Source organism: Pagrus pagrus, assembly GCF_965226575.1.
Source record: "Pagrus pagrus genome assembly, chromosome: 2".
NCBI classification, from domain to species: Eukaryota; Metazoa; Chordata; class Actinopteri; order Spariformes; family Sparidae; genus Pagrus; species Pagrus pagrus.
Window position 1 is genome coordinate 31,209,118 of NC_140186.1, and position 104,799 is coordinate 31,313,916.

A 104,799-nucleotide genomic window follows, 5' to 3' on the forward strand; every position below is an offset into this window, starting at 1 on the left:
CTAGATGCTATGTTTGGCGGACAACAAACACTGCAATACTTGTGCAATCACTTATTTTACATTATATACATACATTACATTATATATTTTGAATTAATTTAAATTCTTTTGTATAAATCTGTTTTAATTTTGACATTAAAGGTTTTTTTTTTTGTAAACACATTAAAAGGGGAAAACATCCAAGGGGGAGAATACTTTTAATAGGCACTGTAATTAGAGATGACCTTTTACCCCATGCACACTGAACCACTAAGCCAGCCATAAAAGGCTTTTGGTAAATCTTTTTAGGGTATTAGTCCGGATGGAGGGCTGAAATGGAGAGAATTACCAATACCTACGGCTGCACCACTTGGTGGCCAGAAAGCTCACAACATACTCAGGACAGACTATGCACATTCTTTATTAGATCATTTCTACAGGTAGCCATCAAATGACAACCCATTTATTTGCAACAACAAACAAAATGTTCAACAAAAAGCCATATTCACAGTATTTGTGCAACTTCACACAGCTCTACATGGGCGCCTGTGCAGTCTACATCATTACACTCACTAATGAGGTGCAGCCATTGCTCCCTGGGTGAAACAGATGATTAATATGCTCCAATCACAAGTGCAGGTTTGACATTGATAATGATGGAATGGTGTCAGAGATGTTTGTTGTGTGAGTGAGGCAGAGGCCCATCAGACGAGAAACAGAGTTTCTGTCAGTCCCAGGGCCTTCTCCTGCAACTGCGAGTGCTAGGGATTTCCACCTGAGGGCGCTGTAACAGAGGACAGTTAAACACAGCAAACGTTAAGGACTAATTTAGCTTTGCTGAGAACACATTCACAATCAAACTTACACAAGTGTTAGAGCGGCAGACACACACTTTAAGAGACACCAGAAACTTGTAAGAATCACAACTTTCAGGTTCTCATAAAAGCTTTGATCTTACTGAGTAATCTTGTGTTTGTTTTATGTGATTTACTCTTCAGGAACATTGTCAAAGAGTTGCTGGCTTATGCCAAAAACATACTTAGCGGCTGTTAAAGGATCATGATCAGGTTTGTCCAGATTTCAGTAGTAAAAGTTGTTCTGGCGGCTCTGGCTGGCCTCACACTCAGTTAGGCATGACATTTGAATCCTTTGTTCCTGCAGCCTGTTCCTCTTTCACAGACATACAGACTCTCACTGATCTTGAATATTAGCATAACATTTGTTTTGAACCAGATGGGATTATTGAGTGTGTTCTTGGACTGCTGACAAAGCAGAGCTCTCCACCTTTCTAAGGTGCTTTCTATGCCATTTTCTTAGATCCTGACCCTATATGTACAATATATTCTATAACATGTAGAGTTACTGAAAGTCATAACCTGTATTATTATCATAGTCATGCATATTCAACAACCGGAACACATTAATGCACAATGCAACACCAATTAGAGCTCCTGAAGCCTCCCACCTCCTCACTGGTAGAACTTAATTTCTGTGTCCACGCAATCGAAAAACAAGTCCCCCAGTTCTTCTCCTGGTATCTCTCCATTCAGCATGGCTGAGATCTCACTCAGACACTGTGACTCCAGCTCCCTCAGGATCTCATGGATAGCCAGACCCTCGTCCTGACAGAGAGGAAAAGACAGATGTCAAAACAAAACCTGGGTCAAATAGTACACACTTGTACGTTTAAACCTGCTGAAGCAGTGCAGTCGTTTCACTAAATCCAAACCTGGTCAAGAATCTGTTTGCAAAATATGTATGTTCATTAACAAGAATCCAGATCCCACTCCCTAACTTTTGAAAGTCTGAGTTTAATTGAAACAGATGTGTGTGGTAGGAGGCGCAGACTTAATGACAACAGTCGCACACCTACTCTCACACAACTCCATTTCCTCTACAGACTAATCTGGATCTCTGGCTGCTCACAAAAAACGCACCAATAGTTGTGTCCCAATTCCATACTACATACTGATAATATACAGTGTGTAATATATACTAACGCTATGTTACTGCCCTCACCCCCTGGCCTTATGGGGACGTAACAATCACAAAATGGGAAATACATGAAAGTTTCATAAAAGCTAGTAAGTTGATTGTGATTGTTCTCTCAGACTCTGCTTCCAAGTGAAAAAGAAACGTGTATGCACATTTTTAAGCCAGCAGGGTGAAGTCCTTGAATTGTTGTGGGTGAAGTCATGACAGCTTGCCAACCAAGGAAAGCCCTTTGCTGATGAATAGTAAAGCTGAAAGCCACATAAAAGCTAGTAAGTTTAACTTGAGTCCACTTTTTTGTAATATTGCAATTAGAAGTTTGAGCTTTGTATATTTTTACCCCTTTTTCTGTTTCTCATCAATGTATTAATTCAATTAATTTAAAGTAACGTTAGAAAGCAAAAATATCTCATTAATCTATTACAAATAAAAGGTTTAAGTCATAAGTAATAAAACAAACCATTGCTTGATTAAGTACACTCAGACTACTGCAGCCCGACTTGGTCTGGTAGCTTAAAGTGGCAAATGTTAGCAACCTTTAGGTAGATATTAATGTGAAACTGACATTATTCAGTCAAATCGCTGACTTCAGTATATGTTACTACTTGTGCTAAGGTTCGGTATGTTTTAAAGTTAATTGTCACTTGTGGCCATATTGGCCGCTGTTCAGCCAAAGATTATATTCCAAGAGTAAATACATGTGGCAGGCTAATTGGTCCAGTAGGTGTCACGGGCCACAGCCAATATAAGTAGGAACCATTAATTGAGGGACAGGTGTTTCTAGACGGAGGAGATCATATAGTTTTTTGACCACAATGCTGGGCCACGTCACGCTAGGTAAATGCAGCACATGTATCGGTGAAATACTGTTCTGTTGGATGTTTATGGACACGGGTTTATGTTTTCCTGCATGTGTTTCATTGAAGAACGTAAAGGTGAGAAATAAACCTTTGCATCAAAGAGAAGAAGAAAGGATTGGGACTCTTGTTTTCACTAGATACTACAGCAGCTGGTTAAAGATGGCGTGCTTAAGTTTTTCACTTTTCACAGTATGAATGCATCACAATTAAAACACTTTGAACTTGTATGTGGTATGAAAATGGGAATTTGGTCACTATAGCACCTGAAAATAGTGTATATATCTGTAAATAGCAGACCGGCCTACTGTGACTGTCAATTCATTTTATGCTACCTAAATTATAACATGATAAGCTCAATGGAGGTTAAAATATGTGTACTTACCATATGTGACACTGATTCAATAAAAAAACACAAGTCAACTCAGACAGGACAGTCTGCTGAACGGCTTCAATGGAAAATATGACTTTGTTCTGAAGCACGAATAGCAATCTCATGTTGGTCTTTGGTTGCACATTGTAGTTATGATTGAAACCCTGCTCTTCAAGTTTGGATGTGCAGCATGTTTTTGTTTAGTCTCACGCCATGTGTCTTGTCTGTACTAACTGTGAAGTCCTGTCATGTTTTGCTCTCCACTGGGAGTGTCAGTCCTGAGCTGTGCAACTCGCCTGTAATTTATCAGCAACTGACCAAGTTCAACTCTCAGTAAAAATATTTGGATGTATAAGTGAAATGAATGTGAAGTTCCAGCTCTGCCGGGATCTAATCAGGACTAACATTGACCTAGGTCATCCATCAGTGCCCACCGGGTTGGTCTCCATGGTGTTGAGCGCCACCTGGTGGGCCTTGTACAGGTCATGTCTTCTGTCCACCTGGCTCTGAAAGCGTGGCTGCTTCCTGACAGGGTCATCTGCGCCGAACTGTGGAGAGACCACCCTCTGCACTGGGGTGCAACAGTCCGAGAAGACAAAAGGCTTGAATACAGACCTACCGAAGTACAGGTGGGGTGGGTTGACAGGGAGAGGAACAGGAAAAGAGAAACGAAGACTCAGAAACTCCCATCGACCCAAAGTGGACACAGAATGAAGGAAAAGCAAAGTCTAGGAGGGAAATAACACTGGAGTCTCACACCTTCATGTAATGTATGCATTTGAAATTGAAATGATATTTCAATAAAAATAAATTTAATGTAAACACATTTTGCTACAACCAATCAATCAGTTCAGCCATTTATACTCAAGTTGAGAGGTTCTTTTCTTGACTTTTTCCTGATTATTCAATTAACTTTTGGTGCTTATGCTACCAACTTGGTTTCTGATGCAACAAAAGTAAAACACATAACTTCTGTTGAAGTTTGTTTTTCCAGACGGAACCTACCACACACCAGGGGCCTCATTTATAAAAACGCATTTAGATTTATCCCTGACCTTAGTCTTAAGACCATTTCCAAAAGTTGTACTTAAATTCGATTCACAAAAAATGTTGAGCATAAAAAAAAGCCAATTTGTAATTTATGCACCTGTAATGAATAAATTAAAATGACAACACCTGCCTTGGTAATTCCCCTTATATAATGCCAGCACAGATGGTGGTTTAGTCAGGAGTAGCCTTGGACCAACAGACAAAATCATTTAGGATTGTAGGACTGGTCTGCCGCCATCCCAGAGCGTCAGTTTTTGATGAGTTGGGAGTGAGATTCAAACATTTTTTACAAGTAGGACCTTTAAAAAATATAGAAAATTCTTTATTTTACAGGGCCATTATTTCCAAATAATTTCTTGTAAGTCTCTTTGAAAAGAACAATATAACTTCATAATTTTCCATTTTTGTCCTTCTCCACACAGAAACAAAGATCAAAGACTGATGTTTTAATCTGTTTAGTGAGTTTATCATCAGTTTTCCCGATAGACCTGCCCGCATTTGAACCCAAGTATATATCTTTTCATTTTTAACCTATTTTTTGAAATGTTATTCTTGTATGTGTATGTACATGTATGTTGAATTGTATGTTTGTCTGTAGACGACAGTCACATTTCTTTTCAACTCATATGCCCTGCAGCGACCAAAAATATCAAGGTAATGCTGGCTTGGCATTGGTAATTGCTTTGAAGTATGAAATAATCACTCTCTATTTTCCCTATGATTTATACCACTGCATGCTCCTACAGTGAAGAAAGACCATGGAATGATTGGCTGTGTATAATGGGGCATTACCAACATACACAGCCTGGCCAAAAAAAACACCACCTGGATTTAACTAAGCAAATAGGTAAGAGCCTTCCATTGGATAATTACTGCAGTGATTAATACTTGTCAGCTGGCAACAGGTTATTCAACCCTAACTGATGCAGCGAGTAGCTTCTCATTTCTTAAACAACCATGTCAGAAGACATATCCTGAGGTCATGGAAAAGATGTTACTCTGTTTCAGAAGGTCAAATTATCGGCCTGCATCAAGCAAAGAAAACAACTAAGGAGATCGCTGAAAACTGGGTTAAGAACTGTCCAACACATTATTAAAACCTGGAAGGACAGTGGTGAACCATCATCTTCAAGGGAGAAATGTGGTAGGAAAAAATCTCGAATGAACGTGATCGGAGATCACTTAAACGTTTGGTAACATCAAATCATCAAAAATCAACAGTAGAGCTCACGACTATGTTTAATAGTGTAAGTAAGAGCATTTCCACACGCACAATACAACGAGAACTCAAGGGATACAGCTGTGTAGCCTTAAGAAAACCACTTATCAGTGAGGATAACCAGAGAAAAAGGCTTCAGTTTGCTAGGGAGCATAAAGACTGGACTCTGGATGGAAAAAGGTCATGTGGTCAGATGAGTCCAGATTTACCCTGTTCCAGAGTGATGGGGGCATCAGGGTGAGAAGAGGGAGGATGAAGTGATGCACCCATCACGCCTAGTGCCTACTGTACAAGCCTGTAGGGGCAGTGTTATGATCTGGGGTTGATTCAGTTGGTCATTAGAGTGTAGAGGTATTAGAGTGTTGCTTTGATTTGGCCAGGCAGTGTATTTTAACCTTTTGCTTTCCTGATTTCTGAGAATTTCTAAGAGAACACCCAGAACAGCTCACACTTAGATAAAGTATGACTCTGCTTCAACAGGAGTTAAATTTGTGATACAAGGTTTTCCAATATTATTGCAGTGCTGCTTATTTAGAACAGCAAGTGTAATGTTAATGGATTACTGCAGCATTGTATTAACAGTATTATGAGGACTTCTTCGTTTAATCAGTGACATACCTGGAGGGGTCTGGGGTGGCAGTGAACAAGTGGATGCAGGGCAGGCTGGTGTCCCTGGGCAGGACAGACACCATGCTGCCTGTGGTGCGGAAACCTCCAGAATCCATGCAGATGCCGCTGGGCTTGTCCCTCAGAATGGAGATCATCACCTCTGCCGTCACTGAGCCTGACACCAGAGACAGTGCAAAAGTGTAATAGAGAAGTTCAGTCTTAAAGTGTTCTGTCAGTGATGTCCAAAGGCATTCTGGGAAATATGGGAGTGGGGCAACCTCACCATCATGTTGCTGGAGCAGCTCTGTGCCTCCCTTGTAACGCTGTTTGGCCAGCTCCATCCTGGCAGGAGGGTTCTCTGGGCTGAACACCTGAGAGAAGTTGAACTCTCCTTCACCGTCCCACCAGCCCTGAGCCTGGGCAACGCTCCGCAGCTCCGGATGCTCTGCCGAGACCTCAGCACCGATCGTCAGCTGGTTGGAGATGTTCTTCACACCCTCTGAGAAGAGAAAGTGGCTGTTAGCATTTGAAGACGCCATGTTAAAAACAAGTTTTATTGCAGTTTCAGCACTTAAACAATCATATTCACAACTTTGACTGCATTTTTTTGTCAGCAAAAAAATCAAATGAAAATAAAAGGATAAAGATACGACAGAGTATTAGTACGACGGAGTATTAGGGCCACATTGAGGGGGGAAAAAAATCACAAACTTCGAGAATAAAGTCGTAATTTATGAGAATAAAGTCGTAATTTATGAGAATAAAGTAGTAATTTATAAGAATAAAGTCGTAATTTATGAGAATAAAGTCATAATATTACGAGAATAAAGTCGTAATATTACGAGAATAAAGTCGTAATTTATGAGAATAAAGTCATAATATTCTAACCTGTTGTTTTAGAGGAAGACAGTTGGTAAAATGAGGGCCGTGGAGGATTTTGTGGAGTTGTACTTTAGGATAGGTTTCACAAACAAGGAGATACTTAATCTTTTGGCACATCAGCATCATATCATCATAAGTATTAGGACTTTAAAAAGACTATGCAAGAAAATGCATCTTTTCCAGAGACATATCTTTTAATAACTTCACAAGTAAGTAAACAATCAGAATAAAATCTCTTCATACAAAGATCTGCAAGTGACCTCAAAAAAACCAATGTCTTTGGCTTACTTTTGTAATCCATGACAACTTGATCACAAATGATCAACACGTATGTTCTGTAAACAATAATAACCTTGCTTTGATCACAACAGATCAATACATTTTCTGTAAACAATAAAAACTTTGGTTTGATGCAAACACATCAATACATTTTTCGACTTTATTCTCGAAGTTTGTGATTTTTTTTTCCCCTCAATGTGGCCCTAATACTCCGTCGTATATTAGGGCCACATTGAGGGAAAAAAAAATATCACAAACTTCGAGAATAAAGTAGTAATTTATGAGAATAAAGACGTAATTTATGAGAATAAAGTAGTAATTTATGAGAATAAAGTCGTAATTTACGAGAATAAAGTCGTAATTTACGAGAATAAAGTCATAATATTACGAGAATAAAGTCGTAATTTATGAGAATAAAGTCGTAATTTATGAGAATAAAGTCATAATTTATGAGAAAAAAGTCGAAGTACTTAAAACGGAAGTAGGTCGATTGAATGGTTGTGACAAACAGGTGATCAGATTGTTTACAGAAGTATGTTGATCTTGACAGGTTGCTTATTGTTTACAGAAAAATGCACTGATGTGTTTGCATCAATAAAAGTTTTTATTGTTTACAGAAAATGTATTGATCTGTTGTGATCAAAGCAAGGTTATTATTGTTTACAGAACATATGTGTGGATCATTTGTGATCAAGTTGTCATGGATTACAAAAGTAACTTCGACTTTATTCTCGAAGTTTGTAATTTTTTTTTTTTCCCTCAATGTGGCCCTAATACTCCGTCGTAAAATACACATTTCAGTGGGAAATATTAATTGAGTGGCCTTCACAACTTATCACTATTCTTTATGTTTTGTTAAGAAGTCTCTTAATTGTAAATATCTGAAAAAGTCTGTGTGTGGAAGCATGAATTCCTCCCTTAACTGTGCAAAAGATTTAAGACTTCTGGACGTAAGGAGTTGAAAATGTTACCTTTTAAAAGCAGACAGTCTCCTGTTTGTGAGTCCAACATGTTTGAAATTTTACAAATAGTAAGCCAGAAGCATGCTGTTTATGTAAGGCATGCTCGTTTGTATTTGCATAGACACCGAGCAGAGAAGCTTGCAAGGTTTATCTCCTCTTGACAGAGTGATCCAACCCTGACGAATAAGCATCTCTTTACCACAATTTCAGGATTCCCAGACACATCTCTATAAGCTGTGGTCTCATGTTGAAGAATGAACAAAGAGATCTGAATGGGCTTTATTTACTTTGCAGTTTAGCTTCCCACATTAAAGAGCTAGTGTGAGTTTGATGTAATGTAAGTATGGATAAAATCGTATGGATTTTCAACACTCCTTTGTGGTTTGTTGTTGATTTGTTTTTTAAGGCTGATTAAGCAGCTGAACACTCTATGCATAACTTTGGTCTAATTTAGCGTTAGCTCTGTAAATGCTTTTAGCCATAGAGCAGTGTGACAGATGTATCCTGTGAGTCGGCGCACAACTATCTCAACAGCTACTGAACAGACTCTGATGATCCCTGACATTATATCTTGTGCCACCATCAGGAAAAAGTTCTATTTGAACGGTACATTGGTTTATAACCAAATACATAAAGAACACAGATTCCCATAAACCTCATCTGTACTTTGTGTCTGGTGCTAGTTAGCCAATCTTAAACTAAGTAATTGATGTTTGTAAACACTATACCGGCTAAACAGCAACATATTAGCATTGACAGTGTGATAATGTTAGCATATAGCTCAAAACACCCCTGTGTCTAAATACAGCCTCAGAACTACAAAGGTCTAAAATCCATCCTTTTTTAACTCATTCACTACTCCTTATATCAGACCTATTAAACTGGCGGCCCACGAGCCAAATTTGGCCCATTAACAACCTCGTTCTGGCCCTTTGATCATTTTATTATGAGACTAATTGAAGCATGCGTTAGTTATGTAATGTTAGTTATGTAATGTTAGTTAGTTCACACACACATGCACACTTAGCTAAAGCTTCACTTAAGCAGGTGAATAATACACGAGTTTCGTACTTATTGAAGTCAAACAGCTGTATGTTGGGTATTGCAATATGGCGTGAACAAATGGAGGATATAAATATATCAATGAGTAAAAACCGAACTTTAATCCATACAAAGTTTGTGTGCCACTTTAAATTAGACGAAAAACAGCGAGCACAGATGGTTGTTCAGCATGAGCAGGACAAACATGAGGTCTTTACAAGACCAGCAGCAGCCTTAAAGGTGGAATATGTAAGAACTTTAGTTGAAAACATTCAAAAATTTGACATTATGCTGTCTATGCACTGTGTTCCAGAGATATCTACTGAAGTTAGCATGCTAACTAGCTAGCCCCAGCTCATCCCGGTCCAAAGGTCCTGCGCTAACACTCCCGTGGTTTAGCAGCAGTTAGTGGTTACTTTGGTGATATGCTCCGCCTGTATTTGAGTATGAATTCGACAATAGGCCAATTTCCTACATACTGCACCTTTAAGTCACTGAATTATATCTATAGTTCTGCATACATTAACAGCTCAGCAGCCACTGAACCAAATAACCATCTAGATTATACATGCACGCTTTACAATGCAGCCTCACCTGTGACCTTCTGCGCCGCCCACAGCCTTCCAGCTGTTTCCAGGACCCAGGCCTCGTTGCGGTCCACCAGGAGGAAGGTGTTGTGGTAGCTGAAGGGCTCGGGATCCTCCCTGCACGGCCCCCCTTGACCATGCTGCTCCAGGAGGCCGGTGATCACCGTGAGCGCTGCCCAGGCACTGTCACCACGCTCCAACCCCAGTCTGATGATCCAAAGTCATGCCGGGTTACTTCAAAATGTAAAGTCTTAGTTTCCTCTATACAAGGTCTTAATGTTATTAATAATATTATTATTTATTAAAGTCTTGCATTGTTATGTATTTAGCTACTTTTACTTCTTTATCAGTTTATAGCTGGATCAGTTAGTCTTTCCAGCTAACCATGAAAACTGGTTTAGTTGTTGTTTACACCCTCATCTTTGAATATGTTTAGAAGGAAATGCTACTCTAAGTGCCACGCTCCAACAGTACTTGCTACACCTGTCATAACATGCTCGTGACAATCTACACACCCTCCTGATCAAAGCCTGAGAGGATTGAACTAATGCTTCCACTGAATATCCAATATTCAAACTGCTCTGAAAGAGGATGCAATAGTTGCTCTGATCAGCCCTGAAGATTATGTTTTCTTTATTGCTAAAATTGGATAAGCTGTTTATTATCCATATAGTGGGGTTATTAAAGTATCAAAATGTTTTCAGTGCTCACCGGACAAGGTCCATGCCCAGCAGAGCCTCACCAGGGGTGACGGGCTCTCGGGTCCAGACAGCCTCATTCCCAATACAGACTCCCTGGTCGTTGGCTCCCATTTCAGCCCCCCACATCCAGGCAGGCTTGCTGAGGATGACAGCATGAGTGTGCTCCACCTGAGGGATCTGGATGTATGTGCACTGCAGACGAAATGAATGAGTGAGAGACAGTTAACATTAAAGGAACAGTTCACCCCAAAATGAATTTTCATCTACTTCAGTTGTTTAGAAGAATGCCGCAACACTGTTTTGCTGTGAAGGTCCCGAAATATTTTGTGGACTATGAGATTTCACCCGACTTTCCATCGGCAGGGGGGCGAGTAGATAATGACTGAATTTTCATATTTGGGTGAACTTTCTAAGATATATCAATGCAACAATTAAATCCATTCAGAATTAACAGTAATTAAAGAGAAATAGTTATATTATGATTTTAAAGTACCGCTGGTGATTTTAATTTGGGTTTAATTTGCCCAGGCTCCAAAATAGCTGCCTGTATGAATGCAGTTCAGTTGGTAGACTAAAAACAATGACAATGTTTACCTTTAAAAAAACTTAACAGCAGCATCTCTTACAGAGACAGCATGAGACTGTATGGAACAAGCTGTCAACAGCTTGCTTAGGGACTTTTTCTCTTTGACTTTACCTGAAGACACAGTGTTATCCTGAGTGACACTGACACAGTCCAACTGATTTTATATGTATGTATAATGTAACTGTTAATGATGCATCTCAGAAACAGATGTGTCAAAAACTGCATGACTGAGAGGTGAACAGGAGGAGGGGTTTAATCAGTGGGTTTAAACTTTCACTTCCTTCCCCTTAAACATTAACAGGAAAGAAAGAATGTTACCACATAAAGGCCCCGTGTAAATATTAACTATTCTGTTGCAGACAGACTTATTGCAAATAATAATCCATTGTACCATGAGCAGAAATATTATTTGAATCTTTTTATTCTGAATTCTTTTTCTGCAGTGCACCAGACTGTGGGAGTGCACAGTGTTTCAGTCAACCTGTGCATTTCAGTGATGCCTGTTTGTTTGTGTGTCTGGCGGTGTGAGACTGTGGGAGTCCAGGGCTGCTTTACCTCCTGCATGGAGCCTGGAGGGTGAGACGCTGCGGGGTAGTGCGCCACCTCCTGCACCTCATCCCGGGGACGGTCGGAGTTCTTCCCGAAGATCACATGCTCATCGCGGGAGCCAGGGGGCAAGGAAACAAAACAGTCACATGACGTGGGAGCCTGTGCCATCCTGCAACAGAGAAAGAGCCAAATAACGTGTGGGCAGCAGAAGTGTCTGTCAAACCAAGTAACCGCCTCGTGTAAACAACCTGAGTTAAACTAATCGTCAGGGTCTGACAATGTGACGACACCTTTTCTGACCACATGTGTAGAGTCAGGAGGAAGACTCCTTCCCTTCCCCACCCAGGCTCTGTGCAGAAAGTCAGATTGAGCCGGTGCACTGCCCATCCCTTTCACCCGGGGATTAGGAAGGCAGTCTTGTGCGAGCACTTTATTGACTGTAATCTGCACAAATCCGACCGCCACGTTGCTCTGTTACCCCCCCCTCGCCTCGCCTCGCCTCGCCTCGCATTTGCGACCACGAACACGCTTTCATGTCGGGAAATTATGTCGCCAAAACACGGCTCTGGTCGCAGATGTAGCCTGTGGCGGAGCTCGGTGTGAGAGCAGTGCCTGTCCCAGAGATAAGGCCCGGCGCAGCGCACCGGCGCTCCCCGGCTCTTTCCGGAGCAGCGTCGCGCCTGTCGCGGCGTGTCATTCCGCCTTTCTCGGGGGGTTTAGTTAAAAGGAGGAGGGGAAGTTCAAGGCTAATAGTCCGTAAACTAGAGCTAGTGTGTGCGTGCTGCTGGTGTGGAAAATGTTTACCTTTTTTTTTTTCAATGGTGAGAGCGGACGGCTGGCTGCGAGAAGGCAGGTTGTGGATAGCGGGTCACGTGACCGAGAAATCCAAAGGTATGTACTTAAAGGTCTCGTCTCGTCTGGCCACAAGCACAGCTCACCGTCTCACACAGGCGTCCGGTCCACACCTGTGGAAAGCTGCACAGCAGAGCCCGGCTGATGATGATGCAGCTCTTCATCATGAGTCGGCCTCACAGCCAAGACTGGTTTGAAATCAGTCCATGAGAATCATGTTTCATAATCCTGTGCTACTACTAAAAAGTTGACATTAAACACAGACTTTGTTTCTTCTTCTTCTTCTTCTTTATTTCTGCCCTTTCACCACTTCCACTGTATAAAAATAAGAGCGTATAAAACTGTAATTATATGCAAAGTATTTGTTTCATCATAGTTGCTGATTATCAGCTTCAGGTAAACTCATGAGTTCATGTCTGTGTGACTCAAAGTGATGAGCTGGACAAATGTCTTACCTTGCATTCGCTAAAGTAAACAAGTTCATATTTGTAATAAGTTACGGGCAGCGCTGCGAACTGAGCCTCAGGTCCAGTTCACTGGCACATGAGAGTACGACTGGGCCTGTAACAGCTGTTCTTGTCTTTTGTAGCTCTGGAGGGAACCTTACAAAGTTTGAGAAAAATAACCCTTGTGATGTCATCAGGGTTTGATTGTATAGCGTTGCATTATGGGAAATGTAGGATCCTGTGTTTCAAGAGCTCAACACATACTAGAGAAAGTCAGAACTTTGATTCTGACCATGCATTAAAAAGTACTAACTGAGGGTCAGGGTGAGTGTTTAGGTATAGACATGGATTCCTGTATATTTGTTGATAAGTTGTTGTGTATGTTGGTATCTATTTTCAATTAAAGGTAGACCTCTGTCAATTTTATGTATTTTCTAATTTGTTATAGAATTAATAAATTATCAAATTAATATACCGTTATACAACGAAGGATTGTACAATGAAATGATTATTATTCCCTTTACGCTCCTCACAAAGACAGAATTATATAAATGGATGCTTAAATAATAAGTAATAATAAGTTATAATTATAAAACTACTTTTTTTCTATCTTTATGCCTTTTTTTTAATTTTAATTCACGTATACCTATACTTGTACCTTACTTTGTAGTCTACTATTACAAAAGAAAGCAGCAAATGGTCTGCAAACTAAAAAGACAAAACCAGTCCGTCTGAAGGGTTTTTATATAACCTGGCAACAGAAAAGTTGTTCTTATTAATGGTTTATAAGTGATGAAAAAGCAAAAGAAATGAGTGATAAAAAGCATTTGTGAAAAACAAAAGGTTAGTTACAATTTTTTTAATATAAAGTACTTCTTATATTATTTATTTCTGGATTCTTATTATAACTGATGCACAGTGTTAATGTTAGCAGCAGTGGAATTGATTTTGGCTGCTTTTTACACTGTTGGGTCATTTAATCTATGATACTGCATTATATTTTATCAGATGATTCTATGATTTGGATGAAAATGTAATTATATCTGTCAAATAAATGTAGTAATGTTATATACAGTCTTGTATACTATACCTGTAAAGAACATGTTTATCATGGCAGTTTTCACTTCCAATGATTTCTACAGCTCTCATGTTTCTGTGGTGGAATGAGAGGAACACAAAATACTTTGTCACAAAAACATTCATGAAGTTTGGTTCAATAATTAATTTTTTATAGGTCTTCTGAAAATGTGACCAAATCTGCTGGGTCAAAGCTATACATACAGTAATTCTGATATCTGGTTAAATGTCTCTTGGCCATTTTCACCTCAGTTAGGTGCTTTTGATAGCCATCCACAAGCTTCTGGTAGTCCTCTGGATGAATTTTTAACCACTCCTCTTGATAGAATCAGTGAACTAAATTTGTTGACTTCCTGGCACGGACTTGTTTCTTCAGCACAGTCCACATGTTCTCAATGGGTTCAAGTCAGGACTTTGGGAAGGCCACTCCAAAACCTCAATTCTAGCCTGACTGATCCGTTCTTTTACCACTTTTGCTTAGTGTTTGGGATCATTGTCCTGTTGGAACATCCAACTGCACCCAAGACCCAATCTTCTGCTGATGATTTTGGGTTTTCCTGAAGAACTTGGAGATAATCCTCCTTCTTCATTATTCCATTTACTTTCTTTAGAGCAGCAGATCCACTGGCAGCAAAAACAGCCCCACAGCATAATACTACCAGCACTATGCTTGACAGTAGGTCTGGTGTTCTTGGAGTTAAAGGCCTCACCTTCTCTCCTCCAAACATATTGCTGCTCATTGTGGCCAAACAACTGAATCTTTGTTCATGTGATCAGCAGCAAACTTCAGTCGAGCTTTAAGGCGCCACGTCTGGAGCTTCTGTCTTGCACGGCAGCCTCTCAGCTCATGTTGATGTGAAACACACTTGACTGTGGACTCTGACACCTGTCTTCCAGCAGCTTCTAATTCATTGCAGACTTGCTTTTTGATGGTTTTTGACTCTTGACCATCCTGACCAGTTTTCTCTCAGCAGCAGGTGATAGTTTGTGTTTTCTTCCTGATCGTGGCAGTGACACAACTGTGCCATGCACCGGCTGTTATCAATCAGAATCAGTCAGAAGAAGTGAAGAGGCCATGCTACGAAGCAAATTTGTTTCACACAACTTTATACATCACCAAAATTGGTCATTCAGTTTGTTGTATGTGTATTTTTGAGCCAGCAGATTTGGTCACATTTACAGAAGATCTATAATAAATTCATATTTGAACCAAACTTCATCAGTGTTGTTTGTCACAAAGTAGTTTGTGTTCCTCTCATTCCATCACAGAAAAATGAAAGAAGAAATCATTGGAACTGAAGACTGCGTTGATATATATTTTCTTTACAAATGTATGTAAACTTTTGACCACAACTGCAAGTTTCTTGTGCAGTCCAAAGAGTCTTCTCTTTTCCGAGGAGTCACAGTTTTTGGCACAGTGAAAACCACACTACTGCTTTTAACCAGTACTCTAGATCCCATGTTGGCTAATCAGTGTAATTAAAGTTGGGCGAATTCCTGTGTGTCAGTGGGTTTTATCGAGTGGGCGTCTCCCATCACTGGTGTTTCATTGAATTATGTTGCTGACACTTCCTGTCTGTGGCTCAGTCTCTCCAGACACACACACACACCTCCCAACACCTTCCACCTGCTTGTTGCACTTTATCGTAAATGATTCATTGCATGTTTGTCCACAGTTTGAGAAACCTGTCTCTGAGATTTCTGTCTCCACCCTAATACAGTGGAAGTGAATTGATTTATTATTTAAAAATTAAATCTAAAAATCATTTTGAAATGTTTTTAAGGAAGAAAAATCCACAGCAACATGTCATAAGCAATGTCCCTGCTACACTGTATGATATTGGTTCTGGTGTCTGTTTCTGTAAAGACACATTTGATTCTTTTAAGTACCATTTTCAGCCTTGCCTGGTTCCATGCCTCTGAATTTCTGCCCAAGCCTTGAATTTATTAATTTTCAGAAATTCAACATGTCTTGTTGTGCTCATTGCTTGTATTCACGCAAGAATCCTAATTATATTTGTCACCTTCCTGAGAAAAACCCTTTGGACTGTCCCGGGAAATCCGACCTGAGTTCTTCACAAAGAAATTCTCAGTCCAGCAGCATAAACAACTTAAAACAAACCATCCACAGGCTTGTATAGGCAACCAAGAGAGACAGGGAAGGTGTCATTTTTCACGTCACTTATATATATCTATATATATGATAGAAAGTGATTAATATAAATGACTACAAATTGTTACATGGAGCCCCTTTAAAGCTGCACTCATCAATATTTTTATAGTAACAATGGATCAAATAACTGCACGCAATATAAAAGACATTGCTTGTAGTGACAATACCACGGACGGCTATTACATGACTCTGCAGCTCCATCTGGTTCAGTTTTATGGCTTGCATTCTTACTGTTTTGATTCACTCTTACCGCTGTAACGCTTAATTTCCAGCAGCAGGAAGCAGCTGTTTTACACAAAAAAGCTCCATTAAACTCCACTACTTGCCTCGCACCAAAAGTCAAAATTAGCGGCTAGCTAGTGAATATAATATAAAAAAGAGAGTTAGTATTAGACTGGAGATTCATCAGGTGGCCAGAAACACCAATCCCAGTAAGTGCTAATCCTGTATACATCTTTTGGATGTAAGGCAATTCCAAGCGCTGTGCAGGGGCCTAGAAATACATTAAAAACAAAACATTGAGAAAATATCATCTGCTGCCTCAAGTGGCCAATTTGTAGCACCACCTAATGTTGCTAACGTTAACATTGCTAGCACTAGCTAACATTAACATTGATAACTCTAGCTAGCTGATGTAAATGATGCTAACACTAGCTAGCTTACATTAGGGCAGTACAGTAAGCTGGGTGTATACTGTAGAACTCAAGTCATTATTACATTTTTTTCTTACACAAACTGGCAACTACGAAGACTCATGATGCTGACGAAACATGGATGCCACATGATTGCAATGCAATGGCATTATACTATTGGCTGACAAACCTTGTAAGAAGCTGAAACCAACTATCAACATTTTTTGTAGATTAATAGGCCTAATTAAAAATCCTAATAATGTTATTAAGAAAAAGAGCACTTTTCAACAAGTTCTGTAGATGTGTTATTTAAAAAAAAATTGTCTACATAAAAATGTAATCAATATGTGTTTGCAGATTGTTTCGCTGCCACCAAGTAGACAAAATATGAATTAATCTAGCTGTAAAAAGCTGGCTAAAGCTAAATACTGATGTGCTGTGCTCACTGAAAATGACGTCCATAGAATTGATACATCACTCAGCACTGATTTGTTAACAGATCTAACACGAACATGATGTGAAGACTGAATAATGAGTAAAAACAGATTTAGATTTTAGTGTGAGCACTGCAAACAGAACTCCTTTCACTTCCACTGTAGTTGGGGTTTGAGGCAGAAAACTGTATGGTTTATTAATTGCTACAGGTAATAAATCACGTGTTTTCTAGTTACCTCATCCAATTGTCTAAACTGACAGTGTGTCTGTTCACAGTTATTTCAAGGTAATAACTCTGCTAACAATAGATCATAATGGATATGGTTCCTGTGAGTTCTCACTCCAATGGTATGAACCTGCCCAACTGCATTGTAGTGACTGACATGTCTTAGAAATGTCATTCCCAATGTAATAACCAGGCTGCTGTCATACCAACAGGTACTGCTAATCAATATGCATGTCAGTGGGCCCCCTTCTTAAAACTGACTCATGTGGCGTCTGTCAAGTTTTGGTGATGCATCAGTTTTATGGCAGTTGTGAAATAAGAGTTGACACGCACATCTGAGCTCAGAGGAAATAAGGAGCGCCAACCGAGCTGTTCCAAATGTTCAACTAAATGGTTGTATTTTGAGATTCGCCACCTGGACCCCACTGGTGTTCAGTTATGCCCAGATTTGTCGGAGGTGTTGAGTTATTTCTGAAGCAGCTTGGTGGTGAGTGGTGTTCACTTGTGGCTCAATAGGAATGCTGAAGGCAATGGGGCTGAATTCTTGAGAGATTTCTGAGAGGACAACCTGTTACCTGAACAGCACTCGTCTACTTCCACACCCTCCCCGGCCTTTCATCTCCTGTAGTGTGCTGACAAGCACCGCACATCCTGTCTGCCCTTACACACAAACAGTAAAAACACCATGAGAGGTAAACACCCACCTGAGCCAAAGGCAGACACACCCAAGTAAGAGCTAGCACACATGTACAGTACACACACACACACACACAACCACACACACACTCTGGCACAGAAACAAGCAGAGACAGAGTGAAACTACATCCACAAATGAAAAACAAACCTTGTAAATACACCAATAAATCAAATCATATTGGCAACAAACAGTAGTGTTGAATGATTAAGTGATTTTGATTTATGACGCAGATTAAATCAAGTAAAGATTGGCTATGGATTTGCTTTTCCTGTTAAAACATTTCTTTGATATTTAACATCAGTTCCAGTGTGGCGAAATGGCCGACCATTAGGAAAAAACTTGGTGTATGAAATTATGTCTGTCTGCGGCTGTCCACCCTCAAGTGGGAGCAAATAAGATGGTGTAAACCACACAAGTTCAAAGATTTCATCAACTTATCAACACTGTGTCTCAGCTCACTGGGATACAGTTGCATGGACAAGAGATCCACCATTCAGCTCGCCTGGTGAACTCACACATCAACACGTACGCACACAGTGCTAAGCCCAAGACCTCTCCTAGAGCCACACAGGCGTCGCGGCCCAGTTTGTAAGCCCTGCCATGTGAAGCGGAGGGCCGGCCAGAGGAAGATGAGGGGTGTTAAGAGACGGAAACAGCTGGTGAGAAGCCCAGAGGATATTAATCTGAGGGGGGAGACAGGATGGCAGGAGAGGCCGTCTAATAAAGCATGGTATTACTGCTGCAAAGGTGTGTGTATGTGTGTCTAAGTGTCTGTCTGTCTTCCTGGAGGATTACTAGTGAGCTAGAGAAAAAATGTTCGGTGTCTGTGTCCATCTGGCTACTGCCAACTTTATGCTCTACATTTAACAAGTTCCCGCATCTTTTAACAAATCTGAGCACATTTTTTAAAGATGTTAGGAAATGTGCGATCATCTCCAGCTCATCTGATAATTCCAGCGAGGCACATCTCAAGTTTTACAAACCTTCACCCACAAAAAACTGAGGGGTTTTTGAAAATTAGATAAAATAAAGCAATCCAAATTTTCTCTGAGCAATTAAAGTTCCGGTTAAAAGGCAGAGGTGGAAGATGGGAGGGGAAGCTGGGCGGCATCAGTCGCACAGACAGTAATGACGGCGCCACTGCTGTTTAACAATCAAAGATGGGAGGCGGGGGCTCACAAGGAAGTCTCTCCTCGAAAAATACAGGTGTTTGGTACAATCAAAGCGCAGCTTGCTGAAATGACTGGGTTTGAAGTTGAAAGGGGAGGCAGGGGGAGAGGGGGGCCGTTGTGGTGAGTGAGTGCCTGTATGAGAAAAAAAAGTGACTCAGAAGACAACTGTGGGCCGGTCTCTCCTCCGGGATTTTGAATAATTAACAAGGATAAGGAAGTTGACTACTAGGTGCTTACTGTTTACTTTGTTTGGATTTTTCTGCCTCTGGAGGGGAAGTAAGGCTTTAGCCGGCCTAGCTCTCTGGAGGCTGGCGTGTTGGCAGGAGGATTTGTCTGGGACACCGGTGTGGTTCCCGTGGGACTAGAGGCAAGTCAAACCAGACAGAGGACAGTGAATCAGAATCAGAACCAACTTTATATGGTGGGAATCTTGTATACTAAACACATTTCCTTTTAGGGTTAGTTAGTCCAAGTCATGCACACAGAAAAAACAACCACACAAGAAAACAGATTAATGTCTTGCGCAAATTATTTTGACCTTCAGGGGAACAAAAGCTTGCTCCTGACTAATTACTGTAATCAAAAATACAATAGATTCTAACAAGCAATGCTACAGTCTGTTCAGGGTGTGTAGGACATAGGACAGCCAAAACGTTCCAGCAGTAAGCAGTGATGAAGAATTCCTTACAGGAATGTCATTTAAACCAATTAAACAAATAGTTTTACATTTGGAGATAAGCTGATTTACTACCTTGACTAAAGACTATTACCAGAGTTACACTTCTAAAGCTCAATAATGAACTCATAACTGCTTGTTTGTTTGATCTGTACAAAAAATGAAGTGGGTGTTATGTGCTGAACTATTTACTTGGCTAGTCACGCTTCTTACTAACCCCTTTAAAAAATAGTTTTACACTCCAGGACATAACATGCTAATGTGAAGACACATTATGTTACTTTTGGTCAGAACCAGCCAGGCTGTTCCCCGCTGTTCTTCATTCTAAACTGGCTGTAGCTTCATATCTGGCGAACAAACGTAAGAATGGTATCAATCTTCTCATCTTACCCTCAGAAGAAAAGCTGCTAAGCCTAACTCCTAAAATGTTGGGTTTAAAAGGTCATTCTTGAATTAAGAAACTGTGGTTCGATAGGAAAAAAGTCAAATAACTTAAAGCTACGGGTGATAAGATTGTAAAAAACAAGCAGGAGCAAGCAAAATTTTGAAATTATCCAACTGCAAAAAAATCCTTCTCCTCCAGAACACATGAACAGGTACTGCACTGTAGCGCTCACTGCCAACAGGGAGATGTGTTAGCGGCTAGTTCACTAAGTACAACAAGCTCTCTTAGATTTTTTTGAATTGTAAAGTCATATATAAACAACTCTGTTAAATGAAACAATCATATAAACAGAAGTAAAATAGCCATTGCGAAAGTACCCCCGCCCGAGAAGCCACCCCTCACTGCCGTAGATGTGTGCTTTGTGCTAACATTGGTTGCTGATCGAGTCTGTTGCTGCCTCTGTTCTTTGGTCAACCACTCTGATCCTATTATGGTCCGTCTCAGTTGCACACACACACACACACACACACACGCACACATTAATACACACTGGAAAAGTTGCAAAATGTAAGAAAGGCAGACTGCGTTGGCATTTCCTCAGTCTGGTGTAATAGACACTATTGTCCCACTGCCGCTCACAACAACTCAAAATTAAAGTAGTAATGTATCCTTGACAAAATATTTCCACGAGCATTTATGTAGTTTTCAAATTTGATTTCTGGCTGTTTGTTCTAAAACTGCATTTGATTGACATCTGTAAGCACACACCTTAATTTCTCCAAACTTTACAGCACACTTATGACTTAATACTGAGTTCCAAAGAAGAGCACTGTTGGCACTCATTGTGTGTGTTTAATAGTGCGATCAGTGAGAAGTATCCTGTATGGGTGGATGGGTTTGGTCTCAACGGCATTAACACTTAAAGGTCAAAGGTGCTGCAGAAATATAAATAGATATTCCTTTAGATTTTGCTGGACTGAAGTCAAGAGTAAATGTCAGTAGTTCAGGAAAAGCCTCTTTGCAAGAGCATTAAGAGACCCGCGAACATTTTCATGTCCACACAGCATAAATTTTATACACAAAAAAAAAATGTGTAAGCAGTGACAGACATAAAAACTGTCAAACAAGCTATCCAAACACATTTAAATCATTAGGAGAATTTGTAAGCCCCCACTTGAAATTGCACTGTAATTAAATGTTATTAAGCAGTCTCTTTCTGATTGTGCTGCATTGTATTCATGAGGAAATATGCTTGACTATTTAAAGACTTTGGTAAACAACATTTAGACGTGGTGTGTGGTCTTCAGTTCAGTGGCCTGATCTTCCTCTATGTGTACAAGTACATTACACTGAAAGCTATGAGATACTGAGACATTATACTACCACCATTTTTTTTACTAAGTTTTACTTTGCCTGCACCATATGTGCATTAAAATCTAAGTATGTCTACATGTGTTTATATCCTTGCAGTTATTTCAGAAACGCTCTTTGATGTGATAAAATATAGCCGAGGTTTAGTACCGTTGCTGGTCAAGAATAGTGTTCGTGGAATCGACATCTCCTGATGATATGGAGTCTCTTTATGGCTTGAAGGTCCCATCAAGGTGCGTGCTCAATCAAGACTTTGTCAATATTTGCAGATCGCCCCGTGCTTCCATTATGTGACTGTCATGTAATAAGATCAAACTCAGCATTTGTAAAGTGCTGGTTCAGAGAAAGACGAGCAGAGGGGGTAGGAAGTCACTTCCCGCCGGCCTGTCTGTGGTCTGTGTTTTTCAGTTGATTTGAAGCCGCTCCACCAACATGCTGTGACAGGAAAGGAATTAACTCAGTGAGGAGACTAAATAAAAGAAAAAGGCCTCAAAGAAAGATGATGTTAAAAAACTATTAAATGTGTGATGCACATTCAAAGCCACTGCAGCCCATTAAACACCAACATATTACAACCCTCAGGAGCTGGGAAAAACTTAACATTTGGCAGGTACTGTAAGCCTTTTGTTGTAGTTCAATAGTCATAATAAACACATTTCATGCTAATGTGAGAAACTGTTTTCACTGACTGGTTCAGATGATTTGCAGAAGTGGGGTCTGTTTTTTGCAAGGTAAGATCTCCAGTTTTGTGTACAGTGCCCGGGCCAAACCACCTCTCAGGAGTGTCCGCAATCAAAGGATTTCCAGGTCTCAACTATCTGATTCACAGGCTGCAGTCACTGCACTAGTGCAACAGTGCTGTACAGTGTAAAAAAGTTGATCTTGATTTTGGTATCTCACCATAACCAAAAGGTGTGACATAAGCATCAGGATGACGTACCAAGTTTGATCTTATATTCTTATCTTAGTTTGTAGTTTTGACAGAAAAGCGCAGTGGAAATTAAGTTAAATAGTTATGAACATATAATTAACGTCATAAAACAAATGTTATCCCACACTGTAAATTTTAAAAGTTGACTTTACGTTAAAAAACTCAGGAAACCAATTACCTCAGAATTACCATGTAAAGTAGTACGAGCTACAGACTTGACCAAACTACTGTCTCAAAACTCAATAACTTTAATGCTAAAAAAATGTAATAACTATTTTCTTTTTAGTCAGCTAAATCTTTATATTTATCTAGCCATACATTATGATAAAATAAAAAAGTGCGTTTGAGAGGTGAAGCTGGGAGCTGACACGGAGCAGGTCTACTTCAGCCTTTTACATATCATGATCTCAGACTTGCTTCTGTTTAAAGACCCACTGTTCACGATGCTCAGATCATTCACTTAAGTAACAGTAACACACTATATAAATAATTCATTACAAAGTCCTGTATTGAAAAGTTTACTTCAGTAAAAGTATTATCGACTATATGTACTTCAAAAATAAAATCTCTCATTATTACTTATTATTTAGGCTAAGTGGTAGATTTATGTTGCAGTTTGATTAGGTTAACCTATAACAATCTATTAATACTGTAAATATTATAAGTTGATCATATGTTTGGTCTGTACAAATCATTATCAGCATAGTTACTACTGGCTACAGTCACTGTCAAACACATGCAGTGAAGTTAAAAGTACAATATTTTCATAAAATCTAATGAAGTATAGAGCGCTGCAGGGAAGACGTACGTTTGTATGCTCACCCAGAAATTAGCATTGCCAGACAGAAACCCTATGGGATTTTTCAATTGGATTTTAGATTATTGCAGAAAATAAGGTCTGTGGCAAACACAAGTTTGTGATACTTGTATAGAAGAACGAGTGAGTAGATGAGTCTCCATGTTCAGTGTGATGATGTTTAATGTCCCTGTCAACGTCTGTGGTCTCATTTGGCCACTTGTTAGCAACTGCCTTTTTAAGACATGTAAACGCTTTGAAATTCAGGTGCGGGGTATTCACTGACAGATTTTATGTCAAGAACAAATGTGAAAATTTCTTAAGCCTGTGTTAACCACAGACCTTATTTCAGACATCTACCTGAAAACCTGTTCAAGAAAAGGGAACCAGAAGTGTACTTAAAGCTGCTACAGGGAATTTTCTTTTTTTTGTTGTTGTTGTTGCTTCTGGCGTCCCCTGTGGACAAAAGCAGTATGAGCTTCACAGCGCGTGTCTAAAGATCTTGATCTGGCTAGCATGTTAATCTATTTTAAAGCAACAGAAAAAAAATGCCATGTATTTTGTGTTTTTTTTTAACAAATCTGTTTGCAGGATGCATGACAATGAGGCAATGTATCTATTTGTGGCTATGTAAGATTAACAACTGTAATACGACAATGTTGAAATGAAGTAAACTTTACTTTAGTGTCGTACCACCAGACTACAGAGCAACTTGTTCCCTCAGGCTGTGAGACTCCTCAATTCATCCTCAGCACTCCGCCATAGAAAATACTTCTGACCCCATGAGAAGGCAATAAGAATAAATACAGTAATTACAGATCTCCTCAATGATGGTCTCATTTGCATATGTAGGTCTTGTAGATGCATCGGTATTAAAATGAGACAGTTTCGTAACCAGTGTTGGGGGTAACACGTTACAAAAGCAACGCGTTACAGTAATATATTACTTTTAGCGGTAACGGAGTAATATAACGCGTTAATAATAATATTTCAGCAATAAATTACTACAGTTATGTCACGTAACGCGTAACAACCCGCGTTACCGACCACAGTGAAACGTTTATTCATTATTGACTACATAATAGAAGGTATAAGTCTATTGTGTTTCATATGACTGAGCCATCAATTAAAAATATTTATTCCTATCTCATAATATATCAGACTGTGCTCCTTTGTCTGCCTGCTCATCACTGTGTCCAAGGACATTAGTTTATTTTAAAAGATCTCAACTAGATAATTGTTCTATAGAGATTATTTGGGCTTTTATTTTAAAGTAACTAAAATGTAGTGTAATAAGTAATTTATTACTCTACGCAGACAGTAATATTGTAACGTAATATATTACTTTAAAATGAAGGTAACTCATAATATGAAACATATCGCACTTTGAAAGTAACTTGCCCAACACTGTTCATAACCAGTTAAAACGCATTGCAGTAGCCTACAATGACCTGTTGTCTCTGAATGCACACTCTCATTCAAAACAATACAGGCAGCTCAAAAGTGGAACCTCTTTTGATAGGGAAGCTCAAACCACACTTTCTAAAATAACACAGGCAGTTTGTGGCCCCTGTGACAGACGGGCCCATTGACCCACAGCGAGCCGTCTCCTCAGCTCCAGCCGAGGGCGCATCTTCAAAGCGGGGGACTGCTGGGCGGCAGAGGGCGGAGCCTGGAGCGACTCAAGACGCACAACCTATCATAAAGTTAGTCACTCCTGAGAATGCTGCTTACCTGTTCGCCAAATTCGATATTGCCTCACCTGGACCGTCTGCGATGGAGCAAATCAGATGAAATATGATAAGGATATTATTTTTCTGCGCACTTTTTTCGACGAAGGGAATACTGAGCAGAGCTGAGCTGAGACTAAGTTCCTCCAACCAGGTGTATTTAATCCAAAAAGAAAATAACAGCAGCAGCAGCTTAACAGGTAACTCATTTGCTGTCACTGCCGTCTACTGTAAGCGTTACCGTATCTGTCTATATTATCCGTATTATAGTACATGACTTGATCTTCATTCATATTACTAAGCATTTATTAAACTGGGGGCACGTTAGACAGGCGTCAGGTTAGATTCAGGGAACTGTAAGGTCATACATGATAAAGTCAAAATTAATTCTTCTTCAAAGCAGACTGGAGAAAAAAGGTATATAGTCTCAGTGAATAGAACATTTTGTACAAAAGACGCCCCAAAACTCATTGGACTCAGATTCATAAATAAAAATACATAAATCACCCACAACAGAGAGCAGAGAGCTGCAATGAGACCTTCAACTACTGTAAAGCTACTTTACACGTTTGAATTATTGTCCTGTATTTTTGGAGAATGTAGTTGAAGCATACATATGGTTCAGAAAGTTTACAAATCAGCAGCGTGGATTAAATATGAACATGTAGAGAATATAATAGTACAGTATGGAGTCCAGGTATGATAACATCAAAGTGTGGTTTATAATTGACATACAGTTTTCAGCAACCAAAATTCAACAGGCTGACCGGTCGGTGTGCAGGGTCAGCTTCATATTTAGGTAAATGTTCTATTTTAAAGTCATACTTTTAATAATGTTTCACAAGCAAGCAGTTAAGAAACCATGGGAAGTCACACCTGTGTGATATTTTATGAAAGAGGGATCAAATCTGTACGTTAATGCTGTTTTTGTTCCACTCATTTTAGCGTCCAAATTCATATATATATATAAGTTAGTTCAAGTAGACTTCTATAATTTTTTTCATGTTGCCTTTAGGGAACGTACCATTGGACCCTGTGAATTGTAAAACTGGACAATAACGAACAATGTCAGTGTTTAATAAAAGACAAATACTTTATGTGGTCTTATCTAAATACAAGAAATCTAAACTGAATCAAGACTCAGAGATGAATCGTTTGTGGAAAACAGGTGTTAAAGTGGATTCAGTAATATACAATAAAATAACGTGGCTGCACATCAGTCTGGATGTCTGACTGGAGTTTAAATAAATTCTGTTTAGAGTTTGTGAAGAGTTTTAATAAAAACGCCAGCGCTTAACTGTGGTGATCAGTCAGTAGTTTAGTTCAAATGTAAGTCTTAATAAGATATGCAGTATACTGTATGCGGTGGTGGAAGACAAATACATGTTATTTATTTTATTTTGTGGTTAAATGTAAAAGTAAAATACAAGTCATGTATTCAAATTAGTAGCAACAAAATGTATTTAAAATATTAAAAAATAAAAGTACCAATAGTCAGTGTAATATCATCATACTATTTGTTCATTATTATTGATTTTTTAACACTATGTAAGTGGTACTTCAATGTTGTAACTGGTCAAAGTCAAGTTAATTTAAACTTCATTATATACTTCATAATGCATAATGCTGAAAATTATTTTATATAATACTTTAAATGAAAATCTGTAATTGTAACATAAAACAAAAGGGGTGGCTTGTAGTTTTGACAGAAAAGCGCAGTGGAAATAAAGTTGGATAGATATGAACATATCATTAATTTCATAGAACAAATATTCTCCCACACTGTAAATTTTAAAAGTTGAGTATACGTAAAAAAAACTCAGGAAACCTCAAAATTACCAAGTAGGTAGTACGAGCTTCATACACACACACACACACACACACACATATATATATATATATATATATATATATCTACACACACACACACACACATATATACACATATATATATATACATAGTACAGTACTTGAGTAACTTAGTAGAAGTTTCCACTGCTGTATTTACGTATCTTGACAATTTTAATTTTAAGTAACTCAAATTTTAATTTTGATGCAAACCAGGAGAACAAGTGTCACATTTGAAATGAAATCCTATCTGTGTGCTTTATATTGAGTCTTTGTGCCCATTAAAACATAAAAACTGAGACAACATTGTGTTCAAAGAAATTCCTCTTGCAGGACAACGATTTTCAACAAAACTGCAGGCTGTTTTTAAGACTTGCATGCATTTTTATTAGAACATCAGGAGTGTCAAACTTGATAGAGAACATGCTCGCACTTGGCTGATAATGGCGGCCCTTAAAACTTGGTAAATGGGGGGGGGCCCTGATAGCTTTCTGGGTAGAGCGTGTGCCCCATGTACATATGCAAGTCCTTTGCAGCAGCTGGGGTTTGATTCCTATTTCTCTCCCCTCTTTCCTGTCATAATGTCCAGCTGTCAAATAATAATGCTGATTAAGAAAATTAAATAAGAAACCGTTTTCTGGATGCACAGTGTCATTCAGAAGAGATGGAAGGATACAAAACTGTTTTTTAAAAAAAAAAAGATGTTAAAAGCTACTGTCACAAGAACTTCTGTTGATATTGTAGATAAATATGCTTCATTTTACACAATTGTGAATGAATGAGTGTCACACAGACGCTCCTAAATAACTGAGGATGTAACCCTGTCATCCTATCTAAACTATCTCTGCACTTAATCATACAGTTGAAGCGCAGAGAAACCGATTACCTGAGATTAGCCTTTCATCCTGAGCTCTGTATGTCACTATCTTAATCCTTCACTTAGATCTGCAAATTACATTTTACATTGATGATTGTTTGTCGGTTAGACTATTTCATAGTCAGTTTCATTCATTCTTACTTTTTTTTACAGGTTTGTAGTCAGACTTTGGTCATTAAACCAGTTCTTTGTGTTAGTTTCTACATGTTTTAACTTCTATGCTGATGTTAAGTACTTCCTTACACATGGGCACCTGAGCAAAGGTCAGAAAAAATATGGTTTCAACAGATCAGTGCTTGAAGCTTATCGTGTTATGCTCCTTTGACAGCTGACCTGACCCTTACTGAATTGATGTGTTCTTCTCCACCCATCTCATCCTCCGAGCAAGTTAAAACCAACAACTTGTAGATGCCAGTTGACCCAAACTGGTTTGTTTGGAGTGTGTATGGACAGTCAGTGTTAATGTGTTATTCTAGGTCTGGGATGAGAGACTTGTGGTGGATAGGATGACGATTAAACTGAGCCTGTAAATCATCCTAGAAAATTGACTGCAAACTGTATCAGTGCAACAGTGTTTGCTCTCAGATTAGCAGGTTAGCAGTCTGAATAACGTGTAAAAGGCTAATCATTAATCAAGTGATCTCAAGTCAGAAGAATAAAAAATGTTTAAAAATGTTTGTTCAAACTTCAAAATCATAAAGGGAAAAGTTCGCTCCCTCTCTCTGCCTCTTCCCGATGGCAGACTTGTAAACCAGGGGCTGTGCTGGGTCTTGGTCGGGCAGGTTTTATGATCAGAGCTCTGTCATTGCTCTGTACCATCCTCCTTCTCCCAGGCTGCTGTCCCCCTGAGGGGGCCCCCTATGCCAGCTGTTTCTCCTGGGAGCTCTTAGCGCTCACAGCGCTTTGACGAACAGAGGAGGATGCTGCTGTCTTCATTTGTTTACGGTCATGTCAGTAAGAGCAGAGTTTGGGGGACCATTTTGCCGTGCGTCTGAGTCGCATTCCCAAAAAATTACAGAGCAGCTCTGGCTCCAGGCCGACATGACATAAATCAGCTTGACCTTTAACACCAGACCTTTCATTAGGAAATTCCAAACTAATTGCTTTATGATTTCATTGGGACTAGAAAGCATCTCTGAGTGGCTTTGACTGAACCTTTGAAATGGAAGTGTTATCCTCTTGGTTTGGCCGTATTGACTTAACAAATTGAGATCTTCTGAGGGCATCATCCACTGTCATTCAGAGTGACCCCACCTGTGTGCTGCATGCTCCCGCCTGCCTCTAATGGATCAGCATATCAGACACGTATATCTTCCACTGGAGCCTGACCTTTTGTTTCTTGGTGACCTTGTCCATCTTTCTATGTCAGATATCACAAGTGATCTCAAGACAAGATACCAAGCTCTAAAGCTACAGACTACTTTACTGTTTCCTGCTGTAAAGATAATTGTAGATGTTGCAGGATGGGGGTGTGGTGGAAGTCAACAAGATTGTTTGGGGCTAGGACATGTTTGGAGCCAAGCACAAGTCTTGCAGGCTGCTTGTTTCTTGTCTTGTCCGACATTAACAAGCTTCATGTCACCTTTGGAAATTAGAGCCTCTGACTGACACTGTTGAGTGTACATACCAGGAACATGTTGATGAAAGGATGCTTTTTCAGAGCGTGTGCCCATAATTATACACATAAAGCAATTGTTCTCATGTTATTGTTGGGCTCCCATTCTCAGGCTCCTGAATGCCGTCAGTCTGCAACTGTTGACGCTTTCTGCCGCCAGTGTGTTTTACGGGGCTCTTTGCCTGGAAGGCAGTTGTTGTAAATCATGTGTGATTTATAAAAAAAAAAAAAAACTGGTTCTCCTGTCTGCCAGGTTTCATCTCCACAAACCTCAGAGATGTACAAATAGACTTTGGCCTGAAGCCATACCTCCCTGGAACTTCTTCCTTTACCAAACTGCTCTCCTGTCAACACTCCCCTTCACTCTCGTCCCTCCCCCCTCCGCTGCTTCTGCACTGGGTCGATGATGTTGTTTTCTTTGCGCTTGTCTTTGACTGTCCTCCATGGGAAGTACCTGGCAGCGGATGTATGTGGCAGGCTTCTGCCTGGACACGTCTGTCTCCCCCTCTCTTCTGTCTCCACGGCCACGCAGCGTGAGAACTGCAGTATCCATGGCAATGAAGGGGGTGTGCTCGGGGTTGGTTATTTAAATGTTGTAGACAGGAGGATTTAGGCCCGAGTGTCTGTACTTCAGATGTTCAGAGATCTTAGATCAGCAGAAGCTGAGTAATTTCAAAGGCAGGAAAAAAAGAATGACCTCAGGACTTCAAAGTCATAGCATGTGGTTTAGTGAAGTCATTGAGAAAATGCAACTGAGTGAGAGTTGATACCAGAGTTGATTTGTTTGTCTGCTCTTTCTTTCTGCAGGTTTTTTCTTCAGTGCATCACCATCCCATCATGTGGTAATAATCTCGGCCTAACCTAAAAGATAGTGAACAACACAGCGGCTGACCTCATCAACAGTCTTACACCTGCACCAGCTGCTCACATGGCCCACCCTTACGAGCCTTGGTTACGGACAGCACCACCTGGTGGCAACTCAGAAGACATGAACATCCCCTCCTGGTGGGACCTCCACAGAGACGTCCAACCAGGGAGCTGGATAGACCTGCAGACAGGGCAGGGTGTCGGGCTTCCTTCAGTGAGTGCGGGGAGCTCCATGGGGTTACAGCCCTCCTTAGGCCCCTACGGCTCTGACCCGCAGCTGTGCACCTTGCCTCCAGCTCAACATGCTCCAGCCTCACACTCATCCCACCTCTTCCCCACGGATGGCTTCAAGATGGAGCCACTGCCCCCTGAAATGCTGCAGCAAGAACAGTTCTCTTTGGAGGAACCACAGGAGAACGTTGTCTCAGCCCGACCCAAGCCCCAGCGCCGCTCTTCTTCCAGAGGCGCCGGCCAAGCTGTGTGTCGTTGCCCTAACTGTGTCCATGCTGAACAGCTGGGCCAGAGCACTGACGACAGCAGGAGGAAACACATGCACAACTGCCACATCCCTGGCTGTGGCAAAGCCTACGCCAAGACCTCCCATCTGAAGGCTCACCTACGATGGCACAGTGGGGACCGGCCATTTGTCTGCAACTGGCTCTTTTGTGGCAAAAGATTCACACGCTCTGATGAACTACAGCGCCACCTGCAGACCCACACTGGCGCTAAGAAGTTCAGCTGCGCATTGTGTCCCAGAGTATTTATGCGCAACGATCACCTGGCCAAGCACATGCGCACACACGAGTCCCCGCCAGGACATGGGGAGGAGAGGGTGAATGGAGACGGAAGGATGGATAAGGGCTTCGATGCTTCGTCACCTCCTCAGTCATCCTCAAATGTGTCTGCATCTGATGGCGCAGAGCCTCCGCTGAAGCTAAAATGTGAGACAGACCCCTCAGTCTCCAGCGTGACAGGGCAGTCCGGCTAAGTTCATCACTTTCAGAAGAATTTTTGGCAGTTAAAGGTTTACCATTTGTTCCCCTCTCTGTCATAGAGGTGTCATAGTTTTACGATAGAATAGAGAATAAAAACAAGGTCTGGACCAAACTTTTACTGACGTCTGACGGAACAGTAATTGTTCATCTGTGGTCCTTTGAATTTAGGGCCAACTCAGTCATAATCTAAATGCACACAGAAAAAAAACTGGACTTTTGCTGATTCTGTGTATAGAAATTTCCTTTGTTTACCAAAAGTGAAAGGTGGCTAAGGAGGCAACCACGTTGAGGCTTGTTGCTGGACTTCCATTGCTGCTATAGAGCCACTACTACCAGTAGACCAGGAGACTGGGAAGAGATCAACTGAAGGTGGCTTGTTAACTTGTTTACAATTAAATGAATGAAATGTGTTACTGGGAGAGATGGAGAAAAAGGTTTATCTCCAGCACAGTTCAATTTACCCATTTCAAAGGCAGCAAGCTTTTGAGCGGAGAAAGGAGATGGTGATATTTTGTTTTTGTTTCAGACTGTCACCATATGTGTGGAGCCTACTGCGCGAGTTGTGATAAGACACTGGAATAAAATGCGGCATTGTCTTGTTTTAAAAATGTCAGTAACCATTTTGAATTGTTGACAGTTCATGCCACAAAGACGGCTTTGTGTGTGTTGTTGTATAACTAATTCAAATGGTACATAAACAAAATGAAAATAAAACAGACAATAATGCCTTGCAGCTGTAGCATGCTGCAATGCTGACACGATAATATAATATGAAATAATATAATAAAATATAATATAATATAAGATAATATCATATAATATCATATAAAATAATAAATTGAGTTTCATGCACTACAAAGGCTACTATATACCAGAAATAGTACTACACTTATTACTGAGAAGGACCATTCAGTAGGAGAATGTGATTCAAGTTGCCAAATGGAATGAAAAGATGCCAGTGAGCCAGTTAAGGACAGTGACCCCCTCCACCCCGGTAGCTAAGAACATAAAGATAAAACCGAGCTTCGTGATCACCAAAGCTGGACTTGGAGGGAGAATGCTGCCTGGTCAAATGAATCCTGGTTTCTGTTGCAAAATGCTGATGACTGTGAACGTATTTGGCCATAAAAATGGCTCCACAGATCCACAATGTCAACACTACAGGCTACTGGTGCCGAATGAAACTTCCAGAAAGGTGGTTTATCCCAGTGGCCTCCGTAGTCCCAAGATTTAAAGCTGCACTAATCAATATTTTCAGCTCTACTGAGTAGACCTATGCTATTGTTCAGTGAATTTGAGCTCGTTGTTTTGGTTTTCTGGCCCACACTAACTGTTGTAGTTAAGTCTTACCGCTCTCATCAATCTCATCTCACACACTAGCAGACAGCTGTTTTCAGCTAAAACATTCTGATAAACGGACGGTAGGTTGAGTGCTAAGCACCAAACGTCAGGAAGACAACATTAGCTACCAGCTAGTGAACATAGAGGAGAATTTGGTAGCTTGTGAGCAAGTTAATTCACCGAGGAACTGGTGAAGACTAAACCAAGCCAAAAGAAAAGTGAATTTTATAAATCTGGAGAAACTCTGGGAAGGACTTTACTTAAATTCATGCCTCAAAAGGTTCAGGCGGTGGTGGAAGCAGAAGCCTGTCCTACCAATACCATCCAGCTACTGTATACCTCATTAAGTGGGGTTTAGCGAGGTTATACAGTTCTTCCAAATATCATCAGCTTGATTATGATTTGCATGTCGGATCAAGCTGTAGTCCCAATCATCAACAAAGAATGTGTGATGGGCTCATCGCTCAACACATTTTATTAACAGCTGTTGGTGTGTCTGTACTTTTCCATATTCACTGACACTAACAAATCATTTAACAAAAGTCTTTTTGAAACATACAACCATTATAGTCTGAATTATATTGTTAATTCATACTAAAGTATGCAGAAAAGGACTGTGTCAGCAGTCTAGTGAATACAATAAAATGCAGTTGAACAACAGACGCATCTGAAATCTATTAGGTTACTTATTTTGAATAGTTAACTTTCATAATCAATATTCTGTGATCAATAGTTCTGTAGCAGGCAGTGTGAGTGGCTTTACAGTTTAAAACACTATTAGGATGTATAAACCATCACAGACGTTAGGCTGAGATTTCTATATATATTAGGAAGCTTTCAATTTATGGAGGCTCATGATTGCTGTATTTATGTATAGAATTTAAGAAATGGAAGACATTGCTAAAAGATTAGTCAATTATTGTGTATTGTCTCTTATTATTATTTTTTGTTTATGTTAGATAGTCTTTTACGTTGGTCAGTAGAACAAGATGGACAACTTTTAAAATTTGGTCGCTGTAGTAAATGTTTTAGTTGACTGTTATAAAATAAGTTCTAAAACATTTAATAAGTTAAGTATCGTGGTGTAATAACTTGTATTTAATCTATTATTGTCCTTTATTAAATAAAAAATTATATTCTGTCTCCATGTTGAACCTTTATTTTACTTTTAAGTCAGGTGTGCTGATTATGAATTACTCTGTGCAATTTCATTTTTACTCAAATACAACAGCAGACATTATTATTATTATTATTATTATTATTATTATTATTATTATTATTAGGAGTAGTAGTAGTCCAGAGGATATGCAAAAAAAAATTTCACTTTATTATAAAAGCATGAAACAGTTGTACAGTTTGGGGCCCTGAACAAAAACGGCATGTGGCAACCATGGCAGCCATTTTACTTTCTGCCATATGTGAATTATGTATTTTGAATCATATCAAACAGATCGAATAACACAGAAAAGTTTTTTATTAACCACATGTTTTGATGGTCAAGGATTACAATGATACCATTTACTACATCATAAATTGCTCTGTTGAAGAGGCAAAGGTGAGTCTGTTACACTGTGAGAAGGAAACTAGAGACCATCTTGCAATGGGAACACACCAGCCATGATGCCCATTCACATGTTGGCCCATGAGTACTCAGTAGTCATTACTATATTATTTCACGAGTTCTCAGTAACCATGGGTCAGACCACACCCATCTTCAAACCCTTCATTTTGATCTCAACAACACACCTGTAAAGTTTCATGACTACACCTTGCACAGTTAAGGTGCTTTCAGATTAACAAAATGTGTTCACAGACAGAGAGACATAACGCAAAGTACTCACAACAGCTTCTGTGACTGGTTCCCACAACAGTAGGTGTCCAGGACCAGATTTTGCCATGATGACGCATACGCATACACACACACGCACACACACTGCCAAGGTGAAAACATAACCAGCTGAGCTGTCATGTAATCACAGTATCTGACAACCTTGGGCAGACTTTCTAATAATATCATATCTGCATGGTGTATAGAACTGTTTGTGAATTTACCCTGACAATACACTGATTATACATTTAATATTTAATATGAACTTAGCCACTTAGCTGAAAGCAACAATTGTTATTTTCTGCTGATTCTGGCTCCTGCGGATTGTTTGAGCACAAATTGTTTAAAACAAATTAAAGGTTGTTTATTTTTCCATTCATATTTGTCACATGTAAGCCTATAGCTAACAGATTGGGTTTCTCAGTAATAGTACATTTGTTGCTGCAACTCTTTAATGAAAAAAACTAGAAACCATTTTGTGATGGGATCACACCAGAACGAGTGTACAACATTAAACATGATATACTCTTTCACCAAACTCACTTCTCTAATGTCATCTGTTCCACTGCACCATTCCCATCACAGTAGGTGTGATCCCGTTGACAGATGGTCTCCAGTTTTACCTAACCTTATTTTTATCTTAAACACACAACTGCCACACGCAAGTAGCTAAGGTCATATTGGGGGCAGTGGTAGCGTAATCCCTGGACCGGCAGCACTTGCCCCTTCCCCCATTGCTACCATGAGGTGCCCCTGAGCAAGGCCATTAACCCTGACAACTCCAGTGGCCGACAGATGAGACTGTGGTTGTAATGGGGAGCGATCACTTGTGAATGGGTAACTGTATGAATGTGATCAGGGCGTTCCTAAAAAGAGAGCATTGCTCTCAGTGGAACTCCCCTAAATAATTTAAGGTTAGATATATGATATAATATACAGCAGATATTGAATATTGTTCTGTTCTTCACATTCACAGGGTTAATAAACAAAGGGTTAAGCTTCACAACATGCATGCAACGACACGATATTACAAAGTCTCACGTAGCTTCTCAGATACTGTCATTTCATTCTCATATGTCAATGAATTCAACAATAACTGTTCACCTGAAAAGTTCATGATGTTGTATACAGTATCATTATAATCCCTGACCATCACCACATGGGGGTAGATATCACCTTTTCTGTGATATCATGTTTGGTTCAGGAGATATGTTGCAAAATACATGATTAATTTATGGCCGAAAGTAAAATGGCTGCCATGTGGCGTTTTTGCAATGGCACTATATCTGAAAATGTTCAGGGGCCCAAACTGTACAACTGTATCAAGTTTCATTCGTCTATAAGTATATGCAGTGTGAATACAGTTTATATAGGTGTGAATATAAAATATATCTAAATACAGTAGTAGTAGTAGTAGTAGTAGTTTAACTTTTAAAGCTTTTCTCTTAAAGGATAAGTTTACCCAAAAATGAATATTCAGTCATAATCTCGTCACCTCAATGCAGATGGAAAGTTGGTGAAGATCAGTAGTCCACAAAACATTTCTACAACTTTGCAGCAAAACAGTGTTGTGGCATTCTCCTAAACAACTGAAGTAGATGGGGACTTGTTTTGAAATGTATTGTTTAAAAAAAAAAAAACCTCTCTTAAACTGAACTCTTCACTGTCGCTGCTTAGCTAAAAGCTTTAGCACACACTCTGTCTGAAGTGGGTGCACAAGCTAGGATGTGCGTCAAGAGTGTAAATAGACTGATGTCTTTTCAAATCCCCATCTACTTCAGTTGAACGAAGAGAATGCTATAAGGCTGTTCAACTATAATGCTCCAGAAATGATTTGTGGACTACAAAACTTTACCTTACTTTCCATTGGCATGGGGGTGAGTAAATAATGACTGAATTTTTATTTGTTATCTGGCCTGTGAAAATTCAAATGAATCTAAAAAGGACAAACAACCCTGTGGTTAAATTATTAATAAGTGATTGCCACATCAAGGCCATAATACGTTTTTGTTTTTTGTTTTTTCGTTTTTTTTTTCGTTTTTAGGGGTCACAAGCCCAAAAGGTTGGAATACACTGGTAGGCTTTTACAGTGCGTTGCGTTCAGGGTCAGGATGCCTGTAGTCAAATTCTCAGTGATCTAAACAAACACACGTGTTTAATTAGGATATATGAAACATATTGTAAAACTAATTAACAGCAACCAAAACACGTACACGTGACATAACGATCATTTTATTCATGATTGCGACCAAAGCCAGTTGAAAGTCATGACGAGTTTCATTGTTGACTTACTCTCGGCGGCAATCTGTAACGTCAGGAGCTTACCACCACCATGGGCGCATGAAGGCACCATGAGCTGGAACCGGAAACTGAATTCTACAAAACAGGAAGTACATAATATACATCAGACGGCAGCCTCGGTGGCTCCATTTTCTAGCTAGCTTCATAGCAACTTTCGACACTTTTTATATTTTCAAGGACACATTTGTCTATTTTTTATTTTTGTTGAACTGAAACGACACATTTTTCAAGATGGGGGGCGGCGACCTGGTAAGTATCACCTAACGTTATATCATTAGCAAGAGGCTCTTTCTATGATGTTCAAAGACGGTTCTGACCAAACTCCATTCAGAATATGGCTGTTTAAATTTCTACGTTTCTTTAATGAAGTCTATGCGGCTCTTTCAACATGAGGTATTACCCAATACCTATAAATGTTACAACTCACAGTTCAGTTAATAAATAATCACTTTAACTTTGGCCTTTATTATTATGTGATATCGTTTATGTTGGTAACGTGATGGCTAAGTTAACGTTAGTTTGCGTTAGCTTAAGTAACTCACCGAGTAACGTTACTAAATGTGAGAGACATTTCTTAACAATGAATAAACAATTTCGTTGCCTGATGTACCGGATGATGTTGTGGAGTTCTCTTAGATCTACGGGATTTGAACATCATTTCCTTGGATGTTAGATTTGTATATTCCTGTCCACATGAGTAGTTTTGGTTGAGATTCTATCACTGCTAAATCACTTCAAATCAAATCTGTATCCTTAACCTAGTAGTAGTAGTAGTAGTAGTAGTAGTAGCAGTACCTGATAGTTGTTACAGAAAATAACGTGATGTTTTCTACCTTGTCTTCTGCCAGAACTTGAAAAAGAGCTGGCATCCCCAGACTATGAAAAACATTGAGCGTGTCTGGAAAGCTGAACAGAAACATGAGGCTGAACGCAAAAAGATTGAGGAGCTCCAGAAAGAACTGAAGGACGAGCGAACCCGAGAGGAAATGACAAGATTTGCAGAGGAAACTGGTGCCATTAAGTCAGTACTCTGATATTCTGAAAGTCGTTTTGTGGGATAAGAATAAATAGAATTGTCTAAGTCACCTTGTATCTTTTTTTATGATTACAGAAAGAGGGATGACCGCCTGGACTGGATGTACCAGGGTCCTGCTGGACAGGTGTCCAGAGATGAGTATCTTCTGGGACGTCCCATCGACAAGCAGATCACCGACCAATACGAGGAGCCTGAAAGCGGCCCGTCCGCTGAGACTGGCCTTCTGCCTGGGTCCATCTTCAACCCCACCACTCCTGCTTCCAACCTTGACCTGGCTGCCAAGATCAGGGAAGACCCCTTGTTTGAAATCAGGTTAGTGATTCCCCCTTGTCTCTCATAATTTGTTCTGAAAAAATGCAAAAAGTTTCAAGGCATTTGACTAATGGTTTGTTTGTTTTATTGAAGGAAACGTGAGGAAGAAAAGAAGAGGGAAGTCTTGACTAATCCAGTGAAGATGAAGAAAATTAAAGAAATGGTAGATTACTGTCTGTTTTGATGTATTCACTTTTAATGGATTGAGTTTGTCCACCTTTTAATGTTTTTACTTTTGACAAACCTTTTACAGATTTAGATTATTTACCATAAAATAACAACAGTTTACTCGTGTCTGAAATTCACATGTACTGCCCCTCTTAAGATCTTTCAGTGTTGATTTATTAACACAATACAAATGCAGTTTTGCTAGAAAAGTATTTTTATTTGTACTTATGGTGAAACACCGTTTGGTTCTCTCACAGCTGCGCCAGAATCTCGACAAGAAAGACAAGAAGAAGAAGAAGAAGAAGGATAAAAAGAAGAAAGGAGACAAAGAGAGGAGAAAGGAGAAGAAGCATAAGAGAAGGAGTTCAAGCTCAAGCTCAGGCGAGGAAGAAGAGAAAAAACACAGGTATGTAAAGTAATTGTTGCAGCAATAATCTGAACATACATACTAGTGGTTTGATGTGCTCACACAGCAAAGCACATGACGCAGAACTAAAATGGAAGTGCTCTCTGTCTGTCTGTCTGTCTGTTCTTCAATTTTCTCAACAACCGTTCATCTAATTGACTTCACACTTGGGTGCATTCCTGAGGACCCAAGGAATTGTGGGGTGTGAACTACTTCAAATGAGTCTTGGAAAAAAAAAAGAGAAACTTTGCTCTGCTTTCACGAGTGAACAGTCAGTGACTACATTATACCCAGAGCCATGGCAAGAGAGGTTTAGGGTTAACCCTGTCTTTCAGTGGCGTTGGTTATACCTAATGAGGCATGAGTTAATTTGAGTTTTCATGTTAACATTTTTATAACCCTACTCGGTGGTTAACTTGTTGGTATTACCTCCAACAAGGAGGTTATGTTTTCTCCCATGTTTGTGTGTTTATTTGTTGTGTTTTTCAACATTTACGTTCCAGTATTGCATGGATCTTGATTTTTTAAAAATCAGATGCATTTAAGTGGCCTACATTCAGTCAATTAAATGTAATTTAACATAGAAGCAGAAATGAAAAAATAATGATGAATTATATTAATAACTAAGGTGTGGCTCCTGTTTTGGGACCCCCTCAAGTAACTGCCTAAAACTGATGGTGTGTTGTAATATTGCTGTGTTATTAATAAGGTTTAAAGAACAGAAAAGAAAAGTGGTGGTGCATGTAAACTCCTCACTGCGGGGGCTCTCCGGCACTGCAGGTCGCTGATATTGAGAAAGCTGAGAGCAGCACTACTGGAGGTCAGGCAGCCCGCTCCAGACAGGCACTTAAGCGGGCACTGCACTAGTAGCACAAAAGTGCCATGTTATATATAATAGGATTTACCCTATCACTGCATAAAGAGAATATTAATCAATTAGTACCATTAAGTAAACTGTTTAAATGACCATCTCTGATCTATTTTAGGTCACATTCCAGAGATGAGTCGTCAGCAGACAACAAGTCTCATTCCCATCATCTTCCGGGCTATGGCCTCCTGGTCAGTAACAGCTAAGTGATATTTTATTATACTGTTCTTATGCTCATACATACATATGATCTATCCTACAGTTTCAATTACTAATCTTTCACTGGACCAGAACCCTTATAAGTCCTAACGGTTATGTCTTCCCTCTCAGCTTCCTGCTGGCAGGCATCCCCAGTCCTCATCTTCCTCCAATTACTCAGGACGCCGCGAAAGGAGCCGCTCACGATCGCCTCGCAGGAACAATAAGGAAAGTTCTTCCTACTCTTCTTCCTCACACAGAGTCGACAGGAAGGTCGAGGCTAGAGCTGGCAGCCCACAGAAAGAGCGTTACAACAGAAACAGGCACCACACGTCCAAGTAAGAGTTCACAGGGATCAAGAAAATGGAGTGCTTGTAAATGATGGCTACAGTCCAAACACTGAGAGTATTCTAATATAGATACTTATTTGTTTGAGACACATTACCTGCTTGCTTATAGAAATATGCCATTCAGCTTTCAATTCTGTGCTGATAATGACAGGTCGACCCATTCCTTCAATATTCAGTCTTAAACTCTCCTGTCATGATGCTGCCATGATATATCTTTTTCTCTGTCGTCTCTATCATTCTTTGCAGTGCAACTGCTTTGAGCCATTGATTTCACTGCTGTTTGTGCAAGTAGATTTAAAATGTCTGACTATTTGCCATTAAACAGTTAGGTTGCTGTACACCGGTACAGAATCCTTGTTAAATAAAGCTGTAAACATGTCAAAAGTAACCCTTAAGGATGGAACAAAACATGTAATTACTCTGACTATGATACCTGGGTGAAGGTAATCAGAAATGTTATTTAAATCGTAATCTGTCTTTCAGAGCATTGTCTCAATCACCTCCCACACTGAATGGACTTTTCTGTCTGATGTAGGAAGTTATCTGCTGAAGAGCTGGAACGAAAGAGGCGGGAGATGATGGACCAGGCCAAGCAGAGGGAGGAGGACAGGGAGAATAACGTGAAGAGATACAAGAGGCAAGACGAGCAGGAAAAGCAGCGGGAACAAAATGTCAAACGCGACCGCCACGCTGGCTTCATTCAGTAAGTGTCTGAACAACACGGCCACAGAGATGATCAGAGCACTTATTACACAGAGCGTTTATGGACACATGTCCTTTGTCTGTTTTTGATGCACAAATGATGTCTTTTTGTTGAGTCTTCACTTTGAACCTTTCTTGCATTGTTAATGTAATGTTTTCCTCTTGTAGTAACATGAAGCTGGAGAGTGCGTCCAGCTCTTCTTTAGAGGACAGAGTGAAGAGGAATATCCACTCCATTCAGAGGACAGCAGCCTCCCTGGACAACTTCATGAAGAGATGAAGACAACACATTTATCATAGTGATGGACGATGATACTGATGAACTGAATGAAAAGGCTTGCTGAGAGTATGCCAACCTCTCCTTTATCTGTCTCTTTAATGTACTGAGGCAGGTGTGGATGTATTCATGCATTAAGGCTGGATGGTGTGGTGGGAGTCTGTCATGAGTTCAAACAGGGAGACACATGGCTCCATGCCTACCCATATATATACACACACACAATTTATATTTCAGACAAATGCAAAAGGCCCATGATGGCTGCTCTGTTACCGTTACTTTCTTAAAGGCCAGTGCCCCTTTACAGCTCATGTGATCTGAAATTTGTACAGTGTATAGTTTTTGTTTTACACTATGATAGCACATGCTTTTATCTCAAGCTTTTGTAATATACTGTGTGTTTGTTAAATAGTGTACACATGTGAGTACCAACTGGAATAAAAACATATTTCCAGAAGTCCATCATTTGTTTTTTCTTTTTAAAATAACCTATGTTGTCACTGGGGATAGTAAGTTATTCAGGTACTGCTACATGCATCCCACCTACATCCCACCTTCAGACATGAGCTGGTAAATAATCACATCAACACCCCAGTTATCAATATCCACACTAAAACAATGAGCTGTGTTGAGACTGACAGGACAGAGCTCACCTGTCGATTTTGAGCACAAGCGCTGTTTTATCAGCAGTTGACTGTTGTAATAATCCTCAGAAGCAGGACTTAAAACCTCATCCACCAGTGTAGTGCTATTGACTTGAGGCAATGTATGGACAGGATATGTATGGGTCAGAAAGTTAGTTGCTACATCTGAGCCGGTACAGATAGCTGGCTCTACAGCTATTTATGTGTGCTAAGTGAACAGGTTCTTTTAGCCTTTGGTCAACAATTTGAGTGCTGTCAAGGTCTTTAAACCTCTGCTTGCCATTCAATATTACCCAGTTAGAAAAAAAAAAACGTCGACATGAACCGATAAAGCGTTGGTTATACACGCTTAGGTACTCGGACCTAGTTGTGAGACTGTCAATCCAGTTTTAGAAGCAAATTTGAGAGAAACCTCCCGCTTTTGATTTCACTTTAACACGCCTCTAACAAACTATGCACACACTGTTCACCACTGCCCATGTTATCCAATGACAGTAGCGCTTTCCACCGAGTGCCGTTCATCCAGCCAATCACCTTTGCAGCAAGTGATGTCGTAGTAGAATTCATGCTACTCTGATCTCTGTGTCTCTAAATCGTGTAGTCACTCTGGGAAACTATCAGTCATTCATCATAGCTAGGTAGCTAGTTCGCAAGTTAAAGCAGCTAGGAATATACCACAACACCGCCACCATGGTAAGATCATTATACGTTAGATCCTATGCGAAAGATTTGTAGGGTTTAGTGATTTTAATTTTAAAACAGGCTAACAGCGACAAATGCTTGGCTAAGCTAATGTTCTAAGTTAGCTCTTAGACATCTCTAGCTAACTCACTCAAGTTAGCTAATACTCTCTGGAAGCGGATTCAAAACCTACTTTTACACGTTATCCACATATCTTCCTTCTAAAAGTTAATATTTTAAGTGTTGTCTCAGCTAACGATACAGAACACTATGTATTACAATAGAAGCCGGCGATAGCCGGTAAAGTTAAATACTTAGCATACTCATGCTAGCTGCACATGAGCTAACGCTGCATTTTGTACAAAATGGGTTCCTTTCCTGAATTCACTTTCATGACATGTTGTTGTTATAGTTGGGTTTATTTAAACTGTTGTAGTTCAGTTTGGGCTAACATCAGCTGATGTGGTCAAAGTCAGTCAGACATTGTCAGCCTAGATAGCTGAAGCGTCAACATTTAGCAATTGGAGAATGTAAAGCTAACGTTACTGTTAGCCGACAACCAGCTAACTCACGCTAACGTTACAATGTTGACAGCTCAGTTACAATGTTTTTACCTAAATATCATAGCATTAAGAAATATATGACATTTCAGCACATTTTTACATGTTATTACTAATCTTTTATTCTGTTGTTATTGCTTCTGTTAGTTGACATTTAAGTTATTTTAAAATCATTTCTCAATATTTATACATCTGCGTTAGAAACGACCCTGGTTAATTAAATGGAAACATGCTTTCTTCCTTCAAACTAATGATATAATAAATATTAATATGTCAGTCGTAATATTCTATGTTAAGGACAAACATCTATTGCATATCATTTATATGTTATGCACAGATTGAGTGTATTTTTACATGCAGCACAGTCCTGTGGTTGAGGCTCTTATTTTGTGTTTTGAGGGTTGTGTAGTTATTCCACTTCATGCTTCATATCAAGGCTAGAACTAACAAGTATATATAATATACATTTTCTGTCCGTTGACTAATAATTATACCTCATTAGTCTGTCATCTCTGATTGACCTTATGCTATCTCTCTTCTTCTTCATCCAGTCTATTATGTCTTATAATGGAGGGGCCGTCATGGCCATGCGGGGGAAGAACTGTGTGGCGGTAGCAGCAGACCGTAGATTTGGCATTCAGGCTCAGATGGTCACCACAGACTTCCAGAAGGTCTTCCCCATGGGAGAGAGGCTGTACATTGGGCTGGCTGGACTGGCGACTGATGTCCAGACAGTGTGAGTGTGTTTGACCTCCATGTCTTTCTCTGTCTCAAATTGGAAAAGCAGTTCTTTCACCAGGGAATGATAACAGGTTTTTATTCATCACTATCGCAAACTATTTTGGGGAAACTGTGTATTAGTAATAAGTTACATTTGTGAATTTGTTTTTGAAAGGTATCATCAAATCTAAAATGTCTCGGGACTAGTGAATAGTCCTGAGACATTATGATAAAAGACACAGAATAAAAACACTGGTGTTGACTGGTCTCTGCCTTGTGTGTAGATCCCAGAGGCTTAAATTCAGACTGAACCTGTATGAGCTGAAGGAGGGTCGCCAGATCAAGCCCAAGACTTTCATGAGCATGGTGTCCAACCTGTTGTATGAAAGGAGGTGAGTGAGCTGAAGTTAATTTAGATGCATTTTAGCGTGAATGACTCAAAATCTACAGACAGACGACACTGTAGGCACAAATATTTCCATTGAAGGTAAAGATGTGGTTGATATGTGATCCTCTCATTAGGTTTGGGCCATACTACATCGAGCCTGTGATTGCCGGGTTAGATCCCAAAACCTTTGAGCCATTCATCTGCTCCTTGGATTTGATTGGCTGCCCCATGGTGACAGAAGACTTTGTCGTGAGCGGCACCTGTTCAGAGCAGATGTACGGCATGTGTGAATCTTTGTGGGAGCCAGACATGGTAAGTAGTGTTTGAAGTTTGAAGTCGTTCTTGCGCCTGTAATTTGCAACAAAAATGTAAACCACTAAATGACAGTTAGGACCAGTTTACTTACAAGCAAATTAGTATTCCATGGATTTCTTAAATATGAAGTATGATGTCTGGAGAATCCTACATGATTATGAGGAACCTTATATGTACAGTTTTGTACAAGTAGAGTAAATGAAGTTACTATTAGCTCCCATATGTGGGAAAATGGTTAGAACTAACTTAAGGGCAGAGATTTACATGATCAGAATAAGATCTGCAAGTTTCAACACCGTGTTAAACTTTGGAGAAATTCAAATCTCCCACTTTGTTTCTTTGATGTCATAGTAGCTAGGTGTTTGAGACAGATGTGAGGTCTGCCGAGGTGTCAGTTATTCTGACCATGACAGGTTTTCTATATTAAATAATTCATGACCTTTTGTCTGTGATCGGGCAGGAACCAGAGGACCTGTTCGAGACCATCTCCCAAGCGATGCTGAATGCAGTTGACAGAGATGCAGTGTCTGGTATGGGAGTCGTCGTACATGTCATGTAAGTACAGTGATAAGAAAGTAGAGTATGCACATGTTGGGTTGAATAACAGCTTCACAGTGATTGACAACCTGCTCTTTTCTCTGGCAGTGAGAAAGACAAGATCACCACACGAACCCTGAAGGCCAGGATGGACTAGAGCTGCTGTTTCTCCCCTTACATTTTGTATACAGATAGTAAACGATACTTGTACTTTCCTTTTTTTCTTATTGATATTGCAATAAATGAACGCTTAAACAATGAACTTGACTGATGGTATTGTTGGAGGAACTTGTGCTACATTGGCATCACTCAGATCTCTTTGTAACACGTTGTGTGAACCTAATTCACAGGTTCTGCACCAAATCAGTATGTCATACAAATTAAAATGCGGGGAGAAAAATGCAGTGACACCAGCAGGGTTGGCTGATCAAAAAATTTAGCATGAGGAGCAGCAAGCCTTTCACACTGAAAGTAGCAGCAAACTGACACATTGCAAAATCCTGAAACATTGAACCCTCAAAACAGTGGATAGGATCAGGTGTTCTGAGTATTTTTTTTGTTTCCATTTTATTTTGCGTTTTAAAACAACCAAATCGTCAAGTGCATAATGGCTTTTTGCAGACATTTGGAGTCCTCTATGGCCACTTTCTGCATGTCTGTATTTCTTCAGACGTCGCCTAAGGGAAATACCCACAGCACGTAGCGTTGCAACATTATACACAAGGATACCATGGGGGACCAGGGATGCTACAATGCTGGCACTATTCAATATCTGATTCATTCACTATAGTAAAATATAAAATAAAATTCGAAATCACTTTCTAAGATCTGTTTCTCTACTTAAATTAAACAACAACACAGTTAAACCCATTTGAAACGTAATGGAACCTTTCCCCCTGAAACCCAGTCCTATTAATGTCATTATGCCCTTGCAGACTCTCAAACACTTGCGTTACTGTTGTCAGTTAAGTCCGTGAAGATTCAGGACTTAAGGCCTTAAGGGGAACATTGGGACTGGGCCCTCTAATGTAAAGTGCTGTAGTAACCTTTTAACTGTTGCTTGAACAAACAACAACAAACGTAAATTAGTTTAGTAGTGTTGATTTAATACTAGTGCCTCCATATGACCTATACAAGCAAACAAGCCAAGATTGGATATTTCTATGTAGGTGTTATAGTTCTTCTTAATGCTTGTCCCCTGGTCAGATTCCTACTTATTCAGGTCGTACAAGTCCTAAAATTGAGAACTATTTTTTATGGTAGAGTGCTGAGGATGAGTTGAGAAGTCTCTCAGTGCCCTGTAGTGTGTTGGAATGGCACTACAACAAAGTTTACTTTGTTTCAGCATTGTCAACTTTTGTCAAAAAAACCTACAACAAATGAAAGTTCCTTTAATGAGATGTTTATTAAAAAGCCGCACTGAAGGTCCACCTTGTAGCCTTCTTGTAGCACACACTCAGTTTATCCTCTACCATCCAACCTCACCATCCAGTTGAGACGAAGGGTCATTCTTTTAATCAGATCTTGCCAAACTATGGTTGGATAACCTCCATATTAAACTTAACCAGATGACAGATGTTTATTAAACATTATGTTGACTGTGTGCTCATGCTTTTGTTTTTCAGATCAAAAAAAAAAAAGTACATAAAAAAGAAAAAACGTCCTCTCAAGGAATTACTCATTAGCAGCCCAGTATATTAGCCTTGTGCTTCATTTTGTAAGCATTTGAGGGGCTGTTACTGTAGAAATAAGTAAAGCCAAACAACAAAAACAAGATAAAACTCCCTTTAATATGCAATGAATCATTTTCAAGTAACTTTTTTTCTAATGTCTGTTGGTAACAAAACAATACTGTATACAAACACAAAATTGCTACATTAATGTAAACAAGATATAAAAATGATCCTTATGGTAATAAACAAGTATTTGCTGCAGAATTCCCCTTTTTATGTGTATTTTTTTTTTCTTAGACCAACCTCCACCAAGCTCACGGTTAAAATGTCAAAATATTCAAAAACAATATGGCAACGTAACATTCAAACACCAAGTTTTTTTTTCTCTTTTTTGTCGTTTTAGTTGTAACACTCAGATGCGAAGTTCAGTGGTTTGATGTTTCAACTTACTGGTGGAGTCTCATGTACACATCAGCCATGCATTTTTGATATTGCATTCATTTACTTAATACACCATTATATAGTAATGTGTTTGTTCCCTGTCATTCCAATTTGTCAGCAGTACTTTTTATTTTTCTGTGGTTACTGAGAGAGAAGCCGGATGGTGACTGTCAAAGAGTTTGTCATGCAATCTGACCATTCAGCATCTGTGTGAGTTGTTTACATCTGTGTGTGTGTGTGTGTGTGTGTGTGTGTGTGTGTGTGTGTGTGTGTGTGTGTGTGTGTCTAATAGAAATTATAAGAACAACAACGACATGAACAGAAATTTAAGAGACTGTACTAACAGACTGTTAACTGCTGAAGCTGACACACTTGTTCAAGGCATTAGTGAGACAGTTTCCGTGCTGGCGTGAGTAGTAACAAGGTGGCTGAGGAGGACTGGGAGGCAGAAAATTTTAAAAAAAGAACAGGGAGATTATCGGGATGTTGTTCCGAATTCAGTGAGGGGTTTCACGAGTTTTCCTTGCATTGGATGATGGAGCCAAGGAGGCGGCGGCGGCGGCGATGGTTGTGTGTGTGTTTGTGCGGGAAAGTGTAACAGGCTTGGTGTATCCTTCCTGCCGGACTGGTCCCCGGCTGTAGGAGGATACTGGTAGGTTTTTTAAGTGGGTAGAGAGGCAGGGGGAGATTGACCTACACTGAGGTGGGGGAGAAGAGAAATAAGTGTGTGGCGTTTGACAGATCTATGACAGGAAGTGACTGGCTGGACTGGGAGATGAGTCTATGATAAGATGTTGGACATGAACTCGTAGAAGCGTTTGGAGTACTGCTCCGGGTTCACCGTCGAGATCTCGGCCCCCGCCTGAGATACAACAAAAGAGGCAGAAAATGAGACAGTTGAAGAAAAACACATGCAACATCACTTTTGAAGTTCAATATTTTTACATGCAGTAAAATCCACTTCCAGGAGCTCTGGGATCTGATGCACAGCCTAGAATTCCCATTTGCTGTGTTGCATTTGGGTCTGTTTTCATTCATGATTACTCTGGTGATGAAAATCCCATCAGTTCCCTTTTCTTGTTTTGTCAAACCAGCAGTCAAAAGATCCTAACAGATTCAATTCACAGTTATAAAAGAATGAGAAAATCAGCAAATCTTCACTTGTTTCATCAGCTGGAACTAATGTTAAGCATTTGCTCTTGATTAATGATGATTAATCACTCATCAAAACTTGCAATGATTAATTTTCTGACTATCAACTAGTGACTACTGTTCTGTTTTAGGAATTGTACTTAAAAAAATACTATTCTGTGATATCTATCTGCTATGGCACCTCAAGTGTTCCATAATAAATACATAAAGAATACAGTATAAAATAAATAACACTCTTATTAAACGGTATTTTTGTCTCACCATTCAGCCAATCACATGCTCCTAGTCTCTATCAACAAGCTCCACAAACACATTTCAGCTAGCTAAATCCAGTTAGCATCTGGTGACATAGTAATGACACACTCATGTTATTCTCATTCAACAAACTTGAGTCTGCTGCTGTAAATAAACAAACCTGTACAATACAATAATCAATAAGTTGGTGTGGTTCTTGTAACTAACTGGATCTAGCTAGCTGACTCCTCCGCTTGGAGGCTGAGTGCATATGTGATTGGCTGAAAGGTAAGGGGGCGGACACTAGTGAAAACTTGTACCGTCATCAAAAGTGATTTCGTGAAATAAACCACGTATGAAACAGGGAATTTTGAATCCAGTAAGAGAAAAAACATTTTATACTACTAAATTAATTTGGAATAATTTATGAAATAATTTCATCATTTCCACTATGTATTCATACGTTTATTTGTTTCATCTCATCCTATCTATTTAATATTGCCAATTTTGGGGCTTTCTAATCTTCTGCACGCAGCCACAGACTGATGGGTTATGATGTAGTCATGTCACTCACCCCGTGTTTCACAGTTTTGGCAGCATGTGCAGCTTTTTTCTTAGCGTCATAGTGCGTGAGGATGTCGATGATAGCCATGAAGTATACCTCCTTCTTCACAGCACCTGGCATAAGAAACACATCACAAGGCTTTACTTTCACCTGAAGATGAATGATAAAAGCTGCCTCAGCTTTATTTCTTTCTCTGTGGGACACATATTTCTACTACTGTTGTATGACGTATGTCGCTGTATTTCACTCCTCAGTTGTAAGTGCTCTTAACTTGGCTGGTAAAGATAGTTACCTGAAGGCAAATGTAAAACTAAACACATTTAAAAATCAACACTATGCATCTTATTTCTTATGCTTCTTATTTTTCTTCTTCCTCGACCAGACAAGTAGTCATCTAATTAGCTGCCAATGCTTAATTTAAAGCTAGAGCTACATCAAAGCCGACCCTCACTGTCGTGGCTCTTGATTGCGTAAACGTCCACAGAGGGGTCAAACTCCCCAGGGCCGAAGAATCCTCCACAGTTGAGAGGGTTTCCAGGGCTGTCGGGTGGCGTGCCAAAGGAGCCGGTGAGTACGCCTCCGCCCATCCCATCGTTCTCGTACTCCTCCTCCTCTCCCATGCCCTCCACGTCCATCTCCTCCTGTTCCGCCCGCTCCACATCATGGATGCCCACCAGTAGACTGTAGTCCATGATCTTTAGGGTGGCCAAGAACTGACACACACAGAAAACAAGACAATGCATTGCACATTAACATCACAGCAGTCTGAATACATGTTGTTTGGCATTTAAATCATTAAAAAAAGGTCCTTCAAAGTAACATTTTGCATGATCACTGAACTCTGATGGGTATATTAGAAAAAAGCAGAACACTATAAATGATTGCAAAACATGACGTTTTTGTAGTCTAGATGGCTACTATGTCTATTTATTACCTAGTTCTGACTCTAAACATATTCATAATAGCCACTGACTTTTCTATTTTCTATTTTTTGGGGGGGGCTTGTAGGGATCTATTTACTTAAATAAAATATTGTTATGATAATAACTTACATATGATAATATTGTGACATTGTATTGATGGCAAATATTAGCCTTAGTGGATCTTTTCTATTTTTTTTTTTACCAGTTCATCTTTGAAATTTTGATATTGTGAAAGCCCTGGTTGGAGTATAACTTATATTCAGTTTCACTTAAAGACAAAGAACCACACTGTCATTTGAACAAAATGTTTCAGTACTTGTAACCTTACAATACCTGACATCGAGATAAAGTATAAGACATTTTTTTTATACTTTGCTTTGCCCATATAAAATAGCTTAAAATTGATATATTTAGTATAAGATTATACAGTAATTGAAATGATGTTACAAATAACAAGTGAAGAAAACCAATCCAAGCTCTTGGTATTTGACATTTTCCAGCACTCGATAATACCGACACATTTCAGTTCTTTCTCTGGTACCAGAAAGAGTATTGAGGTTTGACACCAAAGCGATAAACAATAAGAGATTATAGTTTCTTCAAATCTAAGTTGAGTAAAAGCAATTCATAAAACGGTTCATTTTAACATGTAAAACTCATTATGAGATTATTCTCACAGATTATTTTACTATGCGAAAAGCCCATCACATATTTTGTCTGTACAATGAAGGACAGTCAGAAGATCCCTGCAGTTTAAATCACAGCACACAGCCAACCTATGAATACTCTGAAGCTCATCAATTCTACAGCAAACTAGATGAAAAACTGGAAATGCATCTTACCTCTACATCCCGTTTTAGTTTCTCCAAAAAGTACTTCTTGTTGTCATCTCCTATCTGTAGTTTATGGCCTTCATTCAGGAAGTCGTTGTCTTTAAAAGTGGGGAGTTCTTTAGCCTGAAGAGGGGGACAGTATGGTGGCGTTAAAAAGTAGCAGATATGTTGGTTTTCTGTGTTCAACATCATACTAACATAGTTTATTCAAAGTTTTGTTTGATTATGAGGATGATAGAAGGTCACAGGGCCATAACTTTAGCATGATAAGTGTTACAATTAACACAGTCGTACATGTCATATTATGACAAATACATAGTTAATTTCGAAATCAATGGTCCATCAATGAGAGAAAATCGTATTCCAACACGTCAGAGTGAATAATTTTACACTGGTATTTGTCAGTACAGCGCATGCTTACACACAAAACAAGTACAACAGAGTACACACCAACAGCATGAGGCCAGCATGAGGTACTACTAGAATACATCTGCTTACTTAGAACTACTTAATTTAGCTGTCATTTGACAAGTTTGCCTCTGGGGGTGAGCTGAGGGCCTTTATTTTTATCCCATCACAGCAGCAGCCGTCACTGCACAGAAATAAGACGCACCTTTTCCTTGTCGCTGGCTTCCCTTGAGACCGTAGAACCCTAAAAACCAGGAAAAGGAGAGTAAAAATAGAATGAATTGAAAGCAGCTCAAGATACATCAGAGGCATTGTCAGCATATTACTCACTATCTTAGACAGCGTCCTTTTAAACTGTCAATATTGGAAAGCTACTGTTGTTTTCTTCAGAGAATACTTGGCAGGAGAAGAGGCTGAGGCTATCAAGGTCATGTTTTTTTTAGTGCACTGTATTCACATCTATTGGTAAGGAAACTGTGTACTGTAATATTAAGCACAAACTAAATTTTTTTGTCGATGAGCAAGATTTGTCATCTCCATAAAATTTTACCACAAGGGTTTGAACTTTTTCTGAAACGCTTTACAGTTTACAGTTGATTGAAGTGAATCATAGTACAGCTTGAAATGACCATTCACTCCGTTTATCTAAAGCTACTATCCAGATGTCAAAGGATTGGCATGAATACATCATAATATATATAATAAATTATGAAAATATAATTGAATAAACAACATTTCATTTTTGTCTTCCTTGGACGGGAAAGCTTTTACATGTAAAACACTGCTTCAAATGAATCCATAATGTAAACACAGTACATTTCAGGGGTTTCATTTCATATTTTTAAATTCCTCCTCAAACGACTTGACTTTATCCTGGTGGCTTTATGCAGGTTGTGGTTAGGCAAGTTCAAGAAGTATTTACAGCAAAAAAGTTCAACAAAAAATACCACCCTTCAGGGATTTAACAATAAATAAAAGATAGAAATCAGTCTTCCCGAACAAGTCAATAAAGGATAATCAATAATCACTAAACCCAACATCTCCAACACTGTCGGAGTTACCTTGGGTTAACTCAGTTGATCGTCTTAGTGCAAACAGTTTAAGTGTTTGGAAGTGTAGCTGCAAGCTATGGTAAGCTAGCTGTGTCATCTATAAGTGTTTTTTTTTCCCTTTAGACACATGCAAGTAGGCAAAGGTTGAAAGAAAAAAAGTACTGGAGAATCGCTACATGTTGGTGTTGTAGTACACCAACATATCATACCTTCAGGTCATATTTGCGGTGTACAGTTAGGCGATGGCTGAATACATTCCGGGTCACCACCATGTACGTCTCCACCCCGTCCACTGTTAGCCTGTACATGCCCAGGAACTGTGGGAGCAGCGTGTTGCCATGACACTCAACTATAAACTGGAGACAATCAGGGGAGGAGAGCACAGTGTGTTAAAGGGAAGTGTGGGAGTGAGGAATTAAATATACAGTATGAAAACTGATTAAAACTGGACACAGCACTGCTCCACAGTTATATCATTGCCACAGTGCTGCATCATTCACAGGCATACATTACTTTAGATTTAATGTTTGGCCACATTACAGATATCAAAGTACATTTAAACACTCAGGTTTTTGATTCCGTCTGTCTGTATGTGCAGAGTTGTGTGTGGTGGTACGAGGGGCCTCTACCTGGTGATATTTCTTTAGGATGTTGTGCATCTCAGCGATGTCCTCACTGGACACAGTTTTGATTACAAAGCGGTGGTCATAGCTGGACAGAAAGCGGTTGCCAAAGCGACCCTGGGTGTCGCTGTTGAGTGGTGCGCTCCTCGTCAGAGAGTTCTGCCAAAAAAGAAAAAACAAGACATTCAGGTTCCTCTTTCGTCTCAAAACAACTTTAATTTAATACATCAAAGTTTGTATCTTGTAAGCAGAGGTAACTCACCTGGTAGTCCTGGTCATCAATGCAGAACCTCTCCCTCAGGTTTCTGAACACCATGGGACAGTACTCTTTAAACTTAAAGCGACTAGGCAGGTTTTCTCTGCAAGAAACAGGAACAGTCAACATCAGCACAACAAACAGGAGCTCAGAGGCTAATTAGTGAAAGTGAGGAAGAAGACTGACTGACACTGAAGTTTGTTTGCTGATTGTTGGATTTTTTTCTGCTATTGCGTGGATCCTGCACTGCAGCTGCCAACGATTAGACTATAAATAAAATTAACTGACAACTATTGATCAATTAATCTTTTCAGTCATTTTTTCCGCAAAAACGTCAAACATTCACTGGTTTCAGCTTCTGAAATGTAAGAACTTGCTGCTTCTTCTTTATTTATGATAGTAAATGGGTTTTGGACTGTTGGCTGGACAAAAGAAGCAAGCAACCTTACTTTGGCCTCCGGGAAATTGTGATGAGAATTTATCACAATTTTTAGACATTTTATAGATTAAATGATGAATATTTACTGGAGAAAAATAACAGCATGTTGATCACTAATGGAAATAATTGTTATCAGCCATATCCTGCACAAATACATACAATACAACACAAAGTTGACATTTACAGCTCTGAGCTACTTTCCAAATGCAAGTGTTCTTCTTTTGATTTTGAACATAACTTTAAATGCTGCAGGTTTGCTCGATGAGAAGATTTTGAAGTGCAGTAAAAAACAAAGCAAACTTTGACAATACCTCATTTAAATTTATCACTGCAAATAAAACAGGTTTTATAACATTTTAGTGAAGACGTTAACATAATTTTCATTCACTACTAAAGCCAGATGTGTATACATCTCAATGGTAAATAGATATTTTAACTTGACTTTTTCATTAGGGACATCCTGTATTCTATTGGCAGTGACCATATGGAATCTATTTGTTCTAGTAAAGAAATGTAAGAGGTGTGTCATCAGTACCAACAACTTACAAAACTTAAAAAATATGAAAAAGAGCTCAAATATCAAATGCTATGACGTTTGATTTGCATCTAAAATCACTCAGCATGGTTATACTGGGTACTTTTACACAGAAATAATCATTGTCAATGCAAACTAAATTTCTCTGCATTCCACTATTCAGCTCTTATCATATTTTGTAGTGACAACCGTGGCAATTACCACTTTGAAATGCAAGTTCTCAAAGCAACATTTTGGCCACTTGAGCAATAAAAAGGCAAAACCACCTTTTACTTATTCTGCAGATGCATCACTTACAGAAACTACAAGATTATTAAATATGTCAAAGAGAGCATTCTTCTAAATCATGACAACACACAGATACAGTGCACTTCAGAGTTACTTCAGAGTCTAAGTGCTGTTTATTTAGTGTGCACATTATTTTGTCCACTCGGGTCCACAGGACTGAAGTTGTACATTTGTCTTTTTGTTGTTGATGATCACATGAGTAGCCTTAAAGGCTTCAATAAAACAGCACCCTGCCTCAGCCCTGCACTGTTACTTTGCCATGAGGATGATTTGTATTGCAAAGCGGGTCAGTTCAGTACTCAGCTGAGCTTTGACATCAATCTGTGTACAAATGCTACCTGACCCTGCAGTAATATCTTATTATGGATGTTGACATTCATTCTGAATACAGAATACATTAGGCTATTCAGAGAAAGACTGCTTTTGTAATGTGATGAGATGTGATGAGTGCAAAGCATTTTTCAAAGGCACACTTATTACAGATATATTCATATACTATTGATGAGTGTTTGAGCATAGATGGAGAGTCAGTTAGTCATTTTGGAGAGGCAGCAGGTGGAGGTGGGTTGACTCTTTTGATTACACGTGGATTACAGATTGTGCGTTTAACAGACTGCGCTGCTGACAGTGCATAAGCTGTGATGTACCTACTTGTTAAATAGGTGGTTGTCCACTTTGATCTTACTGTAGGCTTTAAAGTCATCTGGCATCAGCATTACTGGTACAGGCACATTACTTAACTCGTTAACCTGGAGGAGAGAAGTGAGATAGAAAGTGGTGGATCAGACAAAAGCCAAAAGTCAAGAGGAAATGGATGATATACACACTGACAGACTTTATAACTACTCAGGAATATCAGAAACCAAAGCAGCATTATTGACTTTTGCAGTTTCACCGAGGGCAGTTTGAAATTATGCTCAAACAGACTCCTACGCAAAGTACTCTTCTGTGTGCAGTTCCAGTAAAGCAAATCAAGATGTGTTTCAACCATCAAATTATGATTGAAAAAAAATGTCTCTGCATCTAATCAATAGAACAGAGCTGTGAATACCTGTAACACACCTCAGTCTCCAAAACATTGTGTCAAATCTCTGCATGTGTTTACCAGCACTAATCATTAACGCCAAGACCAAAGAACAGGCCGACAGCTTTTCTTGCTGCTGCTGTTGCTGCTAAGCCCCCTGACTCTGATCTTATCTGCTGAAACACATCCAGAGCAAAAGCTCACACTGATGGACTTCAAACAAACCTCCTTGTAGATTGAGTAAACAGCCATACAAGTGAAACTGGGGGGAAAGGGTCATCCTGATGATGTATTCACTTAAATGCAATGAGAGTATGCTGCTGTTAAAGCAATGCAACAGCTACTTGGAACAATATACACACTTTAATTATCATTTGCTCCCACGATTTTACCTGCACATTTATAATACAAATAACAACACAACAATCTTATTTATAGCCAAAGAGAATACACATCTATTTAAACACTGTTGTTTCGTGTTTGTACATTTGGAGTGTAACTTTTGAATACAGTTTACAAAAAGGAAATTCAGGTTAAGTAGCTTCCTAGTGCCTCTTAGGGTCTCTTAACTTCATGAACTTACTTTGGTGCAGTTAAATAATTACATTTACTACAAAGTGTGGTAGAACTATAGGAGGTATGAACACATGAAGGCAGTTAGTATTTCTAATAGAAAGTTTCCATATGACACACTGTGTCCTTTATAAACTTGACACTTGTAAAATGATGCCAAATTTAGAGCCCGATCGATAAATCTGTCAGCTGATATCATCAGCAGATATTGGCCTATGGGCCCTGACACAACATCAGCCAGATGACTGATGGTGAATGTCAGAGCCATCAGTGAGCATCCGTAGATGTTGTGGCATGCCCCGCACCATTGGAACTAGTGCAGTCGGTGGCTTTTTGGCCAATTGAGTGTTGAATCGATGGCAGAGCCCGTCAGTTAAGATAAATCACTCTGATTGGCTGTTAAGCCAAGCAAATCAGCACACAAGAAGAGAAATGGAAAAAGAAAGTGAATGTCAGTGTAATATCAATGATTTCACTCATTAAACCCTGGTTCTCCATACTTTTAGTCTCTGCATCTTTGCCAGTTTTTTTAAATCATACTTATTATTAACTAAAAGCTATTATATCAGCGAGACTGCTGTCAAAAAACGCTGCTTTATCATAACAACAGTTTGTATATCTGCAGTACCCAGTCTTCCAGTTTCCTTTTTTTAATGACAAACACAGACTCCCACCACTTGGTGGTATGGTATTGAGAGTTGTTTTCTCTCACGCAAATGCAGCAAGTATAAGCTAGTTGGCTGTAGTCTTTGGAGTGAGTTCAAAGTGCAGCTTTTTGGCCCAGGCACAAGTGTTGTGAGGCTACAGTAAGACTTCATCACTGCTAGTTCTTTGATGTGGGTTTGTTGTGTCTGGGCCCCATCACGGATATATTAGAAGCAATATAAATGTTGTTTGATATGTGCTGATATGAAACCTTTTTTATTTTTTTTTCCGGGAATAATGCAGACGAAGATGCTTGGGTATTTTATAATTGTTGGATAATTATAAATTCAACTATAAATATTGGTATTGGGACCTGCCCCAAAAATCAAGTATGGGTTGGACTAGCTGAAGGGCGCACTGACAAAGCAGTGCAGTAAAGTTCAAACTTTCTTAACTTGATGCACTGGAGAAACAGATTCCACCCGGGCACTTTTGTGCTGACATGACTTTAAAAAAAAGGTGGGATTAACAGCATCACACAGGTGGTGTAGAACATCATCTAAACACTGACTGACACCATGTGGAAGTGAAGTCCTCCAGCAGCATCACAGCTAGGGTGACATTAAAAATGCATACAACCTAAGACTGTAGGAAGGGAACTTTGATGAGAAGTCTGTTTGATGCCTTGAATTGGTTTCCCACCCACACCTCAAATCACCAGGCCTGTGTCTGTGCTGCACCCACACACCCACTACCAAAGTTCACCCACTGAATACTGGAGATGTTGCAGTGATAACCATATCATTAGCTGCCTCCTTAATTCCTTGGCTGTGTGCTTTTTGTCCGTTGTGTCATTTCTATGAACAGGCTTGCTAGTGTTTGTGTTTTTCATGTTCAGTAAGGAATCAGAGTGTCTGATACAGACACATACATGCATTTTCACTGTGAAATTGTCACATATGCCGTGGCTGTTGTCATTGTCAGCAGTTTTTACAGCGTGAGTTACTACCAATTACTGACTTAATTAATGCCTGCTAGAAGAGTAAGTTTGTCATTTGGTCACAACAGTGCTGATCGGACAGAAGTGTTCTTTAGCTGATGAGGGAACCGAACATCAAGGATACATCTGAATGTGACAATGAACAGGTGCACTTTCATTCAAAACTAATCAAAAAGTTTTTCTGTTACACATGAGAGCCAGCTTTTCAAGCACCAATCAGAACTGTGCAGAAGTGGGTGTCTAGCAACACTGTTAGTAGGTGTATATAGCACATTAGGCAAGACCAAACTGCTGGTGCAAATCCACTCCATCCATCACTCACTGTGTTAAATCTGCCATTCACTGTGCCTTTCAATGCCGGAGGCAGCAGCCTCGGCCAAAAGTGAATGTGATATATTTTTCTACTCTATTTATAGGGGAAATGATGTGATGGAATAAACTGCTGCAACGGGATGCAGGCACCGAGCATTGTGGCAGCAAATACACTCTAAACGCAGGTTTATTTAAACAATAGACAGGCTCCTGTCTGCAGCTGCGGGGCTGATAATCTGTGTAACCTGCCGCCTGTCACACCCCTCCCACTCCATGCCTGCACTACAGCCGCAGATCACGACTTGGCTCCCAAACATTTCACCACCCATGATTTATGACGACAGACCGTTAACACTGTGCTTTGAGTAAAAAAAGACAGCCTGCCGCGGACAAGCCCATTTTGTGACAGTAACTCCTCGGCTGCAGAGAGTTTACCAGAGACACTTTACTGCAAAACGCACGCTTCAGGCACAGCGGCTAGCTTACCAAGGGAGCAGCAGTTCGCTACAAACTGAATGAAAACGACCAGGTCAGCACACAGTCAGCCTGCAGATTTCCGTCCACGCAAACTGACACTTATTCTTGGCGAATATCCATTAAATAGTCTGATTTCACAGCCGACTGTAAGCATCAAAGGTGGCTTGACAGATGAGGGCAGCTGGCTAACAAGCTAGCAGGCTAGCTAAATCAAAACAGCAGCATAAACAAAGTACTCACGAGCGACAACAAGACATTTAAGATGTACTTACCGTATGGTTGACTCCCCACATTAAAACGCTGAGAATGGGCTCACTTGCGCGGAATAATTTCACTTTCTGTCCTATAAAATGCTTCTTTTTCGTCTTGGTTTTGCTAGCGCTTACAGGCGCTGCTGCGCTGGTGCAGTTGGATGACATGTCTCAGGCTGGGAATTCAGGGAACGCAAGACGGCACTCGCTGTCGCTCAGAGCCTCTACACACGACAAGAAAATCGGAAAGTTAAGAGCGTTTAAAAATCTATAAGTGCATCGTGCTCGTCGTCCAACTCGGAGTGAGTCTCTGGGAAGGATAAATGTCTTGTTGGGAGTCAGCGGTAGAGCATTTTGCGCCGTCACCACCCTTCCTCCTCCCGAGCAGGCCGCGGTGGAGTCCAGAGAGCAGCTAGCCGGCCATCAGGCTACAGCGCAGCCTCTCTCTTTGCAGAAAAAAATAAAAACCTGGAGCAGTAAGCAGTCGCCGGGCAGCTCCTCTGGATTCCCTTTAACCCCTGCAACCCAACACTGACGTGAAGCTATTTTACTTGTTAGTGAGTAATCCCATCATGATGCGCCTGAGATTGTTGTCATCACCACCAACAAGCGCTGCATTCGGGGTCTCCTCAAGATGGCGTCTGTGTTACACGGTTACACTACACAGTCAACAGCGCCTCCAGCAGGCCACAGGCAGAACTACAGGGGTTCCCACACTTTGGACCACATTACCCACAGGACAAGGAGGGTAGATGGACTGCAGTCAGGACTGATGAATGAAATACAGACACCAAGTCTCCCCCCTCCGTTAAATGTTTTAAATCACTTTGATTTTTCATATTTTATGTTTCACTTAACTGTATTTTCTCTAAGACAGTTACCAACATGAAAACTCCATGTTGTTATTCATGTTTAATGCTTTTTGAAAGCCTTGTACACACCACCAGGGATAGGAAATGTTATATACTACTATTTTGCTGGTCAGCTAAAAAAAAACAACACACCAGGATATGCGATAATGCTTTCCCATCAAAATAGGTGACCTGACAGATTCTGTGTCACTAGCGATTCAACTATGGAAATGACTACAGGTTGACAGGTGAGGTGTGAGTGCATACAAATCTATGCACTGATGCTTTTACCACCACTTTGTTTGATAAGAGATCAAAATGAATTAAGACACTGTGGAATTAAAGTTGCAGTTTCAAAAAATAAATAAATGAGAAAGATGAATATAACATGAAAGAAAACCTATATAATAAACAAAGACAGGTGTATTTCAGGTAAATCTAACAAACAGTTGCTAATGAGTCACATTATGGGAAGAGTAGGATGCAGTGTTTTTGGAGCTGGACCCAAGGATAGGATATTGCACCCTCTGCTGCTCTGTCTCCAGCGAGTCCCCCAGGCTTTTTGGGAACAATTAATTCAATTACCAGAGTACCCCTTAAAAATCTTAATAGATGTCAAACTAAACAAGACACTCAGCTGTAATAAGTTTGTCATAACAGTTAAGTTGTTGTTGCCAGGAGACTTTACGTTCAGGATTAATAGAATAAAATTCCTTTTAATAAAATTATTTTTCCCACATTTTCTAGTTAGAAAACTATTATTCTACTATACTGCCATAATCACCATTACCCCGTTGGCACTCTATTTGTCTTGTCAAATGTCCAGTCAGTCACATTTCTGGTGTATTCAGAGAAATCCTTCGTCATATACAGTATGTTAACATCAATCACAACTGTGAAAGTCAGTTCATTTAGCAGTAACAATATTAGTTTTTACAAGTTGCTGCCAGCGTTCTCAGGTGGTTTGGAGGGAAATTTTGCATGATCTCTGTCTGGTACCTCAGGGAACTGCTGACTCTTCATTAAATTACTACACTAATAACATTGTTATTATTTTCTACATTGTAGATCAATACATCCAAACTATGAAGGAACACATATGGAATTATGTAGTAAACAAAAAAGTGTTACACAAACCAGAATATGTTTTATATTTTTATATTCTTCAAAGTAGCCACCTTTTGCTTTGATGACAGCTTTGCACACTTCTGCCATTCTCTCAATCAGATTCATGAGGTAGTCACCTGGAATGGTTTTCCAACAGTCTTGAAGGAGTTCCCAGAGGTGCTGAGCACTTGTTGGCTGCTTTGCCTTCACTCTGCGGTCCAGCTCATCCCAAACCATCTCAATTGGGTTTAGGCTGGGTGATTGTGGAGGCCAGGTCATCTGACGCAGCACTCCATCACTCTCCTTCTGGGTCAAATAGCCATTACAAAGCCTGGAGGTGTGTTTGGGGTCATTGTCCTGTTGAAAAACAAATGATGGTCCCACTAAGTGCAAACCAGATGGGATGGCATGTCGCTGCAGAATGCTGTGGTAGCCATGCTGGTTAACTGTGCCTTGAATATTGAATAAATCAGCAACAGTGTCATCAGCAAAGCATCACACCTCCTCCTCCATGCTTCATGGTGGGAACCACACATGTAGAAACCATCCGCTCACCTTTTCTGTGTCCCACAAAGACACGGTGGATGGAACCAAAAATCTCAAATTTGGACACATCATACCAAAATTCAGATTTCCACTGGTCTAATGTCCAATCCTTGTGTTTCTGGCCCAAGCACTTCTCTTCTTCTTCTTGTTGTCCTGAATAGTGGTTTCTTTGCAGCAATTCGACCATGAAGGCCTGATTCATGCAGTCTCTGAACAGTTGATGTTGAGATGTGCTGCTACTTGAACTCTGTGAAGCATTTATGTGGGCTCTAATCTGAGGTGCTGTTGATTTGTGGTTTCTGAGTCTGGTAACTCTAATGAACTTATCCTCTGCAGCAGAGGTAACTCTTGGTCTTCCTCTCCTGGGGCGGTCCTCATGAGAGCCAGTTTCATCTTGTGTTTGATGGTCTTCGCGACTGCACTTGAGGATACATTCAAAGTTCTTGATTTTTTCCAGATTGACTGACCTCCATGTCTTAAAGTAATGATGGACTGTCCTTTCTCTCTTTACTTAGCTGAGTGGTTCTTGCCATAATATGGATTAGAACAGTAGTTGAATTGGGCTATTCACTGTATTGAACTGATGGTTAAGAAGGAAGGAACATTTATATATGATTTATATACGTATTATATATATTTATATATATAATACACACACATTATATATATATATTTATTTATTTATTTATTTATTTATTTATTTATTTTTTTAAATCATTCAAATGAAACGGAGCAAATCTTGCGAATTTCCATTTAACGTCCACAGTGTTTGTGGGCCAGCCCTCAGCCTGGCCCCGGGACATGAGTTCTGTCGGTAATGCAGACGAAATCATTTACAATCAGGCAGACACACAGAGGGCGTGGCAGACCTACTTAACACTTAAAATAAAAGAATAAACAGAGGCTTGTTTTAAAAGCAGTGGTGTCTGGCCCATGCAGTGTGGCTGGATGTGTGGAGCAGTGAGGGCCTGCAGAGGATACCCTGTATGCCCCGAGAACGAGGCGACAAAATAATATCACGTGATCCAAAATGGGCAGTCCTCTGACGGTGCTGAAAAAAGCCATTTTCTGGCGCTGCTGCAAATTCTGTCCAAGTCCAAATAATTTACCTGGATCCTCGTTGGAAGGAAAGGAAAACTTTTATGTCTAATCAGGTAGGAACGAAGCATCGCTGAGCTCTCTTTATCGGCTCATCGGCCCGCTGTTCGCGGAGGCTCACACAAGGTGCACGGTGTCACATTTTGAGTCTCTCTTGTTCGCCTCCTGATACAGCCCTGTCAGTGAATTTAAGATGGCTGCTTTGTGTACCAGTGTGATTTTTTGTGGCTCTGCAGCCCCCCTCAGTGTTGGGGATTTCTCTGGCTGTGTTTGGTCGCGGCGGCCGGTCGGACGGCGGAGCTCCGAACAAATGCAATCGCTCTTTGTTGGTCCGCTCGCTGGTCGAGGAGCTGAGCTGATGCACAAGATGAGGCCACAGCGGCGATTCAATAGTCGGCTGCTGTGTACCAGCACACAGGCAGCGTTTAGCTGCACGGCTCCTGCTCTCCACACGTTATTTCTCGCCACAACACGTCTCTCCAGGTGTTTTTGTTGGCCGTCTCTCTTTGTTGTGGTTTCACAACCTGCTGTCCCAAGGACAAGCTGCAGACATTGTCTGAAGGAGCACTTAGACAGCCACTCATTGACCAATCGACATAACACTAATAGTCCCTACAAGCATTATGTCCATGTACATAGGTCCTGTGTCGTACTGTGTAACGAGAAGCTCTCGTGTTGTTGTGTGTTTCCTCTGCAGATCTGTCCAGATGGATAAAATGCAGCCAAACCGGATTAAAATCACAGATCTGAATCCACACCTCACATGTCCACTGTGCGCTGGGTACCTCATTGATGCTACAACCATCGTAGAGTGCCTGCACTCCTGTAAGTTCCTCACACGAAGCCATCACCTTACATGCATGCATAGTGTTTCTGTTAACCCTCCTGCTACATTAGCATAGACATTACAGTTGTAGGCATATTAAGCAGAGCTCCTGCAGAGCTCCGTGTTGTGTTTGTACTGCTGTGTTTGGAGACATCTTATGCTCATTTTCAGTTTTGTAGTTTTATTTTTGGTTACTACAAGATTAAGCTTACGTGCTATAATGCTCAGAAACACATTATTTTCTCATACAGCAGCATTTGATTCCACATCAGTCTGTAAGGCTCTGTTTGAGCTAATGTCTCTTTAAGCCCCCCCCCCATAACCAGTCTTCTCTGATTGGTCAGCTAACACAGGCCTGAGCTAGCACCGCTGTGTTGTGTTTACAGCTTCCAGTTAGCAGTGATTTCTGTTGGAGTGAGGAGCTAACTTGACGCAGACTTAGGGCTGTTTAACTTTCAAGACCTTTTCCATGAGTAAGAACCTATATGTAACACAGACGGACAGGAAAAACCCAAAAAGCACAGTAGTTCTCCTTTTAATGTTCATTTTTAAAATGTAGGAAGTTCATTTCAGGGGATATCTGTGTACACAATAATAGTGTGTTGCATGTGAAACAGTGTTTCTGTGTTTGTTGATGCTGTGTATGAAGTGCTGATTCATCTCTATGGAAACAGTGGAAGCTGGTGATGTATCTGTTGGACAAAGGCAGTATTGTGTATTGTTGGGGAGGGACAAAATATCGATACAGCAATATTATCTCTTACATCTTACATCTCTTTCTCTTGCGATACGATTATCTGGCACCAAATATCAGTATTTTTATTAAAACATGCAGCCGCTCTAAACGGATTCCCCTTACAGTCTCACTTACCACAGTCACTACTTCATGACTGCTTGTGGTGTAAATGTAAGATTGTAAAGAGTTTAGTGACCCATACATTGGAATGATGGCACACATGGATATAAACAGGTGTAGTGTGTGTGTGATAAAGAGGCACTAAGCTAAGACTATGTGCACTTTTTCATACATTGTTCATGACATTTTCTGTGCAACTGACACCACAGTGCAGTGAATGAATACATAATTCCTGCACTTTGTCTTTTTAGGGGTATTTTGTAACCTTCAGTCAGGCAGATATCATGATGTGTTGTTAGATGATTGTCTTTCAGTGTATCAATAATCATAGAATTGCTGTTTCGTGATACGGTTTTCAGTGACCATCTGAACGCCGTGGTGGTGCCGAGCAGTGTTTTAGTATCTGTCTGTGTCCCTTCTCTCTGTACAGTTTGTAAAACTTGTATCGTTGCCTTCCTGGAGACAAATAAGTTCTGCCCTCGATGTGACGTCCAGGTTCACAAGACGTGTCCACAGCTCAGCATCAGGTCAGCTATGATTCTCTGTGTCAGGTATTTTTGAAAACACTTCTGAATGCACTGAGCCTCGTTCTTACCAACATCAAAACTCTCCTTTCTTTTCCAGAGCGGACAAAACTCTACAAGATATTGTTTATAAGCTTGTCCCGGGGTTATTTAAAGGTAAGACCACATTTCTTGAGGCTGTAGAGCAACAAGCTTAGCTCTTCATCACAGTGTCCCTTCTTTTTAGCATTCCTTCAAGTGATGTCAAAAATCTTGATTTTTCCGATGCATATCATCTCTGAACATTTTCGGTTCAAGGTGATATTTTTTGTCATTATACAAAACAAGGTTGCGTAGCGAAATGATACATAATAACATATATACAGTCATTTATATACATATACACACATAAACATGTAAAAACCCTGGAAAAAATTTCGTGGTGCATTATTTTAAATTTGCGTCTGGGTGGATGTAAACAGCAGCAACAAGATGTTGATAATAATATGGTTGGCATCCTCACATCACCTGCGTTTGAGCCTCAAGCATCACAGAGTCCACCTGCCCTTGCTTGCTGGGTTCCTGCTTTCTGTCAGCTCGGAAAACATTCCGCCTGTCGAGTACAACGGCTTGATCTGGGATGTATTGATATGTATTGTATTGTTGTGGTGGAGACAGGTCTCTTCCCAACAGTTTCTGGTTTCTCGTTACCTGGCCGTCCAATTTTGTCTATTTCATTTTCCTGCACAAGACATTAGCCAGGAGCAGTCTTAAATCCAAGCTGGGCTAGCATGACTCCCAGCCTGGGTCTGTGTCCTCTCCTCCCTGGGGCATTCCGGCTGGTCCGGCTGGTCTTGCTGAAAGGTTGAAATGTGCAGTGAACGTCTCAGAGTCTGCTGCTCTTAATCTAAAACCACTGCTTTCTTCTCCAATGCTGTTGAATTAATTTCTGCTATAGGCAACACATGTTTTCAGCAATAATGCTGAAAAAAATAACAGATTAAAAACTATTTGCATGTTGCGCCTTTGCCATGGTCAGCGGTTTAATACTCATTTTCTGCAGTACTTATACTGAAGTATAGGCACAAACTGCTCTTCCTCACTCTCTCTTCCCTCCAACAGTGAGTTTACACACCCAAAGATTATTTTTTAAAGGCCTGTTAAAAGTGAATGTTTCTAAAACTGTGTGATATTTAATGTTTACTACATTCTGCTGTTCTCTGATACTAGCCTATAAAAGAAAAGTCGCACCCTGTAGTCATGTTCTAGCCTTGTTATACTTATCCTTTAACTAAAATCTAAATAGTTTACCCTCAATGATGCCCAGTTTTTCCTTGTTGAATTAAAAATGGCATTGAATATCGATATTTTAGGTATTGTATCTAATTCAGGAATTCCAGTATCGTGACCACACTTGTTCCTGCTCTAACGGAGATTTCTCTTTTTATGTGTGCTGCACTCAGATGAGATGAAACGGAGGCGGGACTTCTACGCAGAGAATCGTGTGCTGGAACCAGGAGAAGTGGTGGAGACGTTTAACATAGCAGAGGATGAAATCATCAGTCTGTCCATACAGTTCTACGAGAGGAACAAGTAAGTCAATCATTTCTCATTTTGATAAAAAAAAATCAATGAGAGTTCTTCATGCTGGGTCAGTTTGCTGGAGCGTCACTGCTGAGACGAGTGTAAAAACAATGAAATTCTATTTTCTGATCGTGCACAAAGCAAACAATAGAGCAGAGTTTCTTTAATATGGAAGCAATACCCATGTTAAACAGAAGAAAGTAGTGAAATCCTAGGGGAACACATAGGGGAAATAGGGGATATGGACCTGTGGAAAGAATTGATAATTGTTAAACACCTTTTCTTTTTGTTTGTGTTTTAATATTTGCCTGCAGAAATAATGAGAGGCAGCGCTCAGAAATGGAAGGAGACAAGGTAAAGCTTGATTTTTAGATACAAAACAAAGATGGGGTGAAGCAGTAGTTGAAGCCCACTCACTTCTTGTTCAATGTGGCTTTCTGGTCTTCACTCTGGATTTTTGTATCCCCTCTCTGCTCCTTTCTTTGTTCTCAGTCCAATGGTAAACGCTTCCTGCAGTGCCCTGCAGCCATGTCCGTCATGCACTTAGCAAAGTTCCTCCGAAGCAAGATGGATATTCCCAACAACTATCGGGTAACTAGACACTCGCTGTATTGATTGTGTAGCATAAATTCTTTGTGTACAAAGACTTTAAAGTAGTGAAACAGTTGTGCTTGGTAGTATAAGGTTGCATGCATTTGTCAGCAGTTAGCGCAACATGAAAACTAACAGGGCTCCAGAGAGACCAAAGTACGTGTTCCCAAACTGAGAGGTGTTTCCTGAAAAAACAGCGAAATCATTGAAGCTACACAATTTTTTTTATGTCAACATTAGATCAAATGACTGTGTATAATAGTGAGAAACCCACAGAAAATTATCATCAAACTCTGACAAAGCATTTTAGCATCTTTCAATGCTTTGATTTAGTTTGGGTTCTCTATACTGCTGTCACCTTGTTTTCAGCTGTAGCAGGCAGCGCTTTGTTGTGAGAAAGCTCTGATTAAACCTCTGTAAGCTACCTGCCAAGCATCTAATGGAAGACAAAGCTGGCCTCAAGCTGGTGAACTTCGTTGAGCACCCAGATAATTTACTCATGCGCTGGTGAAGAGTAAAACGGAGTTAAAAGACAGTGAATATTGGATATATTGTATTTATATTGTTTCATCAGGTGGAAACAAATGCAAACACAAATGAATGCTAATATTGCTGCATATATGTTGGATATGTAAAAAGGCAACTGCTAACTTACATGTTCTACATAGCAACTTTGTAAGGTGATATGTTAGTGCTGCTTTGTGTTTTGCCCAAAAAAAATCAAAATTTCCTGCTTTAAATATGTCAAGGGGAACCGTTTCAAGCCTTTTTTTACAGTAGAGATTTTGAAGGGTCATAGCAGGAAAAGAACAGGTGTTACTAATCCCATTAAAGACTGCTCTGCTCCAGTGAGCCAGCATTCCCAACAGCAGAGCCCCGACTCACCTAAATGAAATAGTATTTATAACTACTTTATTATAACCGTCTGTGTTTTTCTTGCTGTTACTAGTCAAAATATCTGCTGTGAAAAATACCAATATGACCTTTTAACAACTGTCTTTCAGATGTTGTTGTTGTTCAGTGCTAGCTAAATAATGGCTGTTTTACCAAAGTTAAAATGATGACATGCTTACATGTTACATGCTGCTACAGTAGTAGATCAACATTCAGTTCAGAATATGGACAGAAAACCCAGCTGTCATGTTCTGGCTGCCAGAAATAATCCACGACAAGTTCATTGTGTCATGGATGCTAGCTTGGCTTGTTAGCACACCTGTTGTAGACCCTTTTCACAGCAGACTTGTCATAGATGTAAAAGCACAGGTGGAATTTACAACAGTAATGATGGCTGCATTCCATTTAGATGAGCTAGTTCCAGGGCTCTGGTATTGTGCACGCTCACTCACTGACAGGACTTAGTAGGACACTTAATAGGATGGAGCCATTGTTAACGTCATTGGTCACACCTGTGTTTTCCTGCATTGATCAGTCAGAATGTCTGCTGTGAACAGGGTCTGCTCTGACTGAGGAGCGTTCACACATTATTCTGTATATGATCAGTAACACCTCCGCGAGCTAGTGGCTCGCTAACAGGTGAAACCACATATGAACAAAGTCTTTACTGCTCCTTTAACGTCGGCTGATTTCATGTAAATATTGTTATTTATCTGGACGAACTGCCATTGTTTTTTAGCATTTCATAGTTGACTGAACACAGTATGATGTGAGTGTGGCATTAAGCACAGATGCACTGTTGAAACCCGATCCTGTGTAAATGTAGAATATGTCATTGCAGCTACATGACCGGTACAGCAAGCAGCCGCCATAATGTAGTCGTAGCAGGGCTACATTGTACAAACTTTGAATAGGTAAACAGTAATACTACATTCACAGAAGTTAGCAATGGGAAAATTTGCATGTCAATGACTTGCGAGCTTCCTCAAGACCGTTCTTGACATGACCGGTATTTACCTGTGGGAAACTGGTTATTACGGTAATTCGCGCATGTCAAGAGCGGCACATGAGGCACAAGGGAAACATGGCAGCAGTAGAAATCATTTAAAGATGGCAATTATTCATGCGCCTGTCCACCTGGCTTCCTGCGGAATGTGCTCTACTTCTGCTCCCAGTGCAGCTTTTACAGCTGCTGTTGTTTATATTGCTCCTTTATATAAAATCTGTCAGGAACTGATGTTATTGACAAAGTAAGCTCCACCTTTGTTCAAACGTTGAGGTAGTTGCACTATATTATTCTTCTGGTCACATTGTACTTCTTACTGTGTTACAGGTGGAGGTGTTGTATGGAGACGAGCCCTTGAAGGACTACTACACACTAATGGATATTGCCTACTTTTATGAATGGAGAAGAGTGAGTGACCGCTTTCATACTTTTTCCTGTGGAACACTTGCCAAAGCCGAGTTGTGATTTATACTCCTGTGTTTCTTGTAGTAAGTGATTTTAGTTATTGTTGCTACATTCGAATGGGACGAGTAATCATTTTTCAGGTTGGCTCAGAATGAGAAAAGTAACGATCTTAATCACTTGTGTCTGTTAAAGACTTGAAACCAGAGGGGGATAAGTAATGGAGCTACACGACTGTAATAAGTTGGATAACTTGAAGGCGTTAAATGTTTGTGATGTCATGGAGGAAGTCCAATCTGTACAGTTAGTCAGGTTATTGGATCCTCCTGGAGTCTCTCAGCATCTATAAACAGGTATCTGCATATGAATGCAGAATCTTTTTGGTGTCAGAAGCATTCTAGTTTTTGTTTGGAGCCTGTTTCTAGCCTGAGTAGTATTGACCAATCACGTTTGAGTAGGCTTTGATTGCATTCACAAAAACAGTCTGTGTGGAGAGCGTCCCATCGGCTGTCATCTGATGATGATTTGAGTTTTTTTATTTGCTTTTTTAAATTTAAATCTACGCAGATTAATTAAGAGTTGTCTCTCAACCCCAACACTATTCTCACCTCTAAAGTTGCTAATTGAACTGTAAACATGACACATGGAAGAGGAGGTCTTGGCCCAGACATGCATGGCCCGCAGCCAAAAGCGTCATCAGATGATAGCTGATGTGTACTGATACAAAACATATGAACAGAAGTAGCGACCCACTGTTCGCAGAGTATCAGTAGGACAAACAGAACCACTTTGTGCTATGAGATTCTCCCCTTTTTGCAGTGTTTCCAGGACTTTCCCACATCACAAATCACCTGACATCACTGCTTGCTATATGATGGTAGACTGATTACGTCACAGGCAGCCAATAAGAGCCAGATGGATGCTTCTTGTTGAGGTTGTTGGCAAAACAACTCTAATGTTTGGACCAATATATATTTTGTTGGAAACTGCAGGTCAGGAGTCAGCAGACAATAGCAATAGTCACCCATGATCAGTAGTTTTTACCTTGTCAGTGTCTGATTGTAGTTTGTGTTGTGAGATTGATTTTCTCAAAATGTAGTTTGTGAATGGTTTTCAATGTTTGGCTGGATTTCAAAGCAGTATCTTCTGTATCCGTAGAACAACATGACAATAACACAACTTTGCTTTATTTTATTTATTTTTTTTAATCAGACTCAAATTTCTAAACTATGCCACTGTAAAGCAGTAGCATCATGCTGACACTGAAAATACACATTTACATGAACCCACCTAAATTTTAGGCTTGTTGCTGTTGTTCGTTTTAGTTGTATATATTATATATTATTATAGTTAATGTTGCTGCTGCAGTGGTGCAACCTTCAAACAACAACAACAACAACAACAACAATAATATTGGACACACTCATAGCCAAGTTGGATTGTCCAGAGTGAGTTGATAACCTTCTTTGTAAGATGATTTAACTGAGACTGATGTTATGAAATGGGACATTAATGAGGACTTCCAGCTAGTATCAAACTCACTCTTTGTCAATTACCTCTTGGCAACAGAAACGACTCTGGCATTTGGACTGGGTTGCGTATGAGCCTGCTGATATTCTAGGTCTCTAGTCCACATTGTCAAAACGGCCCATGAAAAGACCAAAATCAAACTACTCTTCCATCCTACCGTCTCTGTGGCCCTCTGCCGATGTCCATTAACTCTTACTGATGATGTGGTTCTTTAAAACTGGTCACAGATATAGGTATAGTTTAATAATAAAAAAAAAAAATCTCAGTCATTTCCAAGAACAGCGTTAGTTTTTAGCAGATATCACTCGAAACTGTAGTAAACGGTGCATTTGTTGGGGACTATTTTCTGCAGTGGAGTAATACACATTTGGTGCACCAGTGAACATTTACAGCAGCATGATGGTGTGTTTGTTAGACTGAATCAAAATAAACTACAGTGTGTGTTTGTTCATGGTGATGAAGGAACATGTCACCAGGTGCAACAGTGTGGCTCACTGATGTTGTGTTAATAATTCTTGGACAACAGTGGAGCTCAATGGCACCGGTTTGATACACAGACATGTTAATAGATCCGTTCAGAGATGATTCTGGTGTTTTCATGGCATTTGTCTTATCATTTATTCTTTACAGACAGAAAGTCTTATCTGCCCACCTATTTATACCTAATTATAAAACCTGAGCTCCTATCCACAGTACTAATGATGTGTGTACTTCTATGCAGACTGGACCCATCCCCCTTCAGTATCTGGTCAAACCCACCCGGAAGCGCAGAAGGCCGTCCCAGTCAGCCACCCAGGGCCACTCTGACGGTGTCAACACGAGCCCGACATCAGAGAGCGACTCCCAAAGCGACAAGGTCCACAGTCCTGCTGCAGCCCAGCCACCCAGAGCCTCCTCGCAGTCCAGCCCTGCCTCCCACGACCTCCCTCCCTCTATCCAAAGCTCCAACGGTACAACTGTGCCCAACAACACTCAGCGACACACTCTCGTCTCCAAACAGGGCACCAGCGCTCGGAAGGTGACTGTCAACGGCACAAGCTCTGGGGCCAGCAAGGAGGAGGCGAGGGGAGCCGACAAAAGCGGTTTGCCTCCGACAACCTAACGCGTACACGGGGCCGCGGGGAGGACAGTGTTTGAATTGCTCCCTTGTTTCTTTCTACAGAGCAAAAAGACAAGCCCAAGGCCTTCTTCCTTCTGGACAAACAGGAGGTTGATTACTGTTCTCATCTTTGAGCAGGAAAGACTGAAAAGTGCAGCCAAATAGACACTTGTATGTATGTGCGTGTGTGTGTGTGTGTGTTTATGTGTGTTAGACTAGAGCAGTGCACACATACAAACTGTACAGTATGTATCAAATGTGAGCATGTGTGCATACATATGTATAAACTTATCTTTTATACAAGATATTGTAATCGTTTTGTATTGTATATGCAGTGGGTCTGTTTCATTTCCATAGTTCCATCATTTGGCTCCATAAAACTTGAGACAAAATGCTGAAAGGCATTACAGTGTGCATCACTGCCTGAGTTGGATGTAAAGAAAAAAAAAGAGCTAATCCTTGCCTTTGAACAGCCATGTTATTAACTGCTGTATAAGTGTCCAGTATAAGCAACCGTTCATCAGGTAACACAGGTACATGACATTTAACTGTTGATGCACTTTGTTAAGGTCAAATCACACAACTCAAACCAACAAGTATTTTCCAACAGGAGAATCATTTATATTTACACAAGTTCAAGCACTACCATGCTCGCAAGCAGACGTTTGTCAGCAGACCATGTTCTCTCTGTCATGGCAGTCGAAGAACTCAAAAGGGATTCGAATGTTTGGCCATGTATGTTGTAGTTCCATACGTTTCAACATTCCTTTTGTTTCTTTTCAACAAACAATGATACTTTTTTTATCAGCCATATGTGCATGTTTTAGGTCAATAAAATGTTTACTTACTAGGTTTTTCTGAGCTGAGTGTCCTGTTTATGATTCCCTGAGCAAGTTGTAAAGCTCTCTGTTGTGTACGGAGCAGAAACGGAGGGTAAAAAAAGAAAGAACGTTCTGCTCAACATTTACATCACTTGTACATTGTGTGTTTTAAATGTAGAAGACATGAACCAGACAGTTCTGTTACAGCTAACTAAGGGTACCTTAATTACGTAGTTACTACGTTAACAGCTGCAATGGAGTGCCCTTAATGTGTTCACTCTATCATCTTGGCATAATTTGCAGACAAGGTTTAAACGTATATTTTCTTTCAAATTTTGTATTTAGATTTATACATTCAATATATCAAACCACAAACTTACAAGTAATGAACTTAAACTGAACAGACATTTTTGGAGCAAAGATTCTTGATACGCTCATTACCATGATTCGTATCACTGGTTTCAAAATTTTTGGCTTGTGACCCTTTATGACCGAGTAATTTCTACACAGAGAACATCACCAATCAAAGATGGTGTTCTCTCCGGTATTTGACAAGCAAAAAGTTGTGGAAAAAATGAAACCAAATTTTATGTTGCTTAAACTATCTCACCCCAAAATGGAAATTCAGTCAGTACCTCATCACCCTTGAGCCAATGCAAAGTGGGGGGAAGTTTCAAACTCCACAAAACATTTCTGGAGCTTCACAACAAAAACAGTCTTGCAGCGTTCTCCTAAACAACTGAAGTAGATGGGGACTTTTTTGAACAGTGACAAGACAGCTTGTACGGCGTAATCCAAGTCTCCGGAAACCCCCGATCCAAATTAATTTGAAAAGACATTATTTACACCCTTTTCTAAGACAAAATATTTACTGCTAAGCTAGTTGGAAGTGGGTGCACAAGCTCAACCATGTGTCAAGGGTGTAAATGACATCTTTTTAAATTAATTGGGGGTCTTGGGGCTACCAGAGAGTTGGATTACACTTTACAAGCTGTATGAAGAGAATGCTGTAACAGTGATTTGCTGTGAAGCTCCAGAAATGTTTTGTGGACTACGAAATTTTATCTAACTTTGCACAGTACATCAGGAATTTTCATTTTAGGGTGAACTTATCCTTTAAATTATTTTTTCCTTTCCTGTTATTTAGGATGTGACCTGACTCCCAGGTTGGGAACCACTGATATCCTGTGATCAGCAATAAGATTTCCTACTTTGGTGAGACATTCAGCCTGTCTCCCTTCTTTTTGTTTATGCTGATAGAGCTATGACATATGATGGAAATTGTGTGTTCTATAAAGGTTCACAGGCCAGAATCTGAACACTTCTTCTTCTGCACTGTGTGCAGATGTACAGCAAAATATCAACTCATGTGCATGATACAGCTGGAGCATCTTCTCTCGAGGACACATCCAGAAATGTTTTCTACCAAATCCTTGCAACATTTCTTTATGTGCAGTACTTCATATTTACAATATTATACAAGGCTCTATTTGAGGAAAGTTTGTGTATTACATTTCCACCAGTCAGTACTCCCCTGGCTCTTTCATCATATAGATCAAATAGTTTGCAGAGTTTTATGAGTTTATTTTTATTTGGTAATTTGGGGGCATTATTGTCAACAATGAGGTCAAGTGGCAGCTCAGTGTATATGTTGTTAATTTCTTGATTTAAATGAACAAAAGCATATAAATACATCTCCAAAAAGATAAAAGGTAAGCCATTGTGGCATTTTATATAGAGAGGAGGTATACTCTAGGAGCCTCAATGATTGCTACTTTATTCAAGATTTTAACTTTCTCATTCAGACTATACGCAGGACGTGCACAGGAAGTGCACAGTAGAACAAACTTGTTGCACCTGGCTCACAAATGTAAATAAAAATACTATAAAAACTGATTAAAGTGAAGAATAATGAGTTTATTGTATAAAAATACCATAAACAAACATGAGTGTATTGCACACAGTGATTTAAAATTGCACATCTGAGTGAAATTGCTCATCGAAAGGGTTAAAGCAGCTACTAGACGGGCACAGTCTGTGTGTGTGTGTGTGTGTGTGTGTGTGTGTGTGTGTGGCGTTACAGGGAGTTTAGCAGTCTGACAGGCAGCTCACTAATGTAAGTGAAAAATACTATAGCTGACAAAAGTGAAAAATAAACTAATTACACAGATATTCTCCCAAATAAATATACATCACTATAAATATTCCTATATAGACAATAACTAAGCAATAGCAGAGCTTCCCACTAATTCTATGGGATAGAATTATACATTGCTTTATGAATAGTCCTCACAGTGAAATCTTTTAACCAGTCTTCTCCTGTAAAGCCTCTCTGGAGCTTTAAACTTTGTCGTATTACTGTTACATCCCATGTTCAAGATAATTTTATAGATTTCAAGTACTGTTGATTTATCTGCGAAATTGTCCACAGTCCTTATAAAACTAGAGATATACAACACTGTCTCACCTAGATAAAAAACAGAAAGCAACGACTTTTCATGGGCACTCTCTTCTCTGTCAAGCACTGAAAAATACTGACGTGACACAACAGTCAAACACTTGTCATGGTCGATCAGTTCACATGTGCTGCTTTAATCAAGCACAAAATCATCCAGTACCAGAATGTGGATGCAAGAGCAATATTAATGCTCAGTTCAAACACATCGCCACCTTCCTCTTTAAGAGTCGGTCTGCTCATGTAGTGGGGCAGATACAATGAAGTCCTGCTTGTGCGTGCCATCACAGTATGGTGGGTTGTTTGTGTACTTGCAACCGCACAACCAAACAGTGCAGTCTTTCTCTGGGATGAAGCGTAGTGGCATCAGGCCTTGAGCTTTGGTTTTGTGGGCTCCATCACAGAAAGGCTGAAAGATGAAGATTGGATGAGGGAATATGCAGGAAGTGTACTAAAGACATGGGTGATACAAGATGAAATCAAATGTGGTTTTACCTGTTTCTTGCTGTGTCCACAGGTGCACCAAGAGTAACGCCTGCCACCGACCAGGTCCACTTTAAAAGGCTTTTTAGAGGGGATGACAGGTTCTGGAGGATGTGTGGAGAGATGGACCTGTGGACAGAGGTACAAAAGAGTCCTCTTTAAAATATATATAAATATAAGAAGCAAAACTGTAAGGTACAAATACTTATTTGAAGTAATCACTTAGTTACCAACTATTAAATTAATCAGCAACTATTTTGATGGTCGCTTGATAGGTTTTAGGTTGTTCTAAGAGAAAAAAAAAGTCAAAAGTCTGATTCCAGCTTCTTAAATATGAATATTTTCTGGTTTCTTCACTCCTCTATTACAGTAGACTGAAGGTCTTAGGGTTGTGGTTGAAACAAGACATTTAAGGACGTCATAGCAAGGTTCATTTGTCATTCTACAACACAGGGTTGTACAACAAAATGTAAGTTGTAGTCCCTTTATGCTGCACAAGCTTTTTTTTCTTCCATGGTGGAGTGTTTAGGAGTCTCATCCTGAGGAATAAAGCTGCTCTGTAGTCTGGTGGTATGACAGCAGATGCTTCTGTATCTTTTGTCAGATGGCAGCAGGGTAAACAGCCTGTGGCTGGGTGGGTGTGAAGACAGGTTCTCTGGGCTTTGGGATCCACATTTTCACCATTTTCTGATTGTTTATACACGACTTGCTGATTAATCGAGAGAATAAAAAGACCATTAAAATAATCAATGGTTGCAGCCCTACACTGTAGCTACAGGTTCTGCATGGTAAAAGTTGGTTAAAGTAAAACAAGTTAACTCGTTATAAGTCCTTATGAGAAACAGTCGGTGTAATAATTGATATTAGTGTTTCAACCTCCTACATACCCACAGGTCTACCTTCACAGGTGTTGTCACTTTGGCCTGATTGGACCTCTTCTCAACGTTGTGTACGAATGTGCAGACTGTGCTACATTTGACTTTGCTGTCAGTGGGGAAACTAACTTTTATGACTCTCAGTGGTTTATAGAGATTGGTAACAGTCAACCCTGTGCAAAAATATAATTGAGTAGAAGTGAAAACACCTGTAATACACAGGCGTAATCAGGGCATTTAGCTTCTTTTGGCCTCTTTTCACAGTGAAGGTGAGCACTGCTGGATATTTGAAAGTCATCAGTCTCAACAGAGCCAAAGCTGTAGGTTACCTGTCCTCAAGTTTATCAAAACTCACACCAACTATGGAAGTCAAGCCCAGACAGTATGTGCTGCTATGTTTGAAACAGATGTGTCTGTGCAGGAGCTCTGATGTTATACAATAGGTATGACAGCCATTTTTAGTTTCATCATATGCTGCAGGCTACTGTTAGGTCGCTATTATGAGTTGATCGTTTTTTAAGGTGCAAAAAGAGAGCAAACCTCGTCAGAAAAGAAAAAAGTGAAGTGCAGTGTTTCTGTCAGATTGTGATAGAAACTGACGTTAAGTTTCGTTCGTTAAAATACAAGTTAACATCATTATAAGTCTACTGAAGGCGACACTTTGTAGAACGACAAAAATAGTTAAGAAGTCAATACAACGAGATATGACGCAGCTTATTTCCGATATTATTATTCTTTTTACAAATAGCAGGGGCTAATATAATGACTTAATTTACCTTGGGAGCTGCCATAGCTGTTATCCACGCTTGTCTCAAGGTTAAACTGACCCATCTGTGGTCTAAGGTGTTCAGCAACATGTTCATGTCTCCAGTGACAGCTCGACTTCAGCGCGACCAACCTAGCTGCTGCCCGCGTCGCGTGCAGGTAAACAACACGGGAACGAGGCTGAGCGACTGACAGTGAAGCTCCAGTGACGTCACAACTCCGGGAACATAAAGTTCAGTCAAATACAGGGAGAAAAATGCGACTTTGACAAATGGTGCAATATGTCACAACCCAGCAGCTGACCAGGGATATTGTAGAAAATCACTTCCTGGGTCACGTGTTAGAGGCTGAACCAATCAGTAAGCGGATATTGGCCAGGCGTAGATTGAACTGAAGTGATTTAGTTAGATGTAAAATGTCCAATAATAAATAAATATTTGTTGAATAGGCTGTAGCTCCTTTTGAGGACACAGAAATCATGTCCTTGATATTTTTCCCTGGAAGTTTGGGGACCTGTTGAGCAGTTTACATATATCTTTAAGATGCAGTGCACAAAATCGTGACAAATTAAGACATATATACAATAAAAATTAAACACATTTGACAGAAAGTGCCTTTGATAACTGTCACTTACAATACTTATTATGTAAGTGACACAACACAAATGTGTTTTTCAAGCATTTTTTAATGGTTTTTCCATTTGTATATGAACATGCGTTACAAAATCATATATACCTAAAAAAACAGAAAAACAAAAAAAACTGTGATTCAATCAAAGGCAAGCAAATAATGTACTGTATGTTATTGTCAATGGAATGGAAGCTTTGTGAATTTGCAGATCACTGATGAATTAAATGACCACGTCAGTTGTTCTCAATTGCACCTACGATCTTATCAGCAAAAAGCAGCAGTACCAAAGTTGAATGATGGAGGGTGTGTCAGGCTTTATGCTTACCAAGATACACCATTAAATCACTTTTGATTAGATTACAGTTATTGCTCCTTGGCCTCCCAGTGCAGACATCTCCAATGTTGTTCATTTAAAGACGCCTTTCACCGACTTCACTATATCCTGAAAGATGACTTTAAAGTGTGTGCCATCACAGTACGGCGCGTTTTTGGTTGCCTTACAGGCACACAGCATGACCGTCCTGTCCTTCTCAGGGGTGAAGCGTAGAGGAGTGATGCTTGGAGCTTTTGCCTTGTGAGCTCCGTCACAGAAAGGCTGAGAGAGAGAGAGAGAGAGAGAGAGAGAGAGAGAGAGAGAGGGAAAAAAAGTGTGAGGACACGGACCGTAAAATCATCTTCACTTCATATTAACTTTATTTTTTAAAAACCTGATGCCAGATTGGTATTCAATATTTTAATGATACTACAAGGAACTTTGAACTGGTTCAGAAACAGTCACAATCTAATACTGATGCCTCTATATGAACTTCGTAAGTAAACTAGAGAAGGCAAGTGAAAAACGTGGTTGTGAATGCTGGCTGTTGAAAAGTCGACACCAAATGTGCATTGCTGGCTGTAAAATCTTTGAATAGTGCCAAGAATACATGAAAAATGTGGAATATTTTAAGGTTAACGCCAAACTGAATTGGTGGCTTTAACATTTTTCAAATTGCATCTAAAGAGTATGCCACTGTGTGTGTGTTAAACTGCACTCACTGATAAATCTGTCTCAGCTCCCCAGATGGAATCAAAGGTTGCCATGGTGATGGTAACTAAGTTGGTAGTGGTAACTTTGACTGAGAAAATGGATTTTATCGAGATTTTATCAGAGGCTCACCTCACATTATCATGCTTCTACCTGAAAGACAGTAACTGCTATCACTTGAATGATGATATGGTAGAAATTATGAGAGTCTGCTGAGCACACTGTGAATTTTTTTGCATGTTTATTGTCAAAAATGTGGCCAGTGGAGCAGTAAGGAAAGGTAGATGTGTTTGCATGCCTCCAGATATTTTTCCTTGCAGATTCATCGGACAGCTCATCATTTAAAAGCCCACTGAGCAGAAAGTGTTGGTCCGTTTACTTCCAGAGGCACACTGCTGCCACCAGCACGTATCGATGTTTAAATCATGTAGGTGAAGTAAACATTGTGGGAATAGGAGCGAGTTAAAGACAAGGTTTTTAGACTTTTTTTTCAGTTGAGTCCTCCACACTGGCTGTCAACATTCTGCCCCATACACACCACTGTAAAAATATGAAAATGGCAAAAAAATTATGAATATTTGAACTGTCACTGTGCTAAAAGTATGAATGATATGAAAAAGTTGAATTGATAGTTTGAATGGGGTTTCTATGTGAAAGTTTGAAAATGAGTGGGGTTGAAGGCATTTCTAATTGACTTCCATTAAAATGAAGCTAAGACTAAGCTTGAAAGAAAGTTGAATATCTTGAAAAGTTTTAATGGGATTTGAAAGATGAAACACACCTTGAATTAAGAGAAATTGTGGAATATTTCTAAATTTGAGTGGAGTTTCTAACTGGAAGCCTGAATGAGTAGTTATGTTTTGAAAATGTTTGAAAAGGTGTGAAAAGGTGTGAAAATGTGGGATTTTTTAACAATGCGCCATTTATTTTCAATGGGAAAGCACTGAATATTTCTGAAAGTATGAAAGATATCAATGAGAAAAGTAATATCAAAGACGTCCGACTGAGATGAATATTTTGATATTAAGTTAACTTCACCAGAATCAACAGAAATTAAAGTTCCTTGTAGCAGCTTTAAAGACAATTTAGCATATTACTTGATTATTCCAACGTGATTTTATATCCCAGAGTTGACAACAACAAATACATTATTTGAACTGGGTTTGACTGCACAGAAACTGATCTTACTGCCTCTCAGACGGCAGTTTTCCAGCCGGCGGGAATGTAAACACGACACAGACAGCAGTAAATGACCTGCGACATCCTCCTTTCAGCCCAGGTGCCTCTGAAAGCTGAACCCCAACACGCTTGCACACACTCACCTGTTTCTTGCTGTGTCCACAGGCACACCAGGCGTAGCGTTTCCCAGCAGACACCTTCACTCTGTAGGGCAGCCGTGCTGCAGGGACAGCCTGGGTGGACTGCAGGCAGCACTGGACCTGCAGACCAAATGAACCATGTGACACAGAGCACCAGGTACATTAGAAACATACTGTGGTGTTTTTAAGTATGAGAATACATAGTTCATGGACAATGTTGAGGTTTACTGATTCACTAACACAAAATAATTAATAGATACACATGTAATTTAGAACACCAGCTGACCATGATCTTATGAATGTGCAGATCACTGATAACCTAAAATGAAATGGCCAGGCCTGGCAGCTGTCCTCTATCATGGCTGCAGGCTTTAAAGAAACAAAGAGAACATCAGAGGTAAAGGTGAGTGCAGGAGGGTGTGTGAGCTGCTGTGTTTACACAGAGAGGAACATATAGAGGTGCAGTGTAGCTCCATGACTCAGCACTCTGAAACTCCTCTCAGAGTAAATGTTACAGGAAAGTCAACTAGAGGTAATAATGAAAGAAAATACTTTTAGCGGGCTCACCATCGAAGAGGCGACAGCCGGGACCAGTTGAGGTCGTCTGAAGGTCTGCACACATCCTCTCCGCACCGCGACCACGAACATGCTCGCGCTCATTTTGTCGAGTTGAGGCGCACGAAGTCGTAAAAGTGCCGGTTGTACACTCAGGAGGGAATCCCGGCTCCTGGTCGCCTCAGGAAAACTTGGACGGATTCCGGGTGAAGTTTACAACATGGCCTCTGTGTGGCAGACAGGTGATTGGTTTATGAGTGTAAACAGCTCGCGCACTGACGCCACTCCTTCGTAATTGTGCAGCCCGCTCCTCCTCTTCCTCTTCAGACCTAAACGAGTGACTCACGCTCCTGTGACTCACTCTTGCATGTACATTTAAAGGCATGATTCACTGTGTCCAACTGTAGAGGAGACACGGCAAAAAAACGTCCAGTAATCGGAAGGTCGCTGGTTCGAATCCCCGGCTGCATGACGAAGTACCCTTGAGCAAGATACTGAACCCCAAATGGCTCCTGATGGGCAGTCGGCACCATCCACGGCAGCCTCTGCCATCAGTGTATGGATGTGTGTGTGAATGAATGTGACTGGTCTGCAGACTGGGACAGCACTGACCCAAAGCAAAGCAAAGACCATTTACCAAGAACCTTCTAATAAGGCAACCTTCATAAGAGTTTATAAGTTGTGATTAATGGTTAATGGCTTTATTGGTGGTTAACATATATAACTTACTAATATAGATCACAGAAGCCATTCAAGAACACATGTTAACATATCTGATAAAAATGCAGTTATCATCTATTAATAAGTCTATTAAACCATTAACCATATATAATTATTTATTATTTGAACATAGTATTGTTTAAAGGCAATGACATCATGTCAGCCAGCTAAAGCAGGGATAAGTCTCTGATGGCTGTGTGTTTGTGTGTTGTCCGGTGTTATTTGAAATTTGCCTCTGGCAAGAGATACAGCAGTACCCACTGCTGCACCACCAGCCTACAGAGCAGCTTCTTGTCTCAGACTGAGAGACTGCTGAACTCATCGTCCACTCTGTGTGTATGTAGCTTATGGAATTACAACAGAAATGTCATTATGCCTATACAATCTTGTATTGCATAATGGCAATTAAATTAATCTTGAAAACAGGCCCAGCTAAAGGGACTTTTCATAACCTGACAACTCAAAAGTTGTCATTTTAATGGTGCTAACATATATATATCATTGGTAAATGATTTGTTAAATATTAATAAAGCTAGTTAATTGCTACATATTTAAAATGGCTGCCCTGATACAAGGTGTTACCTGAAAAAACTTTATGTACCCTTGGACCTGTTTCAAGCCTCTTAACACCACAGCTGGTTAGAAAATGATCACAGTATTCTTGACTCATTGTGATGAAGTACAAAACTATAAAATGCTAGGATAAAGTCACAATAAAGTTTGTAATAATAATGTAAAACTAAAATGGGGAAACTATTTGGATATGTGGGAACATTGTTTAAAACATTACTTACACGTCACCAGAAGTTGAGATTTTAATGAATATATTTTCTTGATAGAAAACAAAAAAGACAAACAAAATAATATTTTCAGAAAATGTTGCTTCTTATATTAGTTTGTGTAAGTGAAGTTAAATATATTTTAATTCAGCTGAAATCAGGCCCAGACAAAGCTAGTTGCTGTATGTCAGTCACTTGTCAATGAAAAGTTAGGAACTCATTCCCACTTTGGACCACTAACAAATAAGTGATTGAACACTCAAAAGAAAATGTAACAACTCAGTAAAATACATTTATTGACAAAAAAAGTTGTCTTAATCCATCCTTTTAATTTTACACACAAAAATATCAAAATACTTTACAGGGCTTTTAATCTGAATATTGTCAAATTCGTCTTGATCAATTCTCTCAAACAAATACACTGTACAATGACAACATGCTTGTCCTTTTTAAAATTCAGTGCTCATTTAATTTAATTTCTTTTTTTTTCAGGGAACAATGCATTTAAAATGATGCATAGTTATTACTTGGTATTTAGCAATACATTTGAAAGACCTCACTGCATTTCATGCAATTCATATCCCAATAGGTAACTCGCGTTCCATCAAACCTCATTCAGAGCCAGGTGCTTAAATGTTGTAACACATAAAAGATACACAGTACGACATTAAGAACATGGATTATCTTGGTTACCCAAACTTCAAAGCTTAAAAGAATGTATGTGTTTTTACACAAACATATTAAAGTATACAACTTGTATTCCAACAAAATTGAAAAAGGTACTAAAAAACGATTTACAATTGGGCCCAAAGCGCCCCAGTGCAACATGAGAAAGAAACCGCTTCAAAAATCCTTCGCACTCGTCAGTCAATCTCTTGGACGTGGTTGTGTTTGGACTTACATAATAAAGACATACTTGGTAAATTGCAGAACTCCCACTTGGAGTCATGTCAACGCGTTGGCTCATGTCTATATCAACATAATCAACATTCTCCTTCTGTCATTGCTACAGTATTTATCACCGATTAGTGAGCTGCTTGAAGTTCCTTTCTGACGTCTACATTAGCTGCTAACAAAATGACCTAGCACTCAAGATATCACATGTAAGGGAGATCATGTTCAAGATTGCAAACACACGTGAGAAAATATTTTAAAAGGCCTATGACAATATTGTTAAAGAACACAGGAGAAAACATGATAAAAGATTCACTTTTTTGTGAGTGGCCATTGTTCTGAGAACTAAGACTGAGCCCAACAGATACATTGTTTGATAAAGTGGAGTGGAAGGAAAGAGGAGCTTATCATCGTCTCTACGTTGGCTCAAGTCTGGGTTCAGGCCTGCAGTAAAGGCCATCACTAACAACATTGGCAATTCACGGTCTGCTCAGCTGATAACAGCTACACTATGTATCATACACTGCCGCGACAGCACTTTAATAATAGTTTACAACATGGCCGTCCCCAGCCGTCTCCTATGACACCACTGTGCAGGCTTCACTGTAAGATTCTCAACAAGTCCTTGTTTCTCAGTTCTCTGAAGCACAAACAACTAAAGAACATTGCATCTGAACACAAAAATTACAATAGAAAAGGATTTGACACTTCAGTTACCACTATACGCTTATTCACACATTTCATCTTTTGAAATCATCAGTCAGCTATCAAAAGTATAAATGGGTTTAGGAAGAGTGCTTTCTCTTTACTAATGTAACCTTCCATGTACCCCGGATAAAAAACACTATCAAAGAAAGACGAGAAGAGAGTGAGCCTTTGGGCTCATGGTTTCCTCTGTAAATCTAACATCATTAAGGCATTATCTATCCAGTATTGCTAAAAGAACAACTAGTTGGTGAACATGAAAAGAATAGCTATATATGAAACACAAAAAATGACACTTCAGGAGGAGGAGGAGTGCAAAATATTCACATGAATCAATAATCTTTCAGTCCCTAGTGGCCTAGTTAGTACCAAGCATCCTTTATAAGGTACTATGCTGATGGCTAATTTGCTCTGTTAGCTACTAACATGCAAAGTGCTCACTTGTTTAGGAAAACACAATTAATTTCTTACAATTTCCAAATGTTTGGTTTCATCTGCTTAATCTCGATAGCAACTGGAAGGATATAAAAGTATTTAGAAACTCTCATGGTGGTTTTGAATAAAATCTGGTGCTCAACGTTGACGTTGATGCCAGTCTCTAGTGGACGATAGCGCCATTTTGAACATGTGGGTTCTGTGCCATTTTACATCTACATGAGTTAATACCTTTGAGTTGAGACCAAGGTTTTTGGTGGGCATTTATATCCAGTGAAGGCTATTGCGGTAATGAGTCAGCACAAAATTTCAACAATGGAAAATAGGCGGCACAAAGATTTGAGGTAATAACTAGCTTCATGTTGAAATGCCACTAACCACACATCAAAAATGACAGTTTACTTATCCTTTACATAATAAGTGCATGTGAGAAAAATGCAACATATAGAAGATCTGGATGAAATTTGGGTGGGGTGAACACAAAGGGAAGACAAAATATCAAGGAAGACAGTTGAGGTTGCAAGAAGTGGCAGAAGCCTGTGATTCTCTCTGACTGAATGGAAACAAGCCATGGAGGGAAATCATGAACGGTCAGTGCTTGAGAAGTCAGAGACAACACAGTCTGACCTTGAGTACACACTTCAACCCAGAAGCCTACACAGCACCTGCAGGGCTGAGCAGGAACTCTGCCTTCAGAAGCAGCCTCATTGGTCTAGCTAACAAATTAGTGCAATTTAAGAAGAGACCATTGTATTCATGTTCTCTGAAAGCTGCCTACACAAAAACCTATGAGAAGAACCTCTGATATAAAGAATTCCAAAACACGAAAAACTTCACCTTGACGTTTAAGTCCATCCTGTTATACATTCATAAAAGAGGGTGTAAGATAAACATGACAGAGGAGGAAAGACGTTCAAAAGTCATGTATGTTGACGATGCCCGACATCTTCATTTGAGCTGCTCCTGTGGAATCAACAAACATCACCCATTCTTGTCTCCACCCTTTTCTCCTGCAGCCTGAAAGCAAAGCAAATCACACAATGTTTCTCACACTTCTTAAACTGAAAACATATACAATCAGCGTGAGAAATCTAGCGGTGTTGCTCACCCCGGGCTTGTGAAGTGCACTGTCCTGCAGGCCAAAGAGGCTGCCGCCCTGGCCGCCCTGCAGGGGTGAGGCTGTGGCTGAGGACAGCAGGTTGGGTGACTGGGCGATCATTGGTGAGTTTGGGGTGGAGGTGAGTGCTCCCGTCAGCGTGAGGCGCTGTAGCTCCCTCTGTCTCTGCTGCTGCAGCATCTGGCACACCACCACTTGCTGCTCCTGGTCGAGTCAGGGGGGGAGACAGTGATTTTATGAGATGTTGAGGACACCTGTGATCTTCAACTCAGACAATTGGGAGACTCAACTCTGAGCTCAGTAGGCATATTTCATAAGTTTCATAAGTTTTGCAAAAGTTACATACATACAACACATTGGTTAACTTACAAAATTGGAGGTTAAATATGAAATAATCTTAATCAGTAAAAGGCAGCATTTCTTCTCCTTGACATGTGACATGTTTGTTTAAGTCCATCAATAACTGGTCCAAAACTTCTGCTGCTCTGAAAGCAGCTGAACAAGTCAAACATTTCTTGGGTTAACAATGTTGTATCCTTCTCAACTGTTTCAACACAGGTTTACAGGTGTTCTCAATGTGCCATAACACAATCACACATAAACCCCACAGTCACAAAGGAAAGATACTAGCTCTAGACTGGATGTCCACAGTGTGTGGTTGATTCCAGACTCCACCAGACATTTACCAGTTTGCAAGTCAAATAGGATCATTCATGGTGGCTGGTTTCTGTTGTTGAGAAAGAGTCACACAGTGACTCTAAACCTCAACAGCTAGTTAATCACACACTACTATATACTGGTTTCCCCATATTCATCTTTGAAGCAATTGTCATTGCTATTAATCAACAATATTTCATATCTTATGTATTGTTATTTCACCATTATACTTGTTATTCTAAGTGTCACATCCTTATCTGTTGTCTACCACTAATGACAGTAAGTATCTTGAAGCAAAACAAAATAAGGCAGGTCACTACTGAAGTATCAGACAAATGACCCTTGTTTCTAGTTATTTGAATTGGAACAGTTTGGGAAATATACTATTTTTTTTTAAAAATACGTTTTTAATACTTTATATTGTATTTATTTACTCCGTACTGAGGATCAGGGACTAGTTTTTGGTGGGGCACAGTAACTTACTGAAGTCTCCATTGGTTGCCTAGCAATCTCACATTGACCCCAGGGCTCCAGCCGAAAAAATAAAAGCGATTTTGACAAATGTTAAATTCTATCTATAATAAGAGAAGATTTTACAATGGAGTAAACCTTAACTGTCCACCGTGATTGAGGTCTATAAACAAAACCTGTTTGACTTCCCTACAAGACTGAGAAGGTGAGTCTGTAAGTTAAGAGATTATTTCTGCTCATTAAAAGTGATATCACAGGGCGCTTCCGTAGCTCAGTTGGTAGACTGTGCTCCATGTACAAGAAATAAAAATGGTATCAGTACTAGTCATATGACACAACTTTCACAAATGTAACAACAAATGTAGTGAAGAAAAACAAAACAACGTGAAGAAGCTGTCTTCTAAAATTAAATCATTTCGATGGATGTTTACATTTTTTGCCCAAGAAACAAGTGTGTGTCTCATCTTCCTGAGTAGTATGAAAATGAAATGCAGTCACAAGATCTAAACATAAAGACATAGAGAAAGATAAAAATGATTTTGGTCTCTCTCAAAGGAGAAAATTACAGGAGATCGTATCTGAAAATGTACATTGTGAAGTTGTAGGTGAGAAGAAGTGCTAGAGTGTCATTACAGGAGTGAAGTTCTGTGAGGTTAGGAACTGCTGGAGCTGCTGCTGTTGCTGCTGCTGCTCCAGAAGAAGCTGCTTCTGCTGCTCGGACAGGAGTGAAGACCTGAAATACAAGAAACAACACAGAAACATTACACACCGGACAACACACAAACACACAGCCATCAGAGACTTATCCCTGCTTTAGCTGGCTGACATGATGTCATTGCCTTTAAACAAAACAACTATTTGTCTTAAAGATTTCTTCTTCAACTGCTTTACAGACAGACTGGGTACGTACGGGCTGACACTCTTGGGAAGCTGGAAGCCCTGTGCTAGTGCCTGGGGGTTGAGAGGTGGAGGCTGGGGGCGCAGAGCGGGAAGTGTGGGCTGAGGGGCGTTCTGCACAGGAGACTGGATCACTCCGTTCAGACTGCCCAGCACACCGTTCATATTCAGCTGAGAACTTCCTGCGAGGGACGCCATGAGCCCACCCACCACAGGCAGAGAGGAGCTGCCGGCCTGACTGATGGTCCCCAAACCGTCACTCAAACGACTTAGGCCGTTCAGCATGGGCTGACTGAAAGAGGCGGGACTCTGCTGAGGAGGAGGAGTGCTCTGGAAGGAGAGGGAGGAGCTACTGCGGGACGGACTACCAGAGTGGAGCTCCTAGAACAAAGATGTGAAGCACCAGTTAAGCTATTGAGCTCGCACTAAGTGCCTTTACACCTCAGATTACAGTGAAATCAATTCAGTGTAAATGTGATGGTAGCAGACAGGATCACTTATCATTATCATCATCTCTGTACTGATGTTTAAACCCACGGATTCATGTTACAAAGAGGTATAAAAGGCAGAAATGTACTTGCTAATACAGTTTGCAAAGGTTTGTACGGTGTGTTTAGGGTAAGAAGGGTCTATGGTTTCTCACCTCAGATGAGGTAACAAAGGAGGTGTCATTCAGGAAGCAGCTTTTGGACAGGGGACTCTTATTGGTGCTCAAGGGGTCTAAAGACAAGAGGCACAAACACAAGGTGAAAACTATTAGATCAGATGATTACACTAACTACTGTAGTTTTTATCACTAACTTTAAAAACACCTGCATGTAGCATCTTCACATAAATAAATCATTACATCCTCTGCATAATTACTGTGTTTGTGGCCATCGCTAAAAACACCTGCAGCCTCTACACTGCACTACAGAGGCCATCTATTATAGTATCTGTGGAATCACCACTAACCTGACAATAAAACACTGATGTTTAAAAATGCTACATGCAGGTGGACTATTGTGAGGGGAGGGAGGAAGGGAGAGTGATGCAGATGAAAAGTAGTTAGGGAGCGTACTACATGACACCATATTCAAACTGGGTCCTAAGGTTTTGATTTGACAGTGGGTTGAGATGACGATTCTGACCTTGGGTGGATGACAGGAAGTGGAGCTGGGCGGAGGTGTGCATGGAACCCTGGGCAGAAAGAACGTGTGGAGGGAAAGGCACGGCCAGCTCTGTGTTGAGCAGCTGCAGCCGCTCCTTCTTGGCCGTCAGGCTGAGGATCTGGTCCTGGAGGCGCTGGTTCTCCTGCTGCAGGGAGTGGAGCGACTGTAGCATCTCCACAACTAGAGGAGGCAGGGAGGAGATGTACGTTGTCAAAGCAAGACTGCATCTCAGCTGAGAACTGTTTCCATTATTTAGCTATTTCAGTGTACAGATGAGTTGGACTATGACAAGCATTGGAAGGTAGTGAGGGCCACTATATACTAAATGTACCAGTGTGGGATGCTATGCTAATAACTTTGTGCTTTCACGGATGGACAGATGACAGCCACCAGGACAGAGCAGGATAGTTTCATCTTAGTTCTATCTAGGTTTTATACTTGAATTGCTGCTAGGGCTGTTACTGAAGATGTTTTTTGTTAATCTGCTGATTATCACAATTAATCATTTAGTCATTTAGTAAAACTGCAAACAAAATACATCTTCAAGTTGCTCCGTCTGTGTAACGGTCCAAAACCCAAAGACTCACATTTAAGAAGCTGGAACCAGTAAATGTTTGACGTTTTTGCATGAAAAATGACTGAAACAGTTAATCAATTAACAAGCGGTTGGCTGCTAATTTTCTTTCGATAAACTAATTAATCAATAACCTAATCCTTGCAGCGCTTCATGCCACTCATGGCACCTTGAAATGTATTATGGTTTGGATGACTTGAACATTTATGTAGCCGCACATGAAATGTAAAGAAGCCCCGAAATACAGAGCCTTTTACAGGAGGTCAAAGTAATCTGTAATCAAAATGACACCGGAGATAAACAAACTGGACATTTGTAATTATAATAAACCGTGTTTACATTATCATATGAGCATTTAGCAAATGAATGAGAAGTTATTTTCATTACACCACAAAGTGAGATACAGGCAGGCATTAGCACATTAGAGTTTGCATTGACATCCTTCAACTGACAGAGGAACCGGTGTATTATATTCCCATTAATTTACAGTATGTATCAGGATAAATTCATTCTAATCTAATGCGTAGGAACACGTCGATCCAATGGTCGACACAGGGAGCTACTCTGAACTTTATTTCAGTCCACTTTAAGTTCCTGTGCAGCCCCACGGATAGTTTCAGTCATTTAGACTGATTAGGCTCCTGCTTGGGTGGATGTTGTGCTGAGCTACACTGGAAAATACTAATCAAATTTATTATGCAGAATAATCCTAAATTGTCCCACCATAACAGGTTCAATGATGTCAATCAATCAAGCCCACACAGTCCTATTCTGGTTTAAGGTCTAATCAAGAAAAATATGTCAAAAGATATAAACAGTGGACGACAGGTGGAGCCTTTAAGGGCTTTAAAGGGGGATGGATTCAACAGGATACCATTATTACACAATTAGAGTAACTGCTACTGGAACTCATTTTAAAGTACTTGTGGGGAAAATCCAACATCATTATGACTTTTACTTTTGCTTAAAGTGTCTTTGTGATTTTACAATTGTTAAATTAAAACACAATAAATACATGCTTAAAAACATTTAAACAAATAAAGACTGTAAAATCTGTAAATCTATATAACTAAGAAATTAGGCTTCAATCTCCAGTAATGTGCTGTCATGAACTACTGCTTCCTGTAGACAAAGCCGTGCTGTCAGGGCTGAGCTAGGAATTCAAGCATCCTGTAAATGCTCCCTGATTGATTTTTTAGGGAGCTGTCTGTGCAGCGTTCCCGGCATCACACACACAGATAGTAAACACAGTCTTCTCTCCCATTTCTGCAGATTGGAGCAGCAGTTAACACTCATTAGTCTGAAGCTCTCCCTGGGGCACAGATAAACATATTTAAGATAGAGACTCCTGGGCCTTTCCTTTTACAAAGGATGGGAGGCTAAGTTGTGTAAAAACACACCCAGTTGAGCGATATTATGGTGGCAGGGGAAGAAAGGAGGGCCCAAATCTGATTTTGGGTTAGGCAACGATGGTACAAAGACAGACAATGGTAGAAATAGTAAGAGAATAAGAAAATAGAACTTAGAGAAGGAACGTGAGAAACAAAGCTGCTACAGCTGCTTTAAATACCACAACAGCATGCTATCTCTCACTGTGCTATTTTTTGTCCTAAGCAGCTTCCACAGGTACATTCATCATCTTGAAATAGTACCAGTTTGCTGTCTCAGGGACACATAATCTTGTGCAGCTCACAAATTGTATTCTTATTTTGCATTTCAGTGGTTCCCAACAGTTTTTGCTTGTTAAATTAAGATATTTGTGAGTCCTCATCCAAGGTTACAGCCTTAATATGGCCACTAGTTGTGAGCAAATCAACCAAAGAGTGATTTCTCATTCTCAGACTGTTTCATTTAAGGCTTTTAAAATGCTTATGGAAATGAAAGTATCCAGTATTTTACAAGAAAAAACACTGGTGTGTGTCTTTTTCCAGCCTCACTTACTGTTGACTCCCATCTCTCCATTGCCATGTTTCTCCAGCAGGAGCTCAATATGTGAGCTGGCTGGAGGGACATTCTCAGGACGGGATCTGACTCCTGCACCCAGCCCGTCTCTCTGGTCGAACAGAAGAGGGAGACAGCTCATCGGAGACCTGGGTGAGGAGGGGGAGAAAAGCAACGATGAGTCAGAAAGAAGTCACTGCTGCAGCCGAGCTGGGAAACTACCAACAAGACCCTGTGGCTGTGGTTGGCTTTTCTTGTTATAATCCACGCAGTCACTTCGGTAAATGTTTCCTGTTGCTGGTTGCATAAATATAAATTGATCTGACTACAGCAACAGTAGTGGGAAAATGTGTCCAAATGATGTTTCATTTAATGGATGAAAGATGAGAAGATATTTCATCACTGAAACTGTGTTTTACTATGTGCTCCCTCATTTTCACAGCATAAATCACATATTGTGTCCAACACTTCCCATCAGAAATACCAAAAAAGATTAAATGAGACGTACTGTGAAGAAAGACTCTCTCTTGGCGAGTTCCCCTGACATGGGAAGCGACAGTCATCGAGGTCGGACTCTGAGAATGGGAACAGAGAGACATGAACTTTCCTTACCAATATAAACTTTTTTAATGTCTGTCAGATAGTAAGAAATTGAAGAATAGCTGTGTCTTGCTATGTTTATACTTGTGAAAGCTTCTCTGACACTAGCTCCAGTTTTTTAACAACGCAAACAATCATATTGACCTGTGAACGCTGTCTTCCTCTCACCTGGCAGTGAGGTCTGGGCTTGGCTCAATAGTGGCGGCAGTGTCGGGGCTGTGGAGAGACAGCTGGCGAAAGGCTGAGAAGAGGTCAGGCTATAGGAGGTGCTGGAACCTGGATGGACCTATGAGACAGTAAACGTCAACATCTGGCTCACAAAGAAAATCATCTGGACCATTCAAAAAGATGCTGGCTTAAAAAAAAGCCTTCTGCTCATGCAATGTAAACCTCGTCTACTCGTAATATAACACACATCTGCCATAAATAATAAACTTGTTGAACTTCTTAGATGATATAGACAATATTATCAAAAAGGTTCATACTGCCAATCATTTTTCAGTTAATCTATAAATGTCATCTATAAAATATTAGGCCATGGTGATGCAGACAAAAGAAACATTCAGTCTTCACAGTTATAGAACAGAGAAAAGCAGCACAAAAGTATTAATTATAAAACAAATTATTACAATAACAAATGTATTAATTCATCACTTGACTACTCATTTTAGTATGTATATGAAATCATCTAGTGCTGCAACTGACTGTGACTTTCCACAATAATCATTAGATCATCAGTTAATCATTAACTGTTCATTATTTACTTCATTTATTGATTAATTGTTTCGTGTAAAGAAATAACATTTTAGAAAAGGTCAGTGGAAATTGTGAAAAATGTCCGTCATAATTTCCCAGAGCCCAACAACATGTCTTCATATTCCTTGATTTATCTAACTAACGGCCCCAAAAGAAAAGCAGTAAATCGTCACATCTGTTGAGCTGGAACCGGCAAATGTTTGCCATTTTTTCCTGCAAGATAAAAACGATGACTAATTTATCCCTCAGATTAATTTTCTGTTGAATAACTAATCAACAACAATCGTTTTACCTCTAAAATCATGCTGTTTTTTTGTTTTGTTTATTGGCTGTTTTTTACCTGGAAGTCAACAATAAGTGGCATAATCTGTATTTATATACAGTAGCACTTTTTAAACAAAGTTACAAAATGCTTCACAACAACAAAAAGTAGAACCCAGACACAGGGAGAGTATTTCACCCTGAAACCTTCATGCTACCTGGTTTAAAAAGCCTAAACTTTTCTCTCTACCTGTGTGTTTGAAACAGCGTTGACCGACGGAAGTGAGAGTGAAGAGACGTGGGAATTAAGGAGTCCTGAGGAGAGAGGGGTGCTACACATACCCCCTCCCAGGGACAAGGAGGTGCTACACACCCCTCCACCCAGCGAGAGAGGAGTGCTGCAGACGCCCCCGCCCAGTGTGAGAGGGTCCTTGAGACTGGAGTAGATACCTAAGAGATCAGAAAGTTAAAATGAGTGAAAAAGATACTTTTCGTCCACATTTTTTTGTCTAAGGAGTTGTAAGACCCTAAAAGAAAACAACAAGAGTGTTTATGTACCCGAGAGAATCAGTCTGTAAGTAGGGCAGAAAATCTACCACTCTGCGACGTGTGCAGCACACACAAAAACCACTATCTAGGACAATATCTGTGTCTCGCACAGATTAAATAAATACTGTGAGACAGATTTACAAAATATTCTCAATTGCAAACCCATGTGTATTAAAACCAGTGCCCTGTAACAGGATCTTTATTTGTCCTGCGTGGCTCTGACTTCCAGAGGCTCGTTCTACTACACCGACAGGTCCTGATATACAGATAAGCTGCTGCTGTGCTGCTGACGGGGCACATATGCAATGGAAACATTTCAACACTTTAGAGTCGACTTGCAAATGAACACACCAAAGTGCAAACAGATAGTGATAGTGGCGTCTTTTTTTTTTTTTTTAACACACGCTTGCTCTCACACACAGGAAGCTCGAGGGCTACCACACTCACACCCACTGACTTAGACTCACCGGAGCCGAGCAGTGAGTTGCCACGGCTTGTGGAAAAACTGCCAGCAGAGGAGGAGGAGAAAGAAGAGGAAGAGATGGTTGTGGGCGGAAGCGTGGAGGGGAAGGCGGGGTGGGGGGTGGCGGACGGGTTCGGGTAGAGCGAGGAGGTTAACGCTGGAGGAGGAGGTGCTGTGTGGTGATGGTGGTGCTGATGCTCCTCCTCTCTCCGCTCTCGGTTCTTGCTCCCCCTCGGACGCCCTGGACCATGGCTGCTCTTCTTGCTGCCGCGGTGCCTCCGCTCTCTGGGCAGCGGTGGAGGCGTAGGCGTGGCTTTGTCCTCCATGTCTGCCTCCTCCAGGATAGGCGGCGTGCTCAGTTGAGAAGGTTTACAGAGAGACTTGGAGGGTTTGTAGTCCCCTGAGGAGGAGATCTTCCGGATCTTGCTGCTGCTGCCCAGCCCTGAAGAGGAGGTGATGCGCATGATGGACCCAAAGGTAGAAATAGTGACTTTGTTCTCGAAAGGGCTCGAGTTGCCTTCCGACCTGTCTTGACCCTGTGACCCCGCCAGTGGGCCATCAGCAGGAGTCAAAGCTGGTGGCTTGTGGTATTTACTGTCCTCCTCCTCCTCCTCTTCCTCCTCCTCCTCATCTTTGTCCTCCTCCTTTTCATCATCCTCTTCATCCACGTCCTCCTGGACTGCTGGCCTCCTGTGACGCTCCTTACGCTCCTCACCACTGTGGTGGTCGTCGCCGCCTCGGTCGTGATCACGCTCCAGGCGGGAGGACGATGAGAACTGATGGAAATCCTGAGCAGAAGACAGGGAGCCACCTCCAAGAGAAACACAAGGATGTGGTCAAAATCTCACCGCTGTCAATAATATAGATGTCACATTCAAAACATTTCACTCCGGTTTCATTCTTCATGTTGTAGTTACCTGTGTATGGACTGGAGGAGCAGGAGGAGGAGGAGCAGCTCTTGCCAGTACTTCCTGTCTTCTTACTGCGGTGACCATGACTGTGTGAGCTCAGCTTCTTGGGCTTACCCTCACTGTCCTTGTTGCTGTGGTGAGCGGAGGATATCTGGGCCAAAACACACAGGTCAAGATTAGTTTTTGACAGTACTTACTTGAAATTAAATTTGACATGGCAGAATGTTTCCTGACTGTGTGCGCAGCCCCTCACCAGTCAGTCTGCGGGTTGGTATTCATACCTTTTCTATGCTGCTGCTCGTCACCGAAGAGCCCAGACTGTCCGAGGACTTCTTGTGGCGCTCTTTCTGCCGACTCTTGTCTTTATGACTCTGAACATACAGGAAAACACCGGGCTCAGGTTAGAGTCAAACCAGGTACTAACTGGCATACACAAGCCACTCTCACACACAGACAAAAACAAACATTCAGTCATGCACGCATTCACAGACAATTGGCCTCCTCTTGTTCAGGCTGTACACACATACCCACTGGGACTGCAATCCCAGACACCAAGGGAACTCTATTGTGAAGTATCATCGGCTTGTTTATTTTAGAAAAAAAAAGGAGCCAAAGAGACACACCCCTGTCTACATCAGTGGAGCTGAGGTGGAGCAGGTGAACCGTTTTAAGGTTCCTGGGAATCAACAACAACAGAAAAAACAACAACACCCACACTACCAACACCCTGCTGCCATCTGACAACAGATACAGATGTATCTGCTGCCATACCACCAGACTACAGAGCAGCTTCTTTCCTCAGGCTGTGAAACTTACGGTTAGCTCAGTGTTAACTAAGTAGCATGAGGGAGATAAAAAACTACATTTCGTTATACAACCTTGTGTTATAAATTGATAATAAATGAATCTTGTATCTTCTTCTGGATCTTGTCACATTAGGTCTGGTAACTGATTAGGTTTTGTTGATACCAATGCCATTCTCGATTCTGCTTATCGGTCCAATTCTTTATTGATTCCCTTCTGATTCTTTATCAATTTCTGTGTGAAAACATCAGGCCTACAGGATCAACGCAACTTTTTCTTTTTTAACAATTTCTGATCCTCAACACACTGATGGGCGAGTCTCAGTCTATGACCTGAGAGTTAGCTGTAGCAACAGTCTGTTGTCATAAAATGGATGAAATGCATTTTACAGACATTACAAATAGCACTGTTTACATCATTCTTTGTGAAATGAAGCCACATTTTGGACCATTTCTTCCTCTACACCATGACTCCTTGTTCCAGCAGTGTGGACACACAAGTTCAATGTCATTGTTTTGCAATTCGCAACTGTCAGAAGAATGTTCCAGCACTGATGAAAGAACTGATAAGACCGGAGGCATACAATTCTGATGAATCGGACAATTTGGAACCGGTTCTTCAGTGGAACTGGTTTTCAGTTCTCATCACTGGTAAACAAGGCTAGAAATCCGACCAAACAGCCACTGCCAACCTTCAGTACTCAACACTTTACTAGCAGTTAAAAGTTTCACACATCAACCGTACCTTCCTCTGTCTGTGGTGGTGGTGTTTGTCCTGTGATGGAGAGCTGGAGCGCCCCCTGGGATGAGTGAAGGAGCCACTTGTATTTTCACTGGAGCGTAACTTCTTCTGCTGCAAACACCAAAGGAGAATGTGAGTATCGTCTCAAGACCAAATAAAACCTGCGAAGCTGCTGGGCTTTTTGTTTTTCAGATAATGCATTAAAGAAGCTTCTGCCTACAGAGTCCAAACAGGTCTGGTGCTCATTGACTATTGTTTCCCCAACTGTCAACTGAGCTAATCAGAGCTTTACAGGTGGGATAAAGATGTGAGACGTCATCTTCCTTCACCAGAGCCAGAAACAACAGCAATTATGAATGAAATCTATGCAGCTTTACAGGCTGTTTAAAGTCAAAATAACAACCAAATACAACAATAGTTAAGTTTAGTAGTAATGTTTAATGAGCAGTGTTAACACTTGACAGTGCATTTCAGGAAGGATTTTAGATAAAGACATTTATCTGTGATGTTTGTAGCAGCTGCCATTTTCATCATGTTTTCTTTAAGACAACATTTTTTAGATGTTTTCTGCAAGACACGTTGGTTAGCCTGCTGTCCATCTCACCATTTTGTTGTAGTGATGTTTGCAGTAGCCGCAATATTTAACGTTGTCAGCTTCTGGGCCTTCCTCCTCACACAGCAGACCTGCCATCTGAGCACTGAACACAGGGTGTCACATGGTCAGACAGGAGGGGAAACAGGAGAGCATGCATACACACATGCACACAAGCAAGCGCGCACACACACACAAGCAAGCGCGCACACACACACACACACACACACACACACACACACACACACACACACACACACACACACACACACACACACACAGACTCTGACAACATGTCACCTGAGAGCTTGTGTAATTGATCATGACAGAACAGATCAGATGTCAGATCACAGCACACAATAATCAGTGCCACACAATCTTCCAGAATTACACAGAATTACAGCACAAAGCCAAGGAATGAAAGCATTTGGCGGCCAACTGTGGACTGTTATTTACATCTGAAGTCAGATCACTTCTTGACTCGTGTTCTAAACAAATGTCACGTCTTGGTTAAGGCACACCGTGTTGTGTAATTGTGTGTATTTTTAGTAGCTTTTCCATAGAGATCATCTGTCGACACCTTCACAGGTTAATATTACATTAAACTGTTCATTTCTCATAGTATTCCTGCAACATCTTTGCTGCAGCACTTTCATGTCAATCAAAGTCGTAATTGATGCTGCTGGCCATCACAATGACGCTTCCACGTAACCACAAACACATATAAACATACACACTTTAACACTTACCAGGTGACATGAAAAGCTTGCCTGCAGCCCTGTCTGTTGCAGGTCATGCAGGCTCCACAGGCAGCCTTGCTCTCCCTGCCATGGTCCTCACAGATATAACAAGTCTGGTGAAGCAGCAAAGACGGAGTGAATAGGAGAAAAAGGAACACAGGAACATACATCAGTCATTATCATTATAATTATTATCATTATTATTATTATTAACAACACATGCTAGGTTTTCCTGTAGATGAACAAAGCTGTTTGTTAATCTACAGCTGTTTGCTGTTTTAAAATTCAGAAGAAAGAAAAGCTGTGCTTGTTTCATCTGTTAGCAGGGCACGCTGATACATTCTTGTTATTTGGCCATTAAAGTGAACCAAAGTTATTGCAGTGTGGGAAAGTTAAAAGGCTCCTTAATTTGAGGCCAGCCGCAGCCGTACTGTAAAAGATGTGGACATTTTGCTTCTCAAGACAACAGATGGGGCTTTCAAACAGAACACATGCATGCTCACTGCTTCGTAAAGCACAACTGTTGACCAGATTCTAGGTGCTGTATCGTAGGCAGCTGGACGTGTTTCAGTTTCTGGAAGACATTTCCCCTCTCATCCAAGAGGCTTCCTCTGATCTAACTAACTGGAGGGGAGTTGCAGGCTTTAAACAATGTGTGGGAGTGACCTTACAGAGCCACTAAGGACAAGAGTGAGCTCTGAGTTTCAGGGTCTTTATGGCCTGTCTAGACAGCTTAACAACCATTCACACCTGGGCTCACCTAGCCCTAGCAACCCACATGAAAGCCGGTCAAGTCAATGACCCACAAGTGGCCCTAACGACTCTGAAACTCAGAGCTCACAGGTGTCCTTAACGACTCTGTAAGGACACTCCCACACAGAGTTTAAAAGCCTGCAACTCCCCTCCAGTTAGTTAGAACTGAGGAAGCCTCTTGGATGGGAGGTGAAATGTCTTCAAGAACCTGAAACACGTCCAATTGCCTCAATACAGCACTTAGAGTTACCATGACCTGGAAGACTGAGAAGCTTGTGGCCAGATGTGCATTTCAAAACACAAGTTTAACCTTAGGGTCTTTACGCAACATACATTTACTTTCCTTGTTTGCGCCCTACATTCACAGTCACCTATGATTTTTTATAGGTTTTAGGTTTGTAGGATTATCATAAAGTGCAACAAAACAATTCATCATGAGCAGCCAAGATTTTGTAAATAACTGATTTTAGAAGCTAGAATTCTTGCATCCTGTGTAAAGCAGCATCTTCACTGACATGTAAATGAGCACATATCCACAAAATGCATATAAGCACACACAGGCAGACAAACACATGTGCGCATGCACATGAACACACACACACACACACACACACACACACACACACACACACAGAGCTTTTGTACTTTTTCCTCAGCTTTCCTCAGCTGGGGGGCAGAAGAGGCCTAGCAACAGGTGCGGGACAAAAGAACAGCGGGCTCTTTACCTTTTCGCTTCAGCCCTCTCTGTTTGGCCTTTTCTCTCCCCTTCCCTCTGTCTTCCTCTACTCCCTACATCCTACTCAGCTCTCTGTTCTCCTCAGAGGATGTCGGCTATGAAATGAAAGGCCAGAGACATAACTACACCGAGCGTGTAAAAGGAAGAGTGGCTTCTCAAGTTTTCACTGTCCATTGTAACGCTGTCTAGGAATGTGGGCAGCAAAAATCTGGATGAATGGCTCTGACGGGGGGAAAGCTGCATGCAATTTACTGTAGCTGACACAGTAATATGAAACCAGGCACTCAAACACTAACATGTGTACATTTATAAGCAGGCACACGCGCACACACATGCGCACACAAATGCGCATGCACACACACACGCATTAGAAACAGGCTGCATGTCAGCGGCTGGCTGCTCAGTCTAATGAGTCCATGCGTCAAATATTGATTTCTGTGCGATGTGCATTGCTTTAAAAGGCCTGCTCTGGTGCATGCTCACTACTTCTGCTATGCACACTCTGACAACTATCAACGACTACACAGACAGGAAAAAGGGTACAAGCAGACACTGTTACAAGACAGCTGATGTATGATAACTCTATAAGAGCCTGAAACCAGTTTGTGGTTCCCACAGTTTCCTTTACAAAGTGAAAATAAGACATTAGCAGAATATTTCAGAGGCATTGCAGAATGTCTAACCATGTGTATACAATGAAGGACATGTTCAGTCTGTTTCCAATAGGTGGTCTTACTCTGCATGTTAAGAATCTGTGTGAGGTCCCCTTATCGTTGTATTTCATCAGCGAGTAGGCAAAACAAGCAACTGTTTCTTATAAAAACATAGTGTTTATTTATTACACATGGAGATTACAAGAAGTATAGACTTGAAGATGGATAATATCAATTCATGATGCTTTGTTCTACCTAACTAATGATTTTTTTCTATATTCTATCCATTTGCTTTATTAATCAATTACCGGTTTTATCTTGAGAAACCATCAGTTATCCTATATAAAAACCAGGAACTGCAGCAAATCCTTTTAACTGACTTAAAACTAATCACTTCAGTACTATTCAGTGTATCATGTATGTGATGAACTGTGGTAAATGTACTTCTTTATTGTTCCTTCAACCTGCCTCATCTATTTCTGCTTTGCTGGAAATCTCCCACAGTTCCCGGAGTGACTTTCAACAACCTCCAGAGAGCGGGTGTGACCTTGCCACATTCACTTCTGGGTTTGTACCGTACTGTATGTGTAGGTGGAGAGCGTGATGGTGCTGTGGAGCAAAAATGTTTTTCCCGTTACGGGAGAAAAGAGAGTTGTGTCGTTTCCCACATGTCTTAAAGCGACCTGTGTCATTCTTTGTTTCTTTGATTTTTCTGTCTTTATCTTTCATAATGTGTTTCTCTCTGTGGGACTGTTGCTGGCGAATAAAGGGAAGACAATTTACAGCTACAAAGGGTTATTATCACTGCCAGCCAAGGAGTAAGCCTGGTAAGTTTGGTGGTGGCATGATCTGACATCTCCTTGTTGGTGTTGTACCTGAAAAATCATCATTAATGTTGGTCCAGGAGCATCATTGAAACTGACCAATCAAAGATTGTGTAATGTCATAGCTTAGTGACTCTGGGAAAAAGGAAAAATACGCACATGGGAGAAGTTATCCTTTCAATTGTTTTCAAAATGTTAAATGTTGTGAAAGGGTCTATTTCAACCCAAACCATGTTTTCCTAAACCTAACCAAACAGCAACAGAAAACTGTAGACACTGAAAATAGTAAGTGAGCAGTATAATATTATGTGCCAAGCAGTATTTGATCCCCGGTCTCCTTAGAGAGACCTTGCACACATGATGCTCTCAAGCATCACAGCTTGCTCGAGATGATATTTTCTTACTGTTTCAATGAAGTAAGTTGAAATGAGGGAACTATATTAACTATGATGTTGTAGGAACAACACCAATACGGCGATATCTGATACACCTTGGGTGTTGAGTGTGTGTCAGTTTGTGGAAGACTTTTGTGCAGGTATTTGGTGGGGAGTTTAGAGGGATTCCTTTTTTTTATTTAAAAAAAGTTCACATCATTTAAGACCATTATTATGTGCAAAAAATTGGAAAAACATAAACAGATAACAAATAAACAACACGCAAAAATGTTAATGATAAAACTTGATGAGGAAATCCACTGGGGACTTAAAATAACCATCACATCTGGGAAATGGTCATTTAGTTTGCTTTGCTGCTCTCCACATTGATTTTACATTTCATTTCACTTAGGTGGTGCCCAAAACAGCTTGGGTGTTGAGCCTAGACCTTATAATAGTGGGGAAAACCTTGTGTGTGCGTGTGTTTTTGTCTGCAGTTAATTTCACATACTACTGGACCCATTAGCCAATTTTTTTTTTTTGCACTCATATATAAGTGTATGCTCAAGGGCCTCTCGTGGTTCAGGTGACCCCCATTGATCAATCAACAAGTGCCTCAGTGTGGCATCTTATTTGCACTAGGGATAATGTACACCAGTCATGTCAGTGATGATTGATCTTTTGCTGCAATTTCTACCTTGAAATTGACATTTTACATAGCTGGTGTTTTGGAACTTGTATTGTCTCCTGTTTACCTTCACTCTGTACACACAACCTAATCTTCAATCCCCATCCTCCACCCACATGATCCCGGCCACACCTGGCAAAACAACACTGCTACCCTGCTTCTTAATACATGTTCTGCAGAAAAATCACTTTTTATTTTATAAGATCTCTTCATAAGATCTCTAAGTTGTCTATATATATTTTTTAATATATATCTATATCTATAGATATATATTGGATACTTCTCAAAGCTACACTCATAATTTGGTTGGAAAGTATTGATATTTGATACCTGGCCTTCAGCGCCTTATCATGTCTAATGACTTTCAGATCAGCACATTCATGTCAATGCCATTGTCTGCTAAAGGAAAAGAAGCTCTGTTGTGTTTACTTAATTTAAGGCTGGAGACAGAGCACCACACTCTGATGATGTCCTGCAGACTAACAACTGTTCACTTCATAATGTGTCACAGCTTTTATCCAGTCAGCAGTGTGTGTGTGTGTGCTAATGACAATACCTTGATGTATCTCTCATGTGGGACGTACTGCAGGATGATGGGCTCCATGGTGAGGACGTTGGCGAACTGTACCTCAGGGATATAGAGTGCACATACAACGTGGGCCCAGCCTGATGGAGAGATTGGCAGTGGATTAATGGCATGATAAGGATCCTTGTGAATAAAGTGGGAATCTGCAGCTTCTGTTCTATCTCGTTCACTCGCTGGACAACTTAGGGAAAACAGCAGGAGAGTGAGATGGACACAGAGGATGAGATTTACCTCCACTGTCCGTCCTCTTGAGGGCACCATCTTTGTGGGGACACAGCTCACACCTCTAGGGTAGGACAGGAGAGTGCAGAGCTTAGTCCAAGTGGGACATTCACTGTGATGTGTAAAGCAGGAATGGATGGATGTGTAGTATCATACTCACCACGCGCGCCGCCCTCTCCTGTGACTCACACTTCCGACAGAACCACGGGCCGGTGGGCACCTGGACAATACCATAGCATGCTGGGACACACACAGAGAACAGATTAACAGTGCTGTTTTTGGTAGCAAATGCACGACTATGACATGAATGTATACTGAAGAATTATTTATTCACCTTGAACTTTTGAAATTTTTAACATTCATGCATTTTACACATAATCTTATGTTGTGTTGTCCTGACAGTGATACCTTGAAAAAACATTTTTAATCCACTTGGAACTCTAAAATGAACGACACCTGTCAACTCAAGCTGCTGTGTCAGCATCTAACTACTCCTTCTTTATTATATTTTTTTATAACACTTTCACTGACTTTAAGAGACAAAATTATCTCTACTCCACAAAATCAAGCAGCCGATGAGAACAGGATAACTCAGACAGACATAAATCTGCACCAAGCTGCCACAGTTGGTCCGGCAGTCAGTCACAGGGCTGCTCCTGCTCAGAAATATGGTCTGAAAGTGGGCTGCTCTCTCTGCAGGTCTCATTAAAGTAACAAAGCAAGTGGACTCTAGGTAACAGTGTCCAAACCGGCGGGCCTCGCCGGGGCTGTTTTGTCGCAAAAACACGCCTCTTACATTGTGGATCCAACCGGGCCAGACAGCCGTGCACACACTTACACACACACACACACACACACACACGGACCTGAAGTGCCATCAAGGCGCCATCTAGGCTTGGTGTCACCGCTTGGCCCTGTGTGTTCAATCATGTGTGCGGAGAGGAAACAACAAACAGCACGCCTACCTACCCCTCCCACACACACCAACATACACACAAACACGCACGTAGACAGCGACAGACCTACCTAGAAACCTACCGACCAACCAGCACCTCTGGCTGCCTCCAGCCGCCGGGTCAGCCGCCCACAGCTGCCCGGTAATGACACGCTAACAGCGGCTAACGTTACCTTGGTGGACGGCGACGCTGCAGCCGTGTCCATCACAGTACACCAGCGGATTCTCAGCCCAGCCTCGCTCGTCTGAACACACGCAGCAACCTCCAACCATTTCCCGCATGCTCCCATATGAAGAAATGTATTTCCCCTCCCGGCAAACGCTCAGACCTCGCCCAGGCCTGTCAAGTGGTCGTCCCGCACTTTAACGCCGCACCGGGCATAGTCGTGGGTCGCTTTCGTCGCGCAGTTTTAGCGCAGCAGAGAGACGAAATCTCGGCGTGGGGTTTGTGGTGCTGCTGCTACGTTTTTTCCGTGATGTCCTCCCCGTCCCCTTAGAACCGATGCAGTGCGCATGCTCAGACCTGCTCCTCTGGGTCGGAATAAAAGTCACAGCAAAGGTAGCAAGTTAATGTTATTTTTAACACGAACCACCTTTTCCAACGCACGCTTTCAGACCCGAACACGAACATTTAAATTACCATCAGTGAATGTATCGTACCTGAAGGCGGCTCATCTGTTGAACAGGTTTATAAATGAGATCAGTACAACATGTGGATCAATCAGTCAAAACCGCTGGCTGCTGCTGTTTCTCTATCAAGTTCGCTTCAACAGCGCCATCTTCAGGGTCGACACTGAATAATCGAGCAATAATTACAAGCTATTTCACCATCCAGTGTCCTGACCTCAAATTAAAAAACAGACATCCAGTGTGAATGTTACACCTGTGTTATATCACACATCATTTCATTTAACTTGATTCTGATGTATTCCACTGTGGTGTAGGTTTCAGAATGACGTTACAAGCAATTGTCTACATGTGTATTCCTCCTGTATCTGTAAACTAAACCCTCTTATTGCAGCCAAAACAAGAAAAAACAAATAGATATGAAATTCAAGTTCCTGCTGACCTATACCGATCTCTCATGACTCAAACGTTATTGGAATTCTTCCGTTGCTCTCAGGGTCAGTGCACAGTGTGTTGTTGTTCCAGTTAAAATGCATCAGCATGGATCGTATTTAGATTTTCGTCATTTTGACTCCTATAATTCAGTCAGCAGATGTCACCAGAAGCCTCTCATTTTGACTGGACTTGCGTCACTGTTGCTTTATGACTCCTGTCTCTACTGGCTGAGTAAACTCTGTCTGGCTGGCCGGTTTTATGGTGGAAATGGGACTTCAGATACACACACACACACACACACACACACACACACACACAAATTGGGCAGAAGCATGGCTCTATCTGGAAGTAGTCCCATTTCTGTTTCCCACCATGGCTCTTTTATGTTCAGAGGTGATGCGTCAGAAAGTATTCTCTTTGTTTCCTTAAACATTTTTTGCAGCCTCCTACATTACCACGAACAACCCTGACTCAATTTTAGCCTCAAACTTCTGCAAACAAACACTCAACCCTACTCTATTCAGAAGACAAATACCCTGAAGCTAATCTCGTATAACTGGAAAAA

General features: G+C 40.5%; 9 protein-coding genes and 1 long non-coding RNA gene across 14 annotated transcripts; 5 read left to right on the forward strand and 5 right to left on the reverse strand.

Moving 5' to 3' along the window:
- Nucleotides 1-384: 384 nt before the first annotated feature.
- On the reverse strand, nt 385-12,647 carry scrn2 (secernin 2). 2 transcript variants are annotated; one of them, XM_084380992.1, is made up of 9 exons: nt 12,471-12,647; nt 11,673-11,835; nt 10,542-10,723; nt 9,838-10,037; nt 6,363-6,578; nt 6,089-6,254; nt 3,636-3,816; nt 1,445-1,601; nt 385-763 (listed from the first exon to the last, which is right to left on the reverse strand). In XM_084380992.1, the coding sequence occupies exons 2-8, from the start codon at nt 11,832-11,834 to the stop codon at nt 1,449-1,451; spliced, it is 1,260 nt and encodes a 419-aa protein (XP_084237118.1). In that variant the 5' UTR covers nt 11,835; nt 12,471-12,647; the 3' UTR covers nt 385-763; nt 1,445-1,448. The 2 variants fall into 2 exon arrangements, with proteins under 2 accessions (XP_084237118.1, XP_084237119.1); XM_084380993.1 differs by lacking the exon at nt 12,471-12,647 and adding an exon at nt 11,957-12,129.
- A 12,634-nt stretch (nt 12,648-25,281) lies between these two features.
- sp6 (Sp6 transcription factor) lies at nt 25,282-32,336 on the forward strand. The gene is made up of 2 exons (XM_084373115.1): nt 25,282-25,465; nt 30,413-32,336. Exon 2 carries the CDS (start codon nt 30,534-30,536, stop codon nt 31,458-31,460), a length of 927 nt encoding a protein of 308 aa, XP_084229241.1. The 5' UTR covers nt 25,282-25,465; nt 30,413-30,533; the 3' UTR covers nt 31,461-32,336.
- Nucleotides 32,337-37,040: 4,704 nt separating this feature from the next.
- cwc25 (CWC25 spliceosome associated protein homolog) lies at nt 37,041-41,714 on the forward strand. Its single transcript, XM_084372986.1, has 9 exons — nt 37,041-37,186; nt 37,786-37,958; nt 38,049-38,285; nt 38,379-38,448; nt 38,711-38,859; nt 39,846-39,918; nt 40,058-40,263; nt 40,811-40,978; nt 41,146-41,714. The coding sequence occupies exons 1-9, from the start codon at nt 37,169-37,171 to the stop codon at nt 41,255-41,257; spliced, it is 1,206 nt and encodes a 401-aa protein (XP_084229112.1). The 5' UTR covers nt 37,041-37,168; the 3' UTR covers nt 41,258-41,714.
- Nucleotides 41,715-42,466: 752 nt separating this feature from the next.
- On the forward strand, nt 42,467-45,361 carry psmb3 (proteasome 20S subunit beta 3). Its single transcript, XM_084365747.1, has 6 exons — nt 42,467-42,591; nt 43,691-43,875; nt 44,144-44,251; nt 44,382-44,559; nt 45,023-45,117; nt 45,208-45,361. The coding sequence occupies exons 1-6, from the start codon at nt 42,589-42,591 to the stop codon at nt 45,254-45,256; spliced, it is 618 nt and encodes a 205-aa protein (XP_084221873.1). The 5' UTR covers nt 42,467-42,588; the 3' UTR covers nt 45,257-45,361.
- A 1,509-nt stretch (nt 45,362-46,870) lies between these two features.
- LOC311264666 (phosphatidylinositol 5-phosphate 4-kinase type-2 beta) lies at nt 46,871-59,453 on the reverse strand. 2 transcript variants are annotated; one of them, XM_084365729.1, is made up of 10 exons: nt 58,825-59,453; nt 55,173-55,270; nt 53,266-53,362; nt 53,010-53,162; nt 52,590-52,736; nt 51,534-51,572; nt 50,930-51,043; nt 49,616-49,877; nt 49,174-49,277; nt 46,871-48,075 (listed from the first exon to the last, which is right to left on the reverse strand). In XM_084365729.1, the coding sequence occupies exons 1-10, from the start codon at nt 58,969-58,971 to the stop codon at nt 47,995-47,997; spliced, it is 1,242 nt and encodes a 413-aa protein (XP_084221855.1). In that variant the 5' UTR covers nt 58,972-59,453; the 3' UTR covers nt 46,871-47,994. The 2 variants fall into 2 exon arrangements, with proteins under 2 accessions (XP_084221855.1, XP_084221854.1); XM_084365728.1 differs by having other exon boundaries at nt 49,610-49,877.
- Nucleotides 59,454-62,214: 2,761 nt separating this feature from the next.
- On the forward strand, nt 62,215-72,557 carry LOC311267001 (polycomb complex protein BMI-1-like). Of its 2 annotated transcripts, none has more exons than XM_084369783.1 (9): nt 62,215-62,461; nt 63,103-63,230; nt 64,518-64,614; nt 64,712-64,767; nt 66,054-66,183; nt 66,489-66,528; nt 66,667-66,765; nt 68,993-69,073; nt 71,319-72,557. In XM_084369783.1, exons 2-9 carry the CDS (start codon nt 63,113-63,115, stop codon nt 71,697-71,699), a joined length of 1,002 nt encoding a protein of 333 aa, XP_084225909.1. In that variant the 5' UTR covers nt 62,215-62,461; nt 63,103-63,112; the 3' UTR covers nt 71,700-72,557. The 2 variants fall into 2 exon arrangements, with proteins under 2 accessions (XP_084225909.1, XP_084225908.1); XM_084369782.1 differs by lacking the exon at nt 62,215-62,461 and adding an exon at nt 62,590-62,888.
- Nucleotides 72,558-74,413: 1,856 nt separating this feature from the next.
- LOC311267012 (uncharacterized protein) lies at nt 74,414-77,431 on the reverse strand. Its single transcript, XM_084369798.1, has 3 exons — nt 77,107-77,431; nt 75,468-75,584; nt 74,414-75,381 (listed from the first exon to the last, which is right to left on the reverse strand). The coding sequence occupies exons 1-3, from the start codon at nt 77,191-77,193 to the stop codon at nt 75,196-75,198; spliced, it is 390 nt and encodes a 129-aa protein (XP_084225924.1). The 5' UTR covers nt 77,194-77,431; the 3' UTR covers nt 74,414-75,195.
- A 331-nt stretch (nt 77,432-77,762) lies between these two features.
- LOC311270980 (uncharacterized protein) lies at nt 77,763-81,029 on the reverse strand. Its single transcript, XM_084376282.1, has 3 exons — nt 80,636-81,029; nt 80,072-80,188; nt 77,763-78,320 (listed from the first exon to the last, which is right to left on the reverse strand). Exons 1-3 carry the CDS (start codon nt 80,726-80,728, stop codon nt 78,132-78,134), a joined length of 399 nt encoding a protein of 132 aa, XP_084232408.1. The 5' UTR covers nt 80,729-81,029; the 3' UTR covers nt 77,763-78,131.
- Nucleotides 78,841-91,822, forward strand: LOC311270989. The gene is made up of 4 exons (XR_014624330.1): nt 78,841-79,176; nt 80,094-80,225; nt 91,002-91,117; nt 91,740-91,822. It is a non-coding gene; the product is annotated as an uncharacterized lncRNA (long non-coding RNA).
- Nucleotides 82,402-103,672, reverse strand: LOC311270967 (protein AF-17-like). Of its 2 annotated transcripts, none has more exons than XM_084376260.1 (20): nt 103,346-103,672; nt 102,378-102,457; nt 102,227-102,281; nt 101,966-102,075; nt 97,391-97,494; nt 96,654-96,747; nt 96,053-96,160; nt 94,786-94,875; nt 94,511-94,655; nt 93,598-94,404; nt 92,832-93,031; nt 91,733-91,850; nt 91,473-91,539; nt 90,965-91,113; nt 88,429-88,629; nt 87,942-88,018; nt 87,312-87,679; nt 87,035-87,134; nt 85,265-85,477; nt 82,402-85,173 (listed from the first exon to the last, which is right to left on the reverse strand). In XM_084376260.1, exons 1-20 carry the CDS (start codon nt 103,452-103,454, stop codon nt 85,138-85,140), a joined length of 3,231 nt encoding a protein of 1,076 aa, XP_084232386.1. In that variant the 5' UTR covers nt 103,455-103,672; the 3' UTR covers nt 82,402-85,137. The 2 variants fall into 2 exon arrangements, with proteins under 2 accessions (XP_084232386.1, XP_084232385.1); XM_084376259.1 differs by having other exon boundaries at nt 91,709-91,850.
- Between the last annotated feature and the right edge of the window lie 1,127 nt (nt 103,673-104,799).

Excerpts from the sequence above, each read along its gene's own strand:
- sp6 (XM_084373115.1), top strand. The coding sequence starts at position 30,534 with ATGGCCCACCCTTACGAGCCTTGGTTACGGACAGCACCACCTGGTGGC.
- LOC311270967 (XM_084376259.1), bottom strand. The coding sequence starts at position 103,454 with ATGCGGGAAATGGTTGGAGGTTGCTGCGTGTGTTCAGACGAGCGAGGC. Across the intron at positions 102,282-102,377 it reads AGGAGAGGGCGGCGCGCGTG|AGGTGTGAGCTGTGTCCCCA; the intron begins GTGAGTATGATA and ends GTCCTACCCTAG. Across the intron at positions 91,851-92,831 it reads ACGCTGTTTCAAACACACAG|GTCCATCCAGGTTCCAGCAC; the intron begins GTAGAGAGAAAA and ends ACTGTCTCATAG.
- LOC311267012 (XM_084369798.1), bottom strand. The coding sequence starts at position 77,193 with ATGAACATGTTGCTGAACACCTTAGACCACAGATGGGTCAGTTTAACC. Across the intron at positions 75,585-77,106 it reads CAGCTATGGCAGCTCCCAAG|GTCCATCTCTCCACACATCC; the intron begins GTAAATTAAGTC and ends CTCTGTCCACAG. Across the intron at positions 75,382-75,467 it reads GTGGACACAGCAAGAAACAG|CCTTTCTGTGATGGAGCCCA; the intron begins GTAAAACCACAT and ends TTCATCTTTCAG.
- scrn2 (XM_084380992.1), bottom strand. The coding sequence starts at position 11,834 with ATGGCACAGGCTCCCACGTCATGTGACTGTTTTGTTTCCTTGCCCCCT. Across the intron at positions 10,724-11,672 it reads CTCCAGGCTCCATGCAGGAG|TGCACATACATCCAGATCCC; the intron begins GTAAAGCAGCCC and ends TTTCGTCTGCAG. Across the intron at positions 10,038-10,541 it reads CTGGGCATGGACCTTGTCCG|ACTGGGGTTGGAGCGTGGTG; the intron begins GTGAGCACTGAA and ends TTGGATCATCAG.
- psmb3 (XM_084365747.1), top strand. Across the intron at positions 43,876-44,143 it reads GCGACTGATGTCCAGACAGT|ATCCCAGAGGCTTAAATTCA; the intron begins GTGAGTGTGTTT and ends CCTTGTGTGTAG. Across the intron at positions 44,560-45,022 it reads CTTTGTGGGAGCCAGACATG|GAACCAGAGGACCTGTTCGA; the intron begins GTAAGTAGTGTT and ends GTGATCGGGCAG.
- LOC311267001 (XM_084369782.1), top strand. The coding sequence starts at position 62,599 with ATGGCTGCTTTGTGTACCAGTGTGATTTTTTGTGGCTCTGCAGCCCCC. Across the intron at positions 62,889-63,102 it reads GCCACAACACGTCTCTCCAG|ATCTGTCCAGATGGATAAAA; the intron begins GTGTTTTTGTTG and ends TTTCCTCTGCAG. Across the intron at positions 69,074-71,318 it reads ACTTTTATGAATGGAGAAGA|ACTGGACCCATCCCCCTTCA; the intron begins GTGAGTGACCGC and ends ACTTCTATGCAG.
- cwc25 (XM_084372986.1), top strand. Across the intron at positions 38,286-38,378 it reads GACCCCTTGTTTGAAATCAG|GAAACGTGAGGAAGAAAAGA; the intron begins GTTAGTGATTCC and ends GTTTTATTGAAG. Across the intron at positions 40,979-41,145 it reads CGCCACGCTGGCTTCATTCA|TAACATGAAGCTGGAGAGTG; the intron begins GTAAGTGTCTGA and ends TTCCTCTTGTAG.
- LOC311270980 (XM_084376282.1), bottom strand. The coding sequence starts at position 80,728 with ATGAGCGCGAGCATGTTCGTGGTCGCGGTGCGGAGAGGATGTGTGCAG. Across the intron at positions 80,189-80,635 it reads CGGCTGTCGCCTCTTCGATG|GTCCAGTGCTGCCTGCAGTC; the intron begins GTGAGCCCGCTA and ends TTTGGTCTGCAG. Across the intron at positions 78,321-80,071 it reads GTGGACACAGCAAGAAACAG|CCTTTCTGTGACGGAGCTCA; the intron begins GTGAGTGTGTGC and ends TCTCTCTCTCAG.
- LOC311264666 (XM_084365728.1), bottom strand. The coding sequence starts at position 58,971 with ATGTCATCCAACTGCACCAGCGCAGCAGCGCCTGTAAGCGCTAGCAAA. Across the intron at positions 55,271-58,824 it reads TGTGGGGAGTCAACCATACG|GTTAACGAGTTAAGTAATGT; the intron begins GTAAGTACATCT and ends TCTCTCCTCCAG. Across the intron at positions 52,737-53,009 it reads TCCTAAAGAAATATCACCAG|TTTATAGTTGAGTGTCATGG; the intron begins GTAGAGGCCCCT and ends GATTGTCTCCAG.